This window comes from Bufo bufo, chromosome 3 (assembly GCF_905171765.1).
Source record: "Bufo bufo chromosome 3, aBufBuf1.1, whole genome shotgun sequence".
NCBI lineage: Eukaryota > Metazoa > Chordata > Amphibia > Anura > Bufonidae > Bufo > Bufo bufo.
The window spans coordinates 318901657-319023552 of record NC_053391.1 but is presented as its reverse complement, the minus strand read 5'-3'; the positions used below and the strand labels follow the sequence as shown (position 1 = coordinate 319023552).

At 45.1% G+C, this 121896-nt stretch overlaps 1 protein-coding gene across 5 annotated transcripts; it reads right to left on the bottom strand.

Moving 5' to 3' along the window:
* Positions 1 to 317: 317 nt before the first annotated feature.
* PUM1 (pumilio RNA binding family member 1) lies at positions 318 to 71895 on the bottom strand. 5 transcript variants are annotated; one of them, XM_040424320.1, is made up of 22 exons: positions 71768 to 71895; positions 56881 to 57257; positions 55088 to 55156; positions 46841 to 46949; positions 46459 to 46703; positions 45899 to 46065; positions 43035 to 43305; positions 36019 to 36112; positions 34207 to 34323; positions 33543 to 33694; positions 29458 to 29596; positions 28747 to 28890; positions 28124 to 28408; positions 27773 to 28009; positions 24203 to 24470; positions 17095 to 17224; positions 15056 to 15190; positions 12263 to 12400; positions 12041 to 12166; positions 3623 to 3744; positions 2724 to 2916; positions 318 to 1984 (listed from the first exon to the last, which is right to left on the bottom strand). In XM_040424320.1, exons 2-22 carry the CDS (start codon positions 57244 to 57246, stop codon positions 1853 to 1855), a joined length of 3639 nt encoding a protein of 1212 aa, XP_040280254.1. In that variant the 5' UTR covers positions 57247 to 57257; positions 71768 to 71895; the 3' UTR covers positions 318 to 1852. The 5 variants fall into 5 exon arrangements, with proteins under 5 accessions (XP_040280254.1, XP_040280256.1, XP_040280255.1 ...); XM_040424322.1 differs by having other exon boundaries at positions 1785 to 1984; positions 34207 to 34308; XM_040424321.1 differs by having other exon boundaries at positions 1853 to 1984; positions 34207 to 34311.
* Positions 71896 to 121896: the final 50001 nt, after the last annotated feature.

The window sequence follows — 121896 nt, the reverse complement described above, 5'->3', positions numbered from 1 at the left end:
ATGAATTTCAATGGAAAGTTTTGTCATGCTAAATACCGTAAGAGTGACTGAACTGAAGACATCCTGATTCATACTGAACAGATTGCTCTCCATTCAGAATGCATTAGGATAAAACTCAGTTTTTTTTCCAGTATTGAGCCCCTAGGACGAAACTCAATACCGGAAAAGAATAACGCTAGTGTGAAAGTACCCTTATTCAGGTGAAGTTTTGCCGAGCTTGCATATTTTCATAGGTCTTGCTGTGGCAGCATTGTTATTTACTAGACCGAGACTGAGAAGCTTGGGCTGAATTCATAGAAACAGACACCACACACACACAGATTCCAAAGTTCTGTAATTTTCAAAATAAAGATCACACATCGTTTATAGACATTCTACACAAAGTACAAAAAAATAATTGCTAAATCAGAAGCATCCACAGGGCCAATAATGCCCCTTCCCCATTGCCCTCCTGCTCCATCTGGCAATTGAAAAGGGGATTCTTAATTATACACATACAGTTAAACAAGTGTGCTTGGAAAATTCAATTGTAATATACACAAAAGAAGGGGATTTAATGTCTGTTGTAAATATACACCGTTTAACTATTACATTTGTATATTTAAACAAGAAAGAATTAAGTGGACAATATGTTACAGCAACTTACAAGTGAGACAAAATGCAAAAAACAAAACATTAGAGTCTGTACAATAAAGAATAACTAAGGTTTCATTGGGTTCTTCAGTTCAGATTCAACTTGCAGTTGGCTGATGGTTTTAAAGAGTGCTGCACTAATTTAGAGCAAATTTAACACTTATCCAAATTCTTTGTGGAAGTCAAATGATATATCAAACACCAACTAAAAAAATAAAATAAAAAGGGGGGAAGGGGGGGAAGATGCAGTTTTGTCTTGCCTGGCTGAAATTACAATTTACAATTTACAACATCACGACCAATATATCTGTAGAAGAATTCTGAAAATGCACAGTTTGGCCTAAAGTTTTTTTTCCTTTTTTTTTTCATCTTTTCTTTTCTCTTACCAAAAAGGAAGGGGGTTATGTCGATTTTCAAACTCACATTTACATTACTGAGGTTTTACAAATGTACAATTTTACAGTCAAAAGGGTTTATGTCCACTAACTGCAGGATACATCTGTATTTAAACATCAAAAAAATTAAAAGAAAAATACTACAAAGTTTTATATATATGCAAATATCTATATCAAGTATACACTACATATTTATACAAAGCGAAAAAGAGTATAGGAGGGTTAGAATTAAGGTGGACATGCTAAAGCAAGTCTCTTGAAATCAAAATAGTCATAAAAATGGCAGGTCATCTGCCTCGATCCCAATATCTGCACGATAAAACAGAATTTACTTGGAAAAGAAAAAGATGTGTACATAAATATATATATATATATATATATATATATATATATATATATATATATATATATATATATATATATATATATATATATATATATAAACATTGACAGAGATGGAGAACTCTGGGTTAAACAAATAATGTTTTAAAATAAAGGCAAAGAGGGTAAAGTGTGTTTTGGCTTAAAAAGTTTCAGTATCCTTTTGGAATTTATAAAGAGCAAATTTATTCACACTGGCTCTGGCGCACATAATGGAGGAGCGTGCGTTCAGAAAGGGAGGGGGACATGTACAAGATATGTACAAGTGATTCTATACAGAAATACAGTGGGGAGGATTACATTGATCTTTAAAATAATAATTAATGTGTCAGGTGTAATAAAATTAAAGACATTTACAAGGGCTTGTTGAAAATTAGAGCTACGCTCTGAATCTCCCACGCGGTGGGCAGAAATAGGGAGAGACAGTGAGTTCAGGAAGATCTCTAGATGATGCCATTGGAGGGACCACACATTGGCCCTAGATCCATACCGTTCTTCATGTAGTATTTCTCCAGCTTAGCAAGAATGTGCTTGCCATATGTATATTTACGAAGGGTGGCAATGTGCGGTCTAATCTAAAAAACAAAAATACAAAAAAAGTGAGGCTTAGCATGCATCACACACACTCATATGAGGTTCGTTAAACTAAGATACAAGAATGTCAACAATTAGGAGGAGTAGACTCCAGCCACTGAGGGCAGTGTTAGGCCTAGTTCACACTTCATTGATAAAAGTAGAATGGAAAGATCTGCACTGAAGGCTCCATTTCTGGTTTTGGTTTAAAAATCACTGATGGAACACACTGAAATGTGGACTAGGCCCTAGGCTAGTTACACACTAGTGATGGCAATCCGGCAGGTTGTTCCAGCAGTGAACAGCGTGCCGCATCGCTCTGCATTCCAGCATGGTTTGAAGTTTGTAAAGCTCCGTCTGGCCCCATTCACTAAAATGGGGACAGAGTGGAGATCCAGCTGATTCTCTGCATATTTGCCGGATCTCCGCCCGGTCCCCATTATCACAAACCTCCAGCAATGCCGGATTGCCGCCACAACTAGCCTTAAAGGTGTTTTGAAAAAACTAAATTTTTGCAGCCAATCACTGGCCGTGGCGGTGACCAGCCCCTGGCAGGCCTGGAGGAGAAGGAGTGGGGAGCCGGCACCGGGAATCAGGCAAGTCATTTGTCATTTACAGGTCTGGCAAATTCAGTGGGATTGCAAACCTCCTGCCCCATTTTTGCCTCGTGCCCCTACCTCAAATACAGTATGTGTACCAAGTCTAAAGACATGCATACTTTAGCTGAAGTCTTTTACTCACCTTGTGCATGACAATTTTACGCTGTGCTGGCTCTGCCACATCAATCATTTTCTGCACCACGTAGTTTGCATACTGATCCTTCATCATGGTGTATAAGGCACTGTGAGGCCCATCATTCATTGAACAAACTTCATCAATAAGCATTGCCCGCTCTGTGCGAGAGGCATGTGTCACACATTTCTCCACCACATTACTGTGACCAAAACAGAGAAAAAAATAAGTGAATGAGTCCAAGTGAAGCATTCCCTTTAAATTACTGTTGGAACTCACTGGCCCCACAGATACCAACATTTCACAGGCATGGGTTGGAATTATTGGGCACATAAAAATTCTAGAGAACCGAAATCCTCCTCCCCCCCTATAAAAAAAAAGAAAAAAAAAGTCCCCCACCTCAATATTTCTCAAAACAAAAACAAATGCCCATACTTGAATCCATTAGTCTACATAGTTACACCCCATGTTTTCCTATCTAATTGACACTGCATGGCCAGGGTGCAGGCTGCCCTGATCCCTGCCACCGTTTCAACACATCTGCAGAATAATTTGCAGTAGATGACTATCCTCTCTCATTCTCACTGAAAGCTGCTGTAATGGATAACTCCAGCAAAGAAATGATGATGATCAGAGTAGTGCTTTCTGCTTTTTATAATGCACTTAGCCAGTGCTTGCCAAGTGACCATACATCGTGAATGCTCAATGGGCTTTGAAATGATGAAATGTGGTATTTTTTTTTTTTGGTCCTCTAATAATAAACACCAAACACCACGCAATACATTTTGCAATACAATAGGTATATTGAGTAAAACAGAAGCAAATGAATTCCGCCCCCCTCCTTCTTTATGGAGAACATACATTGCCCTTGAAACAGACTTATAAGATTTTCGCCACGGAAAACACACCTAGCAAACTTGTGCTGACTTAGAACAAGGACATTGCCCCGAATCTCTGCAACAATCTTACTCTTGTCCTCGGGTCGGCCATGTTCTAAAACATGCTGAATGACATAGTTCCCATATTGATCCTGTAACCAAAATGAAACAGGCAATTATTAGAGGAAAAGCACCTATGTATTACAAAGTAGTGTAAAGACATTCCACATAACTGGTGTTACAAGGGCTAACAAATGGCAGAAACAGTCAAATGTATTTTTAATTAAAATTGTTTGGTTTTTGCTGTTTCTCAGTGTTTTATGTGGCCACATGCTACTTTACAGTCTATAGTGCATTATGCAAAGTACTATTGTGTTCACATCACTTGAATGGGTCCGCAAATCTGGAGATACGGTGTGGAACGGAACGTGCTTCCGTTCCGCAAAAATATAGAACTTGTTCTATCTTTTTGCGGAACGGACGGATCGCGGACCCCATTCAAGTGGACGTGTGCAAGAGGCCTAAGGAAGCCTGGCAGATAAACGAGTAAATGCGTAAAAAGAAAAATTCATAACACACATCCAAAGCAATTTACTGATAATATTCAGAGTATATATAGCAGTTGTTGAGGACTACGTCACAGCAATCCTAAAGGGGTTTTCCAAAATTCTGATGACGTCTCAGGATACGTCACCAATGTCAGATCGGCAGGGGTCCCACACCCCTTCCGATCAGCCGTTTGAAGAAACGGTGGTGCTTCCTAGGCCAGTGATGTCACGAGGCCCAAGCACTGCTCACTCCCATTCAAGTGAATAGTACCAAGCTGCATTACCAAGCATGGCTTCTATCTAATGGACAGCGCTGTGCTTGGTAAACCTTGAGGAGGCCGCAGCTGATCAGTGGGGGTCCCAGGAGTTTGTCACTCACTGACTGAGGATAGGCTAAATAGCAGAATCTTGGAAAACTCTTTTAAATGTTTGACTAAATATTTTTTCATCCTATACTCAGGTTTTGTTACATTTTCACTTGAAAGTTGCATCTACACTGGTGTAAAAGACTGGAATCTCCTAAAATGCTATGCTTTTCTACAAATTTGGAATTCATCAATTTACCAACACGCACATTTAAAAATGAAAGTGAATGGGGTTGTCTCTAGATCTAGACAACCAGTCTGATCTGATAGTATGTCCAGTTTCACTGTAGGGGTTGCCATAAGAAAACACGTTTAAAGAGAACCTGTATCCTCTCCCGACATGTCTGGGTTAGTAACTGCTTGCATTCCCATGTCTATTCTTACGACTGTATGCTGTGCCATTCTTCCATTATTCCTTTCAGATGTTTATGAATGAATTGCCAGCAGTCTGTAATAATGGTCCATCTGGGTGTTATCAGTTGGAGGGTGTCCCTGCACAGTTCATGCGCATGGCTGCTCCATTAATTTCTATGGGAGTACCAGAGATAGAGTACAGTGCTTGGCCATCTGCAGAATTCTTATAGAAATGAGTGGAGCGGCCGCACGTATGCACGACTGCACTATTTATTTCAGGGGGGATGCAGGGGGTACGGGGGCCCCTGTTCTCATGAGCGGTAGGAACGCACCGATCTAATAGTTATCCCCTATCCTGTGCATAGGAAATACCGTCAAACAACTGGAATTCATCTTTAAGGCATTCCTAATGTATAAAATTAAAATGACATACTACTTGAAACATTTAACCCTTTCATGACCAAGGGTCATTGATGCCCCAGTGTCCAGGTAAAATTTTATAAATCTGACATGCGTCACTTTATGTGGTAATAACTTTGGAACACTTATCTATCCAAGCCATTCTGAGATTTTTCAAAATTTCAATTTCTCTGCTTTTAAAACAGAAAGCGATTCCTCATAAAACATTTATTACTTAACATTCCCCATATGTCTACTTTATGTTGGCATCATTTTGGAAATGTCATTTTATTTTTTTAGGACGTTAGAAGGCTTAGAAGTTTAGAAGCAATTCTTAAACTTTAAGAAAATTTCTAAAACCCACTTTTTAAAGGACCAGGTTTAGATCTGAAGTCACTTTGTGGGGCCTACATAGTGATAAATGACTATAAATGAAACCCATAAATGACCCCATTGTAGAAACTACACCTCTCAAGTTACTCAAAACTGATTTTAAAAACTATGTTAACCCTTTAGGTGTTCCACAAGAATTAAAGGAAAATGGAGAATTTCTAAATTGCAGATTTTCCATTTTATTAAATTTTTCTCTTTAACCACCTCAGCTCCCCTAGCTTAAACACCCTTAATTACCAGGCCACTTTTTACAATTCTGCACTACACTACTTTCACCGTTTATTGCTCGGTCATGCAACTTACCACCCAAATGAATTTTACATCCTTTTCTTCTCACTAATAGAGCTTTCATTTGGTGGTATTTCATTGCTGCTGACATTTTTACTTTTTTTGTTATTAATCGAAATTTAACGATTTTTTTTTGCAAAAAAATGACATTTTTCACTTTCAATTGTAAAATTTTGCAAAAAAAAACGACATCCATATATAAATTTTTCTCAAAATGTATTGTTCTACATGTCTTGGGTAAAAAAAAAAATGGTTTGGGTAAAAGTTATAGCGTTTACAAACTATGGTACAAAAATGAGAATTTCCGCTTTTTGAAGCAGCTCTGACTTGCTGAGCACCTGTCATGTTTCCTGAGGTTCTACAATGCCCAGACAGTACAAACACCCCACAAATGACCCCATTTCGGAAAGTAAACACCCTAAGGTATTCGCTGATGGGCATAGTGAGTTCATAAAAGTTTTTATTTTTTGTCACAAGTTAGCGGAAAATTATGATTTTTTTTTTATTTCTTACAAAGTCTCATATTCCACTAACTTGTGACAAAAAATAAAAACTTCCATGAACTCACTATGCCCACCACGAAATACCTCGGGGTGTCTTCTTTCCAAAATGGGGTCACTTGTGGGGTAGTTATACTGCCCTGGCATTTTAGGGGCCCAAATGCGTGCAAAGTAGTTTGAAATCAAAATCTGTAAAAAATGGCCGGTGAAATCCGAAAGGTGCTCTTTGGAATGTGGGCCCCTTTGCTCACCTAGGCTGCAAAAAAGTGTCACACATCTGGCATTGCCGTACTCAGGAGAAGTTGGGGAATGTGTTTTGGGGTGTCATTTTACATATACCCATGCTGGGTGAGAGAAATATTTTGGTCAATTGCCAACTTTGTATAAAAAAAAATGGGAAAAGTTGTCTTTTGCCAAAATATTTCTCTCACCCAGCATGGGTATATGTAAAATGACACCCCAAAACACATTCCTTAACTTCTCCCGAGTACGGCAATACCAGATGTGTGACACTTTTTTGCAGCCTAGGTGGGCAAAGGGGCCCACATTCCAAAGAGCACCTTTCGGATTTCACCGGCCATTTTTTTTACAGATTTTGATTTCAAACTACTTCGAACGCATTTGGGCCCCTAAAATGCCAGGGCAGTATAACTACCCCACAAGTGACCCCATTTTGGAAAGAAGACACCCCAAGGTATTTCGTGATGGGCATAGTGAGTTCATGGAAGTTTTTATTTTTTGTCAAAAGTTAGTGGAATATGAGACTTTGTAATAAAAAAATAAAAAAAATCATCATTTTCCGCTAACTTGTGACAAAAAATAAAAAATTCTAGGAACTCGCCATGCCCCTCACGGAATACCTTGGGGTGTCTTCTTTCCAAAATGGGGTCACTTGTGGGGTAGTTATACTGCCCTGGCATTCTAGAGGCCCTAATGTGTGGTAAGTAGTTTGAAATCAAAATGTGTAAAAAATGACCTGTGAAATCCTAAAGGTGCTCTTTGGAATGTGGGCCCCTTTGCCCACCTAGGCTGCAAAAAAGTGTCACACATCTGGTATTGCCGTACTCAGGAGAAGTTGGGCAATGTGTTTTGGGGTGTCATTTTACATATACCCATGCTGGGTGAGATAAATATATCGGCAAAAGACAACTTTTCCCATTTTTTTTATACAAAGTTGGCATTTGACCAAGATATTTATCTCACCCAGCATGGGTATATGTAAAATGACACCCCAAAACACATTCCCCAACTTCTCCCGAGTACGGCGATACCAGATGTGTGACACTTTTTTTGCAGCCTAGATGCGCAAAGGGGCCCACATTCCTTTTAGGAGGGCATTTTTAGACATTTGGATCCCAGACTTCTTCTCACGCTTTAGGCCCCCTAAAATGCCAGGGCAGTATAAATACCCCACATGTGACCCCATTTTGGAAAGAAGACACCCCAAGGTATTCAATAAGGGGCATGGCGAGTTCATAGAAATTTTATTTTTTTTGCCAGAAGTTAGCGGAAATAGATTTTTTGATTTTTTTTCTCACAAAGTCTCCCTTTCCGCTAACTTGGGACAAAAATTTCAATCTTTCACGGACTCAATATGCCCCTCAGCGAATACCTTGGGGTGTCTACTTTCCGAAATGGGGTCACATGTGGGGTATTTATACTGCCCTGGCATTTTAGGGGCCCTAAAGCGTGAGAAGAAGTCTGGAATATAAATGTCTAAAAAATTTTACGCATTTGGATTCCGTGAGGGGTATGGTGAGTTCATGTGAGATTTTATTTTTGGACACAAGTTAGTGGAATATGAGACTTTGTAAGAAAAAAAAATAAAAAATTTCCGCTAACTTGGGCCAAAAAAAATGTCTGAATGGAGCCTTACAGGGGGTAATCAATGACAGGGGGTTGATAAGGGAGTCTATATGGGGTGATCACCCCCCTGTCATTGATCACCCCCCTGTAAGGCTCCATTCAGACGTCCGTATGTTTTTTTACGGATCCACGGATACATGGATCGGATCCGCAAAACACATACGGACGTCTGAATGGAGCCTTACAGGGGGGTGATCAATGACAGGGGGTTGATAAGGGAGTCTATATGGGGTGATCACCCCCCTGTCATTGATCACCCCCCTGTAAGGCTCCATTCAGACGTCCGTATGTTTTTTTACGGATCCACGGATACATGGATCGGATCCGCAAAACACATACGGACGTCTGAATGGAGCCTTACAGGGGGGTGATCAATGACAGGGGGGTGATCAGGGAGTCTATATGGGGTGATCCTGTAAGGCTCTAGTCAGACGTCTGTATGTGTTTTGCGGATCCGATCCACGTATCCGTAAAAAAAATACGGACGTCTGAATGGAGCCTTACAAGGGGGTGATCAATGACAGGGAGGTGATCAGGGAGTCTATATGGGGTGATCAGGGGTTAATAAGTGACGGGGGGGGGGGGGTAGTGTAGTGGTGTTTGGTGCTACATATTACTGAGCTGCCTGTGTCCTCTGGTGGTCGATCCAAACAAAAGGGACCACCAGAGGACCAGATAGCAGGTATATTAGACGCTGTTATCAAAACAGCGTCTAATATACCTGTTAGGGGTTTAAAAAAAAAAAATCGCATCTCCAGCCTGCCAGCGAACAATCGCCGCTGGCAGGCTGGAGATCCACTCGCTTACCTTCCGATCCTGTGAACGCGTGCGCCTGTGTGCGCGCGTTCACAGGAAATCTCGCGTCTCGCGAGAGGACGCGTATATGCGTCCAGGAGGAATGAATCGACCGCCTCCAGGACGCGTCGCTGCGTTCGGCGGTCCGGAGGCGGTTAACACGTCGAGAGTTAATAGCCAAACAAAACTCAATATTTATTACCCTGATTCTGCGGTTTACAGAAACACCCCACATGTGGTCGTAAACTGATGTAAGGGCACACGGCAGGGCGCAGAAAAGGAGTGCTGTATGGTTTTTGGAAGACAGATTTTGCTGGACTGGTTTTTAGATGCCATGTCCCATTTAAAGCCCCCCTGATGCACCCCTACAGTAGAAACTCCCAAAAAGTGACCCTATTTTGGAAACTGGGGGATAAGGTGCCAGATTTATTGGTACTATTTTTGGGGGCATATGCCTTTTTGATCACTTGGTGTTGCACTTTTTGTGATGTAAGGTGAAATAAATAGCTTTTTGGCACTGTTTTTTTTTTTTACGGTGTTCACCTGAGGGGTTAGGTCATGTGATATTTTTATCGAGCATGTTGTTACGGACGCGCCAATACCTAATATGTACACTTTTTTTTTTTTTTCACTTTAACACAATAATGGCATATTTGAAATAAAAAAAATGATGTTTTAGTGTCTCCGTGTTCTGAGAGCTATAGCTTTTTTATTTTTTGAGCGATTTTCTTATGTAGGGTCTCATTTTTTGCAGGATGAGGCGACTGTTTTAGGCTACTTTCACACTTGCGTTTGGAGCGGATCCGTCTGGTGTCTGCACAGACGGATCCGCTCCTATAATGCAAACGCTTGCATCCGTTCAGAACGGATCCGTTTGCATTACCATGAACAAAAAAAAAAAAAAAAAATTTTTTTTTGTTCATGATCATGCAAACGGATCCGTTTTGACTTTACATTGAAAGTCAATGGGGGACGGATCCGTTTGAAAATTGAGCCATACTGTGTCACCTTCAAACGGATCCGTCCCCATTGACTTACATTGTAAGTCTGGACGGATCCGTTTGCCTCCGCACGGCCAGGCGGACACCCGAACGCTGCAAGCAGCGTTCAGGGGTCCGCCTGCTGAGCGGAGGACAAACGGTGCCAAACTGATGCATTCTGAGCGGATCCGCATCCACTCAGAATGCATTAGGGCTGGACGGATCCGTTCGGGGCCGCTTGTGAGACCCTTCAAACGGAACTCACAAGCGGAGCCCCGAACGCTAGTGTGAAAGTAGCCTTATTGGTACCATTTTGTGGGACATACGCCTTTTTGATTGCTCGTGTTGCACTTTTTGTGGTGTAAGGTGACAAAAATGGCTTTGACAGTTTTTATTTTTTATGGTGTTTATCGTACGGGTCGATCATGTGATATATTTATAAAGACTGTCGTTACGGACGCGGTGATACCCAATATGTCTAGTTTTTTTTCTTTTAAATTACATTTTTATTTATTCTTACTTTTATTCTTTTCACATTTTTTTTTATCAAGTCCCACTTGGATCTTGAAGATCCAGTGGGGTTTTTTGGCTGTACTATACTTTGCAATGCTTTTGCATTGCAAAGTACAATACTATCAAATGTCCTGTAGATGGCAACACCGGGCGCTTTTGCAAAGCATTCGGTTGCCATGGCAACCATCGGGCACTGCAATCACAGCGCGGCAGCCCCGATGGTTGAGAGAGGGAGCCCCCTCCTTCTATTAACCCCATGGATGCCACACCGCGGCATCTAAGGGGTTACAGCAGAGTGTCAGCATACAGCTGACACTCGCTGCTGATGTTGGCGGCTCAGGAATGGAGCCGCCGACATCAAATAAAGCAGAGGGACCGCATCGAGGGCAGGAGGCACAGATAGGGGGCAGCGCTGTAAGGGGGGGGGGGCACATTTGGGGGTCTGATGCATGCATGGGGGGGAGGGGGCAAGGATCGCATTGGAGGCCGGGCTCACAGGAGGGGTGGGGGGGTTGGAGGCGCACAGGAAGGGGGCAAAGATCGGGGGCACAGATGGGGGGGCTTCATTACACATTACCTAATTTCAGGCTCTGATCTGCAGAACGCAGATCAGAGCCTGAAACCGGCATTTTAACACTGCCGCGATCTGATTGGTTAGTCTGCACAGACTAACCAATCGGATCGATTGCCGGCAAGGGACCACTCTGATTGGTCCCTTGCCGGCATTACTAGACTGTATGCTGTCCGTGACAGCAGCAGGGCAGGGGCAGAAGCTTTAATCCAATCGCTTTGCAGCACTTGGATTAAAGAACTGCCATGACGTCTATACACGTGCTAGTTGCACGGGGTATGTGCAGCTATCACGTATATAGACGGATTGCAGTCGTGAAGGGGTTAATGAGCAATTATTCACATCACTGCCAAGTCCCCTTTCAAAGATTAGTAGTGTACTGGTAGCTTTTTTGGGTTAAAAAAACTAACAAAAAAAAACAAAACCCCGAAACCACATTCTGGAAAAACAAACAAAAAACAACTGCCTATTGTGGGTTAATAAAATGAAGGCCATTCCATTAATGAAATAGACTTTTGCCAGGAGGACAAACTGGATATAAACATAGGTAGGTGGCCCTCAGTAGTCTAAGATAAAAGACATCTTATTGAGCAGAACATTTTGCATGTTAAGAGCGCATTTAACTGTTGCACAACTCAAATGTCTGTGTGCAGCCCTAGCCTCAGGCTGGACATACAAGTTAGACAGCTGTAAACTAGCTCCATGGACGCGCACGCTTGGCTCAGCAAATCATGTACCGGGAGAAAGCTGCCGTCAGGCACCCAACACTGGGAAGGTGGCTGCCCTACATAATAGATGGTAGGTGGGTTCAACTGACATGTATATGGCCACCCTTCCTAACAGTAACCAATTCACCTACTAATATTTATCTCGTACCTGTACCAACTGCTCAGTGTGCTGGTGCAACTCCTCCAGAATGGGCAGTGTTTGCTCAGGAAGGCAATGCTCCAAAATCCTCTGAATAACTCTGCAGCCATACGGATGTGTGGATAGCGCAAACACCTGCAAAATGAATACCCTGTGAGTTCAAAAAGTATTCTCATACCAACTTGTAGAGATGAAAGCAAACCTCCTCATCTTTCTAGCTTCAATACCTACCTGACTCTTAAAGGCATCAATGATGAACTGCAGAGACTGCGGCTGGACACACTCTATACATTTCTGTACAACATGATTTCCATTTTGGTCCTTAACACACTTCAAAACGTGACCATCTAGCTCCCGAACCATTTCATTCTAAAAGACAGAAACAGAAAAGTAAATAAAGTCATATTAAAAAAACACACAGAAAATGAAAAGGTGAGGAAAATTCCCTGTAAATCCATGAGCAGATAATCTAATGCAACATATAGGATAGAGCAGGAACTGATACTAATGGCCGGGGCAGGAGTTGCTGGACATGTGTGCCTATGTGCGCTTTCATGGTTCTGACCGCCAGACAGGCTGACGCTTTTTCGTATAGTGTGCAAGCACGGCCACAGCTGTTGGACTGCAGGGTGGTCATAACTTCTGGATACGAGCAGTGTATATAACGTGATGGAAAAATTAATCAAGCTAATTGGCAACTGGGTGTTATCAGTTGGGAGTGGGTCTAGACAGCCCAACTCTGTCCAAACAGTGCTGTTATGGTCAGATTTTTATTTTATTTTTTAAAGTCTCAGTAATAAGTCTGGAGTGAAACTCCTGTGCGAGTTGTGAAAAAATGCAAAAAGCTGCAAAATGTTTGCGCAAGTGAGCCCAAAACCTTTTTGAAGCCAGAATTCTAAATAAAGGCATGCTAAATCAGAGCTAAAGTCTGGACATATTTAAGGCCTAGCGACCAATATGAAAACGGCATGATATTAGGATTTTTTAAAATATGGACAGGGAGATGGGGAAAAAAATAAAAAATAAAATTATAGAGAAACACACTGACAAAATAAACACACCAAACTGTGTGTGAATGTCATGATGATATATGTGAGCACAATACTCGACTGGCAATAAATCTGGTGCTCAGGCAGGCCAAGGAAGTGTTGCAACCCGGCAAAGACATTCCTGGGAAATCCATGCTGTATGTGGGCGAGCATTATCCTGCTGAAAAATGCCAGTTGGAAGCCCTGTCCTGACCTGTCAGTGTCCCTCATATCACTACTAGGGATAACTAACTGTCGTATGCAATGGCTCCAGAGATCACCACACCAGCAGTTGGGGCACTGTCACTCCACAGCAATGGCAGCATTGAAGCACAAACCCTGAGGCCTTCATACTGGAACCAGACAGTGGTTACCTCCCAAATAGAACCTGGATAAGTCGCTAAAGATGATGTGGTCCCAGTCCTTAGCAGTTGCCATCTGTGTCTGGATGGTGGAATACGAATCTGGGAGCAGTTCTTGCTTTGTGGATCAAATGATCCTCTCTACTGGTGGTCTGTCTGGGCTATCCTGAGCCTGTTCATGTGCATACCCTCACATAACCACTGCTCCCAAACCTCCTAACAGATCAGAATGGCCTAATTGGCAGGCAATTTGTCAAAACTACCATCCAGCTTCTTTAAGTCCAATGATGCATGCCATCTCAAAGTCCGTCAGCTGGGCAAAATGTCTGAGTGCATCACAGAGGCTTGCCTAACAGTCAACAATCTCTCACCAAGAGGTACACTACCCAAAAGTAGCCTCTGAGAGCCTTTTTAAAGGGCAGCAGGAGAAGGACTTTTATGCCCAGGACTAATCAGACTACACCTGTAATCATTTACATATCTGCCTGAGAAATAACTGTACGAGTCTTGCAGCAATCCAACATGTCTATCTGGGTGCATTTTATTTGTCAATGAGTGTCATTTTCTGATTACACATTCCTTTTAAATAGGAAAAATGTAATATGGCAGGCCTGGGAGCCTTTGAACAGCTCCTGTAGTTACCCCCTTTCTTTAAGATGACTGTTCAAATACTGCGAACCACAGCATCTGAGGGGTTAAACATCTGAGCATTGTCTCCCATCATGGATACTGCTGGCAGGTGTCTGCTATGTAAAACAGCTGACATCTGTTTGCTATGGTGCCCGCTAAGATCCTGAGCAGGAGCCATCTTAAAGACTATACATGTATGATGGATGTCAGGAAGGGGTTTTAAAAAATAAAAATAAAACATATCATGTTTTTATGTTAAACACATGTTTTATAAATTTTTGGTGATTATTTTTCATTTTCCATACCACTTATTACAGAGCATCTGTAGAAAATTTCCTTTAGGGATCATGTGCATGGTCGTAGTTTTGGTCTGCGTCCCATCTGCTTTTTTGCGGATCAGATGCAGACCCATTCATCTCAATGGGGCCGCAACAGATGCGGACAGCACACCCGTGTGCTGTCCACATCTGTAAGTCCATTCCGCGGCCCTGCAAAAAGAAAAAGGATAAGGATACCACTTTGAGGTGGGACAAGGATAGGACATTTCTGCGGGAGTTAAAAAAATATATATAAAAAACGGCAGTATGCACTCAGGCTGGTATCTGTGTTTTGCGTATGTGTGATTTGCCTGATATCCCCTAATCATGTACGGGAAAAGAAAAAAAAAAAATTTTTTTAAATAAAAGTAGAGTGACAAACTGAAAAACAGATTCACTAAGCTTCACTATTTTTTATATATTTTTTGTACTAATTAAAATCAAAGACAATTTAGGCTAGGTTCACATTTATCAGTTGTGCCTTGTCAGTTGTTTTATAGCACCAGACAGAAAAACTGAGCATGCAACGTTTTCTATCCAGTGATATGTTACATCCAGCATCACTACTGATGTATATGCACGATCCCATAGAAAACTACGGGATCAGTTATGATTCAGTTCCCCTCAAGCATTTTCTACTTCATGCCGAAGGGGAATGTATAGGGCCTTAGTTAGCAATTTACTTACAATGACTTGCTGGTCAGGTGGGATAAACTCTAAAGCCTTCTGTATCACCCGACAGCCATACATCTGTAAAGCCAGGGATAGTACATGTCCACGGATACGTTCTGCTAGCGCCAACTTCTGTTCAAGGCTTCCAAACTGCAAAGATCGTATGCATTAAAATGTCTAGTTCGCTGTAAAATTTTATGAAAACTTATTAAAATGCATACAAATATGTATTGCACAACCATGATCTATTCTGTTAGAGACAATTTAAATGTCACCAACTTTTCACACAACTCTGCATAAATCAATAGTACAAGCAACCATAAGAAACTATATATATATGCAATATATTTTGTCAGAAAAAACTGGGTTCTAGAGTGGTCAGCTGTTTTTTCCCCCTCCCTTCTCTAAAATGACTGTGGCCCAGATTTACTAATCCTATAGATGGCATAAGCTTAGACAGGCTGTCTAGACCTGCACCCGATTTATCACAGGGGCTCAGGCTGGATGAGAAATGTGGTGCAGGCATAGACACTTGACCAAGTATTGGTTGGTTACTATGAGACTGATTTTTATATCAGAATTGTGGTGCAATTTTGGTGCGTCTTGAACCCCACCCATCTCTCAAGCATGTTGGAAATAAGTATAAAAATCTTAGATTCCACCAGACAGATTTTCAGTGCAGATACATTAGTAGAACTTGTCCTCTGTCTTACAAAATCATGAGAAACAGCTATTGCTCACTGAAGGATCAGATCATCCCATACAAGTCTATGGAGAGGGGAAAGGGGAGGATTGAATAGGAAATTAGTGAGACACACAGCTTGAGAGACTGCATTGCTAAATAAACAGTTTAGGTCTCAGCACACGTGCTATATTCACATTAGTACAGGTCAGTACTATTCCGTAATGTCCTCTATGATTCTGGGGCTGCTTCTGTGTGACTGTGATAAAGTTAGCCAGCAGGTTGTCCTATACTTGCTGTATGCAGTGTATGGGAGCTCGTCTCCATCCACCAGATCTGGGAAATTGCAAACTTAAAGATACAGCATACAGAGGAAAACACTGCTAAAACCAAAAATACAGATATAAAGCATATAATGGCCTAAATAGTGTTACACACACTGTACTATTGATTAATGCAAAGTTTGTTGAAAGGTTAGGTACGCTTTAAAGGGAACCTGTCACCAACTTTAGGGCTCATGCACACGAACGTATTTTCTTTCCATGTCCGTTCCGTTTTTTTTTTTTGCGAATCATATGCGGAACCATACACGTCAACGGGTCTGCAAAATACATGGAAGTTACTCAGTGTGCATTCCGTTTCTGAATGTCCGTATTTCTGTTACGCAAAAAAATAGAACATGTCCTATTATTGTCCGCATTACGGACAAAGATAGTACTCTTCTATAAAGAGCCAGCAGTTCCGTTCCGCAAAATACGGAATGTCATCCGTATTTTTTGCGAACCGCAAAGTACATACGGTCGTGTGCATAAGCCCTTATGCTGACTTCACTGAGGGCAGCATAAATTAGTGACAGAAATGCTAATTTCGTGAGCTAAAAGTAAGTGGTTGCCGAGAACCAGCATCATAATCATTGCAGCCCAGGCCTTGAGAAGAGTCAAATCTACCTGAGAAGAGTCATGGTTTTTCAGAATCTCCTGCTCTCCCCGTCAATCTACTGATGATTGGCAATTCTCTCCTAGAGAGAAAGGAAGACAACTAGGTAGAAGACTGTTAGTCATCAGCAGGTGGACAGGGAGAGCAGGAATTTATGAATAACCATGACTCTTCTCAGGTGGCCGGGACTCTTTTCCAGGCCTAGTCTGCAATGATTGTGATGTTGGTTCTTGGCAACCCCTTACTTTTAACTTATAAATGACAGACTGCTGAAATCAACTCACCGGTCTCTACTTTATGCTGCTGTTAGTATGGGCAGCATAAAGTTGATGACAGGTTCCCTTTAACTGCAACAGTGGCACAATGACTAGTATTATAGTCGCATGCACACAGCAATACAGTTGTAAAGCAACCTATGTAGATACCAGGTACCAACCTCAAAGAACTTCTGTATGACGTAGTTCCCAAACACATCCACCATCAATTGATACGCCGCTTGTAGGATCTCATTGAATACCAACTGCCTCTCTGCTGGAGTTGCACGCTCAAGCTTTAGCTGTATGAACCTGTCCAATAATACAACATGGAGCTTAGCAGCAACAATATTTCTAAGCTGTAATGCTGCTACATCTATAAGCAGGACTGGGCAATTAAAGGGAACCTGTCACCGGGATTATGTGTATAGAGCTGAGGACATGGGTTGCTAGACGGCCGCTAGAACATCCGCAATACCCAGTCCCCATAGCTCTGTGTGCTTTTATTGTGTAAATAAAACTATTTGATACATATGCAAATTAACCTGAGATGAGTCCTGACCCTGATTCATCTCACGTACAGGACTCATCTCAGGTTAATTTGCATATGGATCAAATCGTTTTTTTTACACAATAAAAGCACACAGAGCTATGGGGACTGGGTATTGCGGATGTGCTAGCGGCCATCTAGCAACCCACGTCCTCAGCTCTATACACAAAATCCCGGTGACAGGTTCCCTTTAATCTAATTAATTTGATTAATTCGTCCTTTTAGAGTCTAAAATGTTTATTTTTTAAAATCATAAAACAGAATTTTTTCTTCCGGCATACTGTACCAGCGCAGGATGTGTAGTCTCTTCAGGCCCTGCTGCCCGTGCTATTAATCCTGATGTTGACAGCAGGGATTGAAGATACCCGCACAGATTGCGCTGTTATAGTCATCGCCATATGATCGGTACAGAAGGGGCGGAGATCATCAGAAAGAAAAGAAGAAGTAGTGTGGAAGGACCAGTGTTGACATGTGGTGAAGGAGAATAAATTGGAGAAGCAATTGATTCAATGTGAGCCAGGGAAATGCTGGAAGTTGTACTTCTCTCATCCTATCCCTCCTTCCTGTAATGTCCAATACCAAACTCTGGAGTCAGCGATGAAAGGAGTGAAATATCGCAAGTCATTGCCAAATTTGGCAAGCAAAAAGGAGATTTTTTGTGAAACTCACCTGTAAAATCTTTTTCTAGTCTTTTCAATTGGGGGACACAGACCATGGGTCTAGCTTAGAGGTATTAGTAGGAGGGACACTATGCAAATATAAAAGAGAGCTCCTTCTCCTCAGGCTATACCCCCAGGCTCCACCAGGAGGAACTCAGGCGTTGCAAAAGCAGTAGGAGAAGGAGACAAGAAAACTGAACTGAAAACCCCTCCTGCAACAGGCAGAATGGGTGGGAGCTGTGTCCCCCAATGGAAAAGACGAGAAAATGATTTTACAGGTTAGTTTCACAAAAAATCTCCTTTTCTCGTACTTTTTTCCATTGGGGGACACAGACCATGGGACGTCCCAAAGCAGTCCATTCAGTGGGAAAAAATATCAACACCGCCAGGGGGAACGTCCAATGGTCAAACAGGAACCACAGCCTGCAAAACCCTGCGGCCAAAGACAGCATCAGCCGAAGCCAGCGAATGCAACTGATAAAACTTCGTAAAAGTATGTAAGGACGACCAGGTGGCCGCCTTACACAGCTGAGACGCAGAGGCACGATTGCGCCTTGCCCAGGAAGCTCCCACCGCCCTAGTGGAGTGAGCGGTAATCCGAGCTGGGGGAACCCTACCACGAGCGCGATAAGCCGCGGAGATAGCCGAGCGGATCCATCGCGCCACAGTGACCTTGGAGGCCGCCAGACCCTTACGAGGTCCCGCGTGAATCCCAAAGAGGGAGTCTGAACGGCGGACGGAGGCGGTAGCAGTCAGATAAACCGTCAGGGCCCGGACGACATCCAGGGAATGGAGAGCGCGTTCCTTGGGGTTTGCCGGAGAAGGACAAAAGGAAGGCAGGACAAGATCCTTGTTAAGGTGGAATGGAGAGACCACCTTGGGCAAAAAGGAGGGAAGCGGACGGAGCACCACCTTATCCTGGTGAAAAAACAGAAAAGGCTCCTGGCAGGAAAGTGCGGCCAGCTCCGATACCCGCCTGATGGAAGTTATGGCCACAAGGAAGACCACTTTCCAGGTGAGAAAAGTCAGGGAAACCTCCCTCAGAGGCTCGAAGGGAGCCGCCTGGAGGGAGCGCAGAACTAAGTTGAGATCCCAAAGAGGTAAAGGGGGGACATACGGAGGGACAGAATGCGCCACCCCCTGAAGAAAAGTCTTCACAGGACCCAGGAGAGGAAGGGACCTCCCAAAAAAGACGGCCAGAGCCGAAACTTGACCCTTCAGTGAGCTCAGCGACAGTCCCATCTCGAGTCCGGACTGAAGAAAACAGTACCATCAGGATGGAAAAACGAAGGGGAGGGAAACCCGAGTTCTCACAAAAGGCAAGGAAGGCCTTCCAGGTACGATAGTAAATCCGGGAGGAAGCCGGCTTCCTCGCTCTGATCATGGTTCTAATCACAGAATCCGAGAACCCCCTCCTCTTCAGGATGGCGGTTTCAACAGCCACGCCGTTAAACGAAGTGACTGTATATTCCGGTGGAAGAGTGGGCCCTGAGACAGTAGATCTTCTCTGTCGGGAAGAGGCCATGGGGCGTCCGCCAGCATCCGAGCCACGTCTGAGAACCATGCGCGGCGAGGCCAATCCGGGGCGATGAGAACGGTAGGAATCCCTTCCGCCTCGATCTTGCGTAGGACTTTCGGCAGCAGAGGAAGTGGAGGGAAGACATAGAGGAGGCTGAAGTCCTGCCACGGAGACACCAGCGCGTCTACCCCGTATGCCTTCGGGTCCCGGGCGCGAGCCAGGAACATCGGGAGCTTGTGGTTGAGCCTGGATGCCATCAAGTCCACATCCGGACGGCCCCACCGATGGCAGACGTCTTCGAATACATCCGGATGCAGAGACCACTCGCCTGGATCCACCTTGTTGCGGCTTAGAAAGTCCACTGTCCAGTTGTCTACTCCTGGAATGTATACCACTGACAACACCGGAACGTGAGACTCAGCCCACAGCAGAATTCTCCTCACCTCCTGCATCACCGCCCGGCTGCGGGTCCCGCCTTGATGATTGATGTAAGCCACAGCCGTGGCATTGTCCGACTGAATCCTTACCGGGCGGCCGGTAAGGATAGGAGTCCAATGGGAGAGGGAGTGGAAAATCGCTCTCAGCTCCAGGATGTTGATCGGGAGGCGAAATTCCGCCTCCGACCAAACCCCCTGAACCGTGCGGGATAGGAGAACGCCGCCCCAACCCAGAAGGCTGGCATCGGTGGTGACTATCGTGCAGGAGAACGGGAGGAAAGATCTTCCCGACGTCAGGTTCATAGGGGACAGCCACCAGGGAAGAGCCGCCCGAACCTGCAGAGACAGGTGGATGCGAGCGTCCAGACCCCGAGAGGTCTTGTCCCAGAGGGAAAGGATCTCCTGTTGGAGCGAACGAGTGTGAAACTGGGCATATGGTACGGCCTCGAAAGAGGCTACCATAAGACCCAGGACCCGCATGCACTCCCGGATGGAGAGACACGGGGAGCGCAGCAGGTGCGACACTGCCCCCTGGATCTGGGAGGACTTGGAGACCGGAAGAAACACTTTGGCGGCCGAGGTATCCAAAACCATCCCCAGAAAAGAGAGCTTCTGGGATGGGAGGAGAGGGTTTTTGGGAAGTTGATCAGCCAGCCGCACTGTTCCAGAGTCTGAACAGTGATCCGGACGCTGTCCTCGGCCTGCAGAAGCGAGGGGGCCTTTATCAGGAGGTCGTCCAGGTAGGGCAGCAAAGGAATGCCCCTGGTGCGAAGAAGCGCCATGAGCGGCGCTAGGATCTTGGTAAAGTCCCGAAAGGCGGTCGATAACCCGAAAGGAAGGGCGACAAACTGATAGTGCCGGCCACCAATGGCGAAGCGCAGGAATCGTTGGTGAGATTCTGCGATCGGGACATGCAGATAGGCGTCCTGGATGTCTACGGACACGAGGAACTCCCCTGGAAGAAGAGAAACAATAACGGAGCGGAGGGATTCCATTCGAAACCTCCGCACCCGCAGAAACTTGTTGAGCAGCTTCAGATCCAGGATCGGACGCACCGACCCCTCCTTCTTTGGGACCACGAACAGGTTTGAATAGAAACCTGTGCCCTGTTCCTCTGGGGGAACTGGGGTAATAACACCCCGGTCCAAAAGGGAGGAAACTGCCATCAAGAGGTCCGAGGCTCAGGCCGGATCCCCTGGAACGCGAGAAGAGAAATAACGTTCCGGCGGTCTGGACGCAAATTCTATCTTGTAACCTGATGTTACAATTTCTAGAGCCCATGCGTCCTGAACATGAGCCTTCCAAACCTGCTGATAAGCGAGCAGGCGGCCCCCCACCACGAGGTGTGGGGGCGCCCCTTTATGCGGAAGACTGCTTGGGAGCAGCAGGGCGGGCCGACTGTGCCCTCTGGCGCCAGGAAGGCTGGGGCTTGAAGGAGGGCTTTTTGCAGGAGTCCTGAGACCCCCCAGAGGAGGAAGCAGGCGACGTCCTACTAGACGAGAAGCGGCGAAAGGACTGGTACCGGGAGCCGGAGGACCTGGTCCGAAAAGTGCGCTTGGACCTGGGTTGGGGAAGATGAGTGCTCTTGCCCCCAGTGGCGGCAGAGATGAACTCGTCCAGCTGAGCCCCAAAAAGTCTGGAACCCCCAAAGGGGAGATTAGCGAGGGAACGCTTGGAAGAGGCGTCGGTGTCCCACACCTTTAACCAGACCTCTCTGCGCTGAATGACCGAGATGGCTGAAATGCGGGCAAAGAGGGAAGCAATGTCCATGGAAGCTTCGCACAGGAACTTAGAAGCCTGAGACATCTGGAGAACCAAGTCCAGTGTGTCAGTAGACGCATCTTGTTCCGCCAGGTCTTGGTGGTGGCGCTGCAACCACACCAAGAGGGCTCTGGCCACCCATGCTGAGGCAAAAGCAGGTCGCAGGGACGTGCCTGGCAGAGAGAAAATGGACTTGGAAAGAGAGTCTATGCGCCTGTCTACAGCGTTCTGCAAAGAGGAGCCGTCTAAGACAGGGAGGGCCGTGTTCTTGGCTAATCTGGCCACCGGGGGATCCACCTTGGGGGGAGAAGACCACTTCTCCACACTGTCAGCCGGAAAAGGATAAAGCGTATCCATGCGTTTGGTGGCAGAGAACTTTTGATTAGGACGGTCCCAGGCCCTGTATATGACCGCGGAAAATTCCTCATGGACAGGAAATGCAGCAGCCTCCAGCTTCTTGAACGGAAAAAGGGCGAACTCCCGACTTGTGGAAGGAGGAGAATCCCCTTGGAGATTAAAAGTGTCTCGGACAGCCGCCACTAAGTCAGCCACCATGGTGGAGAGCTTAGGCGAGGGGGACAGTTCCCCTTCGGACTTGCGCTCCCTAGGCGAGGGGGGGAAACGGAGGCATCCGAGGAGGGATGCTGCCGCTCACGCTGCCTCTTAGTAGTCAGGTGTCCTCTGCGGTAACCACTAAGAGGAGATGGAGTGGTTGGCGCCACAGGATTGGAAACTGCCATACATTCCATAAAGGACATGGCTGCCTTGGCGACTAAGGCCAAATCAGCGGCCGCGCTGGACAATGGCATATGCCCAAGCGGGAACCGCGGGCTCCGCAGGGACAGGGACAGGGGGGGGCTGGGCAAGCGAAGGAGGAGAAGGGGCAGGGCAGGAGGCACAGACACCAGAGACCGAAAGTGGAAGGCGACACTCCTTACAGGACCCAATTGTGGTCCGAGAAGAGGTCTTGGCAGGCTTAAGGGGGGCCCCAGGCTTAGGCATGATGGCAACCAGTAAAAAGCTAAAAAAGTCCTACCACCCAGGCAACAGCACCGACCGGAGAGGAGCAGCCACGCGAGTGAGGAGCTTCTTCAGCAAGCTGCAGCAGACGGCAGAGCAAAACACAGAGGCTCCGCCCCCACGACGCGTCACACCGCCCCCTCAGAAGCGCGAAAAGAGCACGCGCGCTTTATGAAAGTAATGTCCCCTGGCGCCGAACGCGGCGTAGCGGGGGTTAATGAAGGGAGACGCGGCCCCAGAAAGAAGCAGGAGGCCTGCTGCCGGCGGGTGTTGTTGCGGAGTGGCAGGAGAAAAAGCTGCACCGGCCCCAGACTGAAGTGCCCCAAAGAAAAGCCATGACAGCTGAGACTTCCATCCCCAGCAGGGAAGGAGTCCCAAAGGTCCTAGTATAGTGCCTCCAGATACCCCCTCCTGACAGAAAAAGACACCCACTCCCCATTCACCCAGGCGGCCCATAGATATCATGGTCCCCCAATTGCAAGGGGGGGGGGGGGGGGGGGGACAGAGGGGACTGCAGCCATAGTTATCTGATCCTGCAGTCTTCTCCCTCTGTTCCGTACCAGCAGGGCTCACCTCTTCAGACATCTGACTCACCGGAGTACAGTGCTCTGAATGGAGGGCAGCATCAGGTGACCCAGAAGCTGGTGGAATGCCGGAGCTAACAGGTCGAGTCCAGATCCGCTTGTCTTCTTGGGGGAAAATGGAGGCAGCCAGGCAGCGTCCAAAGACGGCGGCGGGCACTCCACGGGGGACCAGGAAAGCGCTATGCTGACCTGTGTCCCCATCTAGAAAGAAAATAACAAACCGGAGTAGAATTAACAGAAGTGTCAACCTTCTTCACCGGACACTAAGCAAAGAGAGTTCCTCCTGGTGGAGCCTGGGGGTATAGCCTGAGGAGGAGGAGCTTTCTTTTATATTTACATAGTGTCCCTCCTACTAATACCTCTAAGCTATACTCATGGTCTGTGTCCCCCAATGGAAAAAAAGTACGAGAAACAATCATTTGTGTCATAGAATTCTAGGATAAATTTGTCTGAAGCCGTTCTATAGATTATGCTTTCTATTCTATCTGTTGTAGTATCGCCACCCACTCTCCCGGTTAGGATGTCCTCTTTTTGAAAGATAAATAAATAAATAAATAAAAAAGGTTATAATTGTCTATAAAGTTTAAAAAAAATAAAAAAAACATTTTTTCCCCTCCAAAAAAACACAGCCCTATCTATAAGTAACATTTATATTTGTCATATGACGTACAGTCTTTATAGGCTGTGAATTAAGTTATAATACAATCCATCAAGGCAAGCGTCAGATGCAAGAGATGTAAAAACAGTTTTTGTGAATTACCTTGACCCATGCTGGTCCTGGGAAAACTCCATAATATGACCAGCTATTTCTCTTAGCTGTAGGTTAGGATAGCGGTTGTTCCTGAAGTCCTCCAACAACCTGCTTCTACCTGATGGCATTACATCGGACATGCCATAACGAAGTCTGGAAGATGGAAACAGTGTGCTGCTAGGACTAAACAAGCTTGATGCACTGCTCGCACTGCGGTACTTTGCCTCTGCTCCTGGTGCAGCAGATATATAACGGCCACTACCATTAGTCAGGCCTCCTATGAAAACAAGAAATATTCAATTGTTAGAAATACAGTAATGTATAGCAGCCAGGTCAATGGTTCTAAAACATTGCTATTCCACTATATTATTCAAGACATGATAGAATGCATTGAGGGACTCAACTATCAGAAAATACAACTATTGTTGGAAATAACTGAAATACTCTCAAAATTTGGTAAAACACTTAAAAATTATCCCTATTCACAGGATAGGGATAACTAACCAGTCGTGGGGCGTTGTTTGGCTGGGTTCACACGGGCAAGATTTCCGCGCGGGTGCAATACGTGAGGTGAACGCATTGCACCCGCACTGAATCCGGACCCATTCATTTCTGTGGGGCTGTGCACATGAGCGGTGATTTTCACTCATCACTTGTGCGCTGCGTGAAAATCGCAACATGTTCTATATTGTGCGTTTTACACGCAACGCAGGCCCCATAGAAGTGAATGGGGCTGCGTGAAAATCGAAAGCATCTGCAAGCAAGTGCGGATGCGGTGCGATTTTCACGCACGGTTGCTAGGAGACAATCGGGATGGGGACCCGATCATTATTATTTCCCCTTATAACATGGTTATAAGGGAAAATAATAGCATTCTGAATATAGAATGCATAGTACAATAGGGCTGGAGGGGTTATAAAAAAATAAAAAGTAATTTAACTCACCTTAATCTACTTGTTCGCGCAGCCGGCATCTCTTCTGTCTTCATCTGTGAGGTAAAGGACCTGTGATTACGTCACTGCACTCATCATATGATCCATCACCATGGAGAAGGATCATGTGATGGACCATGTGATGAGCGCAGTGATGCCACCACAGGTCCTTTACCTCACAGATGAAGACAGAAGAGATGCCGGCTGCGCGAACAAGTTGATTAAGGGGAGTTAAATTTATTTATTTTTTTAACCCCTCCAGCCCTATTGTACTATGCATTCTGTATTCAGAATGCTATTATTTTCCCTTATAACCATGTTATAAGGGAAAATAATACAATCTACACAACACCTAACCCAAACCTGAACTTCTGTGAAGAAGTTCGGGTCTGGGTACCACATTCATTTTTTTATCACGCGCGTGCAAAACACATTGCACCCGCGCGATAAAAACCAAACAACGGAACGCAAATCGCAGTCAAAACTGACTGCAATTGGGTACCTACTCACGCGGGTTTGCCGCAATACACCCGGGACGCATCCTGAACAAATCAGTCACGCCCGTGTGAACCCAGCCTTTGACTGCTGGGGCCTCTGCCAATCCAGAGCATGGTGGTCTAGTTTCCCTGAGCTGATGGAGCAGCAGGTCAATCATGCAACCGGCTGCTCCATTCATACTCTATGGGACCGCCGGACAGCAATCCGATAAAGAATAAATAGAGCGGCAGAACACATGTTCAACCTGCTGCTCCATCACATCGGCGGAACGGAACCCCTGTTATGGGTATTAATGGGGGTCCTGGTGGTTGAATCCTCACGATTAGCATGTTATTTCTGTAAATAGGGGTTAACTTTAAAACTTGGCACAACTTTAAGAAAATGCTAGCAGGTGCTATAAAACTCGTGGTAGTAAGCAATCACTTTCATACACCCAGCTACAAAGGTAATACAATATTTAAGGTGAACTCCATCCAAGCACTGAAAATATCGCTTGTTTTGCAATGTATTTGCCTGTTAAGACACAACTACTAGAGAGAAGCAGTGAATAAGTAGTCAACCACAGACAGGAATTCAGTGCCATCGTCGAGCAGCTATAAGCTACATCTTATTCATGGCAGTCGCGTCCCTCTATGCTTTCTTCCAGAGAGAATACAGTCTGAAAATGTGATCAAGTTTCTCCTACACAGAGTTCTTTAAAAGCATGTTTTGCTCTCCATTATTTTTAAAGTGTTCATATTAAAGTGTTTCAGCCCTAAATGTTATAGATACAGTCCCAGACAGAGTATATGCCCCCCTAAAACAGTATTTAAAAAGTTACTGCCGGATTCTGAGCCAACCCCTTTATAATAGGATGTAACAGATATGCCTTAAGACAATAGCATAAAAGTAGGCATCATAGCTGCAAAAGAGATAGCAGAATGTACAGCATACAGGGTGGATAAAAATCTATGATTTAAAAAAAAAAAAAAAAAAAAAAAAGTTATATTTAAAATCGATTATTTTTTTTTTTTTATATAAAATGCTTTTTGAGGAAAATATATTACCATCCAAAGGTTATTCCATCATGAAATAAAGATTCGTTTTTTAATTATGTAGAATAAGGCTACTTTCACACTTGCGGCAGGACGGATTCGACAGGCTGTTCACCCTGTCGAATCCGCTATTTCGCCGTGCTGCCGCTCCGTCCCCATTGACTATAATGGGGACGGGGGCGGAGCTCCGACGCAGCACCGCAGTGCACGGCGAAAGGCCACCGGACTAAAAGTCCTGCATGTCCGACTTTTTAGTACGGCGGCCTCTCACCACGAACTGCGCCGGAGCTCCGCCCCGTCCCCATTATAGTCAATGGGGACGGAGCGGCGAAATAGGGGAAGAACGGATCTGACAGGGTGAACAGCCTGTCGGTTCCGTCCTGCCGCAAGCGTTAAAGTACCCCAAAGGCTGTATAGGTTGAATTTTTTGGGTAAATAAATTCTATTAATCCATTCAATGTCATGCTCTTCCAGAGGTTTTTGTAAGATTATTGAGCAGTTTCTCTGCCTACAAGATATTATCACAGATGCTTGGTTTACTTTTGCAGTTCTCAAAACTCAGAGATCACATGCCTCTTCTTCACAACAAAAATGTTATAACATGAACAGAGTTGAGAAAAAGACCTTAGGGTACTTTCACACTTGCGGCAGGACGGATCCGACAGGCTGTTCACCATGTCGGATCCGTCCTTCCGCTATTTCTTCCCCATTGACTATAATCGGGACGGGGGCGGAGCTCCGGCCCCGTTATAGTCAATGGGGACGGAGCGGCGGCACAGCGAAATAGCGGAAGGACGGATCCGACAGGGTGAACAGCCTGTCGGATCTGTCCTGCCGCAAGTGTGAAAGTAGCCTTAATCCTAAATTCTACAAACCTATGAATGCAGAATCAACCTAATCAAACTAATATGAAAAGTTGTTATTCTAAAAATCTACTTGCATATTATAAGTTATACCAGCAAGAATTAGTCTTTATGTAGAAAACTATGATTTAAATCAAGCCTTACTGACTAGTGATTTAAATCAAATCCACCCTGACAGCATACATAGTTTTATGTACCTTTGTCTGATCTAAGAAACATAAGTGCATGTATAAAACAAATTAAATCTCTTACCAAGGTTGAGGCTGGAAGACGACCCATGGGATGATAAGGATGGTGGCGGTGTCTGGGAATGGCTGGGCCCCTGGCTGGCAAGGGGCATGCCTACAGGACCAGGAGAGGAAGAAAAGCCAAGACCATTGTAGAAACTATGGCCAATTGGATTCAAGCTACTGGAAGGCCTTTTGTATAAGTCAGTGCTGCCAGTTAGAGAATCGCGGCGTGATCCACTGCCAGTGTTAGAATTGGCAACTAGTGTAAGAAAAAATAAAAACAATTAATCTGCAGCAGTTATGACTGTTACATTTCCAAGCTCAAAGCACCAAAGACGCTATGACCATTGAGAAGATGCTACTGTTAGTTTACCTGCTGTTCCAAAGCCACCAAGTGCTGAACTAAGCGTGGCACCTAACGATCCGCTACTGCCAAACCCCAACGAGCTGTTTGCCGGTTGACCTGAACTCTGTGAAAACAAGGAGCTACTTTGGGAGTTACTGGTCAGGGAGCTATTGGCATAAAAAGAGTTTGAGGGCAGATTCTGGTTGCCCTGTGGCTGCGGCTGTCCCTGAGGTTGCTGAGAATTTAACTGGCGAAAGGGTCCATTATTATTGCCACCTTGTCCATTGGCTGAGGCAGCTGCAGCGGCAACAGCTAGAGGCACAAAAGAAAAACAGAAAAAGTTATAAAAAAATAAAAGTTTAAAAAATACACCAAGTGGTATTCCACATCAAATATATAACTGAAAATGCCAAACAGAAATTAAAGGGGTTATCCAATATCATAAACTGCTCCCCCATGGCCGGGCCGCGCACAGGGAATATACTTACCCGGGTGCCTACACCACTCCTGGTCACCAATGAAAACATCCGGTGTGCTCCCCCGTTTCGACGTCAGAGGTTTTCATTGGTGCACGCGGAGAAGCCAGGCCCAGCACATGATGGGGGAGCTAGTTTAGCTTTGTATAAATGGAAGATATGAAGATGAATTACCTGCTTGAGCTGCTGATGGACTGATGATAACCGGTGCAGGAGCCACCAACCTAACAGGACCTCCAAGTCCATTTCTGGCCCCAGTGTTCACAACAAGAGCCCCTGTTTGGTCATAGTATGCAGCAGGAGCCAATACTGGGTACCCTACAACCAAAAACACAACACTTAGACAGAAAGACACAATACTAGAAAACAGTGAGGCAGATTTACTATTGAAATAACTAGCATGCGTGCTTTGCACCACATTTACCAACTGCTTGCCTAAAAAAGGGGGTGGGGCTTCATGGAAAGGGGTGTGGTTTAAGTCTCCATGGGCCACAAAAAGGCCTAAAATTTTGACGAATTTTTGGAGTAAACTTCGCTAACTTATAGGTGGTGTAAACTTAGACTAAAAAATTTAATTGCCACATGGACACAGTTTTTTTTGCACAAAAACATTTTTTGCAGACACAACTCTAGCTTAAACATGGCGCAGGATTTACGATACTCCAAATTTATAAAGTTCCTTGCACCCGAACAGTAAATTGGTCAAATACTGACCGTGATTCATATTCTGAATTTTTACATTAGATGTTGTCGGCTACCAAAAACACCCCAGGTTTTCACCAAAGAAAAGGTTTCCTTATTTATTGAAAACTTTGTAAATCTTTCTAAAAATTTTAATTTGCCAAATAGTCTGGTATATAAACTGCCAAATATCACGTAACCCACCTGGCATGCCAGCAGCAAGTCCTTGCCCAAATGCAAGTGCAGAGTTCACTGCAGCTGCTGCCACTAGCTGATCATTTTGCTGCCCCTGTTGGTTCTGATTAGGGGTTAGAGGCCTTTGGTTTCCACCTGCACGAAGAACCTAAATGTGGGGAGAACATACAGGTCAAAGTGTGGCATTGTAAAGAATGGGCAGAAAAGGAGTGTAAGAGAAAATAAGTAAAATGAAGCTAGTGCACAAGCATAGAAACATAGAAACATAGAATGTGTCGGCAGATAAGAACCATTTGGCCCATCTAGTCTGCCCAATATACTGAATACTATGGATAGCCCCCGGCCCTATCTTATATGAAGGATGGCCTTATGCCTATCCCATGCATGCTTAAACCCCTTCACTGTATTTGCAGCTACCACTTCTGCAGGAAGGCTATTCCATGCATCCACTACTCGCTCAGTAAAGTAATACTTCCTTATATTACTTTTAAACCTTTGCCCCTCTAATTTAAAACTGTGTCCTCTTGTGGTAGTTTTTCTTCTTTTAAATATGCTCTCTTCCTTTACCGAGTTGATTCCCTTTATGTATTTAAAAGTTTCTATCATATCCCCTCTGTCTCTTCTTTCTTCCAAGCTATACATATTAAGGTCCTTTAACCTTTCCTGGTAAGTTTTATCCTGCAATCCATGTACTAGTTTAGTAGCTCTTCTCTGAACTCTCTCTAGAGTATCTATATCCTTCTGGAGATATGGCCTCCAGTACTGCGCACAATACTCCAAGTGAGGTCTCACCAGTGTTCTGTACAGCGGCATAAGCACTTCACTCTTTCTACTGCTTATACCTCTCCCTATACATCCAAGCATTCTGCTGGCATTTCGTGCTGCTCTATTACATTGTCTTCCCACCTTTAAGTCTTCTGAAATAATTACTCCTAAATCCCTTTCCTCAGATACTGAGGTCAGGACTGTGTCAAATATTCTATATTCTGCCCTTGGGTTTTTACGCCCCAGGTGCATTATCTTGCACTTATCCACATTAAATTTCAGTTTCCAGAGTTCTGACCATTCTTCTAGTTTTCCTAAATCCTTTTCCATTTGGCGTTTCCCTCCAGGAACATCAACCCTGTTACATATCTTTGTGTCATCAGCAAAAAGACAAACCTTACCAGCGAGGCCCTTTGCAATATCACTTATGAAGATATTAAACAAAATCGGTCCCAGTACAGATCCCTGTGGAACCCCACTGGTAACATGACCTTGTTTTGAATGTTCTCCATTGACTACAACCCTCTGTTGTCTGTCACTCAGCCACTGCCTAATCCACTCAACAATATGGGAGTCCATGCTCAATGACTGCAGTTTATTGATAAGTCTTCTATGTGGGACAGTGTCAAAAGCCTTACTAAAATCTAGATATGCGATGTCTACTGCACCTCCACCGTCTATTATTTTATTCACCCAGTCAAAAAAATCTATAAGATTTGTTTGACATGATCTCCCTGAAGTAAACCCATGTTGTTTTTCATCTTGCAATCCATGGGATTTTAGATGTTCCACAATCCTATCCTTTAATAGGGTTTCCATTAATTTGCCTACTATTGATGTCAGACTCACTGGTCTATAGTTGCTCGATTCCTCCCTACTACCTTTCTTGTGAATGGGCACGACATTTGCCAATTTCCAATCTTCCGGGACGACTCCTGTTACTAATGATTGGTTAAATAAATCTGTTAACGGTTTTGCCAGCTCACCACTAAGCTCTTTTAATAATTTTGGGTGTATCTCATCAGGCCCCTGTGACTTATCTGTCTTCACCTTAGACAGCAAACTTAGAACATCTTCCTCTGTAAAGATACATGCATCAAACGATTTAATAGTCATTCTTTCTAGTGGAGGTCCTTCTCCTTTTTCTTTTGTAAAAACTGAACAGAAGTATTCATTAAGGCAGTCGGCTAGCCCTTTATTCTCTTCTACATACCTTCCGTCCTTTGTTTTTAATTTAGTTATTCCTTGTTTTAATTTCCTTTTTTCATTTATATATCTGAAGAATGTCTTATCCCCTTTTTTCATAGACTGAGCTAGTTTTTCTTCTGCCTGCGCTTTAGAAGTTCTTATAACTTGCTTGGCCTCTCTCTGCCTAATCTTGTAGATTTCCTTATCTTCATTGCTCTGGTTTTTTTTATAATTACAAAATGCTAGCTTTTTATTTTTAATGATTTGGGCCACTTCTGCTGAGTACCACATTGGTCTCCTCCTTTTTTTGCTTTTACTGACGAGTCTAATGCAATTTTCTGTTGCCTTCAATAATGCACCTTTTAAGTAGTCCCATTTCTCCTGGACTCCATGTAATCCGTTCCAGTCTGATAAGGACTCATTTATGACTAATTTCATTTTTGAAAAGTCTGTTTTTCTAAAATCTAAAACTTTTGTTTTTGTGTGGTGGGACTCTTTCACAGTTCTTATATTAAACCACACTGACTGGTGATCACTAGATCCCAAGGTTTCGCCTACAATGACATCATATACCGAATCCCCGTTTGTGAATACCAAATCCAAAATGGCCTCCCTCCGGGTTGGCTCCTCAACCACTTGTTGTAGAGATAACCCCAGTAGGGAATTTAGAATATCTGTACTCCTGGTAGAACTTGCTATTTTGGTTTTCCAGTTTATATCTGGAAGATTGAAATCTCCCATAATGATAACTTCTCCTTTCATTGTCATTTTAGCTATTTCTTCAACTAGTAGATCATCTAGTTCTTTAACTTGACCAGGTGGTCTATATATCACACCTACACGAGTTACTGCATGGTTAGCAAACTGCAACGTAACCCAAACTGACTATGTTGGCCTCACCAACGTGTATTAGGTTAGATTTAATGCTATCTTTCACATACAGGGCCACTCCTCCTCCTTTCTTGCCTTCTCTGTCTCTTCTGTATAAAGAGTACCCTGGTATGGTTATGTCCCAGTCATTTCTTTCATTAAACCATGTCTCCGTAACAGCCACTAAATCTACATTCTCAGATGCCATTATTGACCCAAGTTCATTGATTTTTTTACCTAAACTGCGAGCATTTGTAGACAGGACTCTGAGCTTATCATTTCTTAACCTCTGTGCTTCTGACCTGTTCTGGCATTGTTTCGGGGGGCAATTGGACTCTTATTTTCACTCTTTTGCCCCCCCTTCCTAGTTTAAATACTCTTTCGCAAATTCTTGGAGCTGTTCACTAAGTACATTTGTTCCTTTGAGAGAAAGATGCAAACCATCTTTTTTGTACAGTTCCTTTCTATTCCAAGTAGAGCTATCATGAGAAACAAAGCCAAATCCTTGCTCTTGACACCATTTACCAAGCCATATGTTGAACTCCTTTATGCGCCTCTGCCTATCATTCTGAACATTATGCACAGGCAGAACTTCAGAAAATGAAATGGTGGATGCAAAATCCTGTACGTCATTACCAAGTGTGATAAAAGATTTTTTCACCTCTGACACTTCATTGCAAGCCAGTGAATCGCAGCGCACACCAGGGTTCAGTTGGGAAAACTTGGGTGCATAAGTGCAACGGATGCCATCAATGGCATAGATACCCCATAAGCACCATGCTTAAAGAAAATTTATACCACTTTTTTTGTATACCAAGTGGCTCTGTATGCACAATCTGAAGCAGGGGCAGGGAACATTTGGAGTTCACCCCTCCCCCCCAAAAAAAATCTATACTGAACCCCTGATTCTATGACGGACCAAAGATATACATATACGAATCCCAGGAGGAACTTTCATTGGAGTTTTTTTTTTTTTTTTTTATGATTGCATTTTTCACAAGTATGGCTGTGAGTTTTAATGCAGAATGAATTTTTTTTTTTTCAGTGTAAGGTTTAATAAAAATTACAATGTGGGACTCTTGCACACCCAGTGATTGGCAGCTCTGTGTGGAATAGTACAGGCTGCTGCTCTATACTGTAGTAAAAAATGGACCTAGACAGAACACTCTTGGCATCTGACAGCATAACTATGGAAAAACCACGGTTTAGGCCTACTGAAATAAAATGGGGCTAAGCACATGGGCTGATCAACAAACACACAGAATACATACTTGCTGCTGGCCCTGCTGATTTTGTGGGTTATTCTGTTGGGATGCAGAGTTACTTGCTGCGGCTGCAGCTGCCGCCTGCTGCTGGAAGATGTTGGCAGGATACACTCCCCACGGAGTCACCCCATAATACTGGTGTGGAACCACAGCTGGACCTGTCAAATAAAAAGAAGTATGGCACAATTGGTTTTACAGAAATCAGTCTATATTAATAATGCACACACAATTAAATGGTCACTGTACTTTCAACAAAATTTGCATCAATCAATAGTACAGGTAAAAATTAAAAAAACAACAACTTTGTAATATAGAGAAAAAAAGTGTTTCTTTTCCACTCTAGCAGCTCATCCTCCTCATGTCTATAGACTTCTATGGGCAAGAGGTGTGTACCTCTGCATGTCCTCTCTAGTTCTCATCCCTCCCCTCTTCATTGACTTCTATGAACAGCATGCAATATGGTTTTTCAGTGATCTTACAGTCTGTTTTGTCTCTCAAAACGTATTTAGCAGAGAATGTTAGTTCTGAAGCAGGGAGAAAGAGGCATTCTTCTCCGATAAGAAATATTACAGATTTTCTTACACCCACTTGCAATATTGTCTGTTGCAAAGTTTTTTGAAAGTACAATGACTAAGTTTTCCAATAATGAGCATACATAGGGAAGTCTTACCAAGGGTTGCAGCTGCTGCCAATCCTGCCGCATAAGGGTCCGTTCCTGGAGGACCTGCACTGATGATGTAAGGGTTTGGTACAAAGGCAGCGGGAGCTAAACCTGCTGAAAACATACCTGTCAGTGAAAGCAAACTTCAGTACATTAGCAATACAACAGCAATACAACAGCAAAGTGACTAGTTACCACAAATACAGAACTCCATTGTAAAAGTGAAGACTGCTATATAAAAAATAAAGTTGCCTACACAATTTTGAACTCTGCCCCGACTATCCCATTCGTATACATGCTCAGTTCAGCCAAGTGTGCATATGTTTGTAAATGCAAGAGAGAACAAGCCTGCCAGTGGCTTATCACCATAGAGAACAAAAGGATGGGGTGTTAAAATTCAAAGCGCCCTTAACACTTTTCTATGAAGAGACAGACACCAATTTCAGCATGGGGTCTTATATGTTTACCTGTTGTGCAGTTTACATGCAATTTACACTTTTATAAGTTACAGCACTTGCATATGTATTCACCCATCTCCACTGATTGACTGATTTCTATAAACAGTAATAAGAGGGAAAACAGTCAATCAGTGACTGGAGGGTGAAGGAGCCTGTAGTGAAAGAGGACTCCTGAGCTTCTGCAGATTACTAAGAGGTATTTTCCCGACAGCGCCAATAGAGTGCTGCAAACATTAAAGTGTTAGGCCTCATGCACACGGCCGTCGTTTTGGTCCGCATCCGAGCTGCAGTTTTGGCGGCTTGGATGCGGACCCATTAACTTCAATTGGGCCGCAAAAGATGCGGACAGCACTCAGTGTGCTGTCCGCATCCGTTGCTCTGTTCCGTGGCCCCGCAAAAAAAATATAACCTGTCCTATTCTTGTCCGCACTTTGCGGACAAGAATAGGCAGTTATATTAAAGGCTGTCCGTGCCATTCCGCAAATTGCGGAACGCGCACGGACGCCATCCGTGTTTTGCCGACCGCAAAACACACCACGGTCGTGTGCATGTAGCCTTAACTGCATAAAAACTACACGACAGGCAGAAACTCAACTCCAGAGGGCAATCTAACAAGGGTGACAGGATCCCTTCAATAGTGAAGTCAGTGTATAACGTTTCACCTAATAACAGTTACCTTAAATTTCATCATGTCTCAGTATTTTATAGAAAAACATTAAAATGCCAATATATCAACTCTCTTTACTAAACATTCTAGTAGAATAGATATGGGAGGATAAGGGTACTTTCACACTTGCATTCCGTATGCAAACGGATATAATTTGTAGACAGATCCGGATCCGTCTGACAAATGCATTGAAATACTGGATCTGTCTCTTGGTGTCATCCGGAAAAATGGATCCGGTATTTATTTACACATTTTTAAAAGGTCAGCGCATACGCAGACCGGAAGGCCAGATCAGTCAATGTGGTAATTTTAATGCCGGATCCAGCACTATCACATTTCAATGGAAATTTATGTCGGATCCGGCATTCCAGAAAGTGTTCCGGAATTTTGGACGGAGAAAATACCGAAGCATGCTGCGGTATTTTCTCCGGCCAAAAAAAACGTAAGTGACTGAACTGATGCATCCTGAACGGAATGCTCTCCATTCAGAATACATTAGGATTAAACTGATCCGTTATTTTCTGGTATTGAGCCCCTAGGACGGAACTCAATACCGGAAAAGAATAACACTAGTGTGAAAGTACCATAAGCCTGTTAACAAAACAGTACAGCAAAAATGACAAAATATGATCAAAAGTTTCATCTACGTTTACATACAGTCTGCAAACAAAATGAAATCAACTTTCCCTCTCTTACCTATATGTGGTTGGTGTGCTGCTGCAAGGGCATACTGCTGTTGCTGGGCTGCTGTCAGTTGCTGAACTGCAAGGGCATTCGGTCTTTGGAACAACTGCAGAAAAGTTACACGATCTCATGTATTATATACGATTATTTGCAACATTAAACAGTCTAGTAAATTAACTTTAATCTCTTCCCGATCTAAAGCCTACAGAAGCTGAGCAGGCGGCACAGCTGCCGGGTGTGTGCTGTTTTACACAGCAGATACTCTGACGTTATTAGCGATCCGACATTGCCTCAATCATAGAAATTTAACTACTCAGAAGCTGTGGTCAATTGCCAAAACATCATCTTACAGGGCTTTCCCTGGGCGCGAGATCAGAGGAGCCATTCAGCTGCTATGGCAGCCTCTGGACTTCTCTGCCTATGGAACATAAAGCTGCAATGGTGATTTATTGCAGTCTAGCATAAGTATAAAAATTCAAATCACCCTCTCCTCATATTAAAAATAGAAATACAATAAAAACAAAAAACATAATTAGCACCGCAGTGTTCCAAAAGGCCCAAACCTTAAAATATAAAACATTTATTCTGTGCAGTGACCACCATCATAAAAACAAAAAAGGGTTAATTCAACGTTTTTCGTCGGTTCACCCCCCCACCCCCAAAATAAAAAGGAGACTTTTGTATTACTTACCAGTAAAGTCTCTTTCTCGCTCTTCCTTGGGGGACACAGGAAACCATGGGTATAGCTCTGCTCCCTAGGAGGCGTGACACTAAGTGAAAGCTGTAAGCCCCTCCTCCATCAGCTATACCCTTCAGCCTGGAGAAGAGACTGCCAGTTGCGTGTCCAAGTAGTGAAAGATAACCACCAACCGGAAAAAGAACTGTCGAGCCCCAACGGGGGCAACCAAGCCGGAACCACAACTGTAACCCAAATGAAGGGCGGGTGCTGTGTCCCCCAAGGAAGAGCGAGAAAGAGACTTTACTGGTAATACAAAAGTCTCCTTTTCTCGCCCATATTCCTTGGGGGACACAGGAAACCATGGGACGTTCCAGAGCAGTCCCAGAAGGGAGGGACCAGAACAAACTCAACCAACACCAGAGGCATCAATCAACTGCCGCCTGCAACACCAGACGGCCTAAAGCAGCGTCAGCCGACGCATGAGTATGCACCCTGTAGAACTTGGTGAAGGTGTGCAAGGAGGACCAAGTGGCCGCCTTGCAAATCTGCTCCGTAGAAGCCCGATTCCTCTGAGCCCAGGAAGCCCCGACCGCTCTAGTGGAGTGAGCGGTAACACCAAGGGGCGGAACCTTGCCCTTGGCGAGATAAGCCTCAGTAACAGCCATCTTGACAAAACGGGCGATAGCAACTTTGGATGCCGCCATCCCTCTGCGTGACCCCTCCGGGACCACAAAGAGCGAGTCAGAATGCCTGAAAGAGCTGGTTACTTCCAGGTAAATCTTGAGCGCCCTGACAACGTCCAGGCGATGAAGCTTCCTCTCCCGCGGGTGGGAAGGGGAAGGACACAAAGAGGGGAGAACGATGTCCTCGTTCAGATGAAAGGCGGAGACCACCTTAGGAAGGAAGGAAGGGACCGGACGAAGAACCACCTTGTCCTGGTGGAATACTAGGAAAGGTTCCAGACAGGAGAGTGCAGCCAATTCGGACACCCTCCGAAGAGAGGTGACGGCTACAAGGAAAATAACCTTGCAGGACAGAAGTCGCAAGGAAACCGTCCGCAGAGGCTCGAAAGGGGAAGCCTGGAGCGCTGAGAGAACCAGGTTCAGGTCCCAGGGCGGTACCGGAGGGCGGTACGGGGGAACCGCGTGAGCCACGCCCTGAAGGAAGGTCTTGACAGGACCAAGGGGGGCCAGTGGGCGCTGAAACAAAATGGACAGCGCAGACACCTGACCCTTCAAAGAACTAAGGCCCAGACCTTGGGCCAGTCCGCTCTGCAGGAAGGACAAAACGGTGGGGAGAGAAAAGCGGAGCGGAGGAATCCCCAGATCGGCACAGAACCCCAAAAAGGTCCTCCAGGTCCTATAATAGATCCTAGAAGAGGACGGCTTACGGGCGCGGATCATGGTGCGGACGACGTCCGCAGAAAAACCCCTACGTGTCAGGACGGTGGTCTCAACAACCACGCCGTCAAACGTAGGGACCCTAAACGCGGGTGGAAGATCGGTCCCTGAGAGAGAAGATCTTCCCTGGCGGGCAGCGGCCAGGGCGCGTCTGCCAGGAGCAGCATGAGGTCGGCATACCAAGACCGGCGGGGCCAGTCCGGAGCGACCAGAATCACCGAGACGCCTTCCGCCGCGATCTTCCGAAGGACCTTGGGCAGGAGAGGGATGGGAGGGAATATGTATGGGCGCGCGAAGCCTCGCCAAGGAAGAACGAGGGCGTCGGCTCCGCAAGCTCCCGGATCCCTGGCCCTGGACAGATAGGCGGGGACCTTGTGATTGAATTTTGAGGCCATGAGGTCCACGTCCGGTATGCCCCAACGAAGGCAAATGGCCTCGAATACCTCCGGGTGAAGAGACCACTCGCCGGGGTCGACGGTGGTGCGACTGAGGAAGTCCGCTGCCCAATTGTCCACCCCTGGAATAAAAATTGCAGATAGGGCCGGGATGTGGGCTTCCGCCCAACGGAGAATGCTGGTGACCTCCCGCATTGCTGCAGCGCTGCGAGTGCCCCCCTGGTGGTTTATGTACGCCACGGCCGTGGCGTTGTCCGATTGTACACGAACTGGATGACCCTTCAGCAGATGAGTCCAGTGTCGTAGAGACAGAAGGGCCGCTCTCAGCTCCAGGACATTGATCGAGAGTTTGGACTCCGATGGAGACCAAATGCCCTGGACGGATCGGGGAGGAAACACGCCTCCCCAGCCCAAGAGACTGGCATCGGTTGTAACCACCAACCAGTTAAGTGGCAGAAAGGACCTGCCCAGAAGAGGGGACTGTAACCACCAGCGGAGAGATGACCGCACCGGAGGCGATAGATGGAAGGGATGATCCAGAGACTCCGGCGATTTGTCCCAGGAGGAGAGGATCGCCCGTTGGAGAGGGCGGGAGTGAAACTGCGCAAATGGGATCGCCTCGAAGCAGGCAACCATCTGCCCCAAGACCCGCATGCAGAAGCGGAAGGACGGTCGAGAAGGAGACCCCGAACCGCCCCACGGAGGATCAGACGTTTTTCCGAGGGAAGACGTACCTCCGCCGCTCCTGTGTCTAAAAGCATTCCCAGGAAGACTAGTTGTCTGGAGGGGGGAAGGGAGGACTTGGGGAAGTTGATGACCCAACCGAACCTCGCCAGAGTCTCTAGAGTGAGATCCACGCTGGCAACCGCTTGAGAAAGGGACGGAGCCTTGATGAGGATATCGTCCAAGTACGGTAGCAGAAAAACACCCCTGGAACGGAGTAAGGCCAAAACCGGGGCCAGGACCTTGGTGAACACCCGGGGGGCTGTTGCCAGCCCAAAGGGAAGGGCGACAAATTGGAAGTGGAGGACCCCCACGGCGAATCGGAGGAAGCGATGGTGACACCGGGCTACCGGAACATGGAGGTAGGCATCCTGTATATCGATGGAAGACATGAAATCTCCCTGCTCCAGGGAAGCCACCGCGGAACGGAGGGACTCCATCCGAAACCGTCGAAGGAGGAGAAAACGGTTGAGCTTTTTGAGGTCCAAAATGGGCCGCACCGAACCCCCCTTCTTGGGAACTACAAAGAGGTTCGAGTAGAACCCTTGGAACCTTTCCTCTAGAGGAACGGGGGTAATCACCCCCCTGTCCAGTAAGGCTTGAACGGCCGCGGAGAACGCAGCCGCGCTTTTCGGGTCCCGCGGCGGGCGGGAGCGAAAGAACCGATCTGGAGGGAAGGATGCAAATTCGATTTTGTATCCGGAGGACACAATTTCGAGGGCCCAGGCGTCGGAGACGTGAGCCATCCAGACGTCCCTGAAAAGGAGGAGCCGGCCCCCCACCCGGGTGGGTGGGGGCGCGCCTTCAGGCAGAGGACTGCTTTGCTGCGGGTGTGCGGGCAGCCTGCGGCTTGCGCCAGGAGGGCTGCGCCGAAAAAACGGCTTCCTACGCTTATTCTGGGGAGGAGCCGAAGCGGCAGCTGTGGTGGGAGCCCCAGAGGCCCTGCGGGAGGACCGAAAACGAGACGCACCAGGGCGTCCGCGGGGGGCGCCCCTGGCTTGGGGTTGAGGAAGATGGGTGCTTTTACCACCCGTGGCCTCCGAAATAAGTTAGTCTAGGCGGACCCCGAAAAGGCGGGAACCCGCAAACTGTAGCCCCGCCAAGGAACGTTTGGAGGCAGCGTCCGCTTTCCAAACCTTCAGCCAGAGCTCCCTCCTGACGGAAACTGCCAGGGCGGAGGAGCGTGCAATAAGGGCTCCCGCATCAAGGGAGGCCTCACAAACAAAATTCCCGGCCCGAATAATAAGCTGGGCCAAGGAACGTAGGTCCTGGATGGGGATGTCCGAGTCCAACTCCTGTTCCAGCTGCGCACCCCAAGCAGAGATTGCTTTCCCTGCCCAAGCAGAGGCAAAAACCGGTCTGAGAGCAGAACCGGAGGCAGCAAAAATGCCCTTGGAAAGGGTCTCCATGCGACGGTCCTCCGCTGACTGAAGAGAGGACCCGTCGGGAACAGGGATGGCCGTGTTCTTTGACAGCCGGGCCACGGGGGGGTCCACCTTGGGTGGGGAAGACCATGTGGCCACGACATCGGCTGGAAAAGGATAGCAAATGTCCAGCTTCTTGGGGTTGACAAAACGGGCGTCCGGGCGAGCCCAAGCCTTAGACACCACAGAGGAGAAATCAGAGTGGATTGGAAAGACTTTTGAGGCCTGCCTGGGTCTGATAAAGGAGACGCTAGCTGCGTCAGAGCTAGGGGGGTCATCCTGCACCTTAAAGGTGTCACGAATATCAGAGATGAGTTGACCCATCGCTGAGGCTAGCTTGGACGGCAGGGCCGAGTCCATTTCCAAATCTGAAACCGCCAATTCACCTTCAGAGAGCGAATCCTTTGGAGAGGAGAGGCCCGTCTGGGTGCGTACGCGTGGCGGGGAGAGTGAGGGCTCAGAGGAGGAGGCTCGCTCTACTCTAATACGCTTCTGAGAGTGCCTAGCTCGGGAGGGGTCACTAAGAGAGAGTGAACCCGCTGCAGCGGCAGAAGCAGTGGACCCGGAGGGCGCGACAGTCAGAGAGGCGTCCTGCGGGGTAGGTGGCCTGTCTATTAGGCGGCCCACGACATGAGTGAGGCTTTCCACGGCCTGGGACAGGGATCTAGCCCAGTCAGGCGGGTCAGAGGAAGCAGGGAGCGACACAGCGGGCGACTGAGGCTGCGGTGGAGCTCGGCATGCAGTACAGTGCGGATCAGACTGCCCCCGGGGAAAGGGTTCCCTACAAGCAGTACAGGCATGGTACCAAGGCTTGGCGGCTGCAGAAGGGTCTGACATGGTGGAAAAAAGATGTTGCACTTAAAGTGGGAGACCCCAAGAAAAGTGGTGGCACGGAGGGGGTTAACAGTCCTACCAGACCCGGATGATGCAAGCGGCAGCGGTAAGGGGAACAGACTGAGGAGGCTGTGGAGGAGAGGCAGCAGCACGGAGATGAATGGCTTCAGGATCGCACGGCAGAGAGGATTCCACGCAGCACTGGAGCCCGATGAAACCGGAAGTGGCGGAGCGCATGTAGGAAGCTCCGCCCCCCCCTCTGCCGCGCTGAAGAAGAAGCAGAGCCGCGCGCGCGCGGCAAAATGATTTTAACCCCCAAGGTGATGAAGTGCCGGCCAAGATGAAATGGCGCCGTTCACGCCAAGTAAGCGGCCCCCGCCGCGCCTGGATGTGGCAGACGGCTTGCTTGCCTGCAGCCGTCCCCTGAAGGCAGCGTCCCTGCCAAGGACTTGCCCAGATAAACTCCCCTGCCCGGTAACGGTCCGATATGCCCGGGGGGGGGGGGGGGGGGGGCGGGCGATGTAGCAGTGGCCATGTAGCAGTGGCCATGGGGGATGTAGCAGCGGCCATGGGGGATGTAGCAGCGGTGGGAGGAAGTAAGGGGAGGCTGGAGCAGCCACTCTCACCATACGCTGTCTTCGCCCTCAGTCCATCCAGCGGGGGTCGCCCCTTCAGCTTCTGGCACTGCAGTGGCAGGAAGCCGGGGGAGGGACTTGGCGTGCGGGCGACCCTGAGCTGGCAGGACGCAGGGGAGCGAGGCTGCCCTGGTCCACCTTGTCTTCTGTGGGGGAGGCGGCAGTGCGTAATTACCGGCACTGGCGCAACTCAACCCCGGGAGAAACAGAGGGGTCTAATGCGCCTCTGTTGTCCCTGTAGGTAGAAAAAAATCGAATTAAAAACAACAAATAACGCAAAAATAAAAAGAAAATCATAGGAAAACAACCCTGCATAAGCAGGGGGTGTCTTGCCTCCTTGGACACTAAGCAAAAACTGGCAGTCTCTTCTCCAGGCTGAAGGGTATAGCTGATGGAGGAGGGGCTTACAGCTTTCACTTAGTGTCACGCCTCCTAGGGAGCAGAGCTATACCCATGGTTTCCTGTGTCCCCCAAGGAATATGGGCGAGAAAAATATTTTAACAAAAAGACCACTCCAAAATTGTATCAATAAAAACTACAGAGTGCCCCACAATTAAATAAGCCCTCACACAGCTTGATAGACGTATATATTTAAAAAAAAAGTTATGGGGGTCGGTACATGGTGATGCAAGGGAAAAAAAATAAAAAAATTCAAAGTTTTTTTTTTATTATTATTATTATTTAAACAAAAGAAAAACTATATAAATGTGGTATCATTGTAATCACACTGATCCAGAGAATGAAGGTAAAAAGATCAGTTTTACCACGTGGGGAACACCATAAAAACGAAACCCCAAATTCCACCACTTTTGGAATCCAGCTTCTCACAAAAAACAAGCCCTCATACTTCCATGTGAAATAAAAAAGGTATGGCTCTGGGAAAGCAGAGAGAAGCAAGGGGTTAGGCTTGTAATCTGTAGAGACAGCACTGCAATTACCTGCTGCTGGGAATTATAATCAAAGAGGCCAACTGTAGTAGTTCCTGAATCCACTTGAACTTGGTTGCCTTGGTAGTCGAATTGAAGTGGTTCCATGCCAACATGCTCCATGGGGTCCAGCTGTACACTCTGGGACTCCATACCTCCAAAATCTTCCACTTGCTTGGCTCCATTGCTGTTGGTCAGTTGGGCAAGTCCTTCAGAACCATTCTGGCTTGATCCAAGAAGGTCCACCTCACTTACAGAATTCTGGCAGTTGCCTGGGGTGCGACTGAAAGACAAATAAAATAAATCAGTCTCTGCAGAATAAAGTGCAGGGTATACCAGCACAGCCAGCATGTGGATGTCCCAACCAGACCACTCCTGGTCATGTTGGGCACTGATGTCAAAACTGAGTCCTGCACTCCCTTTACTCAAACTTGAATGGGCAGCATGCAATATTGTATCTCTGATGCAGGGACAGTTGAATGGAAATAGGTGGCCACAGATTCCATTCACTGTCAACAGCCAATGGTTTCAGCAGCCACATCAGACTAGCTTGCTTTATGGTTCTCCACCTTTAAAGGGAACCGGTCACCTAGAAAATGCATATTAAACCGCCAGCAGTACCTTATTGCAGCCTGTAGCATGATGATAAAGGTGTCTGTCTTTTCTGTGCAATGCGGCAAAGGTCTTAAAAAAAAGACTTTTATTCAACAGGCCACGCTATGTAAATGATAGTCTTGAAGTCAAGGGGGCAGCGGCTTTCGTGCCTGAAGTCAAGCTCCCCCCATCCACTTTACCTCCCCAAAGCGTTTGATAGGATGCCCGATTCCTTCACTGCCGGTTGCTTGAATGTAGTCTTGCACATGCCCAGGCCCTCGTGTGCCTGAGCATTGAGCTCATAGCAGAGTGGAACAGGCACAGAGCAGGCACCGGTATTGCAGGGACACTGCGCACGCGCAAGACTACATTCATGCGTCCTGTAGTGAAGGAAATCCTATCAATCAAACGCTAAGGGGAGGAAAAGGGGGCGGGCTTTTTTGGACTTTTGGCGCATTGTATAGAAAATACACCTTTATAGTCATGCTACAGGCTGCAATAAGGTACTGCTGGCGGTTTAATATGCATTTTCTTGGTGACAGGTTCCCTTTAATAGTGTTAGCCTGCATGTGACAGACATATAACCATGGTTCAAATGTCCCCCAAAGGCATGAGTAAAATTCATGATTTCTTCAGTTTGGCTTTTGACCAACATTATGCTTTTTCAGTGGCCACTAAAGGGCTGTTAACTTGCCAATATGCCTATTTACAGCACAGCAAGAATAACTCATGAAGTAGTTGCACAGATGTCTAATGATAGCCATGCTCCTAGGATGGGAGAAGCTTCTGATCCTAGCCACTTAACTCTTTAGATTCCATGGTTAATGGCAGCAGTATCTAAGTGGTTTCAGATGGAGGGGGCTCCCTATGTCACCCTCATCATGCATATACATATGGCGAGCACACCTCCCAATTGTATCCTGGCCTCTTCCCCCACTGCTTGATGGCTGCTATGCATGTGACTGTATATACTATACCTGTTCGTTATTGGTGACAGGAGAAAGCAGCAGTACTATCTCCATCCATGAAGGTGTACTCATAATTGTGTGGAAACTGTATTGCATCTTAGCTGCTATTAACCAGACGATAATTTTTTTGCTGTTTGATCTAATAGCCCTGTTGACCTTTCACTATAAGATGTTGCTCCTATGATAGGACAAATTGTTTTCATAGACCTGCTTTATAGAACAGGCAAAATAAATCAATCAAATGTTTGTCCTTTTGTGATACAAAGAATTTAAAACCAAAGTATGAACGTAAATGTAAAGTGGATAACGGAATTAAAGTGTGGAAGGTCATACAGGGGCTCATTTATCAAACTGGTGTAAAGTAGAACTGGCTTTTGCCCATAGCATCCAATCAGATTCTTCCTTTCCTTTAGAAAAAGAAAGGTGGAATCTGATTGGTTGCTATGGGCAACTAAGCCAGTTCTACTTTACACCAGTTTGATAAATGACCCCAACAGTCTTTATCCCCATATGATAAAGCACAGCTTGCTCATCTTCAAGCTTAGCATCAGCAGTAGCTTTGAAGTGTTTCTAAAATAACCAACCGGCAATTATTTTTCAAACTACGAGTTTCGTTTATTAAAACCAGAGTCAGTTCTGATCTATGAAGTCCTCTATATGGACACCATCATGTAGATGTCCTTGCACACAGCTACTGCCAGCAAACTGCTCTTAATTCATTTAGCCGGTGTCAGCCCAGTAAGGGAAGCAAGGACACGGGCAAGATCACCTATAAAGTGATCATCAAGGAAATATGTCACCAGTTTTATGCTGCACTATTTAAAAGGACAGCATAAATTGGTCACACACCACGATTCAAATGCAGGGCCTCTTTTTTTTTGTCCAGTCATTTTCTTAAAATCTGTGTAGAGCAGCTACAGCAGAACCAGAGTGCTTGAGTCCTGGTATTCATGAACTTCAGGTACTCCTGCCCTACCAAGGATGACTTACAGCCTTCTTCCCATACTATGTGTAGGGAGGAAGCTGGAAGCTTATGAATACATGGCCTCAACAGTACATGCATATCACTGAACAGACTCCAGTGGTCCTGCGTTTGAACCAGCAGCATAAAACGGGTGACAGATTTCCTTGCCCACCTCATTTAAAAAGGACTTTACAACCTCTACAGAACTGTGGAATAGGTTGGTTTTATAGGCAAAATTAAAGAAAATAAATTTGTCAAGGATCAAGTAGGAACAGAAGCGTTGTGAACACAAGCAAGACCTATGCTCATAGAGAATAAAACTTGTCCATGTAAATGTTTGAGGAGCCCACCTGAAATCCTTTACATCGCTGTCTATCCCATTCTGCACAGGTAGTCCATTAGCCTTATCCATACTATCCACTTCCTCCTTCAGGTCTCCTAGCTTGTCCCCTTCATAAACACCTTTGCTCTTTTTATCACCCTTCTCATTCTCATCTCCTTCTGGATCTCGAGGACCCTAACAAAGAGAAAAAGATGGGCAATTAACAGGACATGCAATTATATTTAACAGTATCAGTCATTTTAGCTTTCAGGGAAAAGGTTCCTTCCCTTGATATGGGGGAGAAGAATCTTGCCCGATAAAGAACTTACATAGGGGGACTCTTTAGTGTACCCAATATCTAACAAATAAAACCATGCTCTCTTCACAAGGCAACAAAGGCAACATTTGGTGCCTGAAACTACTCAGAGCTGCAGTCTCAAAAACTATTCCGGGAGCTTTACCATCAAATATGTCAACTGATTGCAACCCAAGAAACAACGTGGTCATCAATAAACGCTACCTAGAAATGGCAGCTACAGTGTATTTCAGAGAGTGACTTAATGAGACTGCAGCCTCCTTTGTTTTTACCTGCATCTGTCTATATCTTGGCAATCGAAGGGCCCCCCTTGTTTGTATTAAGGGAGAGGCACTTACGAATCCTCCTTTCCTCAGGCAGTTGTCTCCAGGAGAAGAGCTTAGCACATACTCCACCATGCTGACTCCCAGGCCACCGCTTTCAGAACGAGGGGAGAGAACAGAGTTCACTTCACTGCCAACATGGAATCCTTGACCTGGTCGCCTTTGGACCATGATAGGCTGAGAAACAGAGTGATCTAAAAAGGAGGGAGTAACAAAAAATGCATTCGAGAAGTTAACATTGCATACATTCATGGCTGAATAGAACTGTATTTATTACTCCGGCAACCTCAACATAACCCCCACCCCTTCAGAAAAATTCATGTGTACTCACCTGATGCTCCCCACGCACTCTCTCGCCACTGATCCCCAAGAAATATGCCTTTTGGTCCATCCTTGTTGGAATCATCAGTTTCCCAGAATTTTTTGCCAGGTAACAGTTGCTTTAGGGTGAAAATATTTAAATAAATAGTCATCAGAAATATAGAAACACACATCATTAGCCCATTAAGGGATTCCTTCCCCGCCCCCTTAAAGAGGCTCAGTCACCAGGATCAACCCTACTAAACTAGACACACCTTTCTTTTGTCTGTATGATAAACAGCTGCAGAGAAATATGCATTTTTTTTTATTAATATGCAAATGAGCAATTCGAGCACCAAGAGGCGGGGCTGACTATTCTGAGCACAGCTGTATTCACAGGCACAATATATGATTATACACATAGAAACACCATGCATCTCTATGAGGTACAGCTATAGCTTAGTAAGTATAGTGGTTTACCCTGCATGTAACCATCGTAGGTTCAAATCCCAGAAGAGAGATACATTTTTTTAATTTGTAAAAAAGTTTTTTTTTTTATTCAAAACCATATCAAAAGGCTATACTATAATAAATAATCATACATTTCAGACATTTTTCTCACTATGATAAGGACATCGACTTTTCTTATGGGATAAATGTGGAAGAAAAGAAAAAAAATCATTTGATGTCTCAAACCTGGGATCTCTACATACAAAACCAAATCACTTAACCACCAAGCTATAGCATTATCACATAAAGAGGTCTGTCTTTTCTAAGCTTATAAGCTGTCACATATTACCAGTGTCTGTATTATCATATTTTGTGCAGTGTTATGTAGATGAGCTTTCTGAGCAGATCTCAGTGTGGTGAAGCTATAGTGTATGTGATATATTAATGCTAGGACAGGGCTCTGCCCTCATCCGGATGTCTAGCCCTGTCAATCAAGGGGAGAGGGGCGTGTGCAAAACACAGGGGGTGTTACATAGCAGTGCTTAGAATATTCAGCCTCACCTCTGAGTGCTCAAAATTCTCATTTGCATATTAACAAAAACACTGATATCTCTGTAGCCGTTTATCATACATACAAAAGAAAGGTATAGTTTTAATCAGTATGATGAACCCTTCCAGGCAGTAGGTCTGGTTTAGGCTCCATTCACACGTCCGTTAAATGGGTCCGCATAGATTCCACAAATTGGGGAAGGGGGTGCGGACCCATTCATTCTCTATGGGGACGGAATTGATGCGGAGAGCACACTGTGCTTTCCGCATCCGTATTTCTGGAGCGCGCCCCCAATCTTACGGTCCGTGGCTCTGGAAAAAAAATAGAAAATGTCCTATTCTTATCCGCAATTGCAAACAATAGGCAGTTCTATGGGGGTGCCGGCCGGGTGTATTGCGGATCCGCAATGCACTACGGACGTCTGAATGGAGCCTTAATAGGGTTGATCCTGGTGACAGAGCCTTTTTAAAGACAGGAATTACTTCTGGACAATCCTTGTAATACCAAGCACAAGATTTAAAGGGGTTCTCCAAGCTTTTAATACTGATGACCTATCCTCGGAATAGGTCATCAATATCAGATCAGAGGGGGTCTGACACCCGGAACCCCCACGATCAGCTGTTTGAGAAGACAATACACACGCTCTTCCTGTTCACCGCTGCAGTCTTTGGCAAAGCAGCAGCAGAGCAGGAAGAGAGAAGGGAGACGGCACGTGCGCCGTCTCCTCATACAGCTGATTTGCAGGAGTGCCAGATGTTGGACCCCAGCCGATATGATATTGATGACCTATCCTGAGGATAGGTCATCAATATAAAAAACCCGGTAAATCCCTTGAAAGGGGAAAAGGCTTATGGATTCCCACACTGACTGCATTTTATAGCCTAATATTTCATATCATCCCAAGAAAAAAAAAAAATAATAATAATAAATGACTAAATTAAACATGAGAAAACAGACATTTTTCGACAGCAAAGGAAACAGGCACATTTTCAATTTCAATAAAAAGTTGTGGCATACATCAACTGAAAGCTTAGAAGGGGGAAAGAACAGAACAGCCTAATCCCCTGCATCTGCGCATGCACTGGACGTGTTCAGTTACTATTCGTTGCCTGTGCAGAACAAGAGCAGAGAAGGGATGGCTGAGAAAGTGGTAGGCAAGCCCAGTAACTGTCACAACCTCACATTTTATAGACATGGGGATCACGGCTCTGCAGTGTCCACATAGGACATACAGGTGCTTTCTTCTGAGAACAACACAGTGATTTCCGTTTTTACTCCCTGCGTTCCGAGATACTGCCATAACTTTTTTATTTTTCTGTCCACATAGCCGTTTGAGGGCTTGTTTTTTTGCAGGACAAGTTGTACTTTCTAATGTCACCATTTAATATGCATAGGATGTAGTGGGAAGCGGATTTTTTTTAAATTCCAAATGGGGTTGAATTTGGGGGGGGGGGGGGGATGGAAGAGAAAAAAAAAAACAAAAAAAACACCCCACCACACTTTTACATTTTTTGTTGTTTTGTTTTACAGCATTCACCATGTGGTAAAACTGACTAAGGGCTCTTTCACACCTGCGTTCTTGTCTTCCGGCATAGAGTTCCGTCGTCGGGGCTCTATGCCGGAAGAATCCTGATCAGGATTATCCTAATGCATTCTGAATGGAGAGAAATCCGTTCAGGATGCATCAGGATGTCTTCAGTTCCGGAACGGAACGTTTTTTGGCCGGAGAAAATACCGCAGCATGCTGCGCTTTTTGCTCCGGCCAAAAATCCGGAACACTTGCCGCAAGGCCGGATCCGGAATGAATGCCCATTGGAAGGCATTGATCCGGATCCGGCCTTAAGCTAAAACGTCGTTTCGGCGCATTGCCGGAGCCGACATTTAGCTTTTTCTGAATGGTTACCATGGCTGCCGGGACGCTAAAGTCCTGGCAGCCATGGTAAAGTGTAGCGGGGAGCGGGGGAGCAGTGTACTTACCTTCCGTGCGGCTCCCCGGGCGCTCCAGAGTGACGTCAGGGCGCCCCAAGCGCATGGATCACGTGATTGCATGGATCACGTCCATCCATGCGCATGGGGCGCTCTGACGTCATTCTGGAGCGCCCGGGGAGCCGCACGGACTGTAAGTATACCGCTCCCCGCTCCTACTATGGCAACCAGGACTTTAATAGCGTCCTGGGTGCCATAGTAACACTGAAAGCATTTGGAAGACTGTTCCGTCTTCAAATGCTTTCAGTACACTTGCGTTTTTCCGGATCCGGCGGGCACCTCCGGCAACAGAAGTGCATGCCGGATCCCAACAACGCAAGTGTGAAAGAGGCCTTATGCTCTTCATTCTCTGGGTCAGTATGAATCTGGCAATACCACATGTGTATAGTTCTTCTTGCATTTTAACACTGGGGGAAAAAAAATTACGTTAAAATATTTTTTTTTTTTTATAGTTATGTCTACGGAGATGTGTGGGGGTTCATTTTTTGCAGGACAATCTGTCGTTTTTGAAGTAGCTGACATGGAGCACGGTCTCCTTTTCAAATAGCTCATCGAAAGGGGTGGAGGTGTCGGACAACCGCTGATCAGATATTGATGACTTTCCAGAGGAAAGGACTTCTTTTAAGGAAAGACTCTGGGGGCGCTCATTTGCCCTACACAGCACATTTAAAATTAAAAAAAGTGTCAACTTTTGGCATTGTTTTGGTGATTACAAAATATGTCCGGTGCTACGGAACATGTTGGCACTATGTAAGCAACAGTAAATAAATATGAAGGATGATATGCACATTACTCTATGATTGTGTCATCTAATGAACCTGACACACGTTCTGGACAGTGACACATGATTTGCCAGGGCACAGAACTTAGACAGCTTCATTTTTCTCTTACTTGCTGTGTGCCTGGGACACCTAAGTATCCATAACATTAAAGCCATGTCACATACACAATGTCAAACAATGGCAGTGAAATGTTTTCCAGCTATATAAAACCCCATGTGCAATAAATATAATAAAAACCTATAGACACGTGCGCCATAATCTAGAGGAGACCTATATCCTAGTTCCCAATATCTACCAGTCCAATCCTTATTATATGGACCGTCTGGGGAAGTAACTCTTCCTGAACCCTCCAGTATTTCCCCTCTCTTACCTGACCTCAACATTGAGAACAAACAATGGTCAAGATGAGTATAGTCTTTTATTATCCTTACCGCCCTAGATCTTACACTGTGCTCATAAATGTCCTGCAAAGCCGGAAGAGGACCCTACTGATCGTACCACTCTAGCCATCTTGCACTGTAGCAATGCTAAACCATGTTGCAATATTACCAGCCAGAATGCTTTCAATAGTGCCTATATAGAAGGCCCTGCCTAGGGGATCTGCTTTGAAAGCCTTTGGACAGTTGATGCAGAAAGTACAAGCACTGTCATTCTTTACAGTGATCCTGCTTATATGATTAGCCCATGCAAGATCCTTGGTCAGTTGAACACATTGTAAACTGGTCGCTCTCTCCACTGGGGCCCCCCCTCGAAGAGGTGTATAATACCTGGTCTGCAATCTGCTCAAGTCCACTATGATTTGCTTTGTTTTCTCCACATTCAAGGAGAGGTGGTTAACCTGGAACCATACGGCCATCAGGTTAGGCCTCTCATTGCCGTTAAGTCCACCACCACCATATCATCGGCAAACTTTAGTAACCTATTCTGGTTACTGCTGGCCACACAGTCACTAGTATACAGGGAATATAACAAGGGCTGAGGAGGCTCCAGTACCAAGGATGAGCGAGGCTGAGGATATAGTCCCTACTCTCACTACCTGAGAACGTCCCATCAGAAAATCTTGAATCCAACTACAAATAGAGGATTTAAACCCCAGATCTCTCATTTCTGTAGTTAATATACTTGGAACAATGGTGTTAAAAGCCAAACTGAAATCCTCAAAGAGGATTTGAGTATTGCCAGAGTAGATCTAGAGAATATGCCATTACCTATGTCTTACACAGTGCTCTTTCCCACCTGGATCAGAGGGAGGGAACTCAGATATCCTTCCACACTCCAAATACATATTGATTGTGAGACCCACTGGAGACAGCTTTATTCTAATGTCTGTAAAGCGCTGCAGAATACGTCAGCGCTATACAAGTATAGTCAAATAAATAAGAATAAATGCAGAGAAACCAGGAGGCTGTAAGGCACGTCTCCATAAGGCATAAAACATTGTAAGCTCTGAAATCTCACTGGAACTTAATCATGGACCTAGGATCATTCAATTAGCATACCACACGCCGACGCACTTTCCCCAATAACTCCACCTATGTTCCCTCCACTCTGATCCAGGTGATTCCACTGTGTAAGTCTTCATGCACACGGCCGTTGTTTTGGTCCGCATCCGAGCCGCCGTTTTAGCGCTTGGATGCGGACCCATTAACTTCAATGTGGCCGCAAAAGATGCGGACAACACTCCGTGTGCTGTCCACATCCGTTGCTCCGTTCCGTGGCCCCGCTAAAAAAAATATGTCCTATTCTTGTCCGCAAAGCGCAGACAAGAATAGGCATTTATATTGAAGGATTTCCGTGCCGTTCCACAAATTGCGGAACGCGCACGGACGCCATCCGTGTTTTGCAGACCGCAAAACACACCACGGTCGTGTGCATGAGGCCCAAGACATACGTAACGGCATCTTCTGTAGATCTATTCTGCCAATACGCAAATTGTAAAAGATCCAATGACCTATATAATGTGATGCGCTTATTGAGAGCCTCGCAGACAGTGCGATCTACCCACCATTTCTGGTTAGGAGAAACTTTGACCTTTGGCCTTATAAGTAGGCAGTGACAAGATAGAAGCATGATCAAATTTTCCAAATGATGGAGTGGAAGTTACTTTGCACGGATCTTTACAGTGTATAACCAGGAGTCCTCTCCCCTCTAGCGCTGCACGAGAGGTGTTGAGAAAAGTCTGGTAAAACACCTTTTTAGGCTACTTTCACACTTGCGGCAGGACGGATCCGACATGCTGTTCACCATGTCGGATCCGTCCTGCGGCTATTTCGCCGTGCCCCCGGGCCGCCGCTCCGTCCCCATTGACTATAATGGGGACGGGGGTGGAGCTCCGGCGCAGCACGGCGAAAGCTGCCGGACTAAAAAACCTGACATGCAGTAATTTTAGTCCGGCGGCTTTCGCCGTGCACCGCCGGAGCTCCGCTCCCGTCCCCATTATAGTCAATGGGGACAGAGCAGCGGCCCGGGGGCACGGCAAAATAGCCGCAGAACGGATCCGACATGGTGAACAGCATGTCGGATCCGTCCTGCCGCAAGTGTGAAAGTACCCTAAATTTGCTTTGGTAAAATCAACTGTGACAGCAAACACAATATCTGGGTTACCCAGCTACAATATACAAATATCCTTATACAAAGTTGCAAGTGCCACACCAATATTTGCCTGTGGTGGAATGTAGACATTAACAATAATTGACGCGGTAAATTCTCTTGGAAGATATTAAGGGCAACATTTAAGAGCCAATTATTCCAAGCAGGCATAAATCAGAGCTGTTTAAAATTTCTCTCACTACACCACCTCATTCCATGATGCCCATTCCTTCCTATGCATGACAACATCTGCAAGGAGTTTGTATGTTCTCCCCGTGTTTACGTCGGTTTCCTCCGGGTACTCCTGTCTCCTGCCACACTCCAAAGACATACTGATAGGGACCTTAGATTGTGAGCCCCACTGGGGACAGTTTAATGCTGATGTCTGTACAGCACTGTGGAATAAATAAATGCACAGAGAGGCGTAGGCGCTTGTATGGCGGTCCGGCACCATGGAAGTAAGCCACGTCTCCATAAGGCATAGGACATTGCAATCTCTGACATCTCGCTGGAACATAATCATGGACCTAGCCTTAGGACCATTCAGTTTGTTCTCCAGAGACTGCACGTTTGCCAACAAAACACTAGGAAACTATGTCCTGTGCGCTGTAGTCTGCATTTTGTTCCATCCGGCGGCACAGTTTCCCCGATACCTCCAGCTAGGAGGCAACAGGCCTTTCTACTCACGACCCCTCAGCATGGCCCATAATATAATGATTATTACATGCAACTAAGATGTCCCAATTGTATGAGATATGTCCTGTTATGCACAAGGTTGGGGAGCGCCAGCGCAGGCGTGAAGCGTCATGTCACCTCTATAATAATCAGTAGGCTTCCCTCTCTTGCTGCTAAAACAGCTCAGACCTACTGTATCATGGACTCCTTAATACCGCTAAGGGCCAGTTCACACTGAGTTTTTTTGGCACCGATTTTGGAGTTTCTGCCTCAAAATCAGCTCCAAAAACACCTCAAAACAGCCTCCCATTCATTTCAACAGGAAGCAGCATTTAATAAAAAAAAATAATAATAAAATAAAACATGGAAAAAAGAATTGTGGAATCAGCACTGAATCTCCCATTGAAATGAATTGGAAGCTGAAAAAAAACAGTTCCATGTATTGCATTTTTTGGTGCATATCTGTTTCAAAAACCTCAAGTTGAAAATTCAACTTTGCACTGAAGTGAACACCCATTGGTTTTTGCACAGATTTTTTTTTTAAGGGTGTTTTTCAAAATCAGTTGTGTGAACTGGCCCTAAAAGTGTCCATCTCGCAACAAGGCAATCTCAGCAGATCTGGTTGTCAAGTTGCAGGCCCTCCTTGTATTGGATCTGTTTTTCTGGCACATCCCAGAGATGCTTGATGGGACTTAGATGTGGGGAATATGGAGGCCACATCAACACTGAACTCTTATGTTCCGCCACTCATTCCTGAACGATTTTGTCATAGCAGAAAAGCACACTATCATGCTAAAACGTGGTCACTGCCATAAGGGAATATGAATAACATCCACATGAATGCCAGGACTCAATGTTTCCCAGGACATCACACATTTTCCGCTGGCCCGTCTTCTCCCCACAGTGTCAACTTTTCTCCATTTAAGCCATGCACACACGCCCTGCCGTAAATGAAAATGTGATTTATCAGACCAAGTCACCATCTGCCATTACTCTCTGGTCTAGTTCTGATGCTCATGTGCCCATTGTAGAGGTTTTTGGTGGTAGACAGCAGTCAGCATGGGAAGCCATCAAGTGCCATTGTAACAATAAAACCCTCTATTTACTTATGGCTGATATATGTGTAATCTCTTCTTTTTATACACATGGCTTTCTTATGGAAAATACACTGGATAAAACCATCTCTGAACGCTTTGCAATCTAGAAAATAACACTTCTATGTGGGTCACAGAGATGAAATCCTTACCTCTCCCATTGCTCTTCCTTCCAGTGCAAGGGCTTGAAAATCATGATTTAACTCGTCCATAGAACGAACCTAAAACACAATGAGAACATGAAACAATTAGAAAGACCATTACATTATTATATAATATCACAACTAGCATCAGTTTTAATAGGGTCCACATGTAGGCATTTCTAAACCAAGTGCGCTCATTGGGTGGGCTGCTTGAAGAAAACTATGTTACAGCTACTGTACCAACAACCCCAATTGTAGAGTTGGGTGCACATTATCTTAGGGCAGCAGGACCTCAAACATGGTAAACGTCAGGATTCTTCATAAACATATAATCAATGTTTCAGCCTTGCTCCCTAGAGTCTTGTTGAAGCATTTGGGTGGACAATGGATCTTCCCGTTTTCACTACATTTGGTGCGCTTCCTCACATCTACTATCGGTTTGCGATTGGGTTTCTTTTATTATTTCTGTAGGAATGTAATCTCTGGAAAATGTGGTAGGCATGTCTCAGCTTTATCCGTCAGTGCCACAGACTACACGTGAAAAGGGAGCCCTGTTTGGCAATCTGTGGGAGCCCTAGCAGTTCATCACCCACTGATGTAGCATTTCTCACCTTTCACCAGGTGAAAAATGCTTCTGGCTGGCACACCCCATTAAGTAAATACTATCCCCAAGAGGGTGTGACTACACAGACTTTGGGTACGGCCACATATTAAAAAAAACGTGAATGCAGTTTTTGAAGCAAAAACCAGAAGTGGATTTAAAAAGGGAGGTAGTGTGTCCATAAAGGAGAAGCCCCCAATTTGGCCTCTCCTAACCCGTTCTCACCCTGTAAACAGATTACTCTGGTTTGTTTCCATCCTGTATGTATCACATCTTCTTGTTGTATCCAACCAAACCCATGAGCCACCCAGCTAGTATACAGCTCCAGAGCCACCCAGCTAGTATACAGCTCCAGAGCCACCCAGCTAGTATACAGCTCCAGAGCCACCCAGCTAGTATACAGCTCCAGAGCCACCCAGCTAGTATACAGCTCCAGAGCCACCCAGCTAGTTACATAAACACTTCACTATTATTGGCCATGTTGCTGCTTTGACACGCCCATGGACATAACATCACAGGAAGTAAGGAAGAGCTGCATGGACATGGTCATGTGATCCCTGATGCCAACTAACAGAAAGAATGGCAACCAGCTTCAAAGATCAGATACGCTTGGCATGTAGTGGACCAAACAAGCACCAAATCTGAGCCATTTAAAGCACTTTCCTATCGTGCTGGAATAAGAGCAATGCAAACTGGGTTCATTCTGCCAGAGACTTTGATAAGTGTATGAATGTTTTCTGCATTCCCAGTGTGATCAGGCCTCGTTCACATTTCTGCTTTTCATGGATGTGTGCTATCCACATTTCCCACAGACAGCACACATACTCAGTGATTGTAACGCGTTTGTTTGAACATTGGTGGTTTTAAAATTCCAGAGATGCACACACTACTTTGGTCTGTGACAGACGGATTTTCCATGAACATCAAACAGACAGGAAACGTGAAGGCCTAAATGTTTTTCTGGTTTGAGACTACAATTTGTAGGTCTCTTCTTCACCATTGGGGTGAGATGCAGATGTAGAGACCAGGGTGCAGCACATCCAGACCTGACATTTTAGTAGCAGGAAACCATGTGTTTTCGTAACAGGGGTGTTTTTGAAGGTCTAATAAGTAATTAGGATGTTTACAAGTATAGATTACAATGCATACAATTCGTATTAAATATATCTTACACTGCCTGATAAACATCACTGGACCTTACCTGATGGTCTGCATGAATATGGTCTCCAGTCGGCCAACGGTGCTTACTATTGTTGTAACCACCTCCACCACTTCCACCACCCCCAAACTGCTCGCCATGTTGTCTCTGGAAAAAATAATCTACCATGGCATCATCCTGTGAGCGTCCAGCCACACCCATTGAACTGCCAACGGGACTAGCATGGGGGCCAGCAGCCAGTGCAGAATGGGTTGGGTGCTGTGGTGGCTGCTGCTGGCCCACCGGTCCAGATGTCAGGACCACGGGCATATTGTGGTTAAGGGTGCCTTCTGTGTACTGTTTCAGGTGGGGGCTAAAGGAGTCCTGCCAGAGAACTGTTTTCCTCTTCAAGACACATGCAACGCTCATTCCACCAACACCTACACAGGAGGAGAAATAAACGAAAGTTATTCAGAGGCCATGAACCATTAACGTATCATCATTAGGTTTAATTGGAATAAAGGAACCGCACACAAACTTGCAGGTATACACATTACACAGTTTTACATACACGTAGCAGATCTTGTCTTTGGAAGTTATCTGGCATTACACCTTAGTATTAGGATTACACCATGAGAATATTTGCCAAACTTTGCCCTGATCACCAGAGCAGGCACAGTGGTAATTTGTTTTAAGGCATCTCTTCACAGATTATTGACTACGGTTCATTTATGGGAGAACCTCGGAAATGTAAAATTCTACTATATGCTGTAGTTCAGAGCACAAAAATGGTGTGTACCACAATACAGAGGCTGATCTAAATGATGAATGAAAATGTACGCTAGCTAGCCATGAGCTGGTGTAGATCTCATTCTAGGTGTGCGACCTGCAGGAGGACGCGTGCCAGATTTGATAAATTCCCCTCAATTTTATTAAGGCTACAATATAGCTCTGGTAGAGAACAGCCTACCAGAGTTCTCTGGATATGGCATTGCCGGATGTTACTTCAAAGCCCACTGACGCCATTGACTATAATGACCCCATTGACTATAATGGAGTCCAGCTGTGATCTGGCCACTGCACAGCAAATATGCCGGGATTCGGCTGGACAAAATCCGCCAATGGGCATTGCAGTAGCATCCGACAATGCTGGATCCAGAGAGCTCCGGCAGGCTGTTCTCTCCCGGAACTATACCGCAAGTATGAAAGAAGCATTAGGCAAAAACACCAAGTCACAGACCACAAAAATAATAAAAATGCTTAAAGTGTAATGGTCATTCTTTTTTTTATTTTTGTAATGGATAGAGGCAGTGGTACTGACCATTTTTGTAATATACTTTAATTACTGAAATCGTACATTTCTATTAGAAAAATAGCTGTAAAATGGCCCATTTTGAGCCTTAGCAACACTCTTCTGTTTACAAAACTGTGGAGACTTGCTCCACACTGACTGTGTTATGTAAACAGAAGACAGAGGAGCATTGGCTATGTTCACATCTGCGTTCAAGCTCTCCGTTCCTGTAGTCCGTCCGGAAGTTGGAGGGGAAAAAAAAACAAAACACGTATCTGTTCAATCTCCCATAGAAACTAATTGACGTATTTATGCATACGTTTGACTCAGTTAGTTGGTAATACGTTCGGAATCCGTTTTTTCAGCCGAAAAAAAAAAATCCTGCTTGCATTTGGGATTTTTTTCTACGTTCAGAAAAGCGGATTCTTGACGGAGCGTCCATTCACGTTCATTGAAGTCAATGAGAAACGGATTGTTACATTTTTCTTTCGAGGACATAACGTTCCTATAGTACGTTTTTTTTGTTTCTGAACATGCGCAGAACAAACAGGAACTTCCAAACGAAGACAGGAAAACAAGGGAGTGTCATGTGACAGTCACGTGAGCGCTACTCCTCACCATTTCTGAAAGCTGATGTGCAAGTTGGAGAAAGTGTCAAGAAAAGGGTATGAATTGATGCAATTGAAAAGTATTTACTTTGATCATCTACTGGGGCATGCTATTTGACTACTGGGGGCTAATATCTTGAAACTGTGGATGCTATTAGGCAAATGGGGGATGTTATTAGTCTTTTGTGAGATGCTATTACGCTACTGGGGCATGTTATTTGGCTACTGGGGGCAAATATTTTGAAACTGGGGATGCTCTAAGGCTACTGGGGGATGCTCTAAGGCTACTGGGGGATGCTATTATGCTAATGGATGACATTCGCATGTTTCGAAGTTTCCATATCATATAGTCCACAGAAATGAGCGGGCAGCATTGTTCCTCTTCCAGCAATTGGATGTCACAATATAGCACCATTTGTATATAAGCATGCAGATAGAGGAGGGACAACTGGAAAAAGAAAAAAAAAAAGGAAAATGGATCCGTTACCTGAGTAACTGAACGGACATTTTTAATCCGTTTATTAACGTATCCGTTAGATGGTATCCGTTTTAAAACGTAGCGAAATATGTCCGTTCCGTTATGAATGAATCCGTTTCAATTTTGAGAGGGACACAAAATTCATAACGGAAAGCCGAACGGAGGACTAAACGCTGATGTGAACAAGCCCTTAGGCTCATAGTGGGTCACTTTACAGCTATTTTTCTAATAGAAATGTACGATTTCAGTAATTAAGGCATATTACAAAAATGGTCAGTACCACTGCCCCTGTCTATTACAAAAGATAGATATATATATATATATATTAAAATTACAGTGAATCACAAATATTGGGAGTGTAGACAAAAACAAAAAACCTGACCCATCAGAATAGACCCTACACCTTTTGCGTCACAACAAATTGTCATGTCACGCAAGGGGAGCATACCCCCCCCCCCTCCCCTTATCAAAAGGATGTTGCTATAAGCAGACCAGGGAGATGAAGAGCCAGCCAGGGAGCGATGGAGACCAACAGAACAAACCCAGAGGCGGGTACCAAGCGAGTATGATCACCACTGAAGCTGAGCCGTAAGTGTTTTTAGGTCTATAGGTTGCATATCAGCAAAACACAGATACCGGGCGAGTGCATGCCGCCATTTTTTTTTACTCCTGCAGAAATGTCCTATCCTTGTCCGCAAAACAGACGAGAATACATGTTCTATTTTTTTTTTGTGGGGGCAGCAGAACGGACTTACAGATGCAGACAGCACACGGGAATGCTGTCCACATCTTTTGCGGCTCCATTGAAATGAACGTGTTTGCATCCGATCCACAAAAATCAAGAATCAGATGCAGACCAAAACTACGGCTGTCTAGATCTGCACCTCATTTATCACAGAGACTCAGGCTGGATGATAAATGTGGTGCAGGGATGGACACTAGTTTAGGGTCCATTCACACGTCCGTAGTGTATTGCGGATCCACAATACACGCGGCCAGCACCCCCATAGCAATTGCGGACAAGAATAGGACATGTTCTATTTTTTTCCGGAGCCACAAAAAGGAAGATCGGCGGCGCACTCCGGAAATGCGGATGTGGACAGCACACTGTGTGCTGTCCACATCCATTCTGTCCCCATAGAGAATGAATGGGTCCGCACCCGTTCCACACAATTGCGGAACGGATGCGGACCACAATTGTGGACGTGTGAGTGGAGCCTTATACGCTCTATACCAACCATTGGTTGGCTTACTGTCACCAGAATTGTGGCGCAATTTTGGGGCAAAATGATGCATCTTAGGCGCTTCCCCTTGCTGTGCATGTCAGAAAAGTGTAGAAACCCTAGATGCGCCAAATTCTTGTTTTTAGACAGATTTGTGGCAGACCATGTAGTAAATCTGGGCCAATGAGTCAGTCTTCACTGCAGGTGCAGTCCGCTGTCAGCACGAATGCCACCTGCACGTGTGCATGAGCCTCTAGTGTTGCTGCTGACAGGCTACAGAGCTAGAAATGTGACCTAGCTTTTACTAGATCCCCTTGTGATGGCCACTTGAAGAACAGACCATCTTGAAGTGGGCACAGCTAAAGGGGTTTTTTACATTTGCTCTAAAATACAGATTAGTTTTTTTCTTTGCCATTACATGACTGATTTTATTTTCTACTGGCAAGTAGTATCTCTTGTCAATTAACTTCAAGCAGGGTTAACAGTTAGAAGCAATGTGTGCACGGCTGTTTTCCGTAATCCAAAGCTTCCATAAATCTCCAGCTGACGCACATTGGCTAAAGTGGCTTTGGGAGAGGGGGCAGTTGAATAGGCGCCTGTTCACAGGAGGTGAGCGCTCCACACGATTTTAGCCTTGTTGCTTCATAATACCTGTTCAGACAACGTCACATGAAGCCAGATAGAACGCGCACATTTGACATATAATTTGATCACACAGGTCACCTCCAATTACTCAAATGACACAACATAATAATGAAGCTTCTGATCTGCTTAAATAATGCTCAAGAAGCACTTTCATCATATGCGACTATGCTATGGTTTTCTGGATGCGATCACTCCATATGTTCCGTTTCCTGCCCTGGCGCTAACTCCCTCTTTGTCGGGCCTTTTCGCATGGCGGGCAGAAAGTCCTAAAAACAGGCTAGAAACAGAGGCTGTGCCACTATCACTATGTCACTATGGTTTTAACTGACAGACAAAAATGATAGGAGGTGCATTCTCTTTAAATGAGTTTTTATGAGCTGCAGAATGCAGATCAGAACGATTCGGTGAGAAGGGGGGGGAGCAACAGTCTGCAGATGCACCGGAAGTGAAAGCTATAGAGCAGGGAATGGCGATCTTCAGCAGTCTGGGTGTGGTGAAACTACAATGCCCAGCATGCACACTTGCTTGGCTGTTCTCAGAACTCCCATAGAAGTGAATGGAGTTGCTGACCCCTGCTATAGAAGGGAAAAAAAAAAAAAAGAAGATCTTAAGCCTAAAATGAGTACAATGCAATGATAAACAAATTGCCCTCAAATGTGCACAGTCTTAAAATTATATATTATATATATATATATATATATATATATATATATATTTATTTATTTTTTTTAACTATTTTACAGATTGTTACATCATCGGGATTTTTTTTTTTTTTTTACATTTTATACCATAAAAGGGAATAATTTTTTTTACATTTAACAAGATGCGGCATACAGTCAGGTCCATAAATATTGGGACATCGACACAATTCTAACATTTTTGGCTCTATACACCACCACAATGGATTTGAAATGAAACAAACAAGATGTGCTTTACCTGCAGACTGTCAGCTTTAATTTAAGGGTATTTACATCCAAATCAGGTGAACGGTGTAGGAATTACAACAGTTTGCATTTGTGCCTCCCACTTGTTAAGGGACCAAAAGTAATGGGACATAATAATAATCATAAATCAAACTTTCACTTTTTAATACTTGGTTGAAAGTCATTTGCAGTCAGTTACAGCCTGAAGTCTGGAACGCATAGACATCACCAGACACTGGCTTTCATCCCTGGTGATGCTCTGCCAGGCCTCTACTGCAGCCATCTTCAGTTCCTGCTTGTTCTTGGGGCATTTTCCCTTCAGTTTTGTCTTCAGCAAGTGAAATGCATGCTCAATCGGATTCAGGTCCGGTGATTGACTTGGCCATTGCTTAACATTCCACTTCTTTCCCTTAAAAAACTCTTTGGTTGCTTTTGCAGTATGCTTTGGGTCATTGTCCATCTGCACTGTGAAGCGCCGTCCAATGAGTTCAGAAGCATTTGGCTGAATATGAGCAGATAATATTGCCCAAAACACTTCAGAATTCATCCTGCTGCTTTTATCAGCAGTCACATCATCAATAAATACAAGAGAACCAGTTCCATTGGCAGCCATACAAGCCCACGCCATGACACTACCACCACCATGCTTCACTGATGAGGTGGTATGCTTAGGATCATGAGCAGTTCCTTTCCTTCTCCATACTCTTCTCTTCCTATCACTCTGGTACAAGTTGATCTTGGTCTCATCTGTCCATTGGATGTTGTCCCAGAACTGTGAAGGCTTTTTTAGATGTCGTTTGGCAAACTATAATCTGGCCTTCCTGTTTTTGAGGCTCCATGGTTTCCATCCTGTGGTGAACCCTCTGTATTCACTCTGGTGAAGTCTTCTCTTGATTGTTGACTTTGACACACATACACCTACCTCCTGGAGAGTGTTCTTGATCTGACCAACTGTGGTGAAGGGTGTTTTCTTCACCAGGGAAAGAATTCTTCGGTCATCCACCAGAGTTGTTTTCCGTGGTCTTCCGGGTCTTTTGGTGTTGCTGAGCTCACCGGTGCGTTCCTTCTTTTTAAGAATGTTCCAAACAGTTGTTTTGGCCACACCTAAAGTTTTTTCTATCTCTCTGTTGGGTTTGTTGCGTTTTCTCAGCCTAAATTATGGCTTGCTTCACAGATAGTGACAGCTCTTTGGATCTCATCTTGAGAGTTGACAGCAACAGACTCCAAATGCAAATAGCACACTTGAAATGAACTCTGGACCTTTTATCTGCTCATTGTAATTGGGATAATGAGGGAATAACACACACCTGGCCATGGAACAGCTGAGAAGCCAATTGACCCATTACTTTTGATCCATTAACAAGTGGGAGGCACATATGCAAACTGTTGTAATTCCTACACCGTTCACCTGATTTGGATGTAAAAACCCTCAAATTAAAGCTGACAGTCTGCAGTTAAAGCACATCTTGTTCGTTTAATTTCAAATCCATTGTAGTGGTGTATAGAGCCAAAAATGTTAGAATTGTGTCGATGTCCCAATATTTATGGACCTGACTGTATATGCTAACATATTACTCCATCCACACAGGCAGTTAAATAGACATCCATAAGTGTGCCCCAGCAATTGGCTACGCTGAAAGGCAGCCCTTTTAACAGGCGACAGTGCAGCCATTGACTGGCCTAGCGGCATATGACCCAGCAGTGATGGGCTGTTTGGGGACAAGCCACCACTGAGGGCAGTCATTAAAGGGGTTCTGCACTTTGTTTAATTTGATGATCTATCCTCTGGATAGATCATCAGCTTCTGATCGGCGGGGGTCCGACACCCAGGACCCCCGCCGGTCAGAAGCTGACGATCTATCCAGAGGATAGATCATCAGTTTAAACAAAGTGCAGAACCCCTTTAAGTATAGCAGTATAGGTGACCCCAGCCATCAGAAAATTTACTCCTGTAGGGAGCCAAGCAGCCAAAATGGAGCAGGCGAGTATGAGGCTTGTAACAGGTACAACATAGTTTAGGGGTGTGTTAAAGTCTGTCAGTAGTTTTGGCTCCCTATAGGCTACTAAAGCCATGCACTGTCAAAGAAGTGGTCCCATCTGCTGATTCACAATGGGGATCCGTGATTTGTGGATCCGCGAATTTGGCGACCGCTAAACTGATAGAGTCAATTGTGCATGAGGCCTAAAGTGCACCTACAGTTTAAAAAAAATGTTGACAAGTTTTTTTCTGTGGGGGTTTGAGTGCTAGGAGAAGAACCATTCACCAGAATTATGGTTTAGAAACTGCATGGGATTGGGAAATGCCCAGAGAATGCTCCCTCACCTCATACACCGGTCAAATGTTATCTATTTTCAGCTGCCAACACATTCCGCAGCGTAGTACAGTAGTGCATTGTGCTGAAAACCTATCCTGTGAATAGCCAACTTGACTTTTCTCCTTTCCTTTGACCAGATCCAATGCCATCCTTGGCACCAAGGATCTCTCACATGGAGAGCTGAGGTCTCGCGTTGCACCAAGAAGAATTCCATAACATGTTCTGTCCGATTGCCTCTTTCAGAGAAATTAATAGAGCCCTGCATATTTTTCGCACCATGCTCACATATTCTATTTTTACAGCATCCAAGATTAGTCTGCAGGATCCACTAGGCCAGGGCCATCATTTTTAGGATTCTGGTAAGTTGATCAGGTTTTTTCAGGCTGGTAGATAGATGTTTTTGTGTAAACTGTATGTTCACACAGTGGAAACCATCGCCCATTGTTTTTAATGGGATGCCGTGCAGTAGTTCACGTGGCCGAGGATTTTTTTTATGTGTGGTTACCACCCAGACACCGCAAAAAAGCCACGACAGGAGCCTACTCACAGTTACATCCATTCAATGGAGTCAAAAATAGCCAAAATACGAAACAAGTTGTGCTTTACACAATCAATCTGAATTTCTAAATCTTCAGCATACTCTACATGCCACAGAGTTTATCCTATGCAATGCCAAAGCATATTCTTGGCCATTTGGAACAGAGTCAAACCATGCCATCTGTGCATAGGCGTCGCTACAGAGAAGCAATTGCCCCCCCCCCCCCCCCCCCCGATTCCCCTTTTAAAACGCTGGCCGCCGCTAGTACTGCCCATCCGCTTCACTACAGGCTCCTCAGCAGCCAAGTGAACCTTCCCCCGCCCACTTCAGCTGCTATTGGCTGGGAGGGAGAGGGCAGCACTGCCATCGGCTGCCTGTGTATTTCAGCCTAGCAGGGCCTGCAGAGGCAGAAAAGAATGCGGCTTGGGGATTGAACATCAGGAAACATCATTGCGCTCCCCCTTCCCCTGCCGCAACGCCTAGAGGAAGAAGGCACGAGGACAGAGCACATCAGAACTGTGTACCTTTTCTATATGCGATGCGCCTCCTGCGTTGCATGCCCCCCTGAGTTACACGCACCCCTGACCGTCGCACTCTGCATAAGGCCTCATGCACACGACTGTTGTGTGTTTTGCGGTCCGCAAATCAGAGATCTGCAAAACACGGATTGCGTCCGTGTGTGCCCCGCAATTTGCGGAATGGCACGGACAGCCTTTAATATAACTGCCTATTCTTGTCCGCAAATAGCGGACAAGAATAGGACATGGTTTTTTTTTGTGGACCATGGAACGGAGCAAGGGATGAGGGCAGCACACGGAGTGCTGTCCGCATCTTTTGCGGCCCCATTGAAGTGAATAGGTCCGCATTCAAGCCGGCTCGGATGCGGACCAAAACAACAGCGTGTGCATGAAGCTTTACACGCACCCCTGACCGCCGCACTCTGCACTACACGCAGAATAAGTAGTATAAGTTGCACACAGCATACAACACCCACAGGGTTATTTCACATAGGGGTGAAGAGTTTGGAGAAGTGAACAATATAGGACAACATAGCCGATTTGAAAAAAATTCTCCAATTCAGCTCACTTTCCTATTCAGTTATGTTGTCCTAGATTGTTCCCTTCTCCAAACTCTTCACCCTCTTGTGAATAAACCTGAAGCAATACCAAGGAAGAAAGGAAAACTCTTGAAAGCTCGTCTTTTAAGTATTAGGTTAGTACAATAAAAAAAGTATCCCTGCATACCGCAATACTCTCGTATTTTGTTATCTTATTTATATATACTTATTTAGTTTAAGTGGAGAAAATTATTAGTGCCTCCCCCCCATATATTGTTCCTAGTGTTGCCACTGCATCAGTGTGAACAGGGCAGTAATCAGTATAACCCAAAACACGCCCACTTTCAGAAAACTGGCGAGCATAGCGCAGAGCCAATAAAAGTCGCAAAATTTTGTGCAGTTTTAGCAATTGTGAAAAAATTTGTGACCTTTTCACTCCATTATTTTGACTTGAGCGAATGATGAATCTGGCCCTATGATGCAGTGGTTTCGGGTCAGTCCTTGAGATGTGGTGACACACGGACTGTTTCTCAGACCGGGCACGGTCGGGTGAATGAGCCCCAACACTCAGCAGGACCCATAGCAGCAGCAATGCTCTACTTTTTCTCTACTGCACTTCCGGTGAGTACAGACAAAGTGTTTTATAAATGCTGGTGGGACGGTTTATGGAGGGGAGAAGGGCTCCTACCCAGGTCCCAGAAAGCCACATCAATATGCAAAAGCACTAATTAGAAAAAATACTTACAATTGCCGCATAAGAAAAAAAAAAAAAAGTGACACGCTGTCTGAAAGTCCTGCACGCTTTGATGCTTTCTTCTCCCCAGGTGTCAATGACATCCTGTATCGGTGAACACCCTGGGCATACATGGAAGAGACATGGCAGCTGACCCAATTATGTTAATGGTAAGAGTGGTCCTGACCATTGTGAGACAAGGAGACATGCAAATAATAAAAAATTTAAGTTGTAGGTAAGTGACATTAGTTAGGGGCCTTCTACTAGTCTCAGTGGGTAGGTTGTGACTAATTACAATAAAATGAGAATAAAGTGCAGGAGAGTCACACGACTGCACCAACGACAAGTTTGATCAAAGGTCTTTATTTCTAAGGCTCCTAACTTTTAAAAAAACTGAAAAAAAAAAGAAAATATAAATACACTCCTTATTAAAGCAATTTGCAGCGTCACCGAGGAGCCAGTGACAGAACGTCACACAAGTCCTTTGTCATGGAACAGACAGGATTTTATGGGCTTGTTGGTCTCTTCTGGTATTTTACACACGGATGAGAAGTGGTTTGGAAGTCGCTTCACAAACACATTCGTGGTTCAGACCCGGACTACCACTAAGCTGAACTCGACGGTAAGGATCAAATCCTGGTCTCAAATATTTCCTAAAGTTATTTTTGGGCAGCAAAATAAACACAATCTGCCACATAAAATACACAAAAAAGTAAGCGTACAGGTCTCCACAGACATGAATTTGCCAGTAAACAGCAGGATAAGTGCAAGCAGTTTTTCTCCTTGCCACCCATGGCTCTGCCACGTTTTTGTGGTGTTTTTCCTGCCATTCTTTCCACAAAGTTGGGGTCATGTACGGTTATCCGTTTTTTTGGCGTAAAAAAGTCAAACACCAGCGCCATTTTTCCATAAAGTGGGATGAAGGTAGCCGGCTGCAGGCGAGAGTCCAAGTAATTTAATAAGGTGTGGCAGAAAAGTGGCGCACATTTCACCAGAAATCTGGAGTGGATCTCTGTTCTGACGCATGAACAGCAGTAGATGCGATAAACTGCTTAAGAGGCATTCAACTCTTAATAACTCAGGCAGATCTTCCATCGGGTTTTTACAAAGACCAGCATGTGAAATGGCGCACTTTAGTAAATGACTCCAGTATGCTCACCAACTCGTGCTTTCTTCAAGCCTTTCCCTTTAGAGGTGACGTGAAGATGCCTGAAAAAACAGCAAGAGCTACAGTGTGGCAGTTGTGAAAGGTAGACAAAAAATACCACCTAATGAGCAAAACACCCTGTGTCCTGCATGTCATATTCCTCAGACCTTCATCTAAATATCTGGAACTCCCCAAGAATTATTCTCAAGTGAGGGGACATGGGTGTAACTGACATTTTTAGGGTATGTAGCAGAATTGCTGTAAATCTGAGCACAATAAATCTACAAAAGATAATAAAAAGTTATAACAAGACTCATACACGCAGAAAAAAAAAAAAAAAAGTCCATGGGGAAATAAGCCTGCGGTGCGCTTTTTATATCTGATACATGCCAATTCCCGCTGCAGATCTTTACCAGGTGACTTCATTCCACTCAATGTAGAGGAGGGAAATGTGCAGCCGATTCTGCCACTAGAAAACCTGCCACGGGTGAACCTACCCTTAGGACTAGTTCACATGGCAATACATGCCTTGTATTGCGTAGTAGAAATTCGTAATTTGAGCGCCGCAGATCTGCTTGTGGATTAGCCCCACTGAATGGAGGTAAACTGCGAGTGCACACCCACCATGGGTTTCAGGTGTCCATCCAGGCCTAGTACAAAAAAAGGAAGTGTCCTTGAAAACAATGGGAGGCAGGTTCAACCGGGCTGGTGACCCGATTGGTCTTTGGTGCAGCATCTGTGCCAAAATTGACCAGCACAAAACCCCCATGTTAACTGAGGTTAGTATTAAAAAAAAAAAAAAAAAAAAAAAAAAACATAACAGGTTGGACTTAATGTGCAAACGTGACAATTCCCATGACTAAGTACTGATACATGACCCCGACAAGTGGATCCTGTTACCATACAAGTCACCCGTCCAACTTGTTGCATTACTAATAACCCCAACAATATAGGATTCCTTTAGGCAGGGGTGGTCGATTAGCTACGGATTTCCTGTGGCAAATTTTCGTACAGCAAATGTACCGCAGTATGCTCATCCACACACTGCGTACAAAAAAAAGCATGTCAATTTATACAGCGGATTTCTCCCGTCGCAATGGGGGGGGGAAGGAGGTGAAATTCGATGAAGTTTCCGCGATAAAAACTGCATGTAAGGCCCCCTGTAGACGAGTGTGTTTGGATTAGGTCCGGATGCATTCAGTGAAAAATGCGTAATTTCGCAAACAAAGTCCTTCAGTTTTGTCTGAGATTGCGTAAAGTTTATATCGCGCAGGTGCAATGCATTTTGATGCATTTTGCACGCGCATGATAAAAAACTGAAAGTATACAAACAACATCTCTTAGCAACCATCCGTGAAAAACGCATCACATCTGCACTTGCTTGCAGATGCGATTTTCACTTCTATGGGGCCAGCGTGGCGTGAAAAATGGCAGCATATAGAACATGCTACGATTTTCACGCAACGCAGAACTGATGCGTGAAAACCAACGCTCATGTACACAGACCCACTGAAATGAATGGGTCCGGATTCCGCGCGGGCGCAACGCGTGCACATCATGCATTGCACCCGTGCGGAATACTCGCTCGTGTGAAAGGAACCCAATACGTGCGGTTCTGTCACAGTCTTTAGTGCGGAAACGCAGCAAAATCCGCAGTGGATTTTTATGCTGGATTTTCAGGCGCTTGTGAACACAGCCTAAAAATGTATCCTGCATTTTTTACCCCTCTCACTAGCTGACACACCCGCCCAAGGCAATGGTATACCCTCTCCAATCTCCACCCACAAAACCTACACTTAAGACCGCAGTGGGGGTCTCAAGCGCAATATACTGAGGGTAGACAATCATGTAGGAGCAAAACTGGAATTTTAAGTGTCCTGGAGATAAGAACTTGCAAGCGACGCATAGAAAACTACTGAAAAAGCGAGAAAGCAGTGGCAGAAGAGGCTCCAGGGATGTGTCCAGGCCTGCACTAGTAATAACACGTAGTAAGCACGGTGCACATGAAACTGTCAGAAACCACTGGAAGTAATACACTTCCTTTTCACAGAACACCGCCATCTTCATGACTGGGCTCCACCACGCGTCCATACACATCTGTCACACTCATTCTGTTTGCTAGGATGAAGAAACCTACGCACATGTCCTATACCCTTCATAGGGCTCACATAACTCTCAAGCAGTTCCCACTACAAATCTATTACCCCCCCAGGGGCATATTTCTCAAAGAAATATAGATCAGTGAGGGTGCAACTGCTGAAACCCCTGCCGATTCTGTGCCCCCCATGCCACTGTCTGAGATGGCCAGTACAGTGCTTGGCTATTTACAGCAATGCCATAGTACGAGCAGGGCGGCAGTGCAAATACTGGAATGCCCGGACGCAGGACCCCATTATTGGGATCTGAGCGAGTCCTTGCAGTTGGACCCCCACCAATCCTAACAGTTATTCTCTATCCAGTAAATAACAAATAATTTGTTGTAACCGGAATACCCCTTTATGGCGTTCGAGACAGGGCACACGGCAATCTTAATTAATCAAGATCGCTGTGTAGCAGTGCAGCCACTGAACTGAATGGGGTCACAGCACGACCTGCAGATTGCGGTGACCCCAGAATTGCTAAAAATCCAAAAGTGTTGGATTTACTACAATTCTGGGGTGGCATCAACCTGCGACTCAGGGACCCAATTCTGCTCATGGATGGCACTACTACGCAGTGATCCTCGGTCGCATGACATCACAGCCAATCCCTTGCGCGACCATTTGCAATCATGGGGCAGTGTAAACGTCCGTGGAAAAGCATAATATACCGTAATTCACCCATTTGATGGCAATCTAAAAATCATCGCCAGTGCACCCCCTCATCAAAACGGGCACCCGCCAGTCACTTGTGATGGATGAACAATCATATGCAAAAGAAAAAATAAAATCACAATTAATGTACAAAACATTATAATAAATGCAGGTAAATGAGCACCGGGCGACTTTCTGTACTGACGGTCATCACAGGAAATCTGCCCGTGTAATAGACGCCTTCGTGGAAAATGTGGGTGAACAGGTACAGAGGACTATGCCCAGAAAGGTGCCACGTGTGACAATTACAACCTTAGGATGGAAGCCGCATATTTAGCCCCAAAACCTGGAACGTCTCCCGTACTTTTTCCATCCAGTTTTTGGCGCTGTTAGACCTTGATATGGCGGGGACAATAAAACCCAATAGGAACTTTCAAAGGGGTAACAAGCTGAAAAATTAGTAGCCGGCTACTCCCTAGGCGCAGTGCCCACCTGACCCTGGGGTGAGAAAGAGGCTACTGACGAGCAACGACGGCCCTTCTCGGGTAGGAAACGGCGGCACACCCGACCAAGTCAAGTGAATGTTCGGTGTTAACGGGGGGCATACAGAAGGTGGGCAGGGTCTTTTGTTTCCTGGTTTTAGTTTTACGGTAACATGTGGGACGCTTACCACTTCCTGTCATTGTACTGCGCTGCGGTGTATGTCGGTGTGCTGTATACACTAAGCAAGAGATCATAACAAAGGAATCTATAGATCCCATCTCCTGGCAGAGAAGGCACACTACCTGCCACCTCCTCCAGGCACCCCAAGCCATTCACACCCCCCTCCCCACCCGAGCCGTACAATAGAAGCAGAAGGCACACGTATACAAAGAAGCACATTCCACATCCTGCACCGGGCCTCCGCCTCACAGCCGGCACAGGAGGCCCCGCGCCCCTCACATCCAGTCCCCCGAGCCTTCGCGTCGCATCTGACCAGTTTCGGTGCACGTACTCGCGGCAATTCGCGGCGCCCCCGGTTGCTCCCGTAACAATAGAGGCCTCAAAACATGGGCAGGGGGAGGAACCATAGCCGGAGACCGGCCCCTTTTCTAACACCCGTCTCCCCCTTCCGGAGCGCCAAACGCACTAAATAGCACTATCTGGAGAAGGGGTGGAGGTGGCGGCACCGTACGGTGCTCATGTGGACGCAATACTCACGGGCGGAGCGGGAGGATGGAGTCGGATTGGGTCAGTATTTCTCTCAGCCCCCGGAGCCGTCTCCCTGCCGCTGCCTATCACTCCGACAACATGGCGGCGCACTGGGGGGACTTGGAGCTAGCTCGGTGCATCATGGGAGAAGGAGGAGGAGGGAGAACTGGGAGCTGCGTTGCCGTGGTAACCCCGGGGCCTGCTGGGAAACCAGGCCAGTCTATAGGTTTCTTCCATTGCCTACCTGCGTGTTGAGCGATCCTTTCCACAGACGTCTTCATGTGGTGGTATAAGTTATGAGTGACTTTCAGAAATGTGTAGAGCTTGCTATAGCGCCCTCCTCCTCTGTAGCGCTGTATATACTGCACCATACAGATAGAAGAACTATATATATATATATATATATATATATATAAAATCCTTTCTAGCATCAAGAGCTCTGTCCATATGAGCTTACAATCTATTCAGACGAGGGTGTCGAATCTTTGCTGTTGCAAGAACTTGGGGAAATGTGCAAATGTTGTAATGACCGTGTTTCTATGAACCCCTGTTCACACAGTGCGGTTGCATTTGGGCCTATGCAGCTTTTGGTATTTTTGCAATAGTCCTGTTTGCTGCATTTAGCAGATGTGTTTTTCTTTAATGAATAATAGATAAGTAAAGAAAGGCATATCAAATCTATCCTGTAACATAGTACATAAGGCCGAAAAAAGACATTTGTCCATCCAGTTCGGCCTGTCATCCTGCAAGTTGATCCAGAGGAAGGCAAAAAACCCTGTGAGGTAGAAGCCAATTTTCTCCACTTTAGGGGAATAAAAAATTTCTTCCCGACTCCAATCAGGCAATCAGAATAACTCCCTGGATCAACGACCCCTCTCTAGTAGCTATAGCCTGTAATATTATTAAGCTCCAGAAATACGTCCAGTGGGGGATAACTTGTTCTGACCAGAGTCACACGCATTTATTTTTGTTTTTTTCCCCCTGACATTTCTGAGGGGTTTGTGATGGCTGGTGTTCCCCCCCCCAGTGTTTTTTAGGCAAAATTCTATGGGAAATGTTAAATGCAGGAGAAACAGGTGGTTTTTCACCCTTGGGCCTCATGCACCCCGCCACAGCCGTATTGCGGCCCACAAACAGCGGGTCCGCAATCCGGAAGGGCACTACTTTTTTCCCTTCACCCGCGACAGCACGACGAGAGAGAGGATCCGCCCCCATAGACAGGAAACCTGCAGAATAAAAAGGGCAGACGCTCTCCTCCCAATTATTATTATTATTATTTATTAGTAAAGCGCCATTCATTCCATAGCGCTGTACCTATGAGAAGAGGTATACATACATAATACAGACAATTGCACTAATCATAAACAAGACGAGTTACAAACTGGTACAGAAGGAGAGAGGGCCCTGCCCGTGAGGGCTTACAATCTACATGCTATGGGAGAAGGACACAGTAGGTGCGGGTGAAGTTGGTCATGGCAGTATAGAGGCAGCAGGGTCACTGGTTGTAGGCTTGTATGAAGAGGTGGGTTTTCAGGTTTCTTTTGAAGGATTCCACTGAAGGTGAGTGTCTGATATGATGGGATAGCGAGTTCCAGAGTGTGGGGGATGCACGGGAGAAATCTTGGAGTCTATTGTGGGAAGAGGAGAGAAGGAGGTCTTGTGAGGATCGAGAGTGCGTGTGGGGGTGTATCGGGAAAGTAGCTCAGAGATGTAGGGAGGGGACAGGTTGTGGACGGCCTTGTATGTATTTGTTAGTACTTTGAAGTAAATTTGCTGGGCAATGGGGAGCCAGTGAAGGGATTGGCAGAGGGGAGAGGCAGAGGAGTAATAGGGTGAGAGGTGAATTAGTCGGGCAATTTAGTGTTGTTTCCCCCTGGTGGTGTTCCTATGCTTGCCCCAGTTTCTAGGCTGGAGGAAATGTATTTTTTTCCTTGGGCATACCTGCAGTCCCCGGGGGTTAGAAGCGGCATCATTTGGTGCGCTGCTGGGGATGGGCAGAGGCACAGCAAGCCTCCGGAGGGAGCGTCTTGGGTGCTGGAGTGCAGTGTGCCTGGCGGCATCGCTGATGCGCTAGAGGCACAGACTTCCTGGCCACAGGGGGAGGAGGAGCTTCCGGCAAGGAGATGGGCCACTGAAAGCATATGGAGCATGCAGAACAGCGTGCAGTGCAGGACGCGGTGACGTCATCACAGAGCGCCTATGAGAAGGACGCTCTGTAAGCAGGAGGACGGCGTCCTGATCAGAGTTCTGGCTTGGCGGTCTGGTGGGAAGCATGGAGGAGGAGAAGCACACAGAAGAGTCTGGGGTCCCCCCCAGCCCTGGTACCTCTGAGGGGTGAGTGTTCTGGGGCATATTAAGTCCTGCTTCCCTTCTGATACCCTTATACCCAAATGTGATTTGAGGCAAAGCCTAGGAAGGTGGTTTCTAAAAAGAAGAATAAAGAGTGTGCTCTTTGTAAATCTGTTTTACCGCCTGAGTGGGAGAAGATGATGTGTCAAAGTTGCTTTGATAGAACAGTGGCTGAGGAATCGCTGTCATTTTATAAGTGTCTTCAGACGGTCAGATCAGAAGTCAATTCCTCTCTATCTTCAAAAAGAGCACCCGATACAAGAGATTCAAAATTGAGGCGATTAGATACCACACAAGTTTATTTCATCTGATTCTGAAGAAGATGAAATACACTCCACCTTATATTGGCATTATGAAAATTCATCCCTATTTTCTTATAAGGAAGGTATAAGGAAGGTGAGATAGTGGCAAACCATGTTTTCCAATGGAAGATACGGATATACTTTCCAAAGGCGTAAGATCCACAATAGGCATAGAAGAGATAAAAGAACCAAAGTCCATTCAGGATGTCCTGTTTGGCGGTTTAGAATCCAGACACCATAGGGCGTTTCCGGTAAATAAAAATGTATCAGCCTTAGGCTACATGCACACGACCGTGCTGTTTTTTGCAGTCCGCAAACCGCGGATCCACAAGAAACGGAAGCCGCCCGTGTGCCTTCCGCAATTTACGGAACGGGCGGCCCATTGTAGACATGCCTATTCTTGTCCGCAAAACGGACAAGAATAGGACAAGCTATATTTTTTTTGCGGGACCACGGAATGGTGCAACGGATGCGGACAGCACACGGAGTGCTGTCCGCATCTTTTGCGGCCCCATTGAAGTGAATGGGTCCGCATCCGAGCCGCAAAAACAACGGTCGTGTGCATGAGGCCTTAATTGAGGGGGAGTGGAAGAAACCTAACAGAAAAGTTTATATTTCTAAAAACCTTAAACAAAAATATCCCTTTAAAGAAGAAGACTGTGCTACTTGGGATATAGCGCCTAGAATAGATGTAGCTATATCTAAAGTCTCTAGGAAAATGTCCCTTCCCTTTGATGATATGAGGGTACAAAGGAACCCTTTTGGATAAAAAAAATTTTTTAAAAGGAGCCTGGGAGCGGCAGTGCATGGAGTGAGACGTACTTAAGCTCGGCTCTGGCGCTTCAGAGCTGAGACAGTGGCACAAAGCCTACAGAACTTAACTAAAGTCCACTGCACATAAAAGAATAGTCACCCTGACAGATCTGAGGATGACAAAGACCAGGAAAAAGGCGACCTCCGGTAAATTGAGAGTGTTTTTTACCGCTGCCAGTGCATATCAAGATGGCGGCGGTAGCAGCGTGCAGCGGTCTCTTGAGGAGCCAGCGAGGGCACCACAATCCCCTGCAGGTAACCAGCTCCAGACGCTGACCACACAAGGTCCCGCAATATCACATCATGTTCCCTGCCCTGCCACATCGGGGCAGCGCATCCTAGAAAGCATAATGGGGAGAAATATGGCGGCATCACACATTTGTCATAATACCCTGCCTGGGCAGCATTATGTGAACGTTGGGAGTCCCCAAGGGCAAGTTCTCTCGATGGAACAGCATTATGGAGATTTCTCATATAAAGAATATATACTCAGCCTTACCCTGCTGGCAGCAGCACGGGGCCCGACAGACCGGACCGGTCACAGAGTCTTTCCTAAAAGCCCTAATGGGAGATCTGTGAACGGGAGATCTGTGAACGTCCTTGCAGGCAGATTTTTGCGCCATGCTGACATCCCTGCAAAATGAAATGGTGGAAATTGGAAAGCGCACGTCTCACTTAGGAAACAAAAATGTCTGAATTTGCAAAAGAGCATAGCGAACTAGTGGACACTACAAACGAGAGAGATGAAGAACTAGCGGCACTTTGCGCAAAAGTGATTGATTTGGAAGATCGCTCCCGCCGCAGTAATATCCAATTTTGTGGAATTCCAGAAATGGTAAAGCCAGATCAACTTCATGAATACCTGATCGACTTCTTTACAATCTTGTTGCCTAGTGCCCCCCAAACAGAACTCTTTATTGATAGAGCTCATAGATTACCAAAACCTAAAGGTTTGCCAACGGAAGTGCCTAGATATGTGTTGGCGCAAATCACTTTCTATCACACTAAGGGTCCATTCACACGACCGTATGTACGGATCCGTACCCGTTGGTCTGCGGATCCATTCATTTCTATGGGCCCTCAAAAGATGCGGACAGCACACGGTGTGCTGTCCGCATCCGTTATTCCGTACTATATAACTTATAAACTTCAATGTCCTATACTTGTCTGCTTAGAACGTTCCGTGCACCCATACAAATCTATGGGTCCGCAAAAATGCGGATTACACCGAAAATGTTTCCGTATGTAATCCGCATTTTTGCGGATCAATGTCAGCAATTTTATTGACCCAGCCCCAAATAAAAATTGATACATTATCAGACAGCTCTGTCTGGGCAAATTCAGACAGAGAAAAACCATTTTGTGACTTGGCTGTCAGTTTATGAGTTGTCTGACATGGCTTTCTCTGTGGAGAAGATGATAGTTATGATCCAGGAGAGAATTGAGTTGTGGGACTCTCGTTCAGAATTGTACCACGACCGTGTCCGCAAGGATAGGTCGTGGTGCGAAGTTGCTGAAATCCTTATGCCGGACGAGTGGGCAAAGGGAGATGCCAAAGTCCATAAAAGGATTAGTAAGTAAACTTATATTTTAATATTTCTAGATTAATTTTAATTGAAAGGAAATTGGGTTTAGGTTTTCTAGCATGTGCAGCATGCTCAGATAAGTTTGCTATCTTCTCTGAGCATCCTGCACTTATTTTCTTAGTGTACGTACATGATGTAAGCTTGATCTAGTCTACATGCATGTAGTATATAGCATGTGCAGCATGGTCAGAGAAGTTTGCAAACTTCTCTGAGCATCCTGCACGTGCTAGACACTACATGCATGTAGACTAGATCAAACTGACATCCTCTATTTATTTATTTTTATCTCCTAACAAAAAAGCCAAAACATTTTATATTAATTTAATTTTTTTTATTTAAATCACAGTAAAAAATCTTAAGACCCGATGGCATTCCTGCCGGGATCAATTCTGGTGCAAAGAAACAGCACGTAAAGGCAAAAGTGGCGATAGCGGTGGAAAGAAAAAGAAGACCTATCTCTACACACAGCAACTACTATTTTTGAAGCTGATCTTTGAGATGAGACCGTAATTGTAATATTGTTGTTTTTTGGGATTATAAATTTATAAATTGCCAATCCACATAAATATATTTCTATTAATCTTATTCTCTTATAAAGGACCATCGACAGCCTCGAAGATAAGCCCGCAGCAAGCCAACAGTCTGCAGAAAGAACTCTAGTGTTGACACCACAGGAGCCCTCCTCTCCAGCTCATACTCCACTAATGGCTGTGACACCACCACTAGAGATTAGAACACCCGAGGTCCCACATCCACAGGCAGACATTACCACAAGGGGTTCAAAACGGAAAAGGAATCCTCCTTAGCCTGTTTCCGGTTCAAGTACTTGAGACCTGATTGATTGTCAGGTTCTTAAGTATTTATCCCAAAACAAGCCAGAAACTCCAGAGGACAGCATTGTGCTGGGCCTGGGGCCTTTCTCACAAAGGGTACCCAAATCCAGACAGCATATGTGCGTGTCTTCCTTGACAGCTGTTTTGGAGATATTTGCAGGCCCAACTATGCCAATGAGAGTGTTTGACTTCCTCAATGATGCTCGGAAACAATTGCAGCAGCCTGCAATGTCTTTGATGCATCATTTGTTTCCTCCTTCAGTCCAAGTTCTACACGGGTCTTCCAGCATCCCACTACCTCCTCTTCAGACCAGTATTTGTACTCTCGGGACCTTTATGACTTATGAATGATTTATTTCTTTTTTTCCGTTATATTACTTTAAAAAAAATTATGTTTTGCTTTGAAAAAAGTTTTTTTAAGAAAAAGTATAATCAAAAAAGGTATATTACCATGTGTTAGAATAGCACAGTGGTGGAAAAGCTATGGAACAGGTGCCAGAGGTGGCACTCAGAGCCCACTCTGTGGGCACCCACACCTGGGGAAACAAAGTCTATGGTATATCAATATGCCTTTGGACTTTTTCTGCAATTTATCAGCACAGGGCGCATTATGAACAGCAGAACTAGCAGTAGGCTGCCTATTATAGCTAAATGATAAAGTACATGGATGATATACTATATTGGTATTCAGTTTAAATTGCCGTGTTAGTACCTTGTAATAAAAAAAAATAAAATGGGTTTTAGGTTTGCCGTGTATATATGTGTGTGTGTGTGTGTGTATATATATATATATATATATATATATATACACTCACCTAAAGAATTATTAGGAACACCTGTTCTATTTCTCATTAATGCAATTATCTAGTCAACCAATCACATGGCAGTTGCTTCAATGCATTTAGGGGTGTGGTCCTGGTCCAGACAATCTCCTGAACTCCAAACTGAATGTCAGAATGGGAAAGAAAGGTGATTTAAGCAATTTTGAGCGTGGCATGGTTGTTGGTGCCAGATGGGCCGGTCTGAGTATTTCACAATCTGCTCAGTTACTGGGATTTTCAAGCACAACCATTTCTAGGGTTTACAAAGAATGGTGTGAAAAGGGAAAAACATCCAGTATGCGGCAGTCCTGTGGGCAAAAATGCCTTGTGGATGCTAGAGGTCAGAGGAGAATGGGCCGACTGATTCAAGTTGATAGAAGAGCAACGTTGACTGAAATAACCACTCGTTACAACCGAGGTATGCAGCAAAGCATTTGTGAAGCCACAACACGCACAACCTTGAGGCGGATGGGCTACAACAGCAGAAGACCCCACCGGGTACCACTCATCTCCACTACAAATAGGAAAAAGAGGCTACAATTTGCACGAGCTCACTAAAATTGGACTGTTGAAGACTGGAAAAATGGTTTCTTGAACATGACAATGAGTTCACTGTACTAAAATGGCCCCCACAGTCACCAGATCTCAACCCAATAGAACGGGAGCTCCGTGCCCTGGATGTGCATCCCTCAAATCTCCATCAACTGCAAGATGCTATCCTATCAATATGGGCCAACATTTCTAAAGAATGCTATCAGCACCTTGTTGAATCAATGCCACGTAGAATTAAGGCAAATCTGAGGGCAAAAGGGGGTCCAACACCGTATTAGTATGGTGTTCCTAATAATTCTTTAGGTGAGTGTGTGTGTATATATATACATACAATGTATTTTTCAAATGAGGTATTAGTCAGTTTTTTTGAAAAACCATTAAGTTAAAAATTTAATGTTTTTTAAAAAATAACCTTAGCTTGCAAGCCCACGTCAAGGGTCCTCATTGTCTTGCGAGTCTCTAATCTAACAATATGGGAACTAACTAACTAAAAATATAAATTTAGATAACCATAACCCAAGTTTTATCTACGACTACCACGAATGCTGTTCAGCTGCCATGATAATGCACCCTCTCTACTAATGAAGTAATCCACAAAGAGTTCTCGAACTGCTAGTCCAGCAGATCCAGGTCTTCCATGCGGATTATGGTCTAATCCAACAGATGGGATTGTCGGAGAAGGGGCCACTTCAGGTTCGGAGGGTGCATCATGAATCCTGGTGAAATTGTGTAAATTCACACAAGCCTGTATCACCAGGGTGGCATTTTGCAGACTCATTTGCAAGGATGACATGAACACGCTCCATTTATTGGACAGTATTCCAAAAGCATATTCAACATATCGACGTGCATGAGACAGACAATAATTGAATATGCGCTTTCGGTCATCCAAATCGCGTCTGGGAAAAGGTCGCATTACATGTGGAGATAAAGCAAACCCTTTGTCAGCCACGATTACAAATGGAGCGGCTGTAGAAGATCCGGGTAGTCGTTTGGGCTCTACATGGTTGTCACGAAGCCGTAATTAAAATATTAGGACCCTGAGTGAGGCGGTTTCTTAACACGTATGTGTTTGCCATCCAATGCCCCTATGCAGTTTGGAAACTGCACAGATTGATAAAACCAATCAGCAATTCTAAGCCAATCTTCTGCCTTGGGTTGGGGCATCACCGCCAGGGCCGGCATCATAACCCGGCATCCCCGGGCAAGTGCCGGGGCCCAATGCTCCTGGGGGGGGGGGGGGGGGCCCACTGAGCTGCTATGAGCACTTTCATCAATACAGATGGAAGCTCTCACTGCTGTCATTTCACTTACGCAGTACCCCTTTGGTGGGCCCTCTGAGTCACATGGGTCCGGCTGCTGCAGAGACTCAGAACACACCCCTTCTACACAGGACATGCTGCCTGAGGAGAGAGACTGGCAGGGCTGGAGCTGAGAAGTGTGAAGACAGTCTGTGAGTAAGTCTGCACTGTGACTGTCTCTTCTCTGTGGGACAGAAGGGGTGGGGGAGACTCCTCGATCTGCTGCTGGATGCTGCTTCATTCTATTTAGTTGTTTTACTGTTTCATTAGGCAGTTTGTCTCCATGACACCTTCCCCCCCCCCCCCCCATCCTGTCCTATCTCATCCTCATGGAGCCCCTGCTGTCTCCTTTCCTCCCTCATGTATCCAGAGCTCCTGTCCCACCCTCCTAGCTCCTATTTCTGCCCTGCACAGACCTCCTGCCACTACTTGTATGAATCCCCCTCAGAGCCCCTTTCACCTACTTGATGTGTCCATCCAGGGCCCCTGTCTCACTCCTCTGCCTCTCATTATGGTGGCATCTGAACCGCATTCACCATAAGGACCTTCTAACGTCACAGGGTCATGTGATTGTGCCCTCTTACCACACCCTGTGCAGTGCCCCTAGTCATTCCCTGTACTGTGCCCTTTTATCCGGTCACTGTATGGTGGTTTTATCATTGTATGGCGGTGTTATCCAATAACTGGATGGCCATAACTGTATCCCTTTCCCTGCCCACACCACTTTTGTTAGACCTGGCACGATCGAGAAAAGATACAGATTGCGGTGCTAAGGACCTTTGCGCCACAATCGGTGTCAGAAATATGCCTAATATAGACGTATTTCTATATAATAAATGACCCCCTAATTGTATTATTATTCGGGGGGAGGGCTAATATCTGTATATTATATAGATTCTAGTGTATTATACCGTGCCCTGTATTTCCCAGTAGAAAATGATCCTTGGGAAGCACAGTCCTAATCCCTGACCACCAGTACCAGGTAGCGCTCTGTCAGAACATGGCAACCTCCCCTCTCCGCCACGCTGCTCCGCTGTGTACTGGTGCTTATTCTGACACTAGGGCTGGGTTCACATCCCATTTGTGCCATCCATTTAATGTATACCAAAAATGTATGCGTTAACAGATGCCTCAGACTGATGCCGTACAGTGGCGTCCATTCACCATACAGTTCCATTGTAATAAAACATATACGTTAACGTATGCATTTTTTACTTGACTCTGCAGGATACAAAAACATGGAGTGTTGCACATTTGTATACATCAAACCGATAGGAAAAAACGTGATGTGAACCCATTGGAAGGGGGGCGCGTACTAAAATTTGCTGTGGGGCCCAGTCAGTTCTAGCTACATCACTGCACATCTCCTTCTCTCCTCCAGGCCTGGCCCACTGCTGCAGCAGGCCGGAGGAGAGAAGGAGCGCAGGGAGCTGCGGTTAGTGAATGACAGGACCGCCGGCTCCCCTGCGCTCCAGCAATGATAGGTATGTGAGGGGGCCACTGGGGGGTCATTCATTACACTGTGAGGGCCCCTTACACAGTATAATGACTCCCAGTGCCCCCCATTTAGTATACTGATCCCCATTGACCCTCCGTTTAGTATAATGACCACCAGAGCCCCCATTTAATATAATGAGCCCCAGTGCCCCCTCCATACAGTATAAGCCCCAGTGTGGGGGCGACTGGGGGTCATTATTCTGAATGGAGGGCCACTGTGGGGTCATTATACTGTGAGGGCCCTTTACAAAGTATAATGACCCCCAGTGTGCCACATTTAGTATAATGATCCCCAATGACCCTCCATTCAGTATAATGACCCCCAGAGCCCCCTCCATACAGTATTCCCCCAGTGTGGGGGCTACTGGGGGGGTCATTATTCTGAATGGGGGTTATTATTTTGAATGCAGGGCCACTGGGGGTCATTATACAGTTGGGGGGGGAATTGGGGGTTCATTATACTGTGTGAAGGGCCACTAGTGGTCATTATAGTGTATAGGGGCCACTGGGGGTCATTATACCGTGTGGGAGCCACAGGGGGACATGTAAAAAAAAGCCTCATGGGGGCCCACTGGGATTTATCGCCCAAGGGCCCACATGAACCTGGACCCGGCCCTGATCACCGCATCTCTGAGTTGCTGCCAGATAAGTTGACATGTGTGACAGACAATCCCAGATATAGTTGAGATTCCCAGCAGATACTCATAATGCAAGGAGGCAAAAGAGTTCCCAGTTGCAAGGAACCTGTGAAGAGAGAATATACATTTATAAGTTCCCATTTCTAAAATCTAAATATTTTACAGTTATAATTAATGATAGATTAATAAACTTACCTCAACGTGACTAGAAGTCTTTCTTCAGGAGAAATGCTGCGCCTCATGTTAGTGTCCAGGAAAGTCAGTCCAGAATTGAGAGACGCCAGCAACATATCAAAAGTAGCTACTGTCATACGGCAATAACCCAGAAATTTATCAGGGTGCTGCCGCAAGTCGAAGTACAAGGTGTGAAAGTGTCCCTTCTGTAGGCGCTGGGAGACAATGGTAGGAACCCACCGCCTCCTCCTCGGTTCTTCAGACAGCATAGCTGGCTGCCGTCCAAATTTCAGAGAAACTAGCCAGTACAGAAAAACCTCTCGTTCATTAGCCATGATACACAAGAAATATAGCCCAAAACCGATGCCGACCAAGCACAAGTTTCACACTAAGCTCTCTGTGCATTCAAAGCCAGACAAAATGGCGCTAAAGCAATCTAACAGGATTATTTTATACACATTTTCACCTTTTTTTTCATCTTAATATAAACTGTAAAATACAACTTCTGTTTTTTTGAGGATCCGCAAAAAACGGAACATATTCCGTTCAGTTTTTTACGAAAGAATGGATCCGCAAAGCCATACGGTTGTGTGAATGGACCCTAAGGAAAATTTAATGGCTGCCGCCTGGAACGGGGTACCGGGTAGGTTTCTCTACACCGACCTTTCAGCGGCCACCCTTGCTAAAAGAAGGGAGTTTCAGGAAGCTACGAAGATCTTAAGATCCCACAAAATCCCGTACAGGTGGGGTTTCCCGGCTAAGCTGCTGATTTCAAGAGAAGGTGGTAAAGTGGTGGCATCCAGTCCAGCAGACGCTATGCAGCTGATATCTACATGACACTTGCCCACATCTCCTGATTCCATGTCACCACCTAGGCACACCTCACCCCCACATCTGGAGGAAGAGTGATCTACGGTTCGTCGGCGGAGATCTCCTAATGACTGAAGGATCTGTGAGCAAACGTGTCCTTCTCTTCCTTCTTAGCAGCAGTACATTTCATTGTCTCAGGCCTGCGCGACCAACACTGGGAATTCCTTGTTTTATCCCCTCCTAGCAACGCCATTTACCATCAGATATGGGCATTGTAGGTTCCGAAGTGTGGGAACCATCTTACTGTGTTTCCGGTTTACTGTTCATGTTTTTGTTAATTATTCTTTTTTTCTATTTTTTGTGCTAGAGAAATTACCTCATCATTGCTTCAATACATCTGCAGCAGGAAAAGGTGCGAAGCGCATGTAGTCTGAGTATGTGAAAATCGACCGCTAGAAGTCCTTTTATCCCAACATAATGGTACCTAAAATCACCACACTTAATGCAAAAGGGCTAAACAGTCCATTTAAGAGAGCCCAATTATGGCAAGATACCATTAAAAGTAACTCAGATATTGTATGTATACAAGAAATGTATCTGCTTAAAGGCAATCTTCACAGACTTAAACACAAGTGCTTCCCTGTTATTATATCGGCCTCTATGAATGCGAAAAAAAGAGGGGTTACTATTGCAATCAAAGATACAGTTACCTTTAAACTAATAGAATACCATATAGACGAGGACGGGGAAGATATGTGATTCTCATTTGCGACTTAATAATATACTGTTTACTCTGGTGGCCATATATGCTCCAAATAAGAAACAGCTCAAAGGGAACCTGTCACCAGTTTTATGGTGTCCTAACTAAGGGCAACATAAATAAGTGACTGATTCTCTTAGCAAAATGCTGGGTCACTTTCTTTAATTGACCCAGTCAATCTGCCAACATCTTGTATTGAAAAGCTCCAGCTGATAATGATGAGTCCTGAATATTCATGAGCTCCTGACTCTCCCTGCCAACCTGCTGCTGAATGACAGTTATTTTCCATAAGAATCAGCAGCAGGTGGGCAGGGGAGTGGCTATAGCTCTGAATTAAATATACGCTGGACTCACTGACATCACGCTGGACTCAAATCAGCTCATTAGCATGCGGCATCTTTGTGTGTATATTATGAGGTAACCATCTGTCACACCAGTAAGTGAATACATCTAAGGCACTTTTTAGTAGTTAAAGGGCTTCTGTCACCCCACCAAAGTCTTTTTTTTTTTTTTTTGGGCTAGTTAAATTACTTATCCTGCGATGTATGAAAATATAATGGTGTTACTTACTTTGATTCAGCAGTTTCTTCTAAAAACGAACTTTTATAATATGTCAATTAGGTCTCTACCAGCAAGTAGGGCGGCTACTTGCTGGTAGCAGCTGCAGAAAACCGCCCCCTCGTTGTGTTGATTGACAGGGCCAGCCAGGATCTCCTCCTCCGGCCAGCCCTGTTGGCATTTTAAAAATCGTGCGCCTGTGTTCATTCTGCGCAGGCGCTCTGAGATGAGGAGGCTCGCCTCCTCAGAACTCCCTCAGTGCGCCTGCGCCGATGACGTCTTCTATTTCGGTGATGTCATCGGTGATGTCACTTATAAAAGTTCGTTTTTAGAAGAAACTGCTGAATCAAAGTAAGTAACACCATTATATTTTCATATATCGCAGGATAAGTAATTTAACTAGCCCAAAAAAAAAAAAAGACTTTAGTGGGGTGACAGAAGCCCTTTAATGATTGTATATAATTAGTTAGATTATAATCAAATATCCACATGACAGGTTCCCTTTAAAGGGGTTCTGCAGTTTTTTTAAACTGATGATCGATCCTCTGGATAGATCATCAGCATCTGATCGGCGGGGGTCCGAAACCCGGGACCCTTGCTGATCAGCTCGGGTGCTGCCAACCTGGTACTTCTATTTTGCGCATTACAATCAAATGTGAAATAACAAAAGACATAGAGCGTATCTCATTCATTATCAAATGTGATTATCCGCGGATAGCAGTAATGTACACAAATGTAGTCGCATGCACAAAAACAACAGTACATAAGTAAAAAATAAGAACCAACACAAACCATAGCACAGGCATGAGGAGATTGTGCGTAGTATCTTAGCCCATCCATATGTGGAGTAGTGAGGAGGGGGGGGAGGGGTAGAGGATTTGGGAAAAAGGGATCTAGGAATCTGGAGAGCATACAGTAAGCGATCATAAGATAGCGTCTGGGAGAGGTGTAGCATGGGAACTTGAGAGCCAGGACAACCATTGATTGAGGGCCTTAGTTCTGGATTGTAGATCAGGTGAGTACATTATTTCATGCTGCATATGCTGGTTTACCAGTTGTTGGACCTCAATGATAGGGGGTGTGATGCCTTGATTCCAGTGGCGGGCTATTACTTTACGTGTGGCCATAAGGATATGTGCCAGCGCCCATCTCTTTTTGCAGGGAATATTAGATAAACCAGTATATAGTATAGCAAGTTCCGGGGATGGGGTAACATACATCTCAGTCACTTCTGAGATAAGAGCAAAGGATTGGTGCCATAGAGGAGAGATGAGAGGACAGAACCACAACATATGGGACGGGGTGCCTCTATATCCGCATCCACGCCAATATACAGGTGGATAACCCACATTCATATGTGTTAGTCTGTCAGATGTGAGGTACCATCTTAGTTGGATTTTTCTATTTTGTTCTGCATGGTTGATGCATTTAGAAGGTTTAACTGCCCAAAGTAGCGCGTAATGCCAATTCGCTAGTGAGAATGTGGCTTTACGTTCCTCCTCCCATCTGACCATAAATGGCAGCTTGTTCATATTATAATGAGGATAGGGATTGGTACATTATAGACAGCCCTTTTTTAGCATTGGAATCAAGGTTGAGGAACTTGGAAATTACTATATCTATGCCTGGAGGGTCACTAGAGGAGGTAGAGGGTAAGGAGCCCAAGAGGTGCCGGACCTGGAGGTACTGATAAAAGACCTTATTGGGTAAGGCATATTGGCCATGCAGAGATTCAAACTGTAACAGAAAATTACCATCATAAAGCTTCCCAATAGTATCGATGCCTCTGGAGTACCAAGATGAGAGTGACAAGTTAGGGATAAGGTGTTCTACTGATATAAGAGGGAATAGTTTCCTATCCAAAGTCCGTGCAAGGTCAGACTTAGAGAGCAGGAATTTACAAGCCGCTGAGGTGGCCAGCATGGATCCTATTGGTAGACTGGGTTGAAATGATTTAAGAGTTTGCGCGGCTAAGAAGCCTCTGAGCGAGGATCCTTTGATCAGTGCTTCCTCAAGTTGTAGCCACCTCTGCGAATTGGGCGGCTGCCACCATTCCTTGGCCTGCGAGAGCAGTGATGCCCAATAGTACATCCTTACATCCGGCACCCCTAAGCCCCCCCTGCGTATAGCCGGATATAATGCTGATTTACATATCCTTGGTTTGGTTTGACCCTATAGGAATTTTAGCATTGCAACCTGAATCTTATTTAGTACACATATGGGTATCCGTAGGAGGATACATTGCAGTTTGTAAAGGACTTTTAGCAAAATTGCCTTTTAACAAGGTTAATCCTGGCTATCCATGACAAGTTGTGTTTAGACATATTCTCATAATCCTTTTTAAATTCTGACTGCAAGGTATCGAAGTTCACCTTTACAAGCTGGCATGTCATCGGGGTCAGCAAGATGCCAAGATAAGTGATATGATCTGACACCCAGTTAAACCGAAACCCTCCCTGAATGCGTTGTCTAATTTCATCAGGGATGAATAGGGGTAACACGTTGGATTTATAGTATCGTTTATTTTGTAATATGAGACCCTAGAAAACCCCTGCAGAACGTCCCATACCGCTTTCAGCGACTTTTTGGGATCCGTTACAATTAAAATCACATCGTCAGCATATAATGTTAACTTGTAATATTGCGCGCCGACAGGGATGCCCCTTATATTGCTATTTGACATAATGGCCTCGGCAAGCGGTTCCATTACGAGTGCGAAGATCAAAGAGGACAAAGGGCATCCCTGTCGCGTGCTGTTTGTGATATGGAATGACCTGGAAAGAACCCCGATGCTAATACTTTAGCAGAAGGTCCTGAGTATAACCCCATGATGCCTCTGACAATAGGACCCAAAAATCCAAATTTATGCAACACACTTTCTAGATACCCCCAATGTACCCTGTCAAATGCTTTTTCTGCATCTAGTGACAGGAATAACGTAGGGGATCTGGAAAGCTCTGCCACATGCAGGAGGTCTATAATGCGTCTGGTTCCGTCCCTGCATTGTCTACCAGCCACAAAGCCTACCTGGTCTATATCCACCAAGGTTGGTAGGACCTTATGTAGACTAGATGCTAAAATCTTCGAGAATAGCTTAATATCCGTGTTCAACAAGGATATGGGTCTAAAGTTGCCAGGAGAATCTGCTGGCTTGCCAGGTTTAGGTAGTGTGACTATAGTCGCATTCAGCATCTCAGGGGGAATGTGGCCTGTAGACAAAAAGGAATTGAATAGCCGCTGGAGGTACGGAACCAGAGGAGCCCGAAAAACTTTATAATACTCATTTATTTATCCATCTGGACCAGGAGCAGAGTGCAATTTAGCTGATCCTATTGCCTGTTCTATTTCCCGTTCAGTAATAGGGGCGTTTAAAGTATCTAGATCTGATATAGAAATTTTGGGGAAAGAGAGTGGGTCCAGAAACGCTGCAATATCTGCAGGTCTGGGTTGGGGATTACTATCACTATTCCGTAAATTATATAGAGATTCGTAAAAATCCGCAAAAGCGTCTGAGATTTTTTGGGGATGAGTTATTAGCCGGGAATTATCCGTCTTAAGATGAACAATCCTATTTGTTGCATTCCTAGGGTTTATCCTTTTAGCTAGAAGAGACCCTGCCTTATCTCCAGTATTCGTCTCATCGAACGCTCATGGTCATATAGTAAGAGGGTTCTAAGGTTAGCTCTGGCCTCAAATAACTGCTTGTGGAGAGAGGGACAGGGGTTAGATTTATATTCTGATTCTACTTTGGACATAGCCTCTAATGTGTCTGATAGAAGTTTAAGTCTTTTGTTTTTTCAAGCGTGATGCTAGTTGTAAAAGAATGCCCCTCATGTACGCCTTCTGTGAGTTCCAAAGGGTCGAGGTCGAAATTTCTGGCCTGTCATTTATGTCAAAGAATTCTCGAATAGCCTTATCAATACTATCAACTCTGTCTAATCGTTTCAACAGATAGGCGCTCAGTCTCCACTGTGGGGGGAGGGACTCGGCAAACCTGTTTGGATTTCTAGAGTTATGGGAGCATGATCAGACCATGTCGTGAGGCCTATTGCGGAATTAGTAGACTTACACAATAAGTCAAAAGAGATAAGGAAATAGTCTGATCTGGGGTGTGATAAATGGGACTGCGACAAGAACGTGTAGTCACGTTCCCCACCATGATGGTATCTCTATATACAGTACAGACCAAAAGTTTGGACACACCTTCTCATTCAAAGAGTTTTCTTTATTTTCATGACTATGAAGGCATCAAAACTATGAATTAACACATGTGGAATTATATACATAACAAACAAGTGTGAAACAACTGAAAATATGTCATATTCTAGGTTCTTCAAAGTAGCCACCTTTTGCTTTGATTACTGCTTTGCACACTCTTGGCATTCTCTTGATGAGCTTCAAGAGGTAGTCCCCTGAAATGGTCTTCCAACAGTCTTGAAGGAGTTCCCAGAGATGCTTAGCACTTGTTGGCCCTTTTGCCTTCACTCTGCGGTCCAGCTCACCCCAAAACATCTCGATCGGGTTCAGGTCCGGTGACTGTGGAGGCCAGGTCATCTGGCGTAGCACCCCATCACTTTCAAAGTTTTCCCAATTTTTCGGCTGACTGACTGACCTTAATTTCTTAAAGTAATGATGGCCACTCGTTTTTCTTTACTTAGCTGCTTTTTTCTTGCCATAATACTAATTCTAACAGTCTATTCAGTAGGACTATCAGCTGTGTATCCACCTGACTTCTCCTCAACGCAACTGATGGTCCTAACCACATTTATAAGGCAAGAAATTAAACCACTTATTAAACCTGACAGGGCACACCTGTGAAGTGAAAACCATTTCAGGGGACTACCTCTTGAAGCTCATCAAGAGAATGCCAAGAGTGTGCAAAGCAGTAATCAAAGCAAAAGGTGGCTACTTTGAAGAACCTAGAATATGACATATTTTCAGTTGTTTCACACTTGTTTGTTATGTATATAATTCCACATGTGTTAATTCATAGTTTTGATGCCTTCAGTGTAAATCTACAATTTTCATAGTCATGAAAATAAAGAAAACTCTTTGAATGAGAAGGTGTGTCTAAACTTTTGGTCTGTACTGTATCATGGAGCTGGGTTTCTGCTATAAGGGATTTAAGATCCCATCTGTGCGTCAGGGTTTGACTACTACAGTCTAGTTCAACATTTGCCGGAATGTTAAAACCCCCCCCCCCCTTCCCCACCACAATGGAACCCGAAGCCATAGATCTAAGTTCACGGAAAAAATGGCGTAGGAAGGATACTTGTCTAGTATTTGGCGCAAAAACCGTGGCTATAGTCACCAGTAAATTATCTAATAGGCCTGTTAGGATAATATAGCGTCCCTTAGTGTCCGTTACCAGGGAGGACAGAGTAAATTCCACATTTCTCTATTGCCACCAGATCTCCTGCTTTCTTTTTTTTAAACGCAGGGGAGTAATAGATATATGGGAAATCGGGATGTTTACCTCTGTGGGAATCTGCTGGTAACAAATGGGTTTCCTGGGCCATAAGTACATTACATTGGGAAGCGGTGGCATCTGCCCATAACTATCTCCTTTTATGAGGGGAATTTAACCCCTTTACATTCAGAGAATAAACTTTAATACCCATTGATAGAATAAAGCGTACTAGCTCTGCGCTGCTCCGGTTGCACATACGGAAAGTAGGCTTCATCACTTGCCTGAATCATGGTTGTAACCATATACAAAACTATAACAAGAGAAACACACAAAAAAAACAGAAAATTAGAAGCATTAGTAAAATGCTTCATATGGGTAAGGTTGAAAAACGGGCTATCGCCCCTTTGAAATATGGGGTGTAAGGAAGCGAGTCTTTCTGTTACCTTACAGCACCAATTACACGCTGCTCAGTCCAGCTCAAGCCGGGTTCCACTCCACGGGAATGTTGGCTTGTCGTCAGTGTAGGTCTCCTAACAGCTGAGCTTCTTCAGGAAGCAGGCCCAAGGCTGTCAACTTCTGTGAAGCAATTTTCGGCGTTGTGCACACGTGGAGGACGCCATCTTGCGCACTGATAAGTTTCACTGGGAAGCCCCATCTATAACGGACTTGCTTCTCCCGAAGTATCCTGGTAAGGGGGGCAAATTCTTTCCTTTTAGCTAGTGTCACCGCCGACAGATCCGGAAACACCGATATGCCTTCAAAGGAGCCAGTAGGTACAGGATTTTTCTGTAGCACTTTTAAAAAGGCCTTCTTAACTTGATAGAAATGAATCCTCGCTAGGACATCACGAGGAACCGCCGTATCCAGACTTGCTGGTTTAGGGATCCTGTGTATGCGGTCAATGGTAAGGTCCATCTCTGAGAGGTCCGGCATAGCCTCTTTAAGCAGGGTCTGCAGTAGCGAGTAGAGTTGTTCTGGGCCCACCGACTCAGGTATCCCCCGCAAGCACACGTTGTTCCGTCGGCTTCGATCCTCCATATCAGAGAGTTTAGATTCTATCCTGCCAATCTCCTCTTCCAAGGCAGTGTTAGCATCAATAAGCTAATTGTGTGATGCGGTGAGTTCCGCCATTTGAGCCCTTGCTCACCCAGCTGCGCCACTTCGGTTTGTACTTCTCTGAGGATATGGTGAAAGTCTTTCTTCAAGGAAGTCCGCAGAGAGTCCAGCATGTCGCTGAGCAGCTCCTCGGTAAGTGGTGAGCCTCCTGATAACTGTCTGTAGTCTGTGCGGGCCGCATCCAGGGAGGAAGCAGCACAAGATGGCGGAGAGGGTGGTTTTGAGCTCCCGCTCAGCGGCGAAGTTTTATGGAAAAACTGTGAGTTTCGCCGGAGCCTGGCGTTTTTTAACTCGCCCCATAGGTGGACCGGTAGCAGGAGTATGAGACTTCGTAAATTAGAGTGCTGGATATGCTGAAATTTAGCTGGGTTGCCGTGCTAGCAGCGGAGCTCCTCCACTATGCAGCCAGCGCCATCAGCGTTTAGGCCACACTCCCTAGATCATCAATAAAAAAAAAATGCAGGACCCCTTTACATTTTTTAAGAAGCTTTTTACACTGGTGGGGTCTGTCAGGAAAGGGTCCCTCCTTTATATGGGAGACTTTAATTCACTTATGTGACCTGAGATAGATTCCTCAGCTTAAGCTAAAACACCTAACCTATCTAAGCTATACCACCTCATCCAAAAAGAAGGTCTGTTGGATGTGTGGAGATTACAACACTCCTCAGAACAAGACTATAGTTTCTTCTCATCTGCCCATAAAACATATTCTAGGATTGAGCTTTTCCTTGCAGACCAAAACACTTTTCAAAAGATTTCTTCTTGTACAATTGGCCATATAGATTGGTCTGATCATGCGCCTGTCTCGGTGCTAATTTCTGAACAATGCAACTCCCCTCCAGGAGTCCCCTGGAGGATTATTGACAGGATATTGCACTCCCCCAAATATCTACCCCAATCACAAAAAGCCCTTACTGAGTTTTTTACTTTTAATGATGATGGAGAAACGGGTATTGTCTCAATCTGGTGCGCCTATAAGGCATTTATAAGGGGTCATTATATTAATATGGCTTAGAAAGATAAAAAAGATAGGGAAGCTCAATATATGCAACTCACTAACTCCATTATTGAACTTAGTCGATTGAATTAAGAATCCTATGACTCAGTGAGAGAACAAGAGCTCAAAGATTTACACCATAGACTACACCTTCTTCAGCTGCACAAATATCAGTTAGTATTGAGGAGATTAAAAGCTAAGTACTATGGCCATGACAATAAAGCCTCCTCTCTTTTGGCCTCTAGATTTGAAAGTTTTACAGGCCAAGTCAAAGATATCCTTCCTACATGACACCCAGGGAAACAAAATCTTTAACTCAAAAGATATCGCAGATGCTATAGCTCGATTTTACTTTAACTTATACAATCTTAAACAGGATAGTACAACTCCACAACCTGAACAGGGGGCCATAGAGCGGTTTCTTGTACATCATGGGTGTCCGGCAAAGATATTCATTGCTCTGGTTACCTGGAGGCGGGCGGAGATAAAATAAAAAAGTCAGAGGTGGTCCAGGAGCGGTTGAAGGATGGCGGAGCAGTTGGAGGCGGTCCAGGAGAGGATGGAGGTGCGCAGAGGTAAACGTCACGTCCTGATGTGATGTCATCAGGCTCCGCCTGGAGTTCTGACATGCTGCGGACGGCGCCATTGCGGCTATAGACGCAGGGTACCAGATTCACAAGGTAAGAAAAGTACCGTATTTTTCGCCCCATAAGACGCACTTTTTCCCCCCCAAAGGTGGGGGGGGGAAATGCCCCTGCGTCTTATGGGGCGAATGCTTCCATTTTACAGCGCAGTTCGCGACGCTGCAGCATCGCAGACTGCTATGTATGAGCCGGGAGAGAGGAGGGGCTGGAGTCCATAATTAGGGGCGGGGCCCGGTGCAGTCACTGTACTCTTACACCGGGCCCCGCCGCTCACCAAAGTATTTATAAACGTGAATCCTTATCCTGTTATTAAGTTGAACTAACGCTGCCCTCTCCCATGTTCCCCTGTATCCCCATAGCACTTACTTAAGCTTCAATAGCAGGCAGAGCGGACGGCAGCAGTAACGTCACTCACTGACGTTGAGCGCCTGCTCCGCCCACTTTATGAATGAAGCAGGCGGAGCAGACGCGCGACGTCAGTGAGTGACGTTACTGGTGCCGTCCGCTCTGCCTGCTATGGAAGCGTGTTCGTAAGTGCTGTGGGGATACAGGGGAACATGGGAACATGGGAGAGCGCAGCGTTAGTTCAACTTAATAACAGGATAAGGATTCACGTTTATAAATACTTCGGTGAGCAGAGGGCCGGTGTATTGGGGGACACTGTTATGAGGGGGATCTGTGGATGACCTATAGCAGTGTCATCCACAGATCCCCCCCATAACAGTTCCATCCACAGATCCCCCCACCTCATAACAATGCCATCCACAGATATCCCACCCCATAGCAGTACCATCCACAGATATCCCACCCCATAACAGTTCCATCCACAGATCCCCCACCTCATAACAATGCCATCCACAGATCCCCCATAACAGCACCATCCACAGATCCCCCACCCCATAACAATGCCATCCACAGATCCCCCCACCCCATAACAATGCCATCCACAGATATCCCACCCCATAGCAGTACCATCCACAGATCCCCATAACAGTGCCATCCACAGATCCCCCATAACAGTGCCATCCACAGATCCCCCATAACAGTGCCATCCACAGATCCCCATAACAGTGCCATCCACAGATCCCCCATAACAGCACCATCCACAGATCCCCCATAACAGCACCATCCACAGATCCCCCATAACAGCGCCATCCACAGATCCCCCATAACAGCGCCATCCACAGATCCCCCATAACAGTGCCATCCACAGATCCCCCATAACAGTGCCATCCACAGATCCCCCATAACAGTGCCATCCAAAGGTCCCCCATAACAGTGCCATCCACAGATCCCCCACATGACAGTGCGTCATCCACAGATCCCCCATAATAGTGTCATGCACAGACCACCATTAATTCAAAGCCCACCAAAAGCACAACTTTTGGTTAAAAATATTTTTTTCTTATTTTCCTCCTCAAAAACCTAGGTGCGTCTTATAGTGAAGTTTAATATTTGTATATATATATAGGTCTCACTTGTGTTATTGGGCAACAGGATGTTGGGGGTCAGCAGTCATGAAACAACAATGTTGTTCTATGAAAATGTACTATTTTCTTATTTATTTTTTTGATGCGGCCCACATAAACTTTAATTTAGTTTTTTTGGCCCATGTTAGCCTTTGAGTTTGACATGCTTGCTGTACATCTACCAAAACTAGCAGTGGCCCAATTAGAAGCCCTATCAGCAGAAATCACTCTCATGGAGAACTCTGCAGCAATTAAAACCTTGAAATCTAACAAAACTCCTGGCCCTGATGGTCTGTCTAATGACTATTACAAACAGTCAGGGGCGCAGCTATAGGGGAAGCGGTTGTTTTTAGGGCCCTGACCCAGAAGGGGCCCATCCAGGAGGAGGGGGACTAAAAGAATTTGTCAGGGCCCCCTCAACAGTATTACATAATGAAATTATATACAGTGACAGTATAGACAGTGTAGAAAACTGATGGAACAGCTGCCGGGCCTAGTCTGAGAGAGCGATCTTTACTAGCCACAGGAATGGGGGTGGCATGAAAGGAAGGGGTTGCAAAAAAATTACTGGGGGATGGGGGCCCCATTCAAAAAATTGCTGTGGGGCCCAGTCATTTCTAGCTACGCCACTGCAAACTGTTCTCAACTCTACTGACACCATTCCTCCGAGTGAGATGCTATCAGCTACAATAGTCACCTTACCAAAACCGGGGATAACACCGGATAAACCTGAAAACTTTCGCCCAATTTCTCTGTTAAACACAGATTTAAAACTGTACACAAAGATCTTAGCTACTAGACTGACAGATGTCCTCCCCACACTGATTCAAAGGGATCAAGTGGGATTTGTACGGGGTAGTCAATCAATGAACGGAACGAGGAGATTTTTGGACCTGGTGGGGGGGGGGGGGTGGAGGCCTGTCGGACGCCTTCTCTGCTCCTCTCTTTGGACGTGGAGAAGGCGTTCGACAGGGTACACTGGGGATTTCTGGAAGCAGTCCTGACTAAATTTTGGATTATAGATTTGGCACAACAAGCTATACTGGCATTATACTCTACTCCCTCAGCAAAGGTACTAGCCTCTGGACATTTCTCGGAGTCCTTCCCTATTACAAATGGAACCAGGCAGGGGTGCCCCCTCTCCCCGATAATATTCACTCTAGTTATGGAACCTTTGGCAGCAGCACTAAGAGCGTCAAGGGATATAGCAGACATATCCATAAATGGGGATTTTTTTCTGACTGTTATTGTGGCTCTAACCCACTGAGGTCTTTGCCGGCAGTCGTGAATCTCCTGTCACAATTTGGTGACATTTCATACTCCAAACTTAATGCCAACAAATCCCTTATTTCAAACACTGGTCTTTCACCGCTGGATGTCTCCCGGCTGACTTCCCGATACCTGTTTGAATGGACAAAAGAGAGTTTACCTTATTTGGGCATAACACTTACCTTTCCCTCCAGGTATCTCTTTGCAAGTAACTACAGCCAGGTCCATTAATATTGGGACATTGACACAATTCTAACATTTTTGGCTCTATACACCACCACAATGGATTTAAAATTAAAGGAACAAGATGTCCTTTAACTGCAGACGTTCAGCTTTAATTTGAGGGTATTTACACCCAAATCAGGTGAACGCTGTAGGAATTACAACAGTTTGCATATGTGCCTCCCACTCTAGCAGTCAAAACACTTATTGCCAAACATTGGCGCTCCACTCTGGTTCCCACTGTGGATGACATTGTGCGTAGGGTGGGGTACAACTGTGCTATCTACACTGACCAAAAATATAAACACAACACTTTCGGTTTTGCTCTCATTTTGCATGAGCTGAACTCAAAGATCTGAAACATTTTCTACATACAAAAAAGACCCATTACTCTCAAATATTGTTCACAAATCTGTGTTAGTGAGCACTTCTCCTTTGCCGAGATAATCTATGCCACCTGGCATATCAAGGTGCTGATTAGACAGCATGAATATTGCACAGGTGTGCCTTAGTGTAACGGGGCGCAAAAGGCGCACTCGGTCTCCCATCAGCCGCAGACCTGCTGCTTAGCTTCGGGAGTGAGGATCTGTGTTTGGCCTCGTTCCCAGGGCGAGCTTGCTAGCTGGGAGGCTCCCTGCTCCTAGGTCTGCCTTGAGCGCCGAGCTGATCACTCGGTGCTCGACTTGTCTGTCTGTCGGTCATGTGACGCTGGCCACGTCACATGACCCTCACTCCCCACTATAAATACAGGCGGCCTGCTGGCTATAGGTTGCCTGTGATTTTCGTCCTATAGGCTGTGTACTTTATTGTTATTAAGCAACCTCTGGAATTGAACCTCGATCCACCTCTTGACACCTCTTCTGCCTGCTCCCTGTACCTTGACGCTACTTCTCGGATTTTGACCTCGGCTTGTTTACGGATTTGTCTTTGCCTTTTCCCTTGTTCTGACGTGACCTCATGGACTGACCTCGGCTAGTTGACCCGCCTCGCCTTCCGTTTTTGTTTTACCTCTTGTCCGCTTATTGTAACTTCTCAGTGGCTGTCCTCTTCCCTGCTGTCTCTTTCTCTCTGCTTGCACTTAGTAGGTTAGGGACTGTCGCCCAGTTGCGCTCCGTCATCTAGGGCGGGTGGTGCAAGTAGGCAGGGACAGGGGACCGGGTGGCAGCTCAGGTGGTGCACCTCCGCTCTATCTTGATTCCCGTTACTCTACCCAGAATCACTCTGACAGAATCACAGGCCCAAATTCAGCATGGACCCTATACAGAGCCTCACCGAACATGTGCAGGGTCTTGCTCAAATAGTACAGGAACTTGGGGAGAGACTACAAGTTCAGGAGACCGTCCGAACTCCCCCTATTCTTGCTCCCGCCACCGTTCAGGTGGAACCTCACATTAAATTGCCTGATCGTTTTGTTTTCTCCTCATACCCTTTTCAACCTGAGACTCCCCCCCCTTGAACCCAGGATGGAAGCCCACTCGGACGAGCCCATGCAACTCAGGATGACGCGAAGAGAACTACGTTGTCGCGGCTCTTGTTTTTATTGTGGGGTTCCCGAACATTGGATCCTCAGTGTCCTAAAGCTCCGCCTTCTGGAAAATCATCCAAATCTGAGGATTCAAGGACAAGGTACTCCCGGAGGTGGTAAGAAGTAAACTATTGCTGCCGGTTTCTATTGCCTTTGGGGGTCTTAAAGGGGTCAGGAAATGCCTTTGTGGATTCACGGTCAGCTTTTAGTTTTATTGATTACAAATTCGTCGATCAGATGGGAATTCCTATACTTGAATTGCCCACCCCGATCCAGGTTGTCGCCATCAATTCTACCCCCCCTGCTAGGGGGCACAGTAAAACTCTGTACTCCGGAGGTTACCCTATCTGTAGGGATCTGTCACACAAAAAAATGTGGCATGTGTAGTGCGGGGGGAGGGGTGTGTGTGTGGCTGTAGTGTGTTGCGTTGATTCTTTTACTTGGCCATTTCTAAAAGCTCTGCAGGAAAGGAACAATGTGGCGTGCGCCTACCTATAATAGGCCACGCCCAACAAACACTGTACAGCTGAAATTCTATAGTTGAGGCCTGTCTCTACATATCATACGGAGAGGGGAGGGTCTGTCCTGGCTGCACTGCCTGCTTATACAACAAGCTACAGCCAGGAAGCTCCTCCGCTCTCCTCCCTCCCCAGATCCTGCTCAAGGCCTGTGGTTCCCCCCACCACCCGCCCGTGGCCTGCTGCCCCCTTTGGCCGTCCTCACCCAGCTCTGAATCCTCCTTCTGCAAATGGCAGGGGGAGGAGCTGGAGCATCTCCTTTCCTACATAGCGCCACATACCTCCTACATCCAGTGATGTCACCTTTTTTGTAGATGTTCTCTTTCTTTATCTTCTCCATTCAGACCAGACCGCCATGATGATTTTTCAGCCATCTCCCATCTCTGCAGAGATTAACAAACAGACATTAGTTTCCCACATTTCCATCATCTTCTGAACACCCTTTCCTGCCACCCCCAATACTATACTGCAGAGAAAGTCCCCCTGGAAATACTACTACCACACAGATAGTGGCCCCTTCAACAATTATTGGCACACAGTGCTCTAAAAAATTATTGTGCTAAGCTGATACTGTGCCAGGGTGCCCCCCAAAGTAACAGTGCTCCCCAAAATCCCACCAATAGAAATAATTCTCTGCCAGAGCACACTTAGTAGTAATAATGCCCCTAAAGTGCCCATACTAGTAATCATGTTCCTCATAGACCCCCAGTAGTAGTAAAGCTAATACCCCCTAGTAGTAATAATTCTCCCTATAATATGACAGTACATGAAATACCCCCGCTTAGTGCCTGCAGTTAAGCTAATGTCCCCATAATGTATGCCAGTATAAAATACCCCTATATAGTTCCCCAGTAAATGCCCTCATAGTGCTCCTCTCACCCTTTCCCATAGTGTCCCCCATAATATGCCAGTAAAAAATGCCCCTTCTAAGTGCCACCATATGCCCCAATAGTGCTCCACTCCCCCATAGTGCCCCAAAATAATGCCCCATAGTGCCGCTCTCCCCTATAGTGCCAGTAAAAAATGCCCCCTTAGTGCCACCAGATGCCATAATGCCCCCCATAATGTGCCAATAAGAAAAAAGGCCCCTTTAGAGCCCCCACTTCCCCATAGTGCCCCCAAATAATGCCCCTATAGTGCCACCAGATGCCCCATGGTGCCGTTCTCCCCTATAGTGCCCCCCATAATGTGTCAATAAAACAAAAACCCCTTTAGACCCCCCAGATGCCCCCATACTGCTCCTCTCCCCCACTCTCCCCCATGGTGCCCCCCCATAATGTGCCAGTAAAAAATGCCCCCTTAGTGCCACCAGATGCCATAATGCCCCCCATAATGTGCCAATAAGAAAAAAAGTCCCCTTTAGAACCCCCACTTCCCCCATAGTGCCCCCAAATAATGCCCCTATAGTGCCACCAGATTCCCCATAGTGCCGTTTTCTCCTATAGTGCCTCCCATAATGTGTCAATAAAAAAAAAAAGCCCCTTTAGAGCCCCCAGATGCCCCCCATAGTGCTCCTCTCCCCCATGGTGCCCCCCCCATAATGTGCCAGTAAGAAATGCCCCCAGAGTGCCACCCCCCAAAAAAATTGGGCTGTATGAATTGTCAGATCATGCCCCCATAGTGCCAACTCCCCCCCCTCCAAAAAATAAATAAAAATAAAAATAGAAAACACTGATACTTACCTCCATCAGCAGCGATGTGATGCAGGCTCTTCCGGCCTGTGTCCCTGCTGTGTGCTGCCCGGCTCAGGCAGCGCGATGATGACGTCATCGCGCCGCCTGAGCCGGCCTCTGATAGGCTGCAGGCATTAGACACGCCTCTCCCTCCCCTGACACAGCACAGGATGGATATGGAGATGAGTGCTTCCACAATGGAAGCGCTCATCTCCTACTGCCCGCCGCCGCCACCACCGCCGCTGCCACAATTACATCCAGGGCCGCGCCACCTGTGGTGATCGGCGGTGCGGCCCTGAGGGATAAAAAAAAAAATATGTCTGGTTGTTCTAGGTGCGCCACTGAGTCCAGGTAATCCTTGGTATGCCCTGGCTTCAGCAACATAATCCGGTCATTAACTGGAGTTCGGGCGAGTTAGAGAAAAGGGGGCCTAACTGTAATTCTTGCTTAACCGTAGTTCAAGCTGGGGTCTCATCAGATATTCCTCATTTTATTGCTGATTATTCAGATGTTTTTTCCACCACTGAGACAGATACTCTCCCTCCCCATAGGTCTTATGACTGTGTTATTGACTTGATACCTGAGTCAAAATTTCCTAAAGGACGGATTTATAATCTGTCCGGTCCTGAGCGCAAGTCCATGAAAGACTACATCCAGGAGAGTCTCAAGAAGGGACATATTAGGCCCTCCACCTCTCCCCTGGGAGCAGGATTCTTTTTCGTTAAAAAGAAAGACGGTGGTCTTAGGCCCTGCATTGACTACAGAAATTTGAATAAAATTACTATTAGGAATCAGTATTCCATCCCGTTGATTCCTGATTTGTTTAACCAGATTTTGGGTGCTTCTTGGTTTTCTAAATTTGATTTGAGAGGAGCTTATAACCTAGTTCGTATTAAGGAGGGAGATGAGTGGAAAACTGCTTTTAATACTCCAGAGGGACACTTTGAGTATCTGGTTATGCCATTTGGTCTTTGCAATGCCCCAGCTGTGTTTCAGAATTTCATGAATGATATTTTTAGAGAACTTATTGGCAAAGTTATGATTGTTTATCTCGATGATATTCTTGTCTTTTCACCTGACTGGGATTCTCATGTGTCTCACATCAGACTGGTTCTTAAAATCCTCAGGGAGAACCATTTGTCTGTTAAATTAGAGAAATGTGTATTTGTTCAAGAGATCCCCTATCTTGGCTATATTCTTACTCCTCATTCATTTAAAATGGATCCCAGTAAGGTTCAGGCTATCCAAGACTGGGTAAGACCATCCTCCTTAAAGGCACTCCAACGTTTTTTAGGATTCGACAATTTTTACCGTAAATTCATAAACAATTTTTCTGTTATTGGCAAAACTCCTCACGGATCTAACTAAAAAAGGTTCGGATCTGGTTAACTGGTCGTTGGAGGCCTGTCGAGCCTTTGATACCCTAAAAAATTGTTTCCAAATGGCTCCAGTCTTGGTTCAGCCTGATACTGAGGAACCTTTTGTGGTGGAGGTTGATGCCTCAGAGGATGGTGTGGGGGCCGTCCTTTCACAGGGGTCCTCTAACCTCACTAATTTAAGGCCATGCACCTTCTTCTCTCGCAAGTTACTGGCCATTAAATGGGCATTTGAGGAGTGGATGCATTTTTTAGAAGGGGCTAGACACCGTATTACTGTTCTCACTGATTATAAGAACTTAGTGTTTCTTTAGGCGGGCAAACGCCTTAATCCTAGACAAGCCAGATGGGCCCCGGTTTTTACTCGTTTTAACTTTTCTGTTACTTTCAGACCAGGAAGTAAAAATGTTAAGGCAGATGCCTTGTCCCAGAGTTTTAATGCCGTCCAACCTCCTGATACCCCCCCGGAACCCATCTTGCCAACAAACATCTTTGTGGCAGCAGTTTCTGCGGATCTTTCCTCTGAGATTCAACAGGCTCAGCAACTTGCTCCTCTGCAAACACCGGCAGATAAGTTGTTCGTTCCTGAATGCTTTCGTTTTCAATTATTGGGTGAATGTCATGACTCCGTGGTCTGTGATCATCCAGGTATTGATGGCACTAAGGAATTGCTGCTGAGGTCTTTCTGGTGGCCCACTTTGTCTAAAGATGTACGGTCTTATGTTTTAGCTTGCGATGTTTGTGCCGGGTCTAAGACCCCAAGAACACATCCCGCTGGTGAACTACAACCACTACCCATTCCCTGTAAGCCATGGTCTCACATCTTCATGGATTTTATTTCTGATCTGCCCCTCTCTGAGGGGAAGTCAGTGGTGTGGGTAGTGGTTGACCGTTTTAGCAAGATGGTGCCCTTTGTTCCTTTAAGTAAGCTCCCTGATGCAAAGACCTTAGCATCCTTGTTCATTGAACATGTGGTACATCTGCATGGTGTCCCTGAGAATATCATCTCTGATAGAGGCGTTCAGTTTGTTTCTAGCTTTTGGAGGGCTTTTTGTAGAAGATGCGACATCTCTTTGTCCTTTTCATCTGCTTTCCATCCACAGACCAATGGGCAGACGGAACGGTTAAATCAGGTAGTGGAGCTTTTTCTAAGGTGCTATGTATTGCATAATCAACTCTTATGGGTGAGATACCTCCCGTTGGCAGAATTCGCCATCAACAATCGGGTTAATTCTTCCACGGGGGTGTCTCCTTTTTTTTTGTAACAGTGGTTTACATCCTCGCTTTTGTTCTAATCCCTCTGTATCCTCACTCAACCCGCAGGCAGATTCTTTTACCTCTAGACTGTGCAGAACCTGGAAAAGGCCCAGGAAACCCAGTGTAAACATGCCAATAAGAGACGTTCCAAGGGGGTAATTTTGTACTCGGCGATAAGGTGTGGTTGTCGACTAAAAATCTTGCTTTGAAACAATGTTCTAAAAAATTCTCGCCGCCTTTCATTGAACCATACAATATTATTGAGCTTATTAACCCAGTATCTTTTAGACTTAAGCTACCCGACTCCCTCCGTATACATGATGTGTTCCATAAGTCGTTACTTAAGAAATATGTGTCGGTCACGAGATGACAGAAAGGGAAGGTTGAGGGGGGGGGGGGGAAGAGTTTCTCACTGTTGTCACATTTCTCAGTGTTTCAAATCAATGATCAATCTCTATTGGTTATGTAATATTACCTGTAATCAATGAAATGCTGGACATTTTGTACCTGTTTACCTAGATGCTTGTAAAGGTAAAATCTAATCAAAATTATATAAAAAAAACAAAAAAATGTGTCACCAGTGGTTCCGGTTAAAAAACCTCCTCCACCTGTGGAGGTTGAGGGTCAGGAGGAATTCATTATTTCTAAAATAATAGATGTCAAAAAGATTAGAAATTCCTTTCAATACCTGGTCCACTGGAAAGGTTTTGGACCTGAGGAGAGGTCCTGGATACCTATGTCTAGGATGCATGCTTCCAGGTTAATTACTAAATTTCACCGGGAACACCCTGAGAAACCTCGTCCACAATGCAATGCTTGGGTCCGGTGGCCCCTCTTAAAAGGGGGGGTACTGTAACGGGGCGCCGAAGGCGCACTCGGTCTCCCATCAGCCGCAGACCTGCTGCTTAGCTTCGGGAGCGAGGATCTGTGTTTGGACTCGTTCCCAGGGCGGGCTTGCTAGCTGGGAGGCTCCCTGCTCCTTGGTCTGCCTTGAGCGCCGAGCTTGTCTGTCTGACGGTCATGTGACGCTGGCCACGTCACATGACCCTCACTCCCCACTATAAATACAGGTGGCCTGCTGGCTATAGGTTGCCTGTGATTTTCGTCCTATAGGCTGTGTACTTTATTGTTATTAAGCTACCTCTGGAATTGAACCTCGATCCGCCTCTTGACACCTCTTCTGCCTGCTCCCTGTACCTTGACGCTACTTCTCGGATTTTGACCTCGGCTTGTTTACAGATTTGTCTTTGCCTCTTCCCTTGTTCTGACGTGACCTCATGGACTGACCTCGGCTAGTTGACCTGCCTCGCCTTCCGTTTTTGTTCTACCTCTTGTCCGCTTATTGTAACTTCTCAGTGGCTGTCCTCTTCCCTGCTGTCTCTATCTCTCTGCATGGACTTAGTAGGTTAGGGACTGTCGCCCAGTTGCGCTCCGTCACCTAGGGCGGGTGGTGCAAGTAGGCAGGTACAGGGGACCGGGTGGAAGCTCAGGTGGTGCACCTCCGCTCTATCTTGATTCCCGTGACTCCACCCGTGACACTTAGACTGCCCACAATAAAAGACCATTCTGAAATGTGCACAGTTTTGCCTTACTGGGGGGGGGGGGGGGGGGGGGGGTGGCAGAAAACCAGTCAGTATCTGGTGTGGCCACCATTTGCCTCACACAGTGCAACACATCTCTGTCTCATAGAGTTGATCAGGTTGTTGATTGTGGCCTGTGGAATGTTGGTGAACTCCTCTTCAATAGCTGTGCGAAGTTGCAGAATATTGGCAGTAACTGGAACATGCTGTTGTATATGCCGATCCAGAGCATCCCAAACCTGCTCAATGGGTGATATGTCTGGTGAGTATGCTGGACATGCAAGAACTGGGATGTTGTCATCTTCCAGGAATTGTGTACAGATCCTTGCAATATGGGGCCATGCATTATCATGCTGCAACATGAGGTGATGGTCATGGATGAATGGCACAACAATGGGCCTCAGGATCTCGTCACAGTATCTCTGTGAATTCAAAATGCCATCAATAAAATGCACCTGTGTTTGTTGTCCATAACATACGCCTGCCCATACCATAACCCCACCGCCACCATGGGCCACTCGATCCACAACATTGACGTCAGCAAACCGCTCACCCACACAACACGACACACGCTTTCTGCCATCTGCCCTGAACAGTGAATACCGGGACTCATCCGTGAACAGAACGCCTCTCCAACGTGCCAGACACCATCAAATGTGAGCATTTGCCCACTCAAGTAGGTTACGACGACGTACTGCAGTCAGGTCCAGACCCCGATGAGGATGACGAGCATGCAGATGAGCTTCCCTGAGACAGTTTCTGACAGTTTGTGCAGAAATTATTTGGTTATGCAAACCGATTGTTGCTGCAGCTGTCCGGGTGGCTGGTCTCAGACGATCATGGAGGTGAACATGCTGGATGTGGAGGTCCTGGGCTGGTGTGGTTACACGTGGTCTGCGGTTGTGAGGGCGGTTGGATGTACTGCCAAATTCTCTGAAACGCCTTTGGAGACAGCTTATGGTAGAGAAATGAACATTCATTGCACGGGCAACAGCTCTGATAGACATTCCTGCAGTCGGCATGCCAATTGCACGCTCCCTCAAACGTTGCGACATCTGTGGCATTGTGCTGTGTGATCAAACTGCACATTTCAGAGTGCCCTTTTATTGTCGGCAGTCTAAGGCACCCCTGTGCAATATTCATGCTGTCTAATCAGCACCTTGATATGCCACACCTGTGAGGTGGAATAAATTATCTCGGCAAAGGAGAAGTGCTCACTAACACGGATTTGTGAACAATATTTGAGAGTAATGGGTCTTTTGTGTATTTAGAAAATGTTTCAGATCTTTGAGTTCAACTCATGCAAAATGAGAGCAAAATCGAAAGTGTGGCGTTTATATTTTTGTTCAGTGTATATAAACTCTCTGGCACAAATTATGTTTATTGTCCCTGTTCTGTTCCTCTTCTCCTTCCTTTCTCTATCCGGACCCCTTTCCCTGCCCTATTATTTCTTGGGCAATTTAACTGAGAGATATATGTCTCTCAATTAACCACAATGTATTAAAGTTATCAATTTCTTGAAATTTTGATACTGCTATCCTATGCAATGTGGCCTTTATACTGTTATTGTTCAGAACTACAATATTGAACTAATAAGTATGTACTGTCAAATATTGCCTCTTTTTATTACCAATAAAAACTTTGTGAAATAAAAGGAGCCTGGGAGGCGTCAACCTCCTCCTTCAGACCAAGTATCGCTTCCACATGTACGGCCCGTTCTCTTGTGGTCTGGCTCTCAATTAAAAAATAAATGTCCCAGAGAAGAAATACTATGAGAAAAGCGGCAGATTTCTTGGCTGATGCTTTGGCTGATTCAGTAAGATTAGCAGCTAGATCCGCCGTTTTATCAAATTCTGCTCGTAGAGCGCAATGGCTAAAAAACTGGGTTGGTGAATTCCCATCAAAAAACAAGCTGCGTGGTGTTCCATGTGAAGGGGAATACCTGTTTGGGCCGGCTCTAGATGACCTACTAGACAAAATTTTCAGGGTTCCTTCTCCGCGAGGAATAGATTCAGCCGTCCTTTTTGTCCCTTTAGGAACAACAGAGAAGGAGACAAAAAGTCAAAGGAGGATAGATTTAGAACCGAAAGAAAGGGAAGAAATTATTTTTTCAACCAGCCCTTTGCAGACAAAAAGAAACAAGATCAGTAATGACGCCAGAGGTCAGGTAGGAGGCAGATTAAAACTCTTTTCCCCACCTGGTCCCAGATTTCTTGCAACTCATGGATTCTAGTCACTATTCTCACTGGACAAAAACTAGAATATTGTATGGTCCCTCCAGTAAGATTCCTAGTGACAAAAGCTCAGACTTCAGCTCAAGGAAAATCAGCTATGGAAGAAGAAGTACTAATATTAATAAAAAAAATCAGTTTTAGTTCCTGTTCCAAAAGGAGATGAAGGTAAAGGGTTTTACTCTCCCCTATTTCTAGTAAAAAAACAAAACAAACGGATGGTTCTTTCAAAACTATAATAAACTTAAAAAAGTTAAACCGGTTCCTACAAATAAAAAAATTCTAAATGGAAACTATAAGATTAGTAATAAACCTTTTTCCTCCTCACTGTTTCATGGCAGTACTCGATCTCAGGGATGCATACTGTCATGTTCCAGTTTTCCAGGGACATCAGAAGTTCTTGAGAGTCGCTGTAAAAATAGGGGGGCAGCTACAACATTTTCAGTTTCAGGCCCTCGCTTTCGGCCTTTCCATGGTTCCAAGGGTATTCACAAAAATAATAGCAGAGATGGTGGCTCATATAAGAGAAAAATATATTCTTTTTATACCATACCTGGACGATTTATTAATAGTAGGAAAAACAGAGGTGGCCTGTGGAAGAGCAGTTTCAGTAGTATCAGAAATTCTGGACAGGTTAGGCTGGGTCTTAAACCTAGAAAAATCAATGCCTCTTCCTACCAGAACTCAGACTTTCTTGAGATTGATCCTGAACTCTTCCTCCCTGAAATGTACAGTACAGACCAAAAGTTTGGACACACTTTCTCATTCAAAGAGTTTTCTTTATTTTCATGACTATGAAGGCATCAAAACTATGAATTAACACATGTGGAATTATATACATAACAAACAAGTGTGAAACAACTGAAAATATGTCATATTCTAGGTTCTTCAAAGTAGCCACCTTTTGCTTTGTTACTGCTTTGCACACTCTTGGCATTCTCTTGATGAGCTTCAAGAGGTAGTCCCCTGAAATGGTCTTCCAACAGTCTTGAAGGAGTTCCCAGAGATGCTTAGAACTTGTTGGCCCTTTTGCCTTCACTCTGCGGTCCAGCTCACCCCAAACCATCTCAATTGGGTTCAGGTCCGGTGACTGTGGAGGCCAGGTCATCTGGCGCAGCACCCCATCACTCTCCTTCATGATCAAATAGCCCTTACTTTCAAAGTTTTCCCAATTTTTCGGCTGACTGACTGACCTTCATTTCTTAAAGTAATGATGGCCACTCGTTTTTCTTTACTTAGCTGCTTTTTTCTTGCCATAATACTAATTCTAACAGTCTATTCAGTAGGACTATCAGCTGTGTATCCACCTGACTTCTCCTCAACGCAACTGATGGTCCCAACCCCATGTATAAGGCAAGAAATCCCACTTATTAAACCAGACAGGGCACACCTGTGAAGTGAAAACCATTTCAGGGGACTACCTCTTGAAGCTCATCAAGAGAATGCCAAGAGTGTGCAAAGCAGTAATCAAAGCAAAAGGTGGCTACTTTGAAGAACCTAGAGTATGACATATTTTCAGTTGTTTCACACTTGTTTGTTATGTATATGATTCCACATGTGTTAATTCATAGATTTGATGCCTTCAGTGTGAATCTACAATTTTCATAGTCATGAAAATAAAGAAAACTCTTTGAATGAGAAGGTGTGTCCAAACTTTTGGTCTGTACTGTATGTTGCCAGAAGAAAAGGTCAGACATATTCTGGAGAAAATCAGAGATCTGACCAGAAACCCATTAGTTTCTATGAAGAAAGGAATGTCTATCTTGGGATCTCTCACGTTATGTATTTCGGCGGTAAGATAGGCACAGCTTCATTTTAGGGGATTCTCCAGTGGGAAATCATTTCTTTCTGGGAAAAGAACAACTATCTAGAATCAAAAATAAGAATCTTGGACCAGACAATCCTGAGCTTAAGATGTTGGCTAGAACAAATAAATTTCAGGGGGTTCCAGGGAGGTTAGAAGACCTGGTATGTCTAACCACGGATGCAAGTTCCTGGGGGTGGGGGGCTCACATTCAAAAAATCTCCCTACAGAGTCTTTGGGGGGGGGGGACCAAAATGGGAGCTCCTCCAACCTAAAAGAACTGGCAGCAGTAGGTTTGGCAATGAGGTCTGTCCTTCCGATAATTAGAGGGAAGAATCTCAGAATTATGACGGACAACAAAACGGTGGTCTCTTATCTGAACAGACAAGGGGGTACAAAATGCAAGACTCTGATGCAGGAAGCCCAGAAGATCCTCTTGTTAGCAGAAAAACAGTGTGCTTCAATCTCAGTGGTACATATTAAGGGGCTGAAAAATGGACATGCAGACTTTTTGAGTCGCCAGTTTCTATCTCATAGCGAATTGAGTCTGAACCAGTCCATTTTCGAGAAAATAACAGTTCTCTGGGGTTATCCAGTAGACCTTTTTGCCACTTTCAAGAACAGGAAGGTTCAGAATTTCTTTTGCCTAGACCCAGCGGGATTCCCTTATGGGATAGATGCCTTTCTCCAGAAATTTAATCTTCCCCTAGCCTATGCCTTTCCTTCGCTCACATTGATTCCAAGAGTTCTAAAAAAGATCAGGGAAGATTTTGCAAGGGTTATCCTCATAGCCCCGTTTTGGCCAAGGAGATCATGGTTCACGTGGCTTTGGATCATGTCGGTCTCGGACCCTTGGGTACTTCCAGAGATCCGGAACCTATTGAACCAGGGTCCAGTATTTTACCTCGGCATAAAAAATCTCTATCTGACAGCCTGGAACTTGAAAGGGACTTACTAGGTAGGAAGGGGTTTTCTGATGCCTTGATCTCTACTCTACTTAAGAGTAGGAAAAAGGTAACAGTAGGGTTTGGCGAAAGATTTTGGAGTTTTCAGGTATCCAGTTTAAAGAAATTCCCGCCTCTGCTCCCATTCGCCTAGTTTTAGAATTTCTAAAAAAGAGATTAGAGCTGGGTCTTGCAGGTAGTACCTTAAAAGTTCCGGTCTTGGCTCTTTCTGCCTTGTTCGATCAGGATATTGCAGGATGCCCGTGGGTGTCAAGATTCTTTAGAGCAGTAAGCAGATCCACCCTGATAACTTCCCATAGAACCCCCTCCATGGGACTTGAACCTAGTGTTTAAAGCCTTGACACAGCCACCATTTGAACTGTTGGATGTCAGCTCCATTAAATATATTACCCTGAAACTATGTCTTCTAGTAGCAGTAACTTCAGCTCGAAGGGTTAGTGAAATCCAAGCCATATCCATTAACCCTCCATAAAGACATGGTGTTGATTCGTCCTGATCCAGCAAGGATTTTTGCCGCCCTAGGCAAGATAAAAATTGCCGCCCCCCCCCTTCCCCCTTATCAGATGATCTGCCCATATCATGTTCCACCCCTTTCTCAGCATTTAAATTAAAAGAACTGCTATGTTTCCCTTAGGGTTAATCAAGCTTCTTGTAGCTGCCTCCCTGACAGCCGCTAGAGGTGCTTCCGCGATTCTCACTGTGAAAATTACAGTGGGAAGACGCGGAACATAGTTTTGAATGTGTGCGCATGCGCATTCGCAGCAGAGAGGAGGATCGGGGAGAAGAGTTCCCAGTGAGGGGTTTTAACCCCTTCAGCCCAGTGGGAGGGGGACACGAGGGTGCACAACTCCTAAGAACTATATAGTGCCAGGAAAATGAGTTTGTTTTCCTGGCACTATAGTGCTCCTTTACCACCAGTACTGCACAGTGTCTTTTCTCTGCAGGAACAGGCTATAGACACCAGTACCACTACATTAAACTGTAGTGGTTCTGGGACTACACTGCGTGCAGAATTATTAGGCAAATGAGTATTTTGACCACATCATCCTCTTTATGCATGTTGTCTTACTCCAAACTGTATAGGCTTGAAAGCCTACTACCAATTAAGCATATTAGGTAATGTGCATCTCTGTAATGAGAAGGGGTGTGGTCTAATGACATCAACACCCTATATTAGGTGTGCATAATTATTAGGCAACTTCCTTTCCTTTGGCAAAATGGGTCAAAAGAAGGACTTGACAGGCTCAGAAATGTCAAAAATAGTGAGATATCTTGCAGAGGGATGCAGCACTCTTAAAATTGCAAAGCTTCTGAAGCGTGATCATCGAACAATCAAGCGTTTCATTCAAAATAGTCAACAGGGTCGCAAGAAGCGTGTGGAAAAACCAAGGCGCAAAATAACTGCCCATGAACTGAGAAAAGTCAAGCATGCAGCTGCCAAGATGCCACTTGCCACCAGTTTGGCCATATTTCAGAGCTGCAACATCACTGGAGTGCCCAAAAGCACAAGGTGTGCAATACTCAGAGACATGGCCAAGGTAAGAAAGGCTGAAAGACGACCACCACTGAACAAGACACACAAGCTGAAACGTCAAGACTGGGCCAAGAAATATCTCAAGACTGATTTTTCTAAGGTTTTATGGACTGATGAAATGAGAGTGAGTCTTGATGGGCCAGATGGATGGGCCCGTGGCTGGATTGGTAAAGGGCAGAGAGCTCCAGTCCGACTCAGACGCCAGCAAGGTGGAGGTGGAGTACTGGTTTGGGCTGGTATCATCAAAGATGAGCTTGTGGGGCCTTTTCGGGTTGAGGATGGAGTCAAGCTCAACTCCCAGTCCTACTGCCAGTTTCTGGAAGACACCTTTTTCAAGCAGTGGTACAGGAAGAAGTCTGCATCCTTCAAGAAAAACATGATTTTCATGCAGGACAATGCTCCATCACACGCGTCCAAGTACTCCACAGCGTGGCTGGCAAGAAAGGGTATAAAAGAAGAAAATCTAATGACACGGCCTCCTTGTTCACCTGATCTGAACCCCATTGAGAACCTGTGGTCCATCATCAAATGTGAGATTTACAAGGAGGGAAAACAGTACACCTCTCTGAACAGTGTCTGGGAGGCTGTGGTTGCTGCTGCACGCAATGTTGATGGTGAACAGATCAAAACACTGACAGAATCCATGGATGGCAGGCTTTTGAGTGTCCTTGCAAAGAAAGGTGCCTATATTGGTCACTGATTTGTTTTTGTTTTGTTTTTGAATGTCAGAAATGTATATTTGTGAATGTTGAGATGTTATATTGGTTTCACTGGTAAAAATAAATAAATGAAATGGGTATATATTAGTTTTTTGTTAAGTTGCCTAATAATTATGCACAGTAATAGTCACCTGCACACACAGATATCCCCCTAAAATAGCTAAAACTAAAACAAACTAAAGACTACTTCCAAAAATATTCAGCTTTGATATTAATGAGTTTTTTGGGTTCATTGAGAACATGGTTGTTGTTCAATAATAAAATTAATCCTCAAAAATACAACTTGCCTAATAATTCTGCACTCCCTGTATAGTGTCCTTTTAGGCTCCATTCACACGTCTGCAATTTCGTTCTGCATTTTGCGGAACGGAATTGCGGACCCATTCATTCCTATGGGGCAGCATGATGTGCTGGCCGGACACGGAATTGCGGATCCGCACTTCCGGGTCCGCACTTCCGTTCCGCAAAAAAATAGAACATGTCCTATTCTTGTCTGCATTTGCGGACAAGAATAGGCATATTCTATTAGTGCCGGCAATGTGCGGTCCGCAAAATGCGGAATGCACATTGCCGCTTTCCGTGTTTTGCGGATCCGTGGCTCCGTGTATCCGCAAAACACGTTGCAGACGTGTGAATGGAGCCTCAATGTGAGGTAAATTAGTTTCCAATGTAGTATTAATAACTAAACAATTACATAATAAACATATTGCATTGTCTACTTACCACCAGGAGAATAAGATGATCTGGTCTCTGGCTGCAGTCTGGCTCTGGGGACTCCCTTGTCACTCTCTTCTCCCCCCTCCGGCCCTTGTCACTCTCTCCCCCCCCCCCCCTTGTCACTCTCATTCCCCCCTCCCATGTCACTCTCATTCCCCCCTCCCTTGTCACTCTCATTTACTCCCCGCCTTCCCTCCCCACACTCTCATTTACTCCCCCCCTATCTTGTCACTCTCATTTCCCCCCTCCCTTGTCACTCTCCTTCTTCCCCCCACTCCCTTGTCACTCTCATCATTTCCCCCCCCCCACTACCTTGCCACTCTCATCATTTCCCCCCCCCTCCCTTGTCATTCTCATTCCCCCCCACTCCCTTGTCACTCTCATCATTTCCTCCCCCCTCCCTTGTCACTCTTATTCCCCCCCACTCCCTTGTCACTCTCATTCTTCCCCCCACTCCCTTGTCACTCTCATCATTTCCTCCCCTCCTTGTCACTCTCATTCCCCCCCCACTCCCTTGTCACTAATCATTCCCCCCCCCACTCCCTTGTCACTAATCATTCCCCCCCCACTCCCTTGTCACTAATCATTCCCCCCCACTCCCTTGTCACTCTCATTCCCCCCCCCCCCCCTCCCTTGTCACTCTCATTCCATTTCCCCCCCCCACCTCTAGTGTAGCGTGGCCGAGCTCTGTTCGGTCCACGGTACAGGAGCATTTGTTTCCTGTACCCGGCTGGACGGAAAGGAAGTGCACACTAAATGAGCACTTCCTGTCAGTCCGGCCGGGTACAGAAAACAGAGCTCGGCCACGCTACATTAGAGGCGCTTCCCTCCTGTCAGTCCCTCTCTCTAGGCAGTGCGGCAGCCACCCGATGCCGGTGACGTCATCGGCGCAGGCGCACTGAGGGAGTGCTGAGGAGGCGAGCCTCCTTATCTCAGAGCGCCTGCGCCGAATCAACACAGGTGCGCGATTTTTGAAATGCTGACAGGGCTGGCTGGAGGAGGAGATCGCGGCTGGCCCTGTCAATCAACAGAAGGAGGGGGCGGTTTTCTGCGGCTGCTACCAGCAAGTAGACGCCCTACTTGCTGGTAGAAAGGTAATTAGCATATCATAAAAGTAATTTTTTTGCTAAATCTACTGAACGAAAATTATTAATAACATAATGTATGGCAATATGGCAGGATAGGGATTATAAGTACACAAAAAAAATAATATGAGTTTAGTGGGGTGACAGAAGCCCTTTAAGTACTCACCGATACCAATTATGGAGTGGTAATGTTTTTATGTCAAATTTCAATTTAATTTAGTCATAGGGGAGATTTATCAAACCTTGTACAAAGAAACAGCTGCGCAGTTGCTGATAGCAATGAAAAAAAATTAAAGCTGGAATTTGGTTGCTATGGACAACTGCTTTACGTTTTCTTTGTACAAGGGTAATAAATTAATAAATGGGCATATGTGTTTCTCAACCAATGTGCCTCCAGCTGTTGCAAAACTACAACTCCCAGCTGGCCCTGATAGCTGTAGGCTGTGCGGGCATGCTGGGAGTTGTAGTTTTGCAACAGCTGGAGGCACACTGGTTGGGAAACACTGGCATATAAGGAGGGGAATGGGCATATAAAGGGAGAGAATGGGCATATATTCAGTGTTTCCCAACCAGCGTGCCTCCAGCTGTTGCAAAACTACAACTCCCAGCATGTCCAGACAGCCTTTGGAAGCCGACACGGGACCCGCCGCTGCCCACACTGCTGATAATCTGGGACACGGGACCTGGCGCTGCACGCCCATCAGGTATCGGCGACATACTGGCATTGGTATCGGGACATCCCTAGTGGTATTATATAATGAAAGTAGGGAATCTAAGTAGAAGCATGCAATGGTGATTTCCTCATCTCAAACAATTTATTGAAACAAAAGCCAACAGTGGTGGGTATACCCCCCACAAAAATGTCAATGTCTCAATGACATGTCATGTGACCTTGAGCATCAATTACAGCTTGACAACGACGTCTCATGCTGTTCACAAGTCAACTTATTGCCAATGCCACACGATGGCACCTGTGTCTGGTAGTGTGGTCAGGTACCCTTGCAGGTCGTCTAACATGCAGACCACACTGATGTAAATGGTTTATAATGGTCTTACGTGACACTTGGGTGCCTCTCACTTTCCTTAAATGTGCCTAGAGTTGTATGGCATTCATCATTCGATTCCACAGGGCATTGTTCACAATGAAGCAGTCATCAGTGTGCGATGTGGCCAAAGGAACGTCCACTACTATACCTGTCTGTGACTATTTCAGTCTCTCTGTATCTCTGTTACAACCTGCTGATGACACTCTGACAGCTCAGTAGCCCCTTCCATCTGAACATCCTGCTTGAAGCCTCGCAAAAGATAAATTCGTCTTGATCTCATGATATCAAAATGTGAACAATATGATTAGGAGGACATTTTAAATACCAATTGTAATTGAATCAGGAAATTTATTGGGCGATTCATGGATCACACACCTGTTGTTAATTTTGCTGTTAAGCTCCTTATTAGAGAACAGCAAGTTGTGCAAAAAGTACTGAAAAATTAACAGTTGGACATGTGCATTTAAAAGTTTAGAGAAGGTCACATTAAGTTCACCTGTAAAGGTTATAGTGCATTTTAGGTTCATCCTGAAATTTCACACACAAGGCAAATATCCCAAACTTTTTGTGAGTAGTGTATACAGTAACTATATATATATATATATATATATATATATATATATATAAAACAAAGACCTCCCAAGCAGTCTCATCTCCTCCCCCCTTCAAACATCGTCAACCTTCTGGGCAGACTCTTTTCTTAGCATTGTCCTGATGTGGCCACCATTCTAATCAAGGAAGGAAAAATGAAAAGATAAAAAGAACCCGAACATCTGGCTGTGCAACATTGCTTTTCATTTTAATTCAAGCCAACTTGCTGCCTCTTCTGGGAATTCAAAAAACATGGTTGACCCTTGATATAGAACTCGCAGATGAGCTGGATAAATTAATGGATACTGTATCCCTGAACCACAAAATGTTAGATCCGTTTATCTAGAACGTGTATACCATCAACAGCGTGACTTAGTGAATTTTAATAGTACCATGTACACGGAACACTTCAGATTCGGGTTTTACGGGACGCCGATTCGGGTGATTTCATACAATTGCATTTAGACGGCGGCGAAACGTTTGATTCAATTTTTTCTAATAGGTATTCTAGAGATGGATTTAGAGCCGAAACATTTTTGGACAATATCGCTAACGCTTTACAGAGTAACGCGGAGCGCATAGCCGGTAATACACTTAAAGAGAACCTGTCACCAGTTTTATGGTGTCCTAACTAAGGGCAACATAAATAAGTGATTGATTCTATTAGCAAAATGCTGGGTCACTTTCTTTAATTGACCCAGTCAATCTGCCAACATCTGGTATTGAAAAGCTCCAGCTGATAATGATGAGTCATGAATATTTATGAGCTCCTGACTCTCCCCGCCCACCTGCTGCTGAATGACAGTTTGTTCCATAGGAATCAGCAGCAGGTGGGCGGGGGAGTGGCTATAGCTCTGAATTAAATATACGCTGGACTCAATGACATCACGCCGGACTCAAATCAGCTCATTAGCATGCGGCATGCGGCATCTTTGTGTGTATATTATGAGGTAACCATCTGTCACACCAGTAAGTGAATACATCTAAGGTACTTTTTAGTAGTTAATGATTGTATATAATTAGTTAGATTATAATCAAATATCCACATGACAGGTTTCCTTTAACCCCTTAAGGACGTAGGGCGTACCGGTACGCCCTATTTCCCGAGTCCTTAAGGACTCAGGGCGTACCGGTACGTCCTAACTTTAAATAGATATTCCGGCGCCGCGGGGGTTATTCGCAACGGGATGCCGGCTGAAATCATTCAGCCGGCATCTTGTCACAACGCCAGGGGGGGTCATGTGACCCCCCCCCCGTATCGGCGATTGCCGCAAACCGCAGGTCAATTCAGACCTCCGGTTTGCTGCGATTTCTGCAGTTTCTGATTGGACCGCGGGGATCAGAAACTTTAGTATTCCTAAAATATATCTGTATCCCCCCCCTGCACCCCTGAGTGATTTTAGCCCGGTGGGAGGTGCAGGGGGAGGGGTGCGGGCGGTGCGGGAGGCCTTGAATAATCGTTGGTGTACAGTGGGTATACCAGGGTGCCAGCACATTGCTGACACCCTGGTATAAACGGCTGACATCTGTGCAGATGACAGCCGTTTAACCCTTTCCATACCGCTGTCCGTACGGACCGCTGTATGGAAAAGGTTAACTGTCATCGGTCAGGGAGCTCCCTCCCTCTCCCATCGGGGGGCTGCTGTGCCCTTGCAGCCCCCCAATGGAGAGGGAGAGAGCCCCCCGACAGCCCCCTGCCAGTCCCGTGCTCACCCTTCCCCGTCTGCGAAGTTGTGGCAGACGGGGAAGGTTCCCATGGCAACAGGACGCCTTCTCAGGTGTCCTGCTGTCCATGGTGCTGAACAGATCTATGCTAAAAGCATAGATCTGATTAGTGTAAGTAAAATACAGTACAGAACCCTATATAGTGTACTGTACTGTATTATACAGACATCAGACCCTTTGGATCTTCAAGAACCAAGTGGGTCTGGGTCCAGAAAATGCAAAAAAAAGTGAAAAAAGTTAAGAAAAAAAAAAACACATTTATCACAGAATAAAAAAATAAAAATAAAATACACTACACATATTAGGTATCGCCGCGTCCGTAATGACCTGATCTATAAAACGGTCATGTTACTTTCCCCGCACGGTGAACGCCATAAAAATAAAAAAATTAAAACTATGAGAAAATTGAAATTTTGCCCAACTTACTTCCCAAAAAAGGTAATAAAAGTGATCAAAAAAGTCGCATGTACGCCAAAATAGTACCAATCAAACTGTCATCTCATCCCGCAAAAATCATACCCTACCCAAGATAATCGCCGAAAAACAGAAAAAACTATGGCTCTTAGACTATGGAAACACTAAAACATGATTTTTTTTTGTTTAAAAAATGAAATCATTGTGTAAAAGTTACATAAATAAAAATAAAGTATGCATATTAGGTATCGCCGCGTCCGTATCGACCGGCTCTATAAAAATATCACATGACCTAACCCCTCAGGTGACCACCGTAAAAAAAATTAAATAAAAACGGTGTAAAAAAAGCAATTTTTTGTCATCTTACGTCACAAAAAGTGTAATAGCAAGCGATCAAAAAGTCATATGCACCCCAAATCAAACCAATCAAACCGTCATCTCATCCCGCAAAAATGAGACCCTACTTAAGATAATCGCCCAAAAACTGAAAAAACTATGGCTCTTAGACTATGGAGACACTAAAACATTTTTTTGGTATAAAACTTAAATAAAAATAAAAAAATGTATACATATTAGGTATCACCGCGTCCGTGACAACCTTCTCTATAAAAATACCACATGATCTAACCTGTCAGATGAATGTTGTAAATAACAAAAAAAAAAGTGCCAAAAAAGCTATTTCTTGTTACCTTGCCGCACTAAAAGTGTAATATAGAGCAACCGAAAATCATATGTACCCTAAACTAGTACCAACAAAACTTCCACCCTATCCCGTAGTTTCTAAAATGGGGTCACTTTTTTGGAGTTTCTACTCTAGGGGTGCATCAGGGGGGCTTCAAATGGGACATGGTGTCAAAAAAAAAAAGTCCAGCAAAATCTGCCTTCCAAAAACCGTATGGCATTCCTTTCCTTCTGTGCCCTGCTGTGTGCCCGTACAGCAGTTTACGACCACATATGGGGTGTTTCTGTAAACTACAGAATTAGGGCCATAAATAATGAGTTTTGTTTGGCTGTTAACCCTTGCTTTGTAACTGGAAAAAAAATATTAAAATGGAAAATCTGCCAAAAAAGTGAAATTTTTAAATTGTATCTCTATTTTCCATTAAATCTTGTGCAACACTGAAAGGGTTAACAAAGTTTGTAAAATCAGTTTTGAATACCTTGAGGGGTGTAGTTTCTTAGATGGGGTCACTTTTATAGAGTTTCTACTCTAGGGGTGCATCAGGTGGGCTTCAAATGGGACATGGTGTCAAAAAACCAGTCCAGCAAAATCTGGCTTCCAAAAACCATACGGCGCACCTTTCACTCTACGCCCCGCTGTGTGGCCGTACAGTAGTTTACGGCCACATATGGGGTGTTTCTGTAAACGGCAGAGTCAGGGCAATAAAGATACAGTCTTGTTTGGCTGTTAACCCTTGCTTTGTTACTGGAAAAAATGGGTTAAAATGGAAAATTAGGCAAAAAAATTTAATTCTCAAATTTCATCCCCATTTGCCAATAACTCTTGTGCAACACCTAAAGGGTTAACAAAGTTTGTAAAATCAGTTTTGAATACCTTGAGGGGTGTAGTTTATAGAATGGGGTCATTATTGGGCGGTTTCTATTATGTAAGCCTCGCAAAGTGACTTCAGACCTGTAGTGGTCCCTAAAAATTGGGTTTTTGTAAATTTCTGAAAAATTTCAAGATTTGCTTCTAAACTTCTAAGCCTTGTAACATCCCCAAAAATAAAATATCATTCCCAAAATAATTCAAACATGAAGTAGACATATGGGGAATGTAAAGTCATCACAATTTTTGGGGGTATTACTATGTATTACAGAAGTAGAGAAACTGAAACTTTGAAATTTGCAAATTTTTCCAAATTTTTGGTAAATTAGGTATTTGTTTATGCAAAAAAATTTTTTTTTTTACTTCATTTTACCAGTGTCATGAAGTACAATATGTGACGAAAAAACTAACTCAGAATGGCCTGGATAAGTCAAAGTGTTTTAAAGTTATGAACACTTAAAGTGACACTGGTCAGATTAGCAAAAAATGGCCAAGTCCTTAAGGTGAAATAGGGCTGAGTCCTTAAGGGGTTAAACTAGTTGTCATAGGAAAAAATGCGTATAGCAGCACACCGAAAAATTAAAGTCTTATCTTGTGGTGGTGCCAGCCGTGTTGGGAGCCAGTCAGAAGTTCCCCCTTGGATGCGTCATATAGAAGAAACCGCAGCACTCTCCTGTCTTCAATTCAGTGGAATTTATTTCACCAGCAAAAAAATGCATTTTTTTGCTGGTGAAATAAATTCCACTGAATTGAAGACAGGAGAGTGCTGCAGTTTCTTCTATATGACTTAAACTAGTTGTCATCATTGTCAGGTGTCGACGTGGTGGGGCCAGAAGGCGTTTGGGCGGTATCGCGTATAGTTGGATTATTGATCGTAAAAAACAACATTTATACGATTTTAATAATTACGATAATAACGTCTGCCTGGCCGCTAGTGTTTACGCTATTTTGGAGGGTGCTGCTTTGAGCGACGTTGCATTGTTAGAGAAAGCTCGACAACTGCATAGAGACTTACAAATACCCGAGGGGTATTTGGTGTCTTTTACTGACGTTGCTGAATTTGAAAAAAAATTAAACATCACAATTAAAATTTTGTACCATAATAGGGGTCAGGGGCGTTATTATCACACAGCCCGCACAGATAAAGAAAAGACTGTCTATATATTGCACCATGAAAAGCATTATTATGGCATAAAAAATCTAAAAGCTTTTATCGGTTTCGATTATTTTTGCGACGTTTGTTGCACTGTATACAAACATAAATATCGACACGGGTGTATGCAGTTTTGTAAAGTGTGCCAGAGAACGAATTGTGTTGAGCAGTCTAATAATACACGTTGCCCGATATGTAGGACGTATTGTCGTTCAGAGGATTGTTTTGAAACACATAGAAACCTGGCACTTAGTGATAACGCTCTTTGTAAGAAAAAAACTTTTTGCGGATTTTGTGACAGATATATAGACTGCGGCGATGATCACAAATGTAACGGTTTAAAATGCACCATCTGCGGCGGCCAGGTTGACAAATTTGACGACCATGTTTGTTACATGCAGCCATACAACCCCAAAAAAATGACTGACAAGTATATCTTTTACGATTTTGAATGCATGCAAGAAACAGGCTTGCATATACCCAATTTCATTTACGCAACCACACTATACGGCCCAAACTCCTGTCATTTTAGCTGAAAATCCTGTACTCGTGACTTTGTGCGATTTTTTGCCGACGGTAAGTTTTCGGGTTACACGTTCATAGCTCACAATGCAGGCCGCTCCTACGCTTATTTTGTTTTACAGGAGTTGATTAATGAAAAATTTAAAATTGCTATTATAAATCAAGGCGGTTGGTTAATGTGCGTTACCCTGAATGACTTAAAAATGAGATTCATAGACTCGCTGAATTTCATGCCTATTAAGCTCAGCAAGATGCCCGAGGCTATGGGTTTTTCAGGCGCCAAGGGTCACTTCCCGCATTTTTTAAACACGGCAGAAAATCAAAACTACATAGGCGTCCTACCGGCCGCTAGGTATTACGGCGTCGATTACATGATGCCCGGTGAGAAAAAAGAATCACGGATTGGTACGAGAAACATAAAAATGACACCTTTAATTTTCAGGAAGAGTTAAAAGCTTACTGTAAGCAGAATGTTGAGGTTTTGAGAAGGGCTTGTGAGTGTTACAGGGACACGATTATGGCCATGACGGAAAAAAAAGTTCTGCAATACATTAAACGTGAAAAGAAATACAGAACGGTCACTAAATGTAATAATCCGCTCCAACTTATCACATTGGCATCCGTGTGCATGGCTATGTACCGGTTTAAATTTCTACCCAAAAATACCATAGCGATTGTCCCTGCAGATAATTACCAGAAGACCCAGAAACGCTTTTCAAACACCTGCTATACAGTGGCTCATGTACATTGAACATGCTGAAGGCATTTCTATACAATACGCGTTAAAGGGTGGTGAAAAAAAGGTCGGTATATATTTTTTGGACGGGTATGCGTTTGTTAACGGTAAACACACCGCTTTTGAATTTCAGGGCTGTTTTTATCACGGGTGTCCTGTGTGCTATAACGAGCATGACAGCAACGAGCTTACTAAATCGTCCTACGGGCAGCTGTACCAATCTTTTCTAGTCAGGAAAAGCCGACTACAGAGACAAGGATTTTTGGTCCGCGTCCTGTGGGAACACGAGTGGCGGGAAATGATTGCAAACAATTCGGGGGTCAAAGACTTTCTGATTAAAATTAAATTCCCGACTCCTTTGGAACCTCGTGACACGCTTTACGGCGGTCGCACTAACGCCATTAAACTTTATCACAAGGTGCAGCCCGATGAAACAGTGCATTATTACGATTTCACCAGTCTGTACCCTTTTGTTAATAAAACTAAGACTTACCCTGTAGGACACCCAAAAATCATTTATGATCATTTGGGTTACATCAAAAAATACTTTGGCATTGCCAGAGTTCAAGTCTACCCGCCCAGAGATTTATTTTTTCTGGTCCTGCCTGTAAAGCTAAATAAAAAACTAATGTTTCCGCTATGTTACACATGCGCCTCGAACTGTCAGAAAGACATTTGCAGCCACACAGACGACGAGCGTTCTTTGACCGGTACATGGTGCACCATAGAACTAGTTTTAGCTGTTGAAAAAGGTTACAGGATTGCCGAGATCTACGAGATTGGGCATTTTCCGAACACAACAGACGATCTGTTCGCCCCGTACATCAAATTACACCTCAGAGATAAACCGGAGGCTTCCCAGTTGGTGTAAAACGGATTCTGAAAAAACGGTTTACATAGATGCATTTAAAAAAAAAAGATGTCTGCATGCGATCTGATAAGATAGCAAAAACCCAGCAAAAAGACAAATTTCAAAACCGTTCCTAAACTCTTTGTGGGGTAAGTTTGGACAGCGTTCTAACTTGTCACGTACCAGCATAGTCACGGACCCTGACAAACTTTTTAAATTAGCTTTTGTGCCGTACTACGACCTCTCCGAGGTTAATTTCATTGATGACTATGCGGCCGTAGTCAATTGGCGCTATGTAAAAGAGCGCTACACCCACAACAAAAACACAAACATTTTTATAGCCTGTTTTACAACCGCCTATGCCAGACTCGAATTATACAAGCTCCTAGACAGACTGCAGGAACGTTGTCTTTATCACGACACAGACTCCGTCATATTCGTGAGTAA

What these genes read in the sequence shown, in the direction of transcription:
- PUM1 (XM_040424320.1), bottom strand. Translation starts at nt 57,246, where the DNA reads ATGAGCGTTGCATGTGTCTTGAAGAGGAAAACAGTTCTCTGGCAGGAC. An exon ending in AAGGAAGAGCAATGGGAGAG is followed by an intron (nt 46,950 to 55,087) that starts GTAAGGATTTCA and finishes TTCACCCTAAAG; the next exon opens with CAACTGTTACCTGGCAAAAA. An exon ending in AGTCAGCACAAGTTTGCTAG is followed by an intron (nt 2,917 to 3,622) that starts GTGTGTTTTCCG and finishes TTTTGGTCACAG; the next exon opens with TAATGTGGTGGAGAAATGTG.